This window comes from Arachis ipaensis, chromosome B10 (assembly GCF_059453495.1).
Source record: "Arachis ipaensis isolate K30076 ecotype BB chromosome B10, ASM5945349v1, whole genome shotgun sequence".
NCBI lineage: Eukaryota > Viridiplantae > Streptophyta > Magnoliopsida > Fabales > Fabaceae > Arachis > Arachis ipaensis.
Window position 1 is genome coordinate 144,547,806 of NC_142435.1, and position 144,179 is coordinate 144,691,984.

The window sequence follows — 144,179 nt, forward strand, 5'->3', positions numbered from 1 at the left end:
ATAAAAATTAACAGAAATTAGCAGAAATATTGTTGGGAACGTAACGAAATTATTTTTTTAATCACCTACGTTATTATTAGATGTAAACCTTTAATACTGAAAAAAATGCTTGTATCCATTCTGATGGAAGTGTGTAGTAGACATAATTTTTTAAATTTATTTAAAAAATTATAAAAAATTATTGTTTTTTTTATCAATTAATCATTAATATTTATAAATATAAATTAAAAGTATATTATTAAATTATTAAATTAATAATTAAAAATAAATTTGGATGGTAACGAGTATTACAGAATAATATTATGCAGCTTGTTGGAAGCTAAACTACTGTACTGTTGTCAGTATTTGGCAGTTGCAGATTCTCTGAGGCGATTTGCCTATTCAGCATCATTCATTACTATGTCCAATTAAAGAAACCATTTGGCCTTTGCACAAGACAACCAAGAAACCAAGTATATGCATGCATAACTTGATTCCTTTCTCTTATCCACTATACTAGCCGCTTCATTTAGCAATTATTGCCAAATAATTATAGGGGACAGTAACTGTTCACTGACTACTTGCCTGACAGAGACTTTTAGCCAATCATGATTCTTGAATCAGATGGAGGTGGAATCTGTAAATAACTTGTAACTCAAGTCAATCTAAATAGGAAAGGAAGATTATCAGGTGTATCAGAAATATCGGTGTTCTAATTGTTTTAACCGTTGATTTAAATTATAAAAAAATATATAATATATATTAATTAAAATTAACGGTTAAAACAACTGAAATATCGGTATATTTAGGTATATCTGATAACTTTCTAATAGAATATTTGAGACTCAATTGAATAACAAAAACCATTTTCCTTTCTTAATAGAGAAAGTTTATAGACCAATATTTTTATTAAAATTTAGTTAATATTTAACTAATAAAAAAATAAATAATTTTATATTTTTAGATATAATTTTATATTATTAAAAATATTAATAATGACTAATTGATAATTATAAATTATAAATTATTTAATTCTTTTGAATAGTGGGTATAAATTGATCTTAACCATTGTTCTGAAAACCGAACCGGACCGGCCGGTTCGACCGGATTAACCGAGAATCGGTCATTTGTCCGGTTCGATTGCTGTGAAGAACCGTTCTGTAAAAAACTGGCTTAAAAACTGGTCAAACCGGCAGTTAACCGGTGAACCGTCAGAACCGTTCGGTTTTTTCCGGTTCAATTATATATATATATGTTAAAAAAAAAAATTTCAAAGGTTCATAACCCTTACCCACCCCTGCCCCTTTCTCTCCTCTCTCTCTCTTTGGGCAAACCCAAACCCTAACGGCGGTAGGAACCCAGCCCCATCCCATTGCCGAGCTCTTCTCTTCCGATAGACGGTGTTGTCGCTGCTGACAGAGACAGACTTGGGTGCCGTCTTCGCTCGTGGAAGGTCTGCTCGCTTCTCGATCCTCTTCTCCTCGACGTCGAGTGCTTGCTCGGAACTGTTGGCGACGCCGCGGCGAAGGCTTCTCCATCATTGTCTCTGCTCGATTTGTTGGTGCTCATCTCTCTCTTCGAGTTCTCTCTCTCTATTCGAGGCTCCAAGCTCTCTCTGTCTCTCTCTTTCTCACTGCGACGTGTCTCTCTGCTCGGCTGTGGAGTATTCACCGCGCCGTCACCTTCTTTCCTCCCTCGCCGCCGGTAAGCACTACTGCCTCAATTTATTTTTGGTTATTTTGTTAATTTTTATTTATTCTGATTTTTGAGTTGTTGGTCGTTGATATTTTTGATTCTGCGTTGTTGATGAACATTGTTAATGCTAGAATTTTTTTCTGATTTGTTTATGTTAATTCTGAGTTGTTTATGCTGATTTTTCTGATTCTGAGTTAATTTTGGTTGCTGATTTTTGCTGAATCTAAATTGTTGATGGTGGTATGGTAAATTGTTTTTCATCATTTCACATCTTTCAGGAGCACAAATTACATTTCTTTCTTGGACATTTTTTGTTCAAATTTATACTCTTCTTTGAACTTTGAAGTATGCTGGAAAGAGTGTTTCAAATTGTTTTGCATTGAAAATTCCAAGCAAGTTCCTTTGTACTGGGTTTGTCAAAGTTTCTAGTTGTTTTGCATTGAAAATTCCAAGTAAGTTCCTTTGTACTGGGTTTGTCAAAGTTTCTAGTTTCAATGTTGGTGAAATTCTCAATGCAAGTGGATAATAATAATAACTCTTGCTTTATGATTATGAATATTTAGTTTATTTGTTGTTATTCTTTGTTTTTGTACTGATTTTTTCAATTGATGTGGTTTGAAAATTTGTAGGAGAATGAGAAGGAAAAATCACAAGCAATTGCATTCAACAAATCTGATATTGCTATTGTAGAACATTATAATTTTTATTGTTAATTTTTTTTGTTCTATTGATATTTTTTATTTTTATAATTTTTATGAAATTGGAATAATTGTTTGTGGTTGAACATTATTTCTTTGTCATTTAAGGGCATTTTGATTTTTATTAGCTATAAAGATTGATGTTTAATGTTATTTATGAACTTTTAATTATAAATTATGGATAATTTATTATGTAAAATTATAAAATTTTAAATTTAATTAGTTTAAAAATTACTAAATTTAAATATTTAAAATTATATATTAAATTTTTAATAATTTTATTTTATATTTAATTATACCGGTTGAACCCCGGTTGAACCTTTGAACCATTAAACCAGTCATTCGACCGGTTTAGTGACCGGTTCGGTTCTCGCAACCTTGATCTTAACTAGCATAGAAGAATTTATTCGTTGAATTATATTATGTGAAAAGTGAAAAGTGGAGTTTGTTGTTTAAGAAGTACGTTTAGTTAGTAGTTCCAAGAAGATGGTGTAGAAAGCAGGGACCTTTATTTTGAGTTCAAAAAACTATATCGCCTAAAAAGGTGTAGAGATCACCTTCAACTTGGGATCTGAATGTGAGTGCACAACCATCAACTTTTAATATGACCATTGGCTACTTAATTATATATTAATTAATTAGCCACTTGGCCCTATCACATGCAACATTCTTGGTTGACCCTCAAATATTCATACTCTACTCTCACATATTCATCATTCATGAATATGTACCCACATATACATGTGAAGACACATATACATGCAGCATTTCCGTTTGAACTAATTAATAGAGGTAAGATAGAATCTTCTATTGTCAATATTGTCTACCTGCCATGGAATAATATTTAAAAAATGAGAAACTACATTAGAACAATGCTTTTTTTTAAACAATGTAAATAATAAATAAAAAAAAGTTAATTTTAATTTTAAAATTCAAATTTTAAATTAATTTAGTTTAATCATAATTTTGAATTTTTTTATTTTTGTCACAACCGTTTTCTCGCAATCTTATGTCACTGTTGTTGTTGCTGTATCGCGACTTCGGTGCTTCCAGAGCTGCTGTCTCGTTACTTGTTTCTTATCAACTAAGTTAGATGTTCATTTTACTAGGTATCCGTATGATTATTTTCATTCTAAAGTAGTTGTTTATTTGGATATGTCATTGGTATTTTTCTTGATTTGCTTGAATCTACATGCATATGTTTCGCATGATGTTTATTTTACTATGTATGCTGATAGTTCTTTTCATTATTTGGGTCATACAATTTAGATGAATGAAGCAAAGTGGCACGCAATAGAAATGACAAAAACACGATGTAACGGCGTAGAAGTAAGGGTAGAGGTGTAGCGTTGGAGCAGCGACAGAACAAAGCCTCTTACTTGACGATAGTGCAACGTCACATAAAGGAGAAAAAGGCGTGCAGCGACAGCCTGCGAAACATGAGTGAGTATATACCGTATTTGGATAACTAGGAAGCGATTAAGAAGCTTCCTTCCACCGAAAAAGGAGAGAGCTTCCATGCTATTGCCCCACAAAAGGTTCGTCACTTGAATTTCTTGGTTCCTGCATCCAAAGGGTACCGTACCCCCAATTCCATAGGAAAAGAAGGTGCAACGATAATATGAAAGAAGAAAGTACAGCAAAAATGCAACACGATAGAAGAAAGAAGAATGAAACGGCTGACTATAGTAAAAAGAAAAAAAATTAAAAATAAAAAATTAAAATTATAGTAGATAAATAGAATAAAATAATTTTTAATTTAATAAACTTGAAATACAACTCATTATTTACGTCGTTTACCTAGCAAAATTCATTATTAAAAATTTTATTCATAAACAAAAGCTTAAACCAACACGCACCTTGTATGTTATAAACTTATAATAAATATTTGTTGGAAGACGGGAGCTATGTTAATAATTGGTGAAAGATGCCGAAATGAAGTGCAACTATTTGGGCCATTGATCGGAAATAATAAAGAAAAAATTTAGAGGACAACAATTTTATTAAATTCTGGCCAGCATGTAATCAGCAAAAAAAAAATTGAATCATTGAATAAAATCTTACACTAATCTCACACCATTAAAACCATCATTAATAATTATTTGATGGCTACAAATCACAAAAGTTACTGCCCCCTAACATTCTTCAATAATAAACTTATCTTATTGACAATAATTATTGGACTCTATATGTAATAATATGATGGCTTATAATAAAGAGTGAATAGCCAATTCTCTTATTCATCTTCATAAATGTTTCATATATACTAATCACCCACAATATTTTCTCTTATTTAGTATTCAATAATTTTAACAATAATTAATAAATATTAAATAAGATAAATTTTAATTATTTGAGCTATTTTTTATCTTCTAAATAAATATTATCATCATGATATGAATTTATAATTATTAGTAATACATATACGTGGACGTAGTTAACATCTTTATTCAAATCCAAAATATGTAATGGGGCAGATGGAGATTTGTGTTTTTGATGTTAAATTAGCATGATATATATATATATATAGTTAATTAATTAACTTAAATTTTAATGTTTCTTACACCAAACGGCATCTATCTTTCTTTCAGATTTGAGCTGCTAACGACTAATTATTCACTAGGTGAATGAAAGGGCACAAGCTAAGGGGCAAGTAACTAAAAGTGAGTCGGTCCAAAAAAAAATGATATAAAGTTGACTATCAAACAAAGGTTGTTTTCCAAAGGAGAAATAATATATATTTGGAAAGTTGTTGCTTCTCCATTAATCTAATGTTAAAAGGGAGAAAAGAACTCCACCGAGTAGGTGTGAGTTGTCAACTAATGCTGCTTACGTTAGTATTTTTGGGGATTTTTTATTTTAATAAATAAAATAAATATAATAATAACTGAATTAAATAATTTTATAATTAGATAAGCGTTCATATATTTTGTTTTTAAACGAGATATATACGTGTCACGTTTATGTATTTTATCTTATTTATATTATAAATGAGATACGTGTAAAATTATACCGTTCACAATATAAACGAGATAAGAAAAAATGACGAATTTCAGTAATAAATTGTAAAATTATTTAATTCAATAACTATTATATTTATTTTATTTATTAAAATTAAAAATCCGTATTTTTGGTCAATCTTGTAAATTGCATTTAATTATGTCAATTGGAGGTGAAAATTAATTAAAGAGTAGCTCAGTTTCAAATTAGCTAGTAATGAAAGCAGCCCAAGAAGCTGGCACCTAGTGTGTACCAGCATTAATGGGAATATATGTTTTTCTTTTTTTCTGTCTTCCTTTTAATGTTAATAAAATTACATATAAAAGCCCAATCATGCGTTAAAACATAAAAAAAAAAAAAGTCTCTCATATATATATATATATTTATGGGGCTATAATTGGTTGCTCTTTAGTAACTTCGAATTTTTAATTAAAATAATAAGTGCTGATACAACCTTTTCGAATGGGTCGCAAAATTTATTCTTATAAATAAAAGAAAATGTCATTGTTGGGACTTGGGAACTTTTATTTCTGTTCTGTTTGTCTCGTAGATGTGACTTTTTTTGCACATGAATAATAAGAAAATAATTTTGCAAAATAAAGTCACCCAATTTTTAAAAGATCATCGAATTTGTTTGTTTGTTGAGATACTCAGATAGAGAAAATTAAAATTTTATGTAAAATTAAAAAAGTAAATTAAGTATGTAAGATGTAAAATTTTAACAAGATTTAAATCGTAAAATTATTAGATTTAATAAAAATTTTATAAAATTGATTGACTCATTTAAAATCGTAATATTAAAAAATTTTAAGAGTTAAATTGAAATTTTAACTACTCTTATGATACAAATTTGTATAAATATAATGATATATAGATACTCACAAAAATATATATATTTACACTTTGTTTGAATGTAGACAAAAAAATAAGAGAAAAGAAAATAAAAAAAATAGAAAAAAAAGTAAAGTTATTTGTGTGTTATTTGGATGAATAAAAAATAAATAAAAAGAAAATAGAGAAAAAAAAATTTTATTTGGATGAAAAAAAAAGAACAGAAAAAAAATCATAATAATATAAAATTACATTAATACCCTTATCATAAAATAAAGTATAAATATTTTATTTATTCATGTTTTATTATGGTTTATAAATATTATAAAATATTATAATTTTATATACTTGATTTAAATGATTTATCTAATAGATATAATGTTTAAATATAAATCCCTATTATAATAATATATTAAAACTAAATTTATATTAATAGTTGTTAATAATAATATAAGTAAGGGTAGTATTAAAAATATAAAAAATAGGTTTAATTATTCTGTTGGTCCCTATAGTTTCACGAAATTTTCAATTAGGTCTCTATATTTTTTTTTTTAATTGGGTCCCTATAGTAAATTTTTTTTCTAAATTAGGTCCCTCTTGGTAGTAATTGGCTTAATTTTATAGGGACCTAACTAAAAAAAAAATTAGTATAGAGACCCAAATAAAAGAAAAAAAGTATAGGGACTCAATTAAAACAAAATTTTGGTGCAAGAACTCAATTAAAAAAAAGTATAGAAATCTAATTAAAAATTTTGTGAAACTACATAGACCCAACAAAATAATTAAACCTGAAAAATATAGTATTTTCTTTTTTATTTTCTTACTTGTGATGAAAAGAATATTTGTTTAGTGAGACTCACACAAAATTTTTCTTCCTTATTTTTTTTTATTTATTTTTTTTTCCATTCATTTTTTCTCCAACTAAACATAGTGTTAGTATTTCTTCTTAAAATTGAGACATAGAGATATAATATATAAGACACAAAATTTAACTTTTTCATTTCTAATTATTTTTAAAATTATCAAAATATAAAACACAATACATAAGACACAAATAAAATTAATATTTAATTTATATATATATATTTTATATATTATTATCAAATATACTATAAAATTTATATATTTTTATGTATTTGTGTATATGTCTGTGTCTCAAAGACAATAAATAACAAAACGAAATTAAAAGTGTCATTTCAAGAAAAAGAAAAAAAAAAGAAGGGGGAGAAGTTATTGTGGGAGCATGGATAAAAAAAGGAGGTCATTTTTTTTTTGGCATCGTCACCGGATACATATATTAATAGAATAGAATTGTCTTCAATAGAAATGGAAATTGATAATAAAAACGACTTTTTTTTTAATTGTGGTTAGTCTTCATTATTTGTTATTTACTTTTAAGTTTTAATCGCCAACCATTAAAAAAGAAACAGAAGGAATGGTCGGTGCAACTGGGCTGAAGCTAATTCATCAGTTAAGTGGGCCCTACATTGACCCCAAACGTTGAACGATGATCTTCCTTTTCTGATTAAGCCATCCAACGGTCACAAAGAAATACTTAACAAGCAATGAAATTTTCCTTAAATTATTATTTTTCTTTTTGGTAAATTGCTAAATTTGAAAAAAAAAAGGAGGGGAGGGGTTTCATACTTTCATCAGTTCTTGTATGTGGGTATCGCAATTCTTTTTCATTTTATTTGTCATTTTGTAAATTTAACGAAGAATTTTAATTTTAATTTAAATAAAAATAAGAACACGGTATCATAATGATCATATTTAATATACATGCAAGATTACGATTATTTGAAAACATGATAGTAAATTTACTGTGATTTAATAATTTCACCCTACCATCGGATTGATTCATTGTTTTTTAAGATAACTAATATTAACTAACTTTAGAATTTAAATTTAATATTTTATAATTTAGAATCTATATTTAAGATATAAATAAAAGAAATTTAATAAAATTCTTTAACATTGACTAAAAAAATTGATTGTCTAATTAACATTATTCTTTTAAAATATGAATAAAATTTATTTTAATAATATAACTTTTAAATGTTATAAAATTGTTTATCTTTCTTTTACTTAAGTAAAGTTTCTTTGTTCGATCTTACAAATGGTTAATGATACCTTTTGTTGACTTGGCAAGCACAAAGTATCCCACATAGCTTAATACAATCATACCAAATGTAAATTAAAATTAATTATCAAAATTAACTACTAATATAACATATATATTAAAAAAAATTAAATAATATATGTTTATATATAACTAATTTTAATAATTAATTTTAATATATAAATACTATTTTTGATCATAACTTGGTGGCTTAGTATATAAACTAGCTTTGATCAATAGTTAATATAGGAGGTTTCAACTGAGGATGTATAGTTGTAGTATTTAGTTGCTCGAGTAAAGAAATTATAATAACATATGATGCATTTTATTAAATGAATTAACTTAGAAATTAAATAAGGCAAAAGACGTGAAATAATAATTACGATGGTGGCACATGTGTGAAGTATTCATGATGTCACCTTTAAATTGGCTTAATAATTTGAGTGGAGAAAGTTTTCCTTATTTGTTAAACAAACTTATATAACTAGCATAAACAAGCTATATAATACTTCAGCTAAGTTGATAATTGAGAATCATTAGATGATTTGATGACTAATTTTTTATTTAATAATTTTTAACTATTAACTTCACATAAAATTGACTGCACCTGAATTTTCAGGTTTTAACGATAATAATCCTAAAAATACTCAATCTATGTTTATGTAAAATTTAAAACTTAAAATTATTAAATAATAATTTAATTAAATTTATTAAATTATTTAATAATTTTTAAATATCAAATTCCCGTAAAAATAAATACAAACAAACTATAGCGAGGTTCCGCCAAATAACTCCAATGATGAAGTATATATATTGTTGAGTACGTAACCTTGCACATTTTCCTCATCGATCACTTTCCCACAGCTCTGATCTGTTCTTGAAGCAAGCATGTCGGTGAAGGAGTGCGGGCACCACAAGAGCAAGAAGAAGAAGATCTTCAAGAGAATATTCTGGTGGACAGTCATCATCTGCTTCATCATCCTCGTAACAATCCTCATCATTTGGGCCATCCTCCAACCATCAAAACCCACCTTCATCCTCCAAGACGTAACCGTCTACGCCTTCAACGCCTCCGTCGCCAACTTCCTCACCTCCAACTTCCAGGTCACCCTCTCCTCCCGCAACCCCAACGACAAGATCGGAATCTACTACGACCGCCTCGACGCCTACATCTCCTACCGCAGCCAGCAGGTACCAACAGACACATGAATCAATATTTTTAATAGTGTGAAATTTCATTTAACGTGTGAGATTACTCATTTTTTTTTTTATTGGTTAGATGTTGACTAAAATTTAATAAAGTTATTAGTTGACTTTTTTTCATATTCTAATTAGTATTTATTTTTATTATTATATACAGATCACCCTCCGGACTTCCATTCCTCCGTCGTACCAAGGCCACAAGGAGGTTGACATCTGGTCCCCATTTGTCTCCGGCAACAATGTTCCGGTGGCTCCGTTTAACTTCCAAGGACTAAGCCAGGATCAGAACAACGGCAACGTTCTCGTCGTCGTTAAACTTGACGGCAAGGTCCGTTGGAAGGTCGGTGCCTTTGTCTCCGGCCATTACCACATCTATGTCCGTTGCCCTGCCTTCATCACTTTCGGACCCCGCAGTAACGGCATCGCCCTCGGAGATAGCGGCGCCGTTAAGTTTCAGCTTGTTCAGCGCTGCACAGTCGGTGTTTGACTCAACTCAACGCCGTTAGAAGAATGATCGTTGCTTGGTATATTACTATATTTAATGCTTTATAAATATAATTTTTTTTCTTTTTATACGTATTCTTGTACGTAGTTTTCCAAATATATCTTCCGTATTGGTACGGTGGATATACCTTTGCTATTGCGGTATTTGGAATTGTACATTTTGCTATAGAATAATATATTTGCACTTATTGGGACGAGATAGCAAAATTACAATTTGTAACAAAGGTAATTGAGCTAAACCATATAAAAACAGTAATAAATTTATTTTCATTTCGATAAAAGAATGCATCTATAGATAGTGGAGTGGTTAGCTTTAGCTTTAATCTTCTGATCTCAACAGTATACAAATGATGATTCGCGTTTATTTGGCTTATTGGACTTTGTTTTTTCTTTTTCTTTTATCATTTAGTTTCACTTTTAATTATTTTGTTAGTTAGTTGGTTTATGAATTGGAATATGTACGTGTATTCTTTTGTCTGTTTTCTCGGTGGCCTCTGTTTCATTATTTAATCAATAATAAAAGTATATACTTATTATTTATTTATAGTATGAAAATTGAAGGTCCAACTAACACTTATATAATATCATCTGGATTCTAGCGAATTCCAGCCAACTAGGGTGAAAGTATATACCATCAAAATCAAACATATTCCTTATTTCATATGTGCTTTGAAATTTTCTTTCTATTCGAATTGAGAGTTTTACTAACTACACTTAAAAAGGAAAAAATAGAAAAGGAACGGAACAAACAAGTGATTGGACAGAAAAAAATGTCTTTTTGTAGGATTGACTCTAATTTGTAGAAATTATCATGGTGAATTTTTTTTAAATAGTTCGAACATGTTAAGGTATAATTATGATTAATTAGTATTATTTAGTATATATTTAAATATTTATTATAAAATATTACGTTTTTATTATTTTAATTCTGTTTAATTCTCCATTTCTTGCGCATAAGGGCATGGTGGTGGTGGCGAATAGTAGTGCGTGGTCCTTATTGTAGTCACACTCAAATAACTTGCCTAATAATAATGCGGTGATAGGTAGAAACTAGAAAGAAGCTTTTCCTCACGTCATGCTTGCTTATATAAAAATGGATGCATGCCCCTCATGTTCATGTTCATGTATATGTGTATAATGTAAAAATGTTAATAATGTAATATTTATATAGTGTAGCGAAAGAAAAGTTTGGTGTGGACAACCCAACAGAACACATGCAAGCACCGTCATGGAGTTAGGCAGATTAAAGGAACCTTCTTTTATTGTCAACACTAGTCTGTAATAGGGCATGTGCAAGTGATGTGATAGGATAGAGCCATGTTATACTCACCTCATCAAGCAATCAATTATCTCAATTCAGCTCCCCAACCCGTATACATTAGGCCTTATTAATGTAATATTATATTCTCTCATTTTCTTTGCTTTTATCTGTCTAACAAGACGCAATAATCAATCACATGCATGCTCTCTGTGTTACCCTAGTAGAATTGACTAAACGTCTCATGTCTCATAGTCGTAGCAACTTCTTTCTTTGTTTTTCACGTGACCATATCTGATCTTACTCCGCTTTGGGAGGCTAAGATGAAGCCTATAATGAATGGGAATACGACATGTTATAAAATTGGTATCTAAATGACTTAGTTGGATTATGGTTTAATTTACTGCATTTTAATTGAGCTCATTCAGATCTTTAAAGTTACAAAAAGTTGCAATTTTTTTTTGTTCACCAGAAGATAGGAAAATTTTCATGTATTTTAATGGCTTTACTGATATATTGGTATGACAAGTACAGTTAGGTAATCAATTAAAAATTTATTGTTTAATATTGTGTAATGACAAAAAAAACTATAAAAGGATACTCAAAAGACGGCTAAAAGTAATTCTCAAATACAACTTATTTGGTGAGGTAGCTGAGTTAGTATAAACTTGGTAGCTTTTGACTAATGGGCTTTGTTTATATGGGCTTTTTTTTTGGAATAATTTTCTTCTTTTGATTAATGGTTGAGAATTTATAGTCCAAACTGTACGATGGGTTTGAAAAAAAAAATGAAATAAAAGAGTAATAACTAATCAGATTTGTACTGTATTGGGTATATGACATTGTCAATCGTTATGGAAGATTTGAAGGTTAAAAAAGTGTCTGAAGAGAAAGGTGTAATTTTGGTGTCCCCTGAGATGTTCCTCAAAGGAACGCAATGTTGAGAAGCGTAATTGCTATGCTGAGTTCTGGCATCTTCCCAAGAAAAAGAGCCGATTTGAAGATATTCTAGCAGCGGACTCATCTCCCCGGCGACCTTCTCTTCAGTGGCTGACTCCTTGCGTCGTCATCTCCCTCCGCTATTGAAGCAGCAAGGTTTGCATATGGTAGGACATTGGATTTAATCAAGGAGTGCCGTAAGATTATGTGCATCAGGATTGGAGAGGTAGGTTCCACTAGGAGGGAGTGTAGCTGCTGTAAGTGTTTTTTTTTTTTAAATCGTAGTTATTTTTTGGGTTTGTTTTCGGGTTTGGTCGGTCTTCGGTGACCCTACCCAATGCCTTAATAAAAAAAAATCGTGTTTTCTAAAGAATATGATTGTTGGAGCAATAGTAGACAAACTTACAAAGAGGGGGTGTTACCGACGTGGTGGCTTTTGGGGTCTTCTACTTCTGTGTTCATGTCGATTGAATGGGTTCATTGGGTCGATGTAGCTTGGTATTGAACGATTTTTGGCATAGCGAGTGCAGTGCTGGACAGACAAAGTTGGTGGGATAAATACTCAGTGCCACTAAGTGGGTCGCATTTGAAGCAATAGATGTTGTTAGGCTGGTGGAATGAGAAAAAACGTGTACGACACATTAAATATATCCAATTGTGCTAATTGTTGTAATGATTCTAATTTATTCAGAAAGGATGGGGTCCTGCAGCGGTGTTGTAGAGGGAACGTGCCAGTGAAATGTGAGGAGTAAGGATGATTGGGTTCAACGCAACGGTGTAGATTTGGATAAGCAGATACATTCGTATTAGTGTTTGAAATTATGCTTTAATCTCTAAATGTGACATAGTTGGTAATATATGCTGTGGTTTAAATATTTGATTTTGAAGGAAAAAATGGGTCAACTACTTTATAGTAAGAGTTATGAGAGTGTTTTTTGGAGAAGGAAAACATTAGTAAAAATATGCCTTTTAACATAATGTGTTGTTATAGTTGTCAATTTAGATGGTAATATTAGTTCCTAATGATGCAACAGATGTCTGAGATGTATTTATTGAAAATTTGATGTGTATAGTAAATCAGGATTGAGAGCAGTGTTGTTAATGAATCGAATCAGTTGTTATTGACGGGTTTAACATTAAATTTTAGCTTCAAGTGTTTGTAACATTTGGTGATGTGGTTAGTCTTTTCTGGTGTTGTGAACCATAGTAATGCAATGAATTTAATCTTTTGGTGATTTGCATTATTTTTTATTTGGCCTGAATAACGGGGTGTTGATGGTTCAGTTTTTTTTAAACTGAACTGAAACTGCACAAACCATGTTAAATGGTTTAAAAACTGAACTAAACTGCTTTTTTACATAGAAATTAGTTTTAAATAAGTTTATCATGTAATGTATCAGTTTAAACTAGTTCATAAAAATAAAACCTGTTTTAATTCACTAAAGTAGTCTAAACTGATTTATATGCTACAACTAGTTTTTAACATACCCAAAATTAATTTTAACCTTTCTCCCATTTTTTGTCCACCTCTCTATCATCCCCTTTTTCTCCATCCACCTCTCTCCTCCCTCTACCTCTCTGTTGACCCCTCTTCTTTGTCTTTTTATCATCATTTATTTTTTCTTTAATATAAGTTAAATAAGTTCTTTTAGTTTAATAATTCGATAATAGATTTTAACTCCACACTTTTAAATGTTGCTAGCTAACTAATAATAAAGAAATAATAAATTTTAGTTACCTACTAGTATGCTTCAATGTATATGAACTATTAAAAAGATAAAAAAAATTAAAAGCCAGTCTAAATTTTTATTCTTAAATCTTTTGATGAAGTATATTATATATAAATAGTCGTTATTTTAAAAAGATTTAATGAGTACTCATTAATTACAAAAGTTCAATGAGTACTCATTAATTAAATCTTTTAACTAATATTCGTTAATGAGTACTCATAGATTTATTGAAATTTTCTTTTATTCTTTAGTAGTTTACATATTCTGAGGAATAATAAAAGGTAAAGATAATTATTATTTTTTAATTTATTATTAATTAGCTAGCAATATTTAAACATGCAGACTTAAAATATATTATTAGATTATAAAAACAAAAGAATTTTTGTAATTTATATTTTTTAATCATTGTGAGTCCCATTCTATTGAACACCCAATATTCCAGGCCAAGTCAAATTAGATAAATTCGATTCATGAAATTGGCTAAACGTCATAGTAAATAGAATCAATTAGCAATAATCTATTTTGGCTGTAAATCGAAGTAGCTAGTTTCGAATTATATCACCGTACACTTTATTGGTAAATCAAAATAAATTACTTAGATTTATCACTGCACATCACAGAATGAGTGTAAATTAAATTTGTTTGCTTCGATTTACATAGTTATATACCAAAATGAGACATGCATATAAGCTTTTTAGATGTAAAACATTGATGTAATATTAGAAGCAATTTATGTTGTTCGTGTGAATTATCCTTAAATATATATCTACGACGAGGTTGGCAACATACAAGGGCACAAAGAAGAGCTAGAGTTACTCCTTGAAGTCCAAGAACAAGCCCAGATAAGGGAAGCAGTGTTGAAACAAAGGATGACAAATAGATATAATAAGAAAGTCATTCGAAGAAGCTTTGTCCTAGAAGACTTGGTCTTGATCAGAAACGACATTGGGGTCAACAAGTCGGGAGAAGGAAAGCTGGCTACCAATTGGAAAGGACCATACAAAATAAGTGAAGTCTTAGGAAAGGGATACTACAAGGTAACCGACTTGAGCGGTACCGAGCTACCTAGGTCGTGGCATACTTGTAACATGAAAAGGTATTATAGTTAAAAGCGAACTCCACTCCCTGGTGTACTCTTTTTCCCAACTTCATGGTTTTGTCCCAAAAAAGAATTTTCCTGAAGGGGGTTTTAACCAGGCATCAAGTGGAGACTAAGGGGTAATAACTTTAAAGCCCATAGCAGCAAAATGTACCTCCATCAATAAATAAAGATCTTTTTATAACATCTCATTGTAAATTCCATTAGTTATTATCATTATTTTATGAAACGCGCTAACTTAAGTTCAAAAAAACGAAAAAATTCCGTGAACGACCTACGCGGTCGGCAGAATAAAACGACGAGGTACAAGCCGGTGTAAAGAGGTTCCACGGACGATCATGATAACTCGGAATCCTAAGACCCTAGAACGACTACCTAGTCGGCGGATCCGAGCAAAAAGAAATGCATCGCAAGAATAACCTAAGTTACGAAACAAGTTCAATAAGCAAAAAATTGAACACAAAAGGAATACAAAAAGAGATAGAAAAATCCATCAAAAGTCAAAGGCAGGAGCTGTCTCAAGTCTTTGAAAATCAAGCAACTTAGACAAAGCAAAACCTGCCAAGATAAAAAGTTTTTTCCAGAACAAAAAGATCAAAGGGGTTTTTTTCTAAAAAACCTAACAAAAGAAAATCACAAAGAGCATGCACACACCAAATATATCTTAAGCCATTTTCCAAAAAAAGGGGCAAATTAAAATAATGCAAATTTTTTGTTAACGGCGAAAAGGCCAGAAGAGGCAACAACAAACCACAACAAAAAATAGATAAATTGTTCAAATAGGGGCCCACAAGCCAGGCCCCAAATAGCTGAAATCATCTAAGAGAAAGGATTAGAGTCACCAACTGGAAGGGAGTTCGGATCGGCAGCAGAAGAGGTCGGAGCAGCCTCGACAGCAACGGGAGTTGGAAGTTCTGAAGACGTCGGGAGAGTCCCCTCCTGTTGTTCCTCGCGAAGAGGAGACTCAACCAGCTTTTGTCCCCGAGTCTTCAGCTCGGAGTCCGTCTCAGGTCGGGGAGGAGAAACGATAGCTTCGTTTATAACAATCTTATTAGGATCCAAAGGAGAAAGGTCCAGGTCAGGAGCAATAACTCCAACCTGCTCCTTAAAAATCTCCCAGGCCTCCTCCGAGCTCTCAGCCACGGAGTCCTCCAAACCCTGATAGGCCTCCCGACCTTTTTCCAGCTCCCGTTGGAGATCAATATTTTTGGAGAAGACCCTGACGTAATTCTGCTCCGCCTTCTCCTTCAGGCCCTCTGCCATGACACACTGGGCCATCAACTTCTTCTCCCTCTCCTGAAGTCGGGACCTCTCCTCCTTCAACCAGGTAACTTCCCCCTCGAGCTTCTTCTCTTCCTCTTGATAGAGGCCAATCCTCCCCTCCAACTCCTCAACCTTTCAGGTAGAGGCCAAAGAGCTAATGGGTGTTTGGTCCAAGATATCAAGAAGTTTTGTACATACCCCAGCAGCCCGAACACTCCCCTGAACTAAAATTTGAAGATGGTTTCGAACGGAAGCATCATCCATACTAATGTGAGTATGGGGGAAGATATGATTCCGAACGAATTTGAGACCATTAAAATCAGCTTCCCCAGAAAGAGAAGAGCCAGACGCCGAAGTCTTACGCTTCTTTTTCTCGAGTTCGGGAGAAGGTCGGACTGGGGGGATGGGGGAAGGAAGAGAAGAAGCAGAGGCAGAAGTTACCATAATGGGATGAGAGGAGGTCCCCAGATCACGAGGAGGAGGAGGAGGAGGAGGAGGAGGAGGAGGAGGAAGAGGAGCGCCAGCGGCCCTCGCAGCGTCAGCTCGAGCCTGAGACCTTCTCTTGGCATCCTGAACTTTCTGGGTCTGCTCGAAATTTGGAGAGCCTAAGAGAAACTTTTTCGTATCCAAATTGGGGGCTCTCCCCCAAGCATCTCGGAAAAATTCCACGACAGCCTCTTCTATCTCATCCAAATCCTCCAGGCCATATTTCTCTACAGGAGAGGCCTCGAACCAATAGAGAGGAAATCGGGAGTTGGAGTCTTCATCAAGAAAAAAAGGATGGTGTCCCTCTACAACTTGGACTTTGAAAAAGAAACTTTTGAAATCGTAGAAAGAATCGTCAAATACAGAAAAAATTTTCCGACCTTGATTGGCTCGGAAAGAAATCAACTGTTACTTATTATTTTGCCCACTAAAGGGCTTGGTCATATAAAAAAGATAGAAAAAGATCTTCAAAGAGATCGGAAAATTCTCATAAAACCCCAAGAATTGGGGTGAAGTTGGGTGGGAGCAACTTGGCAGTGGTGCAACACACTTATCTCAAAATCTGAAAAAGGCAGAAGAACCCCCAGGCGGTTAAAAAAGCAGTCGTACATAAAGAAAAAATGGGGATCAGAACCAGAAATTATCCCAAAACAAACCCAGTCTTCAGGACCCGGGGTTATCGACTCATACTTGGGCTCGTCTTCATTAGAACCACAAATCCTGTGATGAGTGCGAAGGTCGGTGATGTAATCGGTATCCACTAAGGATTCCTCCCCAAGAACAGTATCATCTACCCACTCAGAAACGGAAGAAGACATCTTTTCCAATAAAAGGAAGTGGATGAAAAAGCGACAAAAACCTACAAAGAAAAAAATGGAAAGGATCAAACAACAGAGCCTCTAAAAGTCGAGACAACCTCTCTAAAAGAGCTAGAAAACAGAACTGCTAGACCAACGTATTCGCTAAGAAACCAAGAAACCACAAGAGGCAGGCAAACCTCCTCTAAACGCACAAAGCAAAATATCAACGTAAATGGTAGAAAAAGGAGGAGAAAAGGCTAACCTTTGTTGATAAAAGCAGAAGAAAGCAGAGGCAACAACAATGTAGAACTCCAAGAAGGAATGCAAAAAAGCTTTTTCCTTGAAAAAGTAAGGATTGCAGGTAAGAAATTTTCAGAAGACGAAAGGAAACAGAGAAAAGAGAGGAAAAAGTATTTATAAACATGTTAGGGGCATAAAGGTAAACTGATGCGATCATTAAAGAAACGCACCGTTACCAATGTAACTGCTCTCCACGTATAAATACGAAAACCCCCAACGGACGCGACGTTTGATTAGACGCGACGGTTGAGAAAATCGAAAATCATGTCGGTTTTAAAATCACGTCGGTTTCAAATTCACGTCGGCTACGCACCCGAATTCATATACTCGAATCCAACTCATAAACAAAAGAGATCAGACTCGAGTAGGGGCGCTGTTCATACCCTGCCCTAACACTATGGTTCAGGCCCAAACACACTAAAAGGTCCAATTCAAAGATTGGCTTTCGCTTCCCACCGACCTCCTCGAAAGAGGTCAGATCCAACACAGACTCCTTCCCTAAGAAGTCGGACTTGAAGGATAGCTGGCAAATAGCACTTATTCAAATAAGTAACTGCCTCTAAAATCTCTCAACCCACTTCCAAGAGCCATATCCCAACTACCCTAAGATAAAGAGACGGTTATCCACCTTAAAAGGTGGAACTACTCCAACGATGGTTATTGGTTCACCACTATAAATACACTAACACCCCTCAGGTATCTCTAAGTTCCAATACTCTCTAAACCTGCTTAAACCCCTTGCTGACTTAGGCATCGAAGTGTCTTTACAGGTACCACATCCCATTCTCTCACAAGCACTAGTCGGACGGCGGCTCTCAGACGTGAGGCAAGTCGAAGTCCACCTCCTTTTTGACGCTCGGGCCTATTCTCCAAGCCCAATCCACCAGTTTCAAGTTACCCACGTAACAGCATAATTGAAGTAATTTCAAATTTTTACCGAAACCCGCCTGTTAAAAAAATTACAATTTTTTATGTTTGGAATTTAAATTAAAAATTGGAACTATGAAAATAAGTGGATCATCAATTATTCCTTTTCAACCAATATTATGCACTCGAAATTTTAAAATTTTCACTTTAACACTTTTAAGCTTAATTTTGCATGTTCCTGGCAAATGAAAAATTATGATTCTTTTTTTTTTGTTTACCCAAACAGTATCCCCCAACCCGACATTTGCTTAAGCAGACGAGTGAGCTAACCACTCGACCAACCCAAGTTGGTTAAAAATTATTTGATTCTAAATAGTCTTGTTACCTCTCCCAAGGCCTAGCGACTCTTTTTTTTTTTTAAAGATCAATACCCAAACTTTTTAATTCTTTCGAAACAAATTTTTTCTTACACATTACGAAGCCCACAAAATCCAACAAAAATGCATAGCCCAATTTTTGTATTGGATACAATTGTCAGGTCCGCTTTAGCATTGGCTTACCAAAATGACAATATCCAATGCAAGGACACACAACATGTCATTAAATTGATCTGCCAAGCACGTCCAAAAAAAAAAAAATGATCTGCCAAGGTTATGGGTTCCACCGGTTAAAGGAGCACCCTGCACCATTTCTATTAGAGTTTACATCAACAACTTAACACAAAATCTACAACGTTTAAATTCTTTAATGTATATCTGAATAGCTTTGCACACTGATATAGCGCTATGCCAGTAAAGTGGCCTGTAATACGTGAAAACTTTCCCAGAAGATGTGTCATTTGAATCTATCTAAATTTGCGACTTGTTAATGAGAATTTATAATAGTACCATATTTATTAACCAAACTAATTAATAGTCTAAGGTTACCTAAACAATTGAGATACAATCTACCATCAGGAGGACACACTAAAGTACTAAACACATGAATTATTTAAAGTTATTTAAACAATTACTGAAATATTATTATGGAGGAACTTGAATTAAAAAAAAAAAAAACTTTATTTATCTGGTGCTCTAAAATCACATATTAAGTTTATAAATTAAAAAAGTTTTTATTGAAAATATAAAAAATTTAAATTTTTAATATATTTATTTTATATTTATTAAATAAAAATATTTAAAAATTTTTATTAATGATAAACTTATCATCTATCCTTAAAACACATATTAACTAATTTTTTTTAAAAAAAGGGCCAATTCTCTTGTGTCTTTTAAAATCATGTTGAAATTATGAAATCTGGCTTGTACAATGGTTAAATACGGGCCTGGCTAACACAGACTTTGAGCTTCAGTAGGCCCAAGTACTGAAATCAGTTTTGTCTGCAAGCCCAGAATACTGCAATTTCCCAATGCAAGGGGTAGCCACCAATGTTGAAAATAATTACTTGCCGCCTTCGTTGTTTGGGGCCGCAGAGAGAGAATGAAGTCACCACTCAAAGTCAATACAAACTCAAATCATCAATCTCTTCTTTAGTTAATTTTCTTTCACAACACAAAAAATCTAAACTTGAAGCTTCAAGATAAGCATGGCTGAAAATAAGCAACCAACAGACTTGAACGGAGCCTACTATGGCCCCGCCATCCCCCCGGCGGAACGAAGAAGAAGCAGCTGCTGCTGCCTCTTCAGCGTCATCTGGAAGCTTCTACTTGTGCTCATCATTCTCGCTGTGATCGCAGGCTTTGTATTCTGGGTGGTTGTTCAACCGCGCATATTCAAGTTTTACGTGAACGAGTCTCTGGAATTGAAGGCCTAATTATGCATTCAAGCTTCGATAATAATTAGGATCATATCGACCGCTAATCGCCTCTGTTTACTTTCTTCTTCGATTAGGCACCATGCCAACCTGTGTTAATTAAACTGCGAGCTGCACCAAAACAACAGTCCGAGTCTCCCATCCTCCTTAAAAAAGAAAAAAAAGTAGTATAATAAAGTGAATATTTTATAATTATTTTTGTGTAAAAATATTTTATTTTAATTATTAAATGATAAATTATAAAATTTAATTTTAATATATTATAAAAATATTATTTTTATTTTTAATATAACTAAATAAATAAGTTCCACTTTTAAATAAAAAATATTTATAAAAAGATGTTTTTAATATAACTCATTCAATTCATTCACCTGGCGTGAAATTTTCTTCTAGAGTTGGTTCGTGGCGATTTCGGGAGAGATAGAAGAAGATATTGAGAAAAGTCATTCAATTCAACGATGCTACATCGAAACATGCACCCAGTCAATTCAATCCACTCTTGATCCATTCCATTGATACACAACCGCGTTAATCCCTTCTACAATTCTACTATATATACTCATTATTATTCTCATCTATCTACCTCATCGTGCTTCTAACATTCATTCAATCACACTTGTTCATTTCTATTTAATTTCTATCTCTTAATTAATTAAGCATGGCTGATAATAAGCAACCAAACTTGAACGGAGCCTACTACGGACCAGCCATTCCACCGGCTGAGCCGCCTCGGCGCTACCGCCCTGACCGAAGCAGAAGAAGCTGCTTCTGCTGCCTATTCAGCGTCTTCTGGAAGATTCTTCTTGCGCTCATCGTGCTGGTCGTGATAGCAGGAGTCATATTCTACCTGGTGGTTCAGCCTCGCATATTCAAGTTCTACGTCAACGACGCAGAAATAACGCAATTCGATTACAACACCAACACCACCCAACTCCGCTACAACATGGTGCTCAACTTCACCGCCCACAACCCCAACAAGAAACTCGGCATCTACTACGATCAAGTGCTGGCCAAAGCCTTCTACGAGGACACCGACTTCGCCTCCGCCAACGTCATCACTTTCATGAACTCCTTCAGGCAAGACAAGAAGGGAACCAACCCTATGAGCGGTGTTTTCTCAGGTCAACAATTGATTTTCCTCGATTATAGCCAGTACACGCAGATCACTGATGATAAGAACCGTAGGAGTTTTGACATCTACGTCAAGCTCTACTTTCATATCAGGTTCAGGCTTGGGGATCTCATTTCTGGCACCTACAAGCCCAGAGTCAAGTGTGATCTCAAGGTTCCATTCATCAATGGCACCAATGCTTTCACCGTCTTTACGCCCACCAAGTGCGATATTGATTTCTGATTCTCACCTTCACAATTTCTTGTTATTTTATTCATTCTTTATTTGTTATTTCACTGTCTTTGTATAATAATGTGAATCTATATGCCTCATTCCATTTAATAAAGTATGTTTTCATGGTGCAAAACTGCAAATCGATCGCTTAAATCTCTGTCTTCTACTCTTCTTCATCTTTTATTCCTTTCTTTGTGGGTTTGAGGATTTATCTGTTAATTTAAATGAATATGAATTTTGTTGTATACTTATCAATTGCGGCTAAGAGTGGACTAGCCTATAAGAAGAGAATATGTGGTGATACAATGAGTTGAAGACATATTTAGAACATTCAAACTTTTGTCCAATTGGATACAAGAAAGGTAACCATACCACTATGCTAGAATGCTTTTTATTATTATAGAGATAAATTATAATATATATATATAATAATTCTTTTATTTTATTTATATTCAATTTATTTTAATTTTAAAGTCACTTATTTTAAAATTAATTATATTTTATTTAACTATAAATTTTATTAAATATATACAAATTAAAAAGATAAACAAAAAAATTATTAATCACAATTCATTTTTTTTATTATATGATATTTATTAATATTATTTTTTTAATAAATACTTGTAGTATATAATAATAGGTAAATGCTCACATGCAGTTGTCTTTATAAGAAGTTAATAGTTGAAAAATTTTAAATGATATTTAGTCAAACTTGTTAAATCATCTAACGATTCTTAAATATCAACTTCACATGAAAATAACTGTATGTGAGTTTTCACCTATAATAATATAATAATACAATAAATATAAACTAATTAATAAAGTATTAAAATTTAAAAATGATAATTATTTTTATAAAAACAAAATAAAAGTACTTATAATAAAAAAATAATTAAATTTTATATAATTATTTAATTATACCGAGTTAATCGGTTCGACCAGTAACTCACCAATTGAACCAATAACCGAGTGACCTAGTAGTCTTACACCGGTGCGGTTCTGACGTCCATTAGACTGGTGTGGAGCGCAATAATTTGCATGAGTTTAAATATCATCTAAAATTTTTCAACTATTAACTTCATATGAAGACAACTGTATGTGAGCCTTTATCTATTATTATATATTACAAGTATTCATTGAAAAAATAATATTAATAGATATCATATAATCATAAAAAAAATAAATTGTGATTAATAAATTTTTTTTGTTTATTTTTTTAATTTGTATATATTTAATAAAATTTATAGTTAAATAAAATATAATTAATTTTAAAATGAGTGACTTTAAAATTAAAATAAATTGAATATAAATAAAATAAAATATTGTTATATATATTATAATTTGTCTATATAATAATAAGAAGCATTCTAGTACAGTGATATGATCACTTTCCTTATATCCATGAGGGCAAGGGTTTGAATCTCTTCTAAAACATTTTAAAAAAATTTTCACATATCACAAGTTTGACATTTGGTAGTGCTAGAGCATATAGAGCACAGTAGACCTCCAGAGAGCTGGAGCATCCTAAATTCGTCATCAACTCATTAAATTACCACATGTCTTTTTTCTATAAGCTAGTCAACTCTTGGTCACTCTTAGTCACCACTTCCCATGCTACCATAGAATTTTCCTTATAATATTGGATGTACTAAGTGTATATTAGAATTAGCCACCAAAATTAGTCACTAATATAAAATATATATTAAAATATACATCTTGAAAATAAATTAAATCACATATGTATTTGTTACGGTGGGTAACCGGAGATTAATGGGTCGGATGGGGTTGGTTGGCCCAAACGTGTAAAAGAGGTGGCTGTCGAGTGGACCTGGTACTCGGTGTTCCTCCGTCCGACTTGTACGTGAGACAGAATGGGGGGTGGTACCTGCAAAGACACTCCAATGCCTAAGTTAGCAAGAGTGTGAGCAGGTTAGAGAGTATATTGGAACTTGCTGATACCTGAATGGTGTCAGTGTATTTATAGTGGTGAACCAATAACCACCGCTGAAGTAGTGCCACCTTTTTAGGTGTTTAACCGTTCCCATATCTTAGGGAGGTTAAGATATGACTCTATGAAGTGGTTAGAGAGTTTCTAGGGGCAGTTACTCACTCGAATGAGTGTTATCTGCCAGCTGACCCTCGTATCCGACTTCTTTGGAGCAGGTCGTGCTTAGTACCGACTTCTGGGGATGAAGGCTGGTACTGGGTGAGGGCCAACCCTTTGGGTTGGGCCTTTTTGCTTGGATCCTGGACCTTAATTCTTGGGCCAGGGTATGAACAGTGCCCCTACTCGAGCCCAATTTCCTTTTAGGATTTGGATTCGAGTATTCAATTCGAGGTCGTAGCCAATTTGCAAGAGAACCGACGTGATGGTTTAAGAACTGACGTGATCTTCCTTGACCTTTCGGTTCTGTCAGTTACGTCTAATCAAGCGTCGTGTCTGTTAGGGGTGTGCGTGGGGATTTTAATGGCCTTGGTAACGGTGCATCTTCATTAATGATAGCGCCAGTTTTACCATTATGCCCCTAACGTCTTTATAAATACTTTCCCTCTCTTTCGTTGTTTCGTTTCTGCAATCTTTCAAATTTCCCTTGCATTTGTTCGTGCTGCATTCTTGCATTTCGAAGGCTTTTACTTCTTGCAGTCTTGATTTCAGACTTAAAGGTTAGCTTTTTTTTCCCTTTCTGTAACATGCTTTCTATTTTCGTGCCTTTATTTTGTAGGTAGGCTGGTTTGTAGGCTTTAGTTCCGTACTCCCTCCCTTTAGAGACCGTGTGTTGATTTTCCTTTTCTTTTTGTAGGTTTCTTGTCACCCTTTTTAAGAAAAGAAAATGGCTTCCGTAGATGTTCTTTCTCAGTGGGTCGATGTCACGGTTCTAGGGGAGGAGCCTTCGGTCGATACCGAGTTTATCACCCACCTTCGTACTCATCATAGAATTTGTACGTCTGAAGAGGATGAGCCGAAGTACGAGTTGGTAGTCCCGGGTCCAGAAGACCGGGTTTGCTTCGGGAAGGCCGACGAGGCGGCCCCTCATTTCTTTTTTATGTATGAGAGTATGGTCACCCGTTTGGGCGTTTTTCTTCCATTTTCAGAGTTTGAAATGTCTGTGTTACGTCATTGCCGGGTTGCTCCCACCCAGCTTCACACCAACTCTTGGGGTTTTTTGAAAATTTACCAATTTATCAGCCAGGCTTTAGAGTTCCCGACTTCTCTGAGGATTTTCTTCTATCTCTTCCACATGACCAAGCCCTTCAGTGGGTTAAATAATAAGCAACAGTGGGTGTCCTTCCGGGCCATACAAGGTCGGAGGCTTTTTACCCTTTTTGACGAATCCTTTCACGATTTCAAAAACTATTTTTTCAAAGTTCAAGCAGTAGAGGGTCACCACCCCTTTTTCCTGGATGACAACTCTTCCCCCCGATTTCCTTTATACTGGGTGGAGGCCTCCCCTTGTGAAAAATATGGTCTTGATGACTTGGATGAGGTGGAGGCGGCCATTGTGGGGTTCCTCCGAGAAGTGTGGGGGAGGGCCCCATACTTGGATACTAAAAAATTTCTCCAGGGGTCGCCGGCCTTTGTCCAGTCACAACTAGGTAGCTTTTTTGCGTTTCTCACTTATTTCCGACTTGCAATTTCTTTTACCGACTTGTCTGACTTTTAGCGACCAATTTGTTTTTGCAGAGATGGCAAAGAAAAACGCTCAAGAGTCTTTCCAGAGGGTTCAGGAAGCCAAGGCAAAGTCTCGTGCCAGATCTGGTGGTGCTAGGGCGATTGTCTCTCCTTCTCCTCCTCCTCGGAACGTTGGGACTCCTTCCCAGCCTATTGTAATTTCTTCCTTTGCTTCCTCTCTGCCACCCCCTTCTGTCCGACCTATTCCTGAACCAGAGCCGAAGAAGCGTAAGACCATAGAGTCTGGCGCTTCTGGTGAGGTGGACGCTCTTGCGTTCGTCCGAAAGAACATCTATCCTCATGCTCGTATGAGTATGGATGATGTTTCTGTTCGGCACTACCTTACCACTGTGGTTGAGGAGAGTCTCAAGACGGCGGGGGTTTGTGGCAAACTCTTGGATATATTTGAGAAGACTCCTATCAGCTCTTTAGGGACGACCTCGAGGGTCGAGGAGCTGGAGGGCAGGCTTCGCATATATCAGGAGCATGAGAGGGAGTTGGAGGGGAAAGTCGCCAAGCTGAAGGAGGAGAGGGATAGCCTCCGGGAGAAGGAGCAGAAGTTGCAAGCCCAATGCAACATGGAGGTGGATTTGAGGAAAGCAGCGCAAGCCAGCTACAACAGTTTATTTGCTGATCTTGTGTCTGTAAAAAATGACTTGCTGAATGCTCGGAAGGCCTATACCGAGTTGGAGGACTCTATTGCGGATGGTGCTGATGAGGCTTGGAGGGTTTTCAAGGAGCAGGTCGGAGTCATTGCTCCTGACTTGGACCTTTCTCCTTTGGACCCTGATAAGGTCGTCATTGATGGTGCCATCGTGGATCCTCCTGTCCCCGTGGTGGAGTCCGAGTCTGATTTGAAGACTCGGGGGCAGAGGATCATAGAGTCCCCTCCTCGCTCTAAGGACGCTCCGAGTTCTTCTGCTGCTCCTCCGACTTTCTCTCCAACTCCTGGTCCTGGTGGTGGTGATCCTCCTACTCCTCTTGCAAAGAAGTGAATTGGCTATTGGGGGTCCGGCCTGTGGACCCCCCATTTTTAAACTCTTTATATTTATTTGTTGATGTTTGAACAATTTTTGGCCTTTTAAGGCCGTAAACAAAACAATTTATGATGCCCTTTTTAAATAAGGGTTTAATTTAGCGTTTTAAATAAATGCCCTTTTTGGATAAGGGTTTTGGGTTACCTTATGCGCGCATGCTTTTCTGTTCGTGGTTCTTTTGACTCTTTGATCTTTTCTGGAAAAAACCTTTTCTTTGGGGCTTGCCTGCTTTTCTGAATCTCTTTGATCCTTAAGGCAGCCTTACAACTTTTTCTTAGTTTTTTCCTATCTCTTTTTGTTATTCCTAGCACTCAATTTTGTTTTATTGAGTTTTTCGTGACTTAGGCTACTTTTGCGATTCATTTTAATTTTACTCGGTTTCGCATTCCGACTTACGAGTCGGACGGCTCCCGAGTTTATCATGATCGACTTTCATAGCCTCTTTACGCCGACTTGTACCTCGTCGTTTTATCCAGACGACCATCTAGGTCGGTTCATGGGATTTTCACGTTTTGTCGAGCTTAAATCGGCGCGTTTCGTAGAAGGGGAATAAAAAGGAAATTTAAAAGAGATATTTAAAATGAAAGGGATCTTTATTAATTGAGGAGGTACCTTATTGCTACTAAGGACTTTTGATTATTTATTTTCCCTTAGCCCCTACTATGATGCCTCGTTAAAAACCCTTTTCAGAAAAAACCCTTTGGTTTTGGGAAAAAATCATGAAATTGGGAAAAGAGTACATCAGGGAGTAGGGTTCGCTTTTAGCTGTAGTACCTTTTCATATTACAAGCATGCCATGATCTTGGTAACTCGTTGCCGTCGAAGTCGGTTACCTTATAATAGCCCTTTCCTAAGACCTCGTTGATCTTGTATGGTCCTTTCCAATTAGCAGCGAGCTTTCCTTCCCCCGATTTGTTGACTCCAATATCGTTTCTGATTAGGACCAAGTCATCTGGGGTGAAACTCCTTCGAATGACTTTTTTGTTGTATCTCGCGGTCATCCTTTGCTTCAACGCTGCTTCTCTTATCTGGGCTTCTTCTCGGATTTCGGGGAGCAAGTCGAGCTCCTCTTTGTGCCCCTGTATATTCCCGATCTCGTCGTGGAAAATCACTCTTGGGCTTTGCTCATTGACCTCTATTGGGATCATGGCTTCTACGCCATAAACTAGTCGGAAGGGTGTTTCTCCAGTGGCGGATTGGGGGGTTGTTCTGTAAGCCCATAGTACTTGTTGGAGCTCTTCAGCCGAAGCTCCTTTCGCATCTTGTAATCTTTTCTTCAGTCCTGCCAGTATGACTTTGTTGGCTGCTTCGGCTTGCCCATTGGCTTGTGGGTGTTCCACCGAGGTGAACTGGTGTTTGTCTGTTTGATGTTCATACTGGCTACTAGGCTTCTAAAGGTGGAGTCGGTGAACTGGGTTCCGTTATCTGTGGTAATGGAATAAGGTATCCCATACCTTGTGATTATATTTTTGTAGAGGAACCTCCGACTTCTTTGTGCAGTGATGGTGGCCAGTGGTTCTGATTCTATCCATTTTGTGAAATAATCTATTCCCACTATTAGGTATTTGACTTGTCCTGGCGCCTGGGGAAAAGGACCTAACAAATCCATTCCCCATTTTGCAAAGGGCCATGGGGAGGTGACACTGATGAACTCCTCTGGGGGGGCCACGTGGAAATTTGCATGCATTTGACACGGTTGGCATTTTTTCACAAAGTCTGTGGCATCTTTCTGCAAGGTTGGCCAGTAGAATCCAGCTCGGATCACCTTTCTGGCTAATGACCTCGCTCCGAGATGGTTCCCGCAGATTCCACTGTGTACCTCCTCTAATACCTCAGTGGCTCTTGAGGTCGGCACACACTTTAACAATGGTGTTGATATCCCCCTTCTATAGAGAATATTTTTCACCAAGGTATAGTGTTGCGCTTCCCTTCGGATTTTCTTGGCCTCCTTTTCCTCCTTGGGGAGGATGTCGAATTTCAGGTATTCGACCAAGGGGTTCATCCATCCGAGGTTTAATCCGACCACTTCAAAGACTTCTTGTTTGTCTTCCATTTTTACCACTGAAGGTTCCTGGAGAGTTTCTTGGATCAGGCTTCTATTATTTCCCCCTGGCTTGGTACTTGCTAACTTGGATAGGGCGTCTGCTCTGCTATTTAGGTCCCGAGTTATGTGCGTGACCTCGGTTTCTGCAAAACGCCCAAGGTGCTCCAGAGTTTTTCCAAGTATCTCTTCATATTTGGGTCTTTTGCCTGATATTCTCCACTTATTTGGGAGGTCACCACTTGAGAGTCACTGTATACCATTACCTTTGTGGCACCGACTTCTTCTGCCAGCTTCAATCCTGCAATCAAGGCTTCATATTCTGCCTGATTATTTGAAGCTGGGAACTCAAATTTGAGGGAGACCTCTATCTGGGTTCCCCTTTCATCTACCAATATTATGCCTGCGCCGCTTCCTGTTTTATTGGAGGATCCATCTACGTAGAGTTCCCATGTAGTTGGTTTATCCTCTTGATCCCCTGCATATTCTGCAATGAAGTCGGCGAGGCACTGAGCTTTAATCGCCGTCCGAGTTTCGTACTTCAAGTCGAACTCGGAGAGCTCTATTGCCCATTGAACCATTCTTCCTGCCACATCCGTCTTTTGGAGGATTTGCTTCATGGGTTGGTTCGTGCGGACTCTTATTGTGTGAGTTTGGAAGTAAGGCCGTAGCCTTCGAGAGGCTGTTACTAAGGAGTAGGCAAACTTTTCTAATTTGTGATACCTTAGCTCAGGGCCCTGTAGAACTTTACTGATGAAGTAGATTGGGTGTTGACCGTCCTTGTCTTCTCTTATCAAGGCTGCTGAGACAGTCTTGTCTGCCACGGATAGGTATAGGACGAGGTCCTTTCCGGCTACAGGTCGGGTCAAAATAGGAGGTTGGCTCAAAAACTTTTTGAACTCCTGGAATGCCTCCTTGCATTCGGGAGTCCATTCAAACTGGTGTCCCTTTCTCAACAGGGAGAACAGTGGAAGGGATCTTAGTGCTGATCCCGCCAAAAATCTGGAGAGAGCTGCTAGTCGGCCACTCAGCTGTTGGACCTCCCTCAAACAAGTCGGGCTTTTCATTTCTAAGATAGCTCTACACTTGTCGGGATTGGCTTCAATCCCTCTTTGTGTTAGCATGAATCCTAGAAATTTTCCTACCTCCACCGCGAAGGTGCACTTTGCAGGATTTAGTCTCATCCCGTGCAACCTTATGGTGTCAAAGACTTGTGAAAGGTCGGACAAGAGGTCGACTTCTTTCTTGGTCTTTACCAGCATATCGTCGACGTACAATTCCATTAAGCTCCCTAAGTGAGGGGCAAACACCTTATTCATCAGCCTTTGATATGTGGCCCCTGCATTTTTTAATCCAAATGGCATGACCACGTAGCAAAAGTTAGCTTTGGGCGTGATGAATGATGTTTTTTCCTGGTCTGGTTCATACATAGGGATTTGGTTATACCCTGAGTAGGCGTCCATGAACGACAAGTATTGATACCCCGAGCTAGAATCTACTAGGGCATCAATGCTTGGTAGTGGATAAGGGTCCTTGGGACATGCCTTATTTAAGTCGGTATAGTCGACGCACATTCTCCATTTACCATTTTGTTTTTTGACTAGCACTACATTGGCTAGCCATGTTGGATACTTGACTTCTCTGATGAAACCGGCTTCTAGGAGCGCTTGTACTTGCTCCTCTACTATTAGAGCTCGCTCTGGGCCGAACTTGCGTCTTCGTTGTTGTACAGGTCGAGATCCCGAGTAGACCGAAAGCTTGTGGGACATGAGCTCGGGATCTATCCCAGGCATGTCGGAGGCCTTCCAGGCGAAGAGATCGGAGTTATCCCTTAGGAGCTTAGTCAACCCTTGTCTTAGGGTTTCCCCTAGGTTGGCTCCTATGTGAGTGTTTTTTCCTTCCTCTTCGCCGACCTGAATCTCCTCGGTTTTTCCTCCGGGCTGGGGTCGCAGCTCTTCTTTAATCCTTGCTCCACCGAGCTCTATTGTGTGAGCTTCTTTGCCTTTTCCTCTCAGGTTTAGGCTTTCATTATAGCACTTCCTTGCCAGCTTCTAGTCTCCCCTCACCGTTGCTATCCCCGCTGAGGTCGGGAATTTCATGCAGAGGTGGGGCGTCGATACCACCGCTCCGAGTCGATTAAGGGTAGCTCTGCCGATTAAAGCATTATAGGCCGACCCCACGTCGATGACTATGAAGTCTATACTCAGAGTCTTTGATTTATCCTCCTTTCCAAAGGTGGTGTGGAGGGGCAAAAATCCTAGTGGCTTTATTGGCGTGTCGCCTAATCCGTACAAGGTGTCGGGGTAAGCTCTTAACTCTTTCTCCTCTAACCCTAGTTTGTCGAAAGCGGGCTTGAAGAGGATGTCCGCCGAGCTTCCTTGGTCTACTAGTGTTCTGTGTAGATGGGCGTTTGCCAGGATCATGGTGATTACCACTGGGTCGTCGTGCCCAGGGATTATTCCTCGCCCATCTTCCTTTGTGAATGAGATGGTTGGAAAGTCGGAGGACCCCTCTTCGATCTGGTAAACTCTTTTGAGATGTCTTTTACGAGAGGATTTTGTGAGTCCCCCTCCCGCAAATCCTCCTGAGATCATATGGGTATGTCTCTCCGGAGTTTGTGGTGGTGGGTCTCTTCTATCCATATCATCTCGCTTTCTTTTTCCATGATTGTCCGACCTTTCTAGGAGATATCTGTCAAGCCGACCTTCTCTGGCCAGTTTTTCTATCACATTTTTAAGGTCGTAACAGTCGTTTGTGGAGTGCCCATATATTTTATGGTACTCACAGTAATCACCGCGGCTCCCTCCTCTTTTATTTTTGATGGGCCTGGGGGGAGGCAGCCTTTCGGTATTGCAAATTTCTCTGTATACATCCACTACAGGAACTTTCAGTGGAGTATAAGTGATATTTTCTTGGCCTATCGAGGCCGAGCTCTTCCTTCTTTTTTGCTTCCCTCTCCCTCTCTTTCGTTGAGGGAGGGTGACCATGTTGCCAACTCGGGTCTCTTAGCCTAGCGTTTTCTTCTATATTGATGTACTTTTCAGCTCTTTCCTGTACATCACTTAAAGAGGCGGGGTGTCTTTTTGATATGGACTGTGAGAAGGGACCCTCTCTAAGACCGTTGACTAGCCCCATGATGACTACTTCGGTGGGCAGGTCTTGAATTTCCAAACATGCTTTGTTGAACCTTTCCATATAGGCCCGTAAGGACTCCCCGACCTCCTGTTTTATCCCCAGGAGACTTGGTGCATGTTTTACTTTGTCTTTCTGGATGGAGAACCTCATCAAGAACTTTCTTGAGAGGTCTTCAAAACTGGTAATTGACCTCGGAGGGAGGTTGTCGAACCACTTCATCGCTGCTTTTGACAAGGTTGTCGGAAAAGCTTTGCATCGCGTAGCGTCAGAAGCGTCAGCCAGATACATCCGACTTTTAAAGTTGCCCAGATGATGCTTTGGATCAGTGGTTCCGTCGTAGAGGTCCATGTCGGGGCTTCTAAAGTTTCTCGGAACTTTTGCCCTCATTATGTCCTCACTAAAAGGATCTTTCTCCCCTAAGGGCGAATCTTCTCTACCGTCATGGGAGTTCTGACCTTTGAGGGAGGATTCTAACTTTAAGAGTTTTCTTTCTAACTCTTTTCATCGCTCCATCTCCTCTTTTAGGTTCTTTTCGGTTTCCTTTTGTCGTTCCCGTTCCTGTTCTAGCTGCTCGAGGCGACTGTGGACTAGTCCCATGAGCTCAATTGCGTGGGATGGTCCTTCTTTTTCTGATTCACGCCCCTCCGAGGAATTTACCTTCGGGTTTTTGATTCCGGAGGTGCCTTCCCTGGGTTGATCATTGGCTTCCTGGTGAAGGGTCTGGTCTGCCTCATTGTTTCCAGTGTTCAGATTCTCTTGTTCAGAATCTGTCTCCACATGACCCTCTTCAAGGGATCTATCCGCCATCACTGGTTGATCTCTCGGGTCCCCGGCAACGGCGCCAATGTTACGGTGGGTAACCGGAGATTAATGGGCCGGATGGCGTTGGTTGGCCCAAATGTGTAAAGGAGGTGGCTGTCGAGTGGACCTGGTACTCGGTGTTCCTCCGTCCGACTTGTACGTGAGACAGAATGGGAGGTGGTACCTGCAAAGACACTCCAATGCCTAAGTTAGCAAGAGTGTGAGCAGGTTAGAGAGTATATTGGAACTTGCTGATACCTGAATGGTGTCAGTGTATTTATAGTGGTGAACCAATAACCACCGCTAAAGTAGTGCCACCTTTTTAGGTGTTTAACCGTTCCCATATCTTAGGGAGGTTAAGATATGGCTCTATGAAGTGGTTAGAGAGTTTCTAGGGGCAGTTACTCACTCGAATGAGTGTTATCTGCCAGCTGACCCTCGTATCCGACTTCTTTGGAGCAGGTCGTGCTTAGTACCGACTTCTGGGGATGAAGGCTGGTACTGGGTGAGGGCCAACCCTTTGGGTTGGGCCTTTTTGCTTGGATCCTGGACCTTAATTCTTGGGCCAGGGTATGAACAGTATTTATATACAAATATATTAGTAGTTAATTTTAATAACTGATTTTAGTGTACAAATAATATTTTTGTTATAATATACGTAATCATTTTAATATATTGGTCCCATTTGTTTTCCTAGTTATTGCATTGTAAATAGAATTTAATTTTCATGATGTTGAAAGTAAAAATGTTTTTTAAATTCAGTATTTTACTATTTCTACATTTACAGAATAATTTGTTCCGAGGATTATCTGAAACGATTATTTGAGTTTAAATGTGATGTCCAAATTTTGTAGGAGGTTGCGTCCAACTTATTCTGGTGCTGAGGTACTGCCGTCCGAATTCCTCGTGAGGAGGTGGGGGTGGTACCTGCAAGAGACTCCGATGCTTAAATTAGCAAGGGTTTTAGGCAGGTTTTTAGTAGATTAGAACGTGAATATACCTGAGTAATGTCAGTGTATTTATAGTAAAGTATAGTAGTTATACTTTTGTTGGTGGATAACTGTTCATTTTATCTTGGGAGTTTGTTAGAATTTAGCTTTTAGTAAAGATAGGGATAGTAGGAAAGATTCGAGAAGGCAGTTACTTATTTGGATAAGTAAAACTGGACCTCTTTTGTCGTGTCCAACCTCTTAAGAGGTCGGGTAAGTTAGGAGAGGCCATCTTTTTGGTTGGGCCTTTTATCATTATTGGGCCTAGCTTTATTTCTGGACCAAAATATGAACAGTGTCCCTATTTGAGTCTGAACTTTCATGAGGTCGGGCCCAAGCATTCGTGGCTTCAGTTTTCATCGTCGGGTACGCCGCTTTTAGGAGGTCGGATACTCGACATGTTTCAAAATTTTTAAACGTTGCTTCTTTAAAAGCCTCTTCTCTTATAAAAGCTTCTTCTCTTCATTATTCTCTCTTTTTCGTTTTTGAAACACTTTTCATTTCGTCTTTCCTTTCTTCAAAATACTCATTTGTTCTTTCTTTGTAACTGACTAACCGTTTCTTGGTTTTGAGATTTTTCCATCTTGATTTCTTTGAATTTTTTTTTGCGCTTTGAAGAGGAACGTTCGAATTTTTCTGCTGCTTGAAGAGCACTTTCCTTTTTGCATCTTCGTCAAGGCTGGTAATTTTATCTGCCTTTTTTGTTTTTCAATTACTTTGAGTACTTGTATTTGGTTGTTTTAGATGATACCTTGAGTTAGTGTTTTTGGAAAGTTTGGACAGAGACTTTTGCTTTTCTTTTAGCCATTACTACTCGTTTATTGCTAAAAATACTTTTGAAACTGTTTATTGTCTGGGATTATTGTTGTGGACTTTGGTTGTGTCTTGAAATTTCTTGAAAATTGTTGCTAGTTGTTGTTGTGGACTATTATCGTGTTGTCCCCAAATGGTGTTGCTGTTGCTAGTTCAGAAGTGACGCCATTTCTATTCCTTGACCTTATTTGAAAAACTATTTTTGAAATCGTGCTTTATGTTCTGTTTGTTGAAAACCCGACTACTTTTGCTTGGTGTTCGAGTTTTTTAGAGATGATTTCTTTGTTGTATTTGTAGATATAGTTTTATGTCTCGATCTGTTATTCTCAACATGTCAACAAAAGTCCCATCTTCTCTTTTATCTTGTGTAGATACTACTGTCCTTACTCCTGTACTTGTGATTGATAGAGAATATGCTGAGACTTTTGGTAGGCACCATAGGTTCTGTGAAAATCGAGAGGATGAGCGAAATTATGAGACAGTTATAGCTGATCCTGAGGAGAGGGTGTATTTTTTCCCCTTAGATAAGTCGGAATACCTCTTCTTTTACGCTTATGATTGTTTTTTCACTAAACTAGACGTTAGGCTTTCCTTTTCCGACTTTGAGAGTAATGCTCTTTGGACTTGCAATGTTGCTCCTTTCCAACTTCATCCTAATTCTTGGGCCTTTCTCAAAATATACCAACTTCTATGTCAGGAGCTTGATATCCGACCTTCAATCAATGTTTTCTTTTATCTTTTTGTTTTGATCAAGTCCTTTGGTTCAAAAAATATAGCTTAGCTTTTCTTTCGTGCCGTCCATGGTAGAAAGGTTTTCTCTATTTTTGACGAGTCCTTCCGTGATTTCAAAAATTATTTTTTCAAAATCCGAGTTATAGAGGAGGTCCGGCCTTTCTTCTTAGATGAGAATGATGAACCCTGTTTTTTCTTATATTGGAAAGAGGAACCCGTGATAGCCAAATATAATGTAGATGGCTTAGATGAGCTTGAAAAGGGTGTAATTGACTTATTCCAAGAGTGCTGGGGCTGGGCTTCTTACTTGGACACCAAAAAGTTCTTAGGGGATCCCAGTCAACTCCGATCCGAACTAAGTAGCTTTCTTACCTTTTGCTTATAAATTTTAGTTGCGAGTTTGTATTGACAAGTGATGTGCCTTTACTTGCTTTTACAGAAAAAATGGCTCCTAAGTCGGCTACCATGGCCGAGCCACCAGAGAGAATGTTGTGGCTCGTGGTATTCAACAAAAGAAAATCGGGGATACTTCTACCCGATCTACTCCCAAAAAATCAGATTCGGGTACATCAACTTCAAAGAAGATTATACCTATCCCAACAACTCGGCTAATTACTCTTGACTCTCTTTCAAAAAGTGTTAGGGCACGCCTTTTTACTTCTTCCTCTGAACCACCTCCGAAAAGACAAAAGATTGTCGAGGGAGTAGTATTTACAATAAGAGATTTGACGTGCTTGCTTGGAGTGAGAAAAACATTCTCCCTTATAGCCATATTAGCATGAACGATGTGGCTATCCAGAACCACCTTCAACTCCTAGCCCGAAGTGAAATTCGGGCGGCAGATGTGTGAGCTGCCTTGGCCAAGGAGTTAGAGAAAATTCCTATCAGCGCCATTCACAGCTCTCTGGTGGCTGCTTGAGTTGAAGTGGAGAGGCTGAAGGAGATCAACAAAGAATTGGAGGAGGAGAGGGATGGGCTGATGTCCGACTTGAATAAAGCTCAGGCCAAGGCGAAAAAGGCAGAGACGATCGTGGCCATGTCAAAAGGGTTGAAGAAGAAAGCAGAAGAGAGCTATACCCATATTATAAAATTCTTTATAATATTAGTGCATTAAAATTAAATTAAATTTTTAGTCAAATCAAATAAATACATATTTATGGCAATAATATAAAAGTATAATTTAATATTTTAGATTTGTAGTATTTTTATTAGAAAAATATAAGATTAATTTTTAATTTTTAGTTTGTAGAGAATTTAATTTTATAATTTATAATTTAAAATATAAAATTTAAAATACACAAAATAATTTTATAAAAATTAACTTAACTTCCTAGTTTTAATCTTTCTTTAATTAATAATACATATAAAAATGAATTTTTAAAATTTGTTTTGTCAATTATTGTTGTAAAATAAAATTTAATTTCTCACCATATATTTTTTAAATAAAATTAAAAATAAAATATAACAAAAAATTATACTTAATGAAATAACTAAAAAAATGGAGAAGAATTATTATTACAATTATTATGAGGTAGAAATTTAGGTGTAGTTGATTTCATGTAAAGTTGATATTTGAGAATTGTTAGATGAAAATTTAGTCAAATCAATCAAATCATCTAACGACTCTCAAATATTAACTTTACGTAAAGTTAACTGGAGCTGAATTTCCACCTTATTATGATAGTTTAACTAAAGATTTTATGTTGAGTTTTGAAAATAGAGAAAGAAAGAGAGGGAAAAAGTGGGACAGATGGGAGATGCATAGAGGAGTTAAGTGTAACGAGTCTCGTCCTCACAGCGTGACAATGGATAAGACATTGTTGACTACTTCCCTTTAGAGTTCCCTGCAACTCGCTATCTTTGAAATGGCGACCTCTCCATTCACTACCTCCTTACTCACACTCCGCGCTTCTTCTTCTTCTTCTTATTCTAAACTCTCCTTCATCAGAGCCTCATCAAGAAGAGATCTCTTCAAGGGCGTTGCATTGCAGGCTCTTCCACTGCTTCTTCTCAGACCCTCACTCGCCAGAGAGGTTGAAGTTGGCTCTTTCCTTCCTCCTTCCCCTTCCGACCCCTCTTTTGTTCTCTTCAAAGCTTCTCCCAAGGACACCCCTGCCCTTCGAGCAGGAAATGTGCAGCCATACCAATTCATCCTCCCACCCACTTGGAAACAGGCACGTGTGGCAAACATATTATCTGGAAATTACTGTCAGCCAAAATGCGCAGAGCCTTGGGTTGAGGTCAAATTTGAAGATGAAAAACAGGGTAAAGTGCAGGTAGTGGCGTCGCCGTTAATACGCCTAACCAACAAACCAAATGCGACAATTGAAGACATTGGAAGCCCTGAGAAAGTGATTGCTTCTCTTGGTCCATTTGTCACTGGAAACACGTATGATCCTGATGAGCTCCTAGAAACTGAGGTTGAAAAGCTTGGCGATCAAACGGTACATACATGAATCAACTTCTCTTTCTTCTCTTCTGCTGTGTGTTGTTGTTGCTAACATTGTGCCATCTGCAGTACTATAAATACTTGCTTGAAACTCCATATGCTCTAACGGGTACGCACAACCTCGCCAAAGCAACGGCCAAGGGAAACACTCTTGTTCTCTTTGTGGCTAGTGCCAATGACAAGCAGTGGCAAGCTTCTCAGAAGACTTTGAAGGCCATGCTTGATTCCTTCCTCCTCTAGTTTTTTTTCTGAGTAAGAGTTGTGTTGGCTACCATTTGGAATTTTCTTTTCCAAGGTTCAAATCTCTGTGTTCTGATAGTGTTAGTTTATGCTATTCTTGTAACTACAAACTCAATAAAAATATCCATAAAGTTGATATAATCATTATTATACAAGGCTTCCAAATCATACATCTTATCTTATAAAATACAATAAGAGAGACTAGGGTTCTTTGAACAGCAAGTGATGTGCTGAAAGGTGTAATACTTGATTAGATAATCCACTGCCATATCTCAGTCTTGGTACCTTGCGAGATTATTATTTCTTAGCTTAGGAGTAATGGAAGCGGTTGCTTGTTCTTAACCAAAACGGAAGTTATTAAATTTTTTTCCAACACCTAATCTAACGTCTAATCATTATAGATTATTTCTTCTTCCATTTTATAACAGGTAAGTTACAGGCTACATGAATAATTAACAGTGTGAAGGAAGTTGTGGAGATGGTTAGCATAATCAACGTTAGATCTTCTGTGCCAAAAGTCCAAGACTTTGAATTGGGCACTCAAAGTTATATCATTAAAAGTTTTCTCACTTAATTTCTTTCATGAATTCCTTTGAGAATGTTGTCATTTAATCCATGTCTCTGTCACATTAAGTTGGCATTTTAATTTTCACAATATGAATTATGCAATATGTAATTTTGTGCTGCTGGAACTTTTGGAAGCAGCCAAAGAAGCATAGGACTATAGGAGAAGAGAGATTGAGGAGTTGTTTTTGGTGTTCAATAATAAAACATTATAGACACTGAAAAACGAGATTCTTTTATAAATTTCAACAAATAAAATAATGAGGTACCTTCCATAATTATTTTAAGCATCCTTTCATGATAGGGTAGGGTTACCGAATCCTTAGCCAAGTTAGAAAATAAAACAACGCTCGAATATGATCTCAATAAATAAAGAACGACACAAAATCAACTATATTCGCATCATATTATAGAAGTTATAAAAATCTCAACTCAGTACAGTTTGTTAATCCCACTTAAGGCATTGCTAAATTAACTTGCGTTGGTTATGTACAAAACTGAAACTATAACTTGTATTAGATGGTAGGTTCTGTGCTGTCAAAACGTTTTCTCAAGCAGTCACTAGATGCGGAGACAAACGAGGAAGACCACACGAGTATGTGACATACTTGACACTGTCCATGAGCACAACCACAAATATCCGAGAGATCGATTTTGGAGTCATCACACCGTCGACATCACTATCTGCGGCCTCTTTGGGATCAACAAGCACTGAAACCACCATGGAAGATTTATTACCATGGAAGTGATCACTCTCTGAATTCCTTACATGGTCTTCAGTTAGGTTCAGACTGGTTCCATCAAGGTGACCTGGGAGCCCATGGAGGATTCTTCTGTTCCTGGTCTTGTTAAGTGCTGTAACATTCTGGCGGCTCTCCCGAGAAACATTGGCAACTGATGTTGCCGGAACTATAGCGCCAGGTTTTGGAGAGGCATCAAACTGGAAGACTTCTGTGCACATGCCTGAACTTAACATTGGTCCTGCATAAGGGAATCAGAACAGTCAGTATACATCAATGCTTCGCAGGCACCAAAATAGGCAACCAAGCACATAATAGATTAGACAGAAATTGCAACTTGCAAGGCAGCAAGAGACAACCAACAATATAGATGCGCTCAAGTAATTAAGTATGACCGAGTGGTAGGCAAAACGAAGACATTGATTCAGCTCTTATATTCAACAGGCATACCTTGAAGCCTCACATATGCAAAAAGAATTGAAAATGCAACAATTGGTGGATGCCATGACATTGTCAAATTAAGCAGTGTTAAAACCAAGCTATCAAACTATTTTGAGACTTCCCACTAACCAAACCCAATTACTGCATCTAACCAAGTTCTAAAGTCTTCTACAACAACCCATATTGGTAGCAGAAGACACAATCTTGTAATTACCAAACAGCATGATGATTTTTCATCCAGGACAACCAAGGAACAGACAAGACCAGTACAACAAGCTACTAAAATTTAGCTTAGTTAGAATCTCCAACACACGATCATAGACAAAATTGATGTTAGGTGGCAATCAATAAAATGTGATTCCAAATTCAGCCTTAAACAACAACCAACAAGACATATCACAAGTCAGCAGGAGACAATGTATCTTCATATTCAGCAATTTGAGAGTGAAAAGTAAAAACCAGTAACAGACACAAGTCAAACAGATGATCACCTGCAAGGCCTTCACGGAACCACTGTTGCATTTTACCATCACTTGCAGAGGATTTCATGTGGTCCTTTAAAGTTTTGGTTGAACCAGAACCAAGAGCCTTCCTCTGCTCAGGTGGAACAGTATACACATGAGGATGCTGACCTCTATTTCTTCCAACTTCAGGAATTGCCAAAGCAGAATCCCAATCCTTAGTAATGACCAAACCAGTTTCTTTATTCTCTTTCTTTGCCTCATGAGTCTGAGAAGCCATAGCTTTCTCACCAGCCAGTATAGAATGGATTATCAAGTTTCCATCAATCTTCACCAGCTTATCATTCCTAGGGACATACAGCGAAGCAAGGAGGGGCTCACTGGCATTGCCACGATGGCCGAATTCATCGCATCGTGGGTCTTGCCGTTCATGAGATTGCTCTCCTAGTTTCCGACCCCTCTCATAATCCCTGTGGTCGGAAATACTAAACCTCCCATTGGAATACCCTATATCCTCGTCTCTTTCAGATCCATTCCTAGGACCATTCACAGGCCACACCTTCCCTCCACCTTGATGATTATACAACCTATCAGTAACATAGCTAGACCTACCAGGAACATACCCCACTAAGCCACCAAACTTGACATCCACGATAGGAACAAGCCCACCAAAAAGCAGTATAAAGAAAAACAGACCCAACAAACTAATGCTAGCAACCTTCTTAGTTTTCACCTCACTTTTCTTACCCTCAGACTTCTTACTCTTTGATGAAGAAGCAGGTTGCTGAGGCTTCAACTTTGGAATGGGGACCAAGGGAACCTGAGATCCTTGAGGCTTAACAACATATGGAGCACATGGCATCCATGTATAAGGCATGTGGGCCATGGGAGGAGCATGAGGATACATCCCAGGAACAGGTGGGGGAGGAGGGCACATCCCACCAACACCCAATTGCTGCCTTAAAGTGGCGTTCTCAGCCATCACAAACGAAATCTTGCTACTCAAATCAGCAATTGTTGAATGCATTGACCGCACCTTCTCCTCAAGCTCTTCCACATAGTGCTTCTTCCTCTGCCTCGAAAGCTGTGCACTTTCCCTGTTTCTCATCAATCTGGCCTTCCTCTTCTCGTCGTCGTCATCAACCACCACATTCTGTTGGGTCTTGTTCTCCACAGGCGCTGATGATCTTCTGAATTTGGTTGTTCTAGTCTCAGCACTCCCTTCACTCTGATCTTGCTTTCTCTTCAGATCACAACCTTTTCCATTATCCTCCAATTTCACGTTCCGATCCAAAATTGTATGTGCGTGTGTCGATGAAATTTCCCTCTCGTAACGGCAACAATCAGGTGAGGGAGAGTTCATGGTTTCGTATACACCCGACCCGCTACCGTTCCCCGAACCCCGCGAAGAAATCGCACCATTCGACGACTCTTCCCTTTCGCCGCACGAATCAGAATCATGCGACGGAAAGCTCGAGTCTTTCACAACAGCAGAGTCACGAGGATTCGGTGAAAGCTCGCGCTTGAAGCTGCCTGACTCCGAGGAGGACTGAGAATTCAAAAACCTAGAAACACCGGAGCTCCGATCGCCATAAACAGCACAGGATCCTGATTCCGGCGAGTCTGAATTAGCGGCGTCGCAATCGGAATTCTTACCAGAACAATCGCCGAGATCATCGTTCGTCGGCAAAATCAGGTCGCCATTAGGGTTGCATGCGTCGGGGAGGAGAAAATCGTCGGCATCGGAGGGGATGTAAAGGTTATCGAGGTCGTCGAAGGTGATTTCATAGTCACCGCCGTCGCCAAAATCCATGGGAAATTCGAGATCGGAAGCGAAGGCGTGAGTATTCAGTGTGCCAACACCATTTTCGACGAAAAGCGCGTCCATGGAGGGGATGGGTAATCCGTCGAATTGGGAGGAGAAATCATCGAATGCGAGGTCAGACGGCGCCTCGGCCGCCTGCGGTGCGCACTCGGCGGCGATAATGCCGGGGCCGGGCATGGACGGAGGAAGGATTTGGGAGAATTGAGGAATTTTCAGTAATTCAGCAGAAAAGTGTGATGAACGACGACAAAGACTTGGGTTTTGGGAAGATGAGAGAATGAGGGTTTTTCTCGTTGTTTTGAAGTGTCCTGCGCGTGGGATCACGTGCCATAAAACCAGTTACAGGATCAGGATAATAACTGAGATCTCGTTTAGATACGCGCGCGTGGTTTCACCGCTTAACTGAATAGTGTAGATCCGGTTTTGAATTTTTTTTTTCTCTTTTAAAAAGATCACAAAAAAACTCGGCTAAAAAATTTAGATATGGAAATGAGATATGTGATATATTTTAATATTGTAATTTTGAGTATTTTTTAAAATTGTGGGATGTTTAAAAAATTTTAAAAATTTGGAGTACACAAATTGAACCATCCTGTTTAAAAAATTTAAAAAATAGACAAATCCGATTTGTGTATCCCAAATTTTTTTAATTTTTTAAATACAAATCATCGGGTCCGATTTGTGTACCAAAAGATTAGACAATCTGATTTCTATACCTCTTACAAATTGGACGGTTCGATCTTAATTTCTGACACCACAGCTGTATAAGCACCTATACACTCCATAACTACGTCCTACACCATTCTCTCTTCCATATCTAAATTAAAAAGTGAAAGAACTATATTTTAGGGAATTTTTTATTTAAATTAAAAAAATAATATTTACCAATTTAAATAAACGTATAAGTATTTACCAAATTACATTTAGAGTCATATCTCGGATACCGTGGGAAAACAAAAAAATGAACGTATCTCAGATGCGTTGATTTCGTTCTGTGATACAGAACGTGCTGGTCATATCCCAAATGTGCCCGAGATATGAACAAGAGAGCATCTCGAATACACTGCATCCGAGATATGCTCATATTCTGACATGTAGCAGTGCATCCGAGATACGTGCAAGGAAGCAAAACAGAGGCACTGCATTCGAAATATAGTCAAGATTATAATTAAGGTCTCAGCACCCAAGATATGTTGTACAATAAGTCTATTTATAGAGACCATCTCAATACCTCTCATCTCACAATTCACAAACCATTCATTTCTTTCTCTTCTTTTGATTTTGCTCTGATGGAGAACAATCAATACTTTTTTGTGGTGGTTTATCCGAATGGGATAGTCAGACACGGCGATGAATGAGTGATTTTTTTAGTCTGACAATACTGTGATCATGTGATGTTGTGCACTTACCGGGTTGATACCCTGGATGCGCTAAAGACGATCATGCTGAGCAATATGGGAGGAGTACGAACAAAGGAGGTAGGGAGGATTGCATATAGATTTCTGTATGCGCTTCCGAACGGGAGATTTACGAACTAGTTATTCTGGATAGATGGGAATCAGCATGTGAAGGTAATGTTCGACATACATGCACAACTGATGCCCCAACATGTGATGGAGTTGTATGCTATGGTATGTGATGTAATTGTTGGGGATGGGCTGTCTCCTCCGGGTCCTGAAGTCGTGCCGCTCGAGGTTACACCAATCCACTATGCCCAGCCTCATGATAGTGCCAACGATTCCGACAGTGAGGGCGATTCCATCTATGTTGCTGGGTCCGAGTCATAAAGTGATACAATGTCAGAGGATGAGTTTGTGCCGGAGACTCCCAGAGGCACTGTTGGTAGGTTTCTGCTACCTCCACCTTTAGCCATTCCTCGACTGTCAAATGTTCCTAGCCATTACCAGACGTTGAACTTGGATGCAATGCACTCGGATGATCTTTTGAATGCTGGGGACGGGGAGGATTACAACACGGATGGTGGGGTAGAATTCTAAAGTGGGCATAGGTTCAACAACCGAGAAGTAGTCCTACTGGTGGTGAAGAACTACAGTATTCGACGAAATGTGGAGTACAGAGTGCTAGAGTCAGATAGGCTAAAATATCACTGCCAATGCAAGCAATTCTCCAATGGTTGTCCGTGGAGTTTTCGTGTGGCATTACGACAGAACTTGAATTACTGGTATATTTTGCATTATATTGTGGATGCATTAGACTCTATCCATTTGTTTTTTGTTTAGCATGTTGTTGACATTGGATCAATATTCGTAGGAAGGTACGTCGGTTCGGTGGATCACATACCTGTCTGGCACCAACCATGTCTCAAGACCATGCGCAACTGGATACTGGGTTGATTTGCAAAGTTGTGTTACCTATGATAAAGACTGATCCTTCGATATCTATCCCGGTGTTGCAAAGTACTGTCCATCAAAATTATCATTTTAAGCCCTCATATCGGAAAGTGTGGATGGCAAAGCAAAAGGCAATTGCCAAAATCTATGGCGATTAGGAAGAGTCATACAATAGGATTATGGCACTCTTACAAGCCTTGCAGGAGTACCTCCTAGGTACGATCCACGAATGCAATGTTGTCCCTTATTACAACGAGGATATGGATGACGGAGAGTGGAGTCAGTTTGATAAAGTTTTTTGGGCATTTCCTCCATGTATTGAAGCGTTTAAGCATTACAAGCCGTTTGTATCGGTGTATGAAACACATATGTACGGCAAGTACGGGGGCGTGCTTTTGATTGCTGTGACTCAAGATGGTAACAACAATATTCTTCCTATAGCTTTCTGATTAGTGGAGTTTGAGACAACAGAGTCATGGTCATTTTTCTCTCAAATTTGAGACAACATGTTACTCCACAACCAGGAATCCTGATCATATCAGATAGATCATAGGCCATTCGCGCTGCTCTCAATGCACCTCACAGTAGATGGCATCTCCCGTCAGCATATCATGCTTACTGCATACGACACATGGCTTCAAACATCAATTCCAGGTTCAAGTCAATTGAGGGTAAGAGATACCTGATAAATGTGGCGTACAGTCTGAGTAAGAAAGGATGCGACTGGTATTTGGATGCTTTATGTACACTGTCCCGTGAGATGGTGGATTGGGCTCTTCGTTTCAAGAAGGAATTGTGGTTGCAACATTGCGACGAAGGTCGTCGGTATGGTCACATAACTACAAACCTATTAGAGTGTATAAATGTCGTGCTAAAGGGAACGAGGAATCTTCCGATGGTAGCGATTGTTCGGGCAACGTATGAGCGGTTGCAACAGTTGTTTGTGCGCAGAGGACGCGAATCACATGCTTAGTTATATGGTGGACAGATCCACTCGCAGCGGCTGTTGGCAGCTATAGATAAGAACGGAGAGAGCCTGCCGATGTTGCGAGTCACCCATTGTAATCGTAGGGCATCTGTTTTTAGCGTGGAAGAGGTGGAGCCAGTAGATGGTTGGTCACAGACTTCATATCGGGTTCGTCTGACCGAGCGTACATGCAATTGTGGCCTGTTCCAGTCATTACATTACCCATGTCGACACGCCCTGGCGGCATGTGCAGCTGCGAGTATTGAGTGGGGTCATTTTGTGGACCTCGTGTACACGATGGCCTCTGTATTCAAGGTATACGAGAAAGAGTTTCCACCGATACCAGACGAAAAGATGTGGTCTCCATGGTACGGTGCACGCCTGAAGCCCAACTAAGCCATGAACAGAAAGGCATCGGGTAGGCCGGTATCCACTCGGATCCGAAATGAGATGGATGCCATTGAGCGTGCGGAGAAGAGATGTGGGCTCTGCTGCGGAGAGGGCCACACCAGACGTGGGTGTCCCATTGCGCCCCACTCGGATCCATGACGACGCATGCAGTTTAGAGTTTAGGTCTTTTTGTTCCAATGTTGTCACTTTGATGTACTGATTGTTATTAAACGTGTTTAATGTGTAATGAAGCATAAGTTCTGCATAACTAATTATCTTCGATTGTTATGGGACCATTTTTCATCTACAACATTACAATATTTTCATAACATCGAATTTTGACTATATCTCGGATGCAGTGCCCTTGTTTTGCTTCCTTGTACATATCTCGGATGCACTGCTACATGTCAAAATATGATCATATCTCGGATGTAGTGTATCTGAGATGCTCTGTTGTTCATATCTCGGGTGCACCCAGGATATGACCAGCGCGTTCTGTATCACAGAACGGGATCAGTGCATCCGAAATACGTTTGTTTTTTGGTTTCTCCCACTGTATCCGAGATATGACTCTAAATGTAATTTGGTAAATCTATTACTTGTATAATGATCGTGGCTCCTGAAGCCACGCGTCATTCTCTCAATTAACCAGAATAAAAAATCCCTCCTATTATCTATCTATCTATCTTTCACTCCAATCCCTCTCTCTCGCTTTTGAAACTCTAAATCCCCCTTTCTGCTTCGTTCTCTCCTCCATAGCCCACAAACTCATTCTGGTCCATATAATCGCTGCCCATCCACGCTCTCTTTACGGCTTTCCCTGGTTCTCAAAACCTCATTTCAGTAAGCCATATATCTCTATTTGGAATGCCATCTTTTAAACACCATTTTTGTCAACCCCCATCTGGAAACCCTAACTCACCGAGCTGGACAGAATCTTCGTCTCAGATCATAATCACGGCGATGGTGCTGTTAGTTTCAGCTGGTGAAATGTCGGTGATGCTGAGCGACTAAGATATCTATTGCGTGGTTGATGCGCTCTCGAACGTTAACAGCCTTGGTGATACATGTTGGGTCGAGATCTGAACCAGCGGTCCCCCATGAAGGTATTCTCTCGATTTATTTCTTTGTCTGGGACTGGGTCTTTAATCTCTTTGATTTAGGATTTTCTGTCTGTTTTCGTTGTCTTTGATTTGAGGTTTGGTATGTTTTCTGTTTCTGGATGGCTTCAGATGTTCTGGAAGTTTAATTTTAGCAAGATTAAGAAGATTGGTTTCCGTATGTGCTGTCGCGGTAAAAAAAACCTCTTCATTTATGATCTTTGGAAGAAATCTGACTATTCTGGTAGTTGGTATAGGTGATTTGCGGCGTCGCCTCTTTGCTGATTATGCTATCATAATTTTTTTCTCAACTAATAATTAAAATTAAAATGTATTTTCTTTTTGCCCCCAAATTTTAAAAAGGGAGAGAAGAAGTATGATATAGAGGGGGTGAATTTGGGTGGCAAATATAAAGACTGTCAAAACAAATTGCATTTTGATTTAGTACATTCTTAGGTCGGTCTGTTGGGATAGTCTTCTTTGATATTTTTTCTTGCACTTTTTGCTTTGCCACTTTATCTTTGGTGAATTGTTTGAAAGTTTGTATATTTGAATGAGTTATGAGAGAAGCTAATATTTTTGTTTAATCCTATCATTTGTTTTGAAGGAAATGGATTTTGCTGCTGAGCAATCTACAAGGGTGACTGATGCATATTGTATGCTCAGCCAGCCTTTGTCAAGAGCAATTTACATGGTAAGCATAGTCGCCTGTGAAGATTCCAAAATTTCTTTATTTTTTGTGCATCTATCTTACTTGAGTTATGTGAAATTTAATATGTTTATCTTTATAATTAATTCACTTTATTTAAAGATTTATTGATCGTAGGAAAAATGTGTGCAGATTTGCAGAAATGTATATGACATAGTTTAAGTGATCAAAGTAGAAAATTCTTTCATATGTTTTTTTAATGTTTGTTGTTGGCTGCGAATGGTGAGGAGTGACCAATTTAAGATCGGGTAACATTGCAAGAACAATATCTGCATAGAAGGATTGTGAAGGAAGATCTCACAAAAATCTCCTTTGAGATGATTGAAAGGTGTTGACAATGCCACTCGCTAGGTGTTTAATAAAAATATTTCTTTTTTGTTTTCGGTGTGTTTGTATAGTCAAGTTTCTAATAGTGTAGGTGATTTTGTTGGTTGTTTTCAGTCATAGGATTCGGTGTGCCTTATTTGGTGAATATGTTGATGAACTTAATCGATTTCTGTCTTCTGAGTATGCTGAACAGCCAGTTGTAGTTTTACAACTTGCCAAAGTTAAGGTATTTAGAGGTTTGTATCATGTAAATTTCACTTCAGGTGTGTCGGTTATCCAAGTTCACTTGGTTTTACTACTATATTCCTGTAACCAATGTATCTATTTTTTATTTTCAGGTAGAGTTGGACTTCAAAATGTTATGTTTGCATCAAAGTTTGAATTTAATCTTGACATCCCAGAGGTGGTAGCTTTTCGGAAAAGGTATTTTTGTACGTGTAGTTTCTGCTGTGTTTTTTGTTGTTGTTGTTGTCATTGTTTACTTATTTAAGTTGGTACTGTATTTGTTAACAGTTCTATTCCACATGGAGTTAGTACATCCCAACCCATTGGCATTGTTAGATCTGAAAAAAATATCGGAATAGAAGAAGATTTTATGAAGCTCACACCTAAGTGTACTGTAAAGTCGCTTGATGATAACAACCAGGTTGGAACCAGTTTAATTTTTTTTTTTATCATGTTTACTCTTGATAATTTTTGTTAAATTTTCTTTTTCTATTCGTTAGTAAATACTGCTTTGTTTTGGAACGATATTAATGCTTTTGTCCTCCTTTGTACTTAAAAATACTATGCTGTTAGTATTTATTTTAGTTTTTCAATTTTAGTTTATATTACAACTATCTTTGGTTATAATGTCTTAATATTTATGAACATGGTCTTATATTTTTAGGCTGAAATTTTTGTTGTACTAGCGAAGATAGCTGAAATAGTTGAGGATGATCCTTGGTGGTACTCTGCTTGTGTGTGTGGCAAAGGTGTTCAGGCAGAATCTGGAATTTACTTTTGTCAATTTTGCAACATCCATATTACAAATGTGACTCCTAGGTATAAATATTATTTCTGCGTAATTGTTAACCTTAGGCCAGTATTTATGTGCATCTTAAAAAAATTCAGGTTGAGTGAAGGTGTTGGTTGAGGATTCCACTGGTGTTTCTATTTTTGTCCTCTTTGATCGTGAGGCAAGTTACCTACTGAATAAGACTTGTGCCCAGCTGTTTGAACAACATCTTAAGGATGTTGATGTAAGTCACTCGAATGCTATATTCTTTTTATGTGCTGATTTTATTGTTAAAGAGTTTTCTTATCCTTCGGTTTCTACCGATTCATTTTTTCTATTGTGTCTGTTTTATATTGTTCGTAGGTTGTGTTTGGCACACAGTCTCCTCCTATATTCCAAGAAATTGTTGGAAAAACTATGCTGTTCAAGGTTCTTAGTAGGCCTGTTGGGATGAAAAAATTCAAAGGGACTTATCCAGTGAGGCGTGTTTGTGATGATGCTGCAATAGTTGGAATGTTTGAGCTCTCTGGTTCAGATTTGAGTCCTAAAAAGGTAAAAAATGAAATTCACACCTATTGTTTCATTTTAATAAATTCTTTCTTAAATTTTTCAATTTTTGGTTGTTCCACCTTTATTCATGTCTTATATCGGATGTGCTTTGTATTATCCAAGGCTGGATTTTTACCAAAAAGAGAGGGATAATTTGGGAACCCTCTAAGATTACTAAATCATCGAATTTAGGATTGACTCCTTCCAGCTGCTCTGAGCTCTTTGCTGGTTCGCCTCAATGTACCCAAAAGGAATCAAGTGTTGTTGACTTGGGAGCTGATGAAGATGCTAAGGTTCCATGCTTCGAGTTCCTTCTATTAGTTTTTCTGTATTACTTTTCACCCTTTTTTGAGTTGTGTTTAAATTGAACCTAATATATTGTGTTATTTAATAGTGTCTTCTCCTCAAGAGAAAGTCTGCTGATGCCGTGGTGGATAAGTTAAATGAAGTGGATAGTTCTGAAAATTCATGTGATGAAGTTGATGAAAGTGAAGAGGTGAGTATTGTTGCCAATTTTTTTTGATAGGGCGCTTAATTTTATGATAAAGTTCGTTTGACTAGAACTCATTAATTATCCCTCTAATTAGGTTTATATTTTTATGCAATTGTTTACACTAGGAGTATGTGGTTGGCGTTAATCGAGTCTCTGTTGATGCTGAGAAAGATGTGAAGCCTTCGTTGAAGAGGTTGAGAAGATCCTTGAAGCTGCAATTTGATGAAGCTGATAAGTCTTGTGGCTCGGGGAATGACGGCTCTTCTGGACATGGGGTTAATTGAGGTGGCTGTCCATGGCAGTTAACTAGAGCTACTGATTAGGACTAATCTAGGGCATTAGGTATTTTGGTTGTGTCCATGTAATAGCATTTGATGCATTGGATTGTAGTAGATGAGAATATGTATGTGTTTTCATGTTTTCTATAAGTTGTTTGGGTTGTTTTTTGGGCATCTTTCTCATGTAATAGATTAAGTGCTAGGGTATGGACACAATATCATTAGCCACTAGGCAAATTAGCTATTTAGCCCTTTATGTTTGTAGCTCTTTTATGATATAAAAATCTCTCCTTCCACAATTTAGTTTATTTCTTAGCTTATGTGGTTTTGTTAAGTGAATGCTTTATGGTATTTAGATGACTGAATTTTCATGTGTTGTTGAATTAATTTGTACTTTCTTGATATATCTATATTGAACAGATTGGAAGTGATCTTTTGGCCATTTCTTTTGTTTTGATGGATTTCTTAGGTGCATTTTGTCTAAAATGGCTAATGTAGCTTAGGTATTAAAAAAGTTCGTTCTTTGTTAAAATGATGAGAAGGATATATGTACACTACAAAATCAGTCATGATTTTCTATCCGACTGATTTTTTTTTTATTAGATAAAGTAATTTCAAAAACATTTGGATCTTATTGGCTCCCTCTCATGTCAATTTGAGAGTCAAATATGCAATTCTTTTAATACACAATTTTGACATTAATGGCACAAAATTATAAAAAAAAATTAACAAAAAAAAATTCAGTCTCTTATGACTCAACTCGAATAGTTTACTTATGGTTAGTTGATTTATTGTAGAGTAAGTTTAACTATATATTTTATAATAATAATAACTCTATTTTCATTGTTATTGCTGAATCTATTTTTTGCATCATGTCATAATATAAAGAAGGAACATAAATTTTCAACCCGTGGATTGCACGAATCTTCTACTAATACTTATACATTTATTTAAATCGATAAATATTATTTTTTTAATTTAAATAAAAAAATCCCTACTTTAGGTGATAAGAGTCATTCACTGATGTAAATTTGTTTTCCGGCGCGTAATTATTATTATTATTTAGTGGTATTCATGATAGTTTTGAATGCTAGAGTGTTGAAATTCAATGTGGTCTAATTAAAATTCAGTCGTTCAAGTCAAACAGAAAATCATAGAATTTTAAATTTGATTTATTTTTTTCCTTATAACTCCAAATATATTTTTTAAATACATTTAAGCAAACTTGTAAAAAATGCGGGCGGCCGTGGCTGATTCGTGCGTTGTAAACAAAATGATGAGCGCGTGGAGTTTGTTCGAAGCAGGTGCGCTTGAGTCTTGACTCTTCTTGACACGCTTTCCTTGCGACTTGTGACTTAAGACAATGTATTTTTATTGGTTTATTTTTAAAAGTTTATTTATCTGTCAGAAATGTGTGTCTGGAAACTTCGTCGATAGGAATTACGAATAGGATTATGCGCACAATATACCGAGTCTGAAAGAGCAATAGTCTATTCCAAATTTCCAAATGCACGAGTTGCGTTTCCGCTACGTCCTGTTGTGTCACGTGATGTCTTGTTTTTCTTTTATTTATATTTTCGGTCTAATGAATATGAATGTACTTTTGGGATTTATTTTTTTGGTTTGTACAAAAACACACACACTTTTTTTATTTTTTGGTATTAAAAACACACACACACTAACCTACCCACCACAGCTAAGATTTGAGTCAAATACCTTTGCCACTAGCCAACTACATCGCATGCCTCGGCCACTACTTTTGGGTTTTGGTGTCCGCGTCATTTGGAAAGATTGGACTACGTAGAATGCCGAGCCCAATAATAATTGAACTTGATAAGCCCACAGACATTGTTGACTGGGCCAAACACACGGGTTCGCTGGTAGTTGAGTCCAAAATTAGTTGAACAACTCAACAACTTTGGATGTGGCAAATTCGAGTGACAAATTATATGCTTTTTAATAAAGCTTTTGATTTTTTGTGTGGGAGAGAGAAACGTGTATGACAATATGGTGTGAAGAGGGAGGTGTTTTATTTGGTTATGAGACGACACAAATTGGAGGCACCGATTTATTTGCATTGTTTTATTTTTTAAACAAACAATCACAAATCGGACGGTCCGATTTGTGATTTCGAAAATAAAAAAATTTTTAATGTTAAAATCGGACCATCCGATTTTTATTTTAACACATAAAAAAATAAAAAATACAAATCGAATCTTCCGATTTGGAGTTTAATTTTCTCTTCAAGCAAATCGGACCCTCCAGTTTGTAATTTATTTTTTCATCAAACAAATCGGACCGTCCGATTTGAATAAAACACCATATAAAAAAAACACCTAATTTTTCAATAACAATGTATTACACATATATTTAATTAATATAAAAAAAATTAGCCTTTTAATAAATACGCTTTCCTCCGGTGTACAATATATATATATATTTGATGAAAATCAAATAATGGATAAAAACTCTTAAGTGTTGGGTGTGGGAGTGTGTAATATGAGTAAGTTTATGATATAATGTCTATAATTAGAAGTTGTTTGATTAATTTTATAATTCCTTGTAGTGTATTTTTTTTAGTGTTTTGTTCCCTCGTCCAATTTTATAGGTGGTGTAGTTATAATTTATTTATGAACAGATATATCGAGAATAATATTTTATTCATTAAATATTTTTAAATTAGAGAAGGATTCAGATTATTTAAAAAAGAAAAAAAAATCTCAAAATATTGCAATATTTTTTTATGTAATTTTAGAAACAAACAAGAATTTATCTCCATTTTTATATGTTAATATTCTATAAATTGAATGTCCGGATTTAGTTCACCATACTGACCATAGAGAATATATGGAATTGATCTTATTCTTCAATTTATATTGTCAAGTGTAATTTTTTATTATTTTTTTAAGTAGGACAAAAAAATATACGAGACAAAATATTAACTGGTAAAATATTATATTTGACCAAATAATTAAAAAAATTTATGTTTGAAAATATATGATTGTCTATTTTAGACTTAAATTTAATGTCTTTTACTTATTTATATGATTATTTTATGAATAAAATGTTTGTTTTTATGTATAAAAAAATAATAATACTATACATACAAGTGTTTTTGTAATTCAATCTAACTAAGTTGGCACAAATCTAAAACACGTGTCATTATGTGTCTCTTTTTTATATTTTTTTTAGCATATAAATATTTGTTGAATAGCATAAAAATTTATTAATATAGCACATAAATATGTACATATAGTACATAAATTTTTGCACATAGTAAAATTTTATCGATATAGCATAGAAATTTTTACACATAGTACAAAAATTTTTACTACGAATATATTTTGTTAGTTGAGTGAATCAATTGTGATCTTTAAAAAATTTATATGTTGGCATAAAAATTTTTTTTGTTATATGCTATGTACCAAAATTTTTGTGTTGTATATATTTTGTTAGTTGGGTACCAATAATTTAAATGTGATCCTTTAAAAATTTGTATTGTATACTAAAATTTGTATGTTTACATCAAAATTTCAGTGTTCTAATTTTTTGAACTTCTATAAAAGAAAAAAACACGAAGATGTCAATGACGATGATGATAATAAAGGAGGATGAGAAGAAAAATAAAGAGAAAAAAAAAGAAAAAATCAAACAAGAGAAGAAAACAATGAAAAAGAAGAAGACTATAAGAATAACGATGACAAAAATATTGTTAAGAAAAAAATTAAGAAGATAACACCAACCATATTTCATTTAGAAAAGAAATGCAAGAATCTCATTTAGTTAGAACCTAGTTAATAAAATTATTTAGGCATGTAGCTTTATTGAAAAAAAAATTATAAATGAATTAGTTTATGAAACAAAGTTGAAATTCATTTGCTTATAAGAAACAAGAAATTAATTATTTATTTTTATTTTAGTGTTTGTTTGAGTGTCATTAAATTGATAAAAAAAATATTTTTTAATGAAAACAAATCTTTTTTTTTTATTTTTTAGTGTGTTTGATAAATTTCTAATAGTAAAAGTAAAAGTATTAGAAAAATTAAAAAACATCTTTTTTAAAAAGATATAATTTATATTTTTTTTAGAAGATATTTTTTTCTTAAAAAAAAGATGTTTTCACATAATAAATGAATAAAAAAATACTTTGATCTTATTTTATCTAAACATAATTAATAAATAAAAAAATATTTTTACATAAGATATCCAAACATAAAATCACTTTTACTTTTGTAAAAAATCTCTTCAAAAAGGCCCTTAACTTGGTTTTCTTTATATATTAAAATCAACAACTTTTTCATATATTTTCATAAATTTTATAAAATAACACAAATTGGCTTCCAATTGAAATAAGTTTTAAAATTTTCAACTATGGAAAAAAACTAAATTGTAAAATTACTTTTCTTTTAAAACTAAAAACAAATGCACCCTTAATAAACCCCGATAGTCCCGTTTTATAAACAATCTACTGGCTTACAATTTTAAGTTTTTAACCATGTAAAAGATAAAATAAAAGAAAGAATCATGTAGAATATTATTTATGAACCTACAATCCAATTGTATTTTACTCTTTTATGCACATGTCATTTAAATCTAAAATCCCACATCTAACTCCAATCTCATTCCTTGACTTACCTTGTTTGGTAAAACCAAATCCGAAAACCGTTTTTATTCTGTATACTATCCTACAATGGAAGTTGTAATTTGAAAATCCGGTCAAGAATAAAAAAATATAACGTTAAAATTTGGTTCTTAAAAGATAAATAAAAACAATATAATAACGAAAAGATTTTAAATTTTTAATATATTCAATGGATTCCTAAAATCTTAAAATGGATCCGTATTAACAAGACCATAAATAAAAGAAGAAAAAACTCGTGGTTTTGAATTATAGAAAGCGAACCACGAAGAGGAGAAATGGCTTGCTAACCCTTTTTTTTTTTTTTTTTTTTTTTGTCTCTTCATAGTATTTGTTTGGACGTTATTATTTTGATAAAAAAAGATATTTTTTTCAATAAAAAAAGATCTTTTTTTATTTTTTAGCGTATTTAACAAATTTCGAATAGTAAAAATAAAAGTACTAGAAAAATCAGAAAAATATCTAAAAGATATTTTTTCTTTAAGAAAAGATATTTTTATGTAATAAATAAACAAAAAAATATTTTTATATTGTTATATCCAAACATAATTGATAAATAAAAAAAAAATTTTGCATAAAATATCCAAATATAAAATTATTTTTATTTTTTCATAAAATCTTTTAAAAAAATAACTAAAAAAATATTTTCTTAAAAACTCACTCAAATAAGCCCATATTCCAGAAAATAAATAAATGCGTGAAAAGAAAAACAATTTGGGCCAACTCAATAATATAAAAGTAGGATTATAAAAAAGATAAAAATATCAATAATAATGATAAATTATAAATATATATGCTATCAAGGATAGAGAGAGAAAGATAAGAAGAGGGAGGCTGTCGGGTTTTTCTATCGTCGTTCTAATTTTTCTTTTTTTTCTTTTTTATTTTTTTTCTATGCTTAGAAGGCACAAATCCTTCTCCTCCTCTTCTTCATCTTCTTCTTCTTCCTCCTGACCCTTACCTTTGATTCTTTTCCCTCGTAGGGAGAAGGAGGAAAAACAAGAAGAAGAATCTTAACCCAATTTTTTTTAAATAATAAAGTTTCGAATTTTCCCCCTACATTAATTCTATAGATTTTTTCTCCTTTTCTGAATCGAACGAACCTATGGATTCATCGTCTATTTCCAGCAACGACGTCGTTTCGAAGGAGTCAATGGTTGACCCCTTCTTGGTGGAGGCTCTCCAGAACCCTCGCCACCGTCTCACCAGTTAATCTTCTTCTTAATCCCTAATCTCCCACTCCGATTCCTCATTATTATTGTTGTTATTAATTGAATGGCTTAGTTTTGCTTGAGCTGGATTTAGCTTTTGACCAGTTTCGTTTAATGATTTTGAGTACATCTTTTTTCCCCCTTTTTGTAGATTTTGCTGTTGGGTTTTAGAGGAGAATCCCAATTTTTCTTCTTGTTTTGTTTCTGTGTTATGTTTATGTTGGATTCTGTCAGATCTGGATTTGTTCTGGTAATTGCCTGTTGTATTGTGGTAATTTGCGGTTGATGTGATGGTATGAAATTTTTTGGGGTGTTGAGGTTCCAATTAAACCACAATTGTGTTTGTCATGGAATTTCTGTATGATCTTATTATCCTAAGTTTGTTGAAGATAAAATTATGGTTCAAGGGACTTGACTTAAGCCATGTGTTTCTCGTTTTTCAGTCTTTCAATTTTTTATTTTATTTTTATACAGACTTTCAAGTTATTGTTCTAATTTGAGGTAGGTGCTGAATTCTAAACCGCCAAATTCTTAAATAGGATTCTGATAGTTGGGAATAATTAATCATATAACAAGGTATCTTGGTTGATATATGTGGAGATCATATCCCTGATGATCTGTCAAAATAAATGGAACTTGATTTTGATTTGCTTTCTAGTGTGTGTATATATATGTGCAACAATGTTAACCGATTCTTTGTCTTCTGGCTAAGGTACATGGGGTACTTTTTGCTGTTACTGGTTTTCTTTGAATTTTAGATTGAGTAGCTGAAATGATGTTTTCTTGGATCAAAACTTTATCATCTTGTAAGCAGATGACTTAAAAGTAATAGGCGTTGAGTGGTTTGCTGCTGGATTTTGTGTTTTCTAGTAAATGAATGAGCTATTATTTGATGGATGTTTTTTGTGCCTGTAATTTTTCCACGCATCTTTTCCTGAGTTTTGATTTTTTCCCCCTTTTCAATTATACCCAAATGTTTTATAAATGACGATATTTATTTATCTTCGAACTTTTTACTATGTTTACATCTTCAGTCTTGCGAATGGAGCTGGATATCCAGAGGTTTCTAAACAATGCTGATCAGCAGCATTTTGAGTTCCCACATTTCCCTTCGTCCTATCTCAGATTGGCTGCACACAGAGTTGCTCAACACTATGGTATGCAGACAATGGTTCAGGACACTGGCTTAGATGGCCAGGGAAGTAAAATTCTGGTGAGAAAGTTAGCAGAAAGCAAGTATCCTGTGGTTCGCTTATCTGAAATACCTGCTAAGCAGTTGGAAAATGATAAATCGGAGCACAAAAAAATTGTCATTAGACCTAGGCCTTCTAAAACTAGTTTAAATGAAGCCAGTGAAGCTGGGACAAAAGGAAACACACTGAGAAGTGTGGAAGAGAGAAAGGAGGAATATGATCGGGCTCGAGCACGTATTTTCAGTAGCTCTAGAAGCTTCGACTCAGGGGATACATCATCACCAGTCCCCACAGATGTAAAAAATTCTCTCATCACTAAGGATGAGAATGAAGCTAGCAAGATCCCAATGGCTGATCCAGAAAGATGCAACAGTGTCAGGGACATTAGTTCTACCCGAGTTGCCATTTTGCGAGATAGGGAAAAGGATCGTAGTGATCCAGATTATGATCGTAGCTATGGAAGGTCAGTTCTATCACTTCTTTGGGAATTCAGTTGAGAGCTTTCCCAAAATTGAATGCAATAGCTGCAATTGCACATGCATGTTTGCTCAATTGCTCTTAATTAGAAACTACCTGCCCTTGATGGGTTGTATTTCTGTTATTTGGCTGGTTTATTTGATGGCACTCTTGATTCAAGAATTTAGATAGCTTGTATTGTGATGTTTACACTTTCTGTGCGGTGTCAACTTTGACTGTAATAGTTTGCCTTTTCTTTTGGTTATGTCATAATTTGCCTATTGTCGGATTGAAATGTGTTATTGATGCAGGTATGCCAGGAATATGCCGACATCTGCTGTTAACATGGTGGTGCCTTTCAATTTGCCAAAAGCTCAACCTTCATTTGCTCAATATGATGCTACTTTTAATCAGTTGGGCCAGATGCCACAAACTCAGGCTTCACTTGGCTACGGTCCTCCATCAAGCCCAATGATGAATCCTTTTGCTGCCAATGGATTAACTCAGACAGCTAGGGATGTTGCTTATGTACAATGGCCAAGTGCTGCAATGATGTATGCACATTCATATGACCAATTTAGGCATGCTGTTTTCCAGGTAAGCCACAGTTTAATTTACTCAATTCAATTACTTGGTTTACACACATGTTTCTGTACTAGCTTTAAAATACCGATACATGTTAGAAATAAATTGAATCTTCTTTAAAAAAGGAGGAAAAAAGTAAAGATCATAGGTTTAATTGGCTCTTGGTTGTTTAAATTAGCTTGTTGGATAGACTTGTTGGGTTTGCAATTTGCAATGTTCTCATGCATGGTATCCGGCTTTTGCAATTTGCAATTTTATGTATAACATACCACTCAAAGATTTGGACTTCAGGCCATTTTGATTATCCAACTTCTTGTGTCATTTATTCAAATTGTGTGGTGTATTGACATCTTTCCATCCCAAACAGTTGTGTTTATCTTCAAAATCTGTGGTTTTCATGATAATGCACTACTTCACTTTGATTGAATCCTGCTTCCCTGCCAAGTATTAAGGAATCTTGTTTTCTCTTTTTTATTTTCACAATATATACTTTTATTAATTTTGTATCATGATTCATCTCATAAGGATTTGTATCTGTATTGCAGGCTCCGTTTGGTCAACAGCCGTTGAGCTTTGACTATTCACAAAACTACTAGATGACATTTTAGGGGGGGAAGTTATTGGAATTGGATGCAGAAGTTGTTACCTTAGTATGTTTAGTTGTTTCATGTTAGGTTTGTTCTTGAGTATTCTATCATAGACATTTGTTGCTGTTGTAGTATGTCTTTAACTTTCAGTTTTGATGGGTTATACTAGCATATATGATATCATATCTGGTACTTCTAGTTTGACAGTCTATATAAAATAGTGGATTTATTTCTAGACTTTAAATTTGTGATAAGGTTTCGGTGCTGTTTTTAAATACCTTGTTAAAGTTGTGGAGGCTAATAGAATAAACTAAAATTTAGCTAAAACAAAATTTCATTATTTTATGCTTTTTATTCACAAAAATATTAGAGGGATGAGAATATTCAATTTAAATATTATAGTAATTTATCCCTTAAGGTTTAAACCTTTTCCCCGTTTCTTTTAGATTAATTTTTCTATATTAATTTTTCAATAATAGAAGAGCTTGGAAAAAGCTATTATATAAAAATTAAAAAACTTGCTAGTAAACGAAGTTAATGGAACATGACTCTATTCTATAACACTAGTATTTTTAGCAGTGTATCAATGCAACCTTGTTTTTGAAGCAGTTGTGCTGGAATCTTGGGTTGCAGATCATGATGTCAGAAAAATAGAAAGCCCAAGTCTAAGGCCTAGGCTTTGTAATAAATTTTTATTTCAATGACAAGTCAAAAGTGGCAATATTTGGTTGGTCCACCTCATGTGAACTGTTCCAAATATGTATTTGTATCCAGTTGAAGAAGCAACGTATATTTATCAGGATATCTGGTGGTCCTCTTCTAAATCTAAGAATAACGCTTGGTCCATTAACAATATATATATATTATTGTACTTCATGTTATATTGTCATTATCCATTTTATTTTTCATTTCAATTTTGGCCTAACCGTCCATTTCAATATTTATCTTCTTTTTTCTTTTAAACTATGTTAGGGTTCAATTAATGTTTATTTTAAATATTTAAATAATATCACTCGGTCGTATTGGTCAAATGTTCCGATGACTTTGTTTGTTGTGCAAGTGAGGTATTTATTTTTAGCTTCACCAAAAAAATATTTATTTAGATTAATAAAATTCATTGTTCCAAAAAAAGATTGATAAAAATAAATAATAGCATTCAAATCTCACTAATAAGTTTAACATTCAGTATTATCATTTTTTTTTAATTTACAGGTACTCATTTTATAAGAGTTTTACTGGCGCATGTTTGCATATTTTATAATTTAATTAGATTCACTAATATGATTTTTTACAGTAATATAAAATATCTATACTTACAATGAACTAAAATTAAAATTTCATTTTTGTTTTACTATATTTTAAATAACATGAATAAAAAAGAAGTAGAAAACAATAAAGTATAAGCTACATTAAAATGTTAAATTATACACTATTGACGTTGGTTGATTCCCTACTTTTCTTATGAGGTAGCATAATGGGATAGACCTATCTTTGCTTTTGAACTTGGTGTTCCTATATTCTATTAAGATCTTTTCCAAGATAAGGAACCAACACAATTAGTTGATTTATCATAGAAACATCTTTATTTATCTTTTTTTTTTAATTAAAAAAATGTATAAAATCTTTGGGTCTTGGCTCAGGATTAGCAATTTGATTGGTGATTAGTGTAGCATATAGATTCTTGATTATCCGCAAGTGGACAAATTCCAATCCGAATGGTCACCAACTGATATTATTAGGCTGTTTAGGTTTCTACCGAAAGCGACTTTACACTTTAACATGGGACTAAAATTAATATAAAATGTAATTCTGGGATAATTTACCTTCTAAACCCAATAATTATCAAGGAACAAGGGGACAAAAGCATATATTACTCGGTTAAGGTTACCATTCCAATTCTCATGGCATTTTTTATTCACTTCGGAGCAAAATTAAACTAGTAATTACTAAGCTGTTAATCTTGTATAAATCAGAAATGTTTGTTAATCTTGTATGAATGATTAGTAAAAGTATGGTCTATACAGAAGGACTTAAACTACAATGAAACATTATATTATCAAACTTTTGGAAGACCATTCAACCATAGAACTAATCTTTCAAGGATTAAACTGGTGAAAATAGAAATGGATTCATCATTGAAAGGGGATAATCTTAACATGATTGGGGAAAAAAAGTTTACTGCTCAATGAAAATACAATAATATATTGTTCATAAGTCTAAAGGTGAAGTTGAGGGTACTATGACTACACTACTTGAGTGGCAAAATCATTCTAACCCTGAAGGTTCAGCTTACCATTTCAATTCAAAAGTGAAACACCATGCGTAAGAACTAGTTCTAAGTTCATAGACATGAGTGAAAAGTTAATCTTATAGACCGGGCAAAATTCAAAGTGACAAGGTCTTAAACAGTAATAGTAATGCTAGTTGAAAGCTTAAACATTGCAGAGCAAAATGTATGGCAATCATCAAAATTCTATATAAACCCAAATTAATTATTTAGCTAAAGTGTAGGCTACTTATCAAAATTCTGTAGTAATGAACATGTATGCATATGTTGTCATTCAAAACTAGAAAAGAAGGCCAATGTATAGCTAAGATCATTATAGTGATCAAATAATAAGAGTTGGTAAAAGAAATACACAACTAAGTAAAAACATGAACTTATTGTTTTCATTTAAGCAGAGTAAACCTACAAACTCAAAGAAACTAGTTTTACTTGAGTTCATCTGGCATATAGAATTTAACGCCACAGAGTAAGATTAGAATTTTAAAAGATCGCCTTGCATCAGGCATTAAAGTCTTCTATATAGAATCAAACAATGTACAACTCACCTCTAAAGGACACATAACTTGACAAGCAAGAAGACAAGTCTTCCGCATTAGAGGCTCCCAGATTCAGTTGAAGAATTCACAACCAAATGCACCAATAGATACGCTTCCAACTCGCAAGTTTATTGCCAACTGCAGGCCATAAGTACTGAACTCGCCGCAATTCGCTCACTCCTGCCATGAATGCCAATAGAAAACTTCCCAAGAAGTAACAATGTGGTTTATACAGAGCTGCAGCCAATTCCCATAAAACTAATGATGGGATGAATCAACATAGAGGACTAAGTGATTCAAACACGGAGCTATATAGACATTGTCGCAGCCCCAAAAGTGACATCACCATGAACTTCAGTCACCAGGAGCCGACACAGAACATATGGAATGCTACCAACAAGCAAGGTACTAATTACAGAACTGTCACAGGAACAACACCATATTGGAACCCACAATCACTACTCATGCTTCTAGATCCGAAGAAAATGCCAATTAGTAACTCCAAGACACAAATTAACCCCACCTTAACACTAATTAACAACTAACACCTCCTTGCTTAACACCCCAAACATACCAAACGCGAAACTACACCACCAATAACTAAGTTGAGTACTATATATAATAATTATGTTATAGAGAGAACATAACAACCAAATTTCAAATGGTAAATTCAATCATCTCCAGTTGGAAAAAGAGTAAGAACCTTCCTTGCACCAGATGCATTAGCAGATTCCATATCCTCTGCATATCCAGCCACACCTCCACCCATTCTATTGAACTGCTGCTGCTGATTCTGCGGCGGCGGCTGCTGCCTTGACATGAAAGCATGCTCAAAGTGCCCGTTCGGCGGCGACCCAAAATGCCCGGATGCCTGCCTATGGAACTGCTGCTGCAGCTGGACGTGCTGCATCGCTGCAGCACCGGCAGCTGCGGCAGCCATCTGGTGGTGGTGTTGCTGGTGGTGCATTGCCGGTACCGACACGAACGGCAGGAAATGCTCTGAATTAGGCCTCCCGCCCGCGGCCGCGGCAGCCGGGTGGAGGAAATGCGCCGGCACAGGGGAGCTGGCGAAGAGGTGATCAGTGGCGGCATCGGATCCACCGCCACCCGCTCCGCCGCCGCCGGGTCCGGCGGCGGAGAGTCCCTGCATGCGCTTGAGGTAGAGGCGGTACTTCTGGAGGTGGCTGGCGACGTTCTCGCGGGTTAAGCCGTCAACGCTCATGAGCTGCATTATGGTCTTCGGAACCGCGTTCTTGATTCCGAGGTGTGCGACGGCGTCCACGAAGCGCTTGTGGAGCTGTGGGGTCCAAACGAGGCGGGGCCTCTTGAGGGTTCTGGCTGGCTCCTCACCGGCGGCGCCGGAGCCAAGATCGCCGGAGTCGGCAAAGTCGCCGCCGGAGGAGGGTTGTTGCTGATGCGAGGGGGAAGGGTTTGAAGGTGGTTGCGGTTGCTGTGGTTGTTGGTGGTGGTGGAGGTGGTGGTTCGGGGTGGTTGGGGTGGCCGTGGCGGCGGCGGTTGGGGTGTGAGGACTGGGGATGTCAAAGGCGATGGCAAGATCGGGTGTGATTAGGGTTTGCGATAAGGGCATGAGTTCCTCCGGCGGAGGTAGTTCGTCTTCCCATCTGGCAAACCAGTTTGAATCTTCTTCCCTCATTTTCTTTTTCTTGGTTTGGTTTTTGAGTGTGTTTCCGTTATGGGGTTCACTGATTTTGAGGAAAGGCGAGATTTTTGGATGCGGATTATGAGTTTAGCTAATGGGTCTTTGTTGTTTAAGATTAGATTAAGGGAATTAGAAAGAACAAAAAAAAATGGGAATTTTATTTTTGTTTTTGTGTAATGAAGAAGAAAAAGGGAGTTGTGGTGGTGGTGAAGGTGGATACAGGGATTTGATTCTTTTTCTCTCTCTACAATTTGACACAGAAAGAGAGAGAAAGAATGGGGGAGATGGGAGACAGAAGTGGAGGGAGGGTAGTGGTGGTGTGAGTGACGTTCTTGGAGAGAGAGAGACAGAGAGAGAGAGAGAGAGAGAGAGAGAGAGAGAGAGAGAGAGAGAGGTTTTCGAGGTGGATCTTGTTTTTTTTTTCACATTCTTTTTTATCAGCTTTTTATTGTGTTTTATAGGTACTGTTGTTGCTGTGATGCTTTTTTCTAAGAATGAATTTTATGATGGTAGTTTTTTAATTTTTCATTTTAATTTTTTGTTTCCGGGATTTGGGGGGTCTTCATCAACTTGAGAGTGAGTGTTGCGAGATCTTCTACTTTTTTTGTTTTTCAGCAAGTTGTGGTGGCGCGTTTATCATACGCTCCTCCGTGCACTGCCGTGAGGTGATCACATCGACTTTGACGTAGAATAGATTTTTTGTTGTATATTGCTTATTACAGATTCTCCATTGAATGTTTTAAGTGTGTAAAAGGTCAAGTAACCCATCTCAATCTTTAGAATGATTTATGGAGGAAATCTCATGCCTTAAATTCAGTGGTAAAAAGTTAATGAGATATCATTTATTATATCATTTAATTTTAAAAAGAAAATGTTGATTTTCTAAAATATTTAATATTTTACTGTAATAATAGTCTTAGACTAATGTTGAAAAAAAAATATTATATATATATAAATTAGTTACTAAATTAATTATTATATATTATTAATTTATTTTTAATATATATTTATATGAATAATTAATTTAATAGTTAATCTTTTGTATATACTTAGAACAATTGAAAAAAAAATTGATAATAAGATGTTCGAAGCTATTAATTAAACGAAACAAAATATATGATGCCTAATTTATATGTCATGGTCAACTTATATGCCAGTCTATGAAAAGAAATGTTATAAATGCTATATTAATTAAAAAAAAAATAAATGTAAAAATAGGACAAATTGTCAAACAAAGAAATTAAGGAAATGTAAAAAAAAAAAAGAAAGAGAAACTATTATATGTTTATTAGATGAGATATTTAAGTATTTGACTATTTAAATGTAATTTGATAATTTATCACCAAATTTTTTTAATGAAATCAGGAACTTATTTTAGTTATGCAAGATATTTTTGACCAATTATTTTAAATTAATTAAACAAGTTATAACAAATAGATTAGTCATTCATATTTCCCAATGTAAAAATTAATTTAATTTAGTTTTAAACATTTTTAATCATAAAGTTTCCAAATTACATTTTGTTATTCAATTTAACTTGTCAAAGATTGAATTGAACTATGAAATATAATCTTAAGAATTAAAGTAAGCATTTTGGAAAACTAAAAATTAAATGAAATCATATTCAAAGACAAAATTTAATATTTACTCGTTGTGTGAAGAAGAATTAATTATGCCAATGAGTTATAACTCAAATGACATAATCTCTCCATACTCAATTAAAAAATTACAGATTCGAATCTCCTGTCTTTGATAAAAAAAAATTAATTATTAATTATTTATTTAAAAGAAGAGGCATAATAAGGAAATGAGTGTGTGAGAGTGATTGGGCCGGCATGTACTGTAGCGCGTGAATTGCAAAGCCACATGAACGAGGTTGTGCAAAGTTTATTGTTTTGAGTACAATAAGGATGAAATTGTACGGGCCTGGGATAGAGTTGAGATCAGATCAGATCAGGAATGAATGAGGAGAGAGAGAGAGAGAGAGATGCAAAGATTCTTCACTTTGTGGGATTTCTTGTTTTGGTGTCTATATAGGGAATAATTTGAGCTGTTCATTGCCTCTGTTTGAGGTTGAGGATATCAACAGTTCCAAAGACAAATTTTGGATTTGACTCAATAATGTGAATTAGGTTATGTATAACATGTATGTTTCTAATTCTATGCACCAATAAACCTGATAATTAATTATTATTGTGATTATTATTATTAGTAGGATTAAGAATCACATGCAAGAGGGGGTCTAAGTTGAAAAAATTGCACAAGAAGGACCAATTGGCAATTAGTGTAACTAATAATTAATGACAAAAGTTTATTACCAAAGCAAAGAGGAAATAAATATTTTCTTCTTCTTTAGATTGATTATTATATATGATTGATTTAATTTGAATACAATAGCATTTATAAAATTTTTCGTTCTATTTATGTATTGTCACATCATAGATCTAATTTTTATTTGTTAGAATATATGCTAACTGTCTAATGACATTTAGATTATATTTATATATTTATATATAATATTCAGATACTTTGATTTAGTTCATGTTGATAATTGTGATAGGACAAAATATATTCATTTATGAACGTATTAAAAGAACTTATCAATGTAAAGTAAAAAAAAAAAAGTATTTATAAACTTTGATGTGACCTCTTGGCATATTAAATAAAAATATTAGTTTAAGTATGAGATATCAACATGTGCGGTAAGCATTAATTTTACATAATCTAAATAATTGAGGGAAGAATAATCAGGAAAAATTAATAAACAAAAGGATGGATGAGAAAATGTGATGGGAAGTAATAATATTATTTTGGAACTGGAACACAAAAGCAGGAAATGCCCAGAAAGGAACTGAACTGTTGAAAGTGGGATACCTGTTGGACGCAGATATCGATTTTGTACCCTCAATCACACACTGCACTAAACAACACTAGAGTTCCAAACACTATAAAAAAGTTGATGAATATTATTTCATTAATCATTAGGTGTGTTATCAAATATTACGTTAATTTAATCGGTTAGAATTAATATAAGCATGGCTTGTATTTCCAAATTCTAAAAGTAATATTTTAAATCGGTTTTCAAGATTTTTTAGTAAAACATTTTAATTTTCAATAAATCTTAATTATTAAACTAATTTTTAACTTTTTTTTATTAAATAAATCAATTCTTATGTCAAATTTCAACAAAGGTTAGACAGATTAATTTTTGTTGTTATTTAAAAAAATATAAGTCTATAAAAATATTTAGAGTAAAGTATTGTTTTTGTCTCCAACGTTTGGAATAAGTTCTATTTGTGTCCCTAACATTTAAATTGTTCTATTTGTATCCTTAACGTTTATAAAAGTGATTCAATGTTATCCTATTATCAATTATGCTAACAAATCAGATTATATTTTTCAATTATTCTCATTTGGATGTATTCATTCTCAATTAGGTCTCACTTGGATGTGTTCGATTTTAATATTATACCCACTATTTGTGTTTAGATTCAATTATATTCCTAGAAAAGTGAATTATGTAAATGTTGTAGAAATTAGTTTCAACATTTGATGAGCTATTTTTCGGAATAGATCATCGATTCTATCCTAGACATTTGTATTCTAACTTCAAGAAGAATTTTTTAAAACTCAAACTAAAGTGCTCATGATGTGTTGCAGGATAACATTGAATCACTTTTACAAACATTAGGATACAAATATGACGATTTAAACGTTAGAGATACAAATAGAATTTACTCCAAATGTTGGAGACAAAAACGATACTTTACTCAAATATTTAAAATTATTAAATTAATATTTTTATATAAACAAATAATATTATATAATAATCAAGATTTATTAAATATTGATTTAGGATATTATTTAAAATGTAACTTGAACTCTTATCTTAAATAAAGTTTTTATTACTAATTGTGAATATAATAGATAGAATAATGAATACTTAGAAAGACTTTAAGTAGAGGCAGAATTATTATCCCTAGAAAGGGCATGTTTCCTCGTGCAGCATTGGCAACAGTAGTGATGGACCAATTGAATCAAAGTAATATGATAAGAAGGGTATCCCCCCATGTGATACCCATGTTTGAACCCTTCAATATACCCAATATCATGACAGGTGTATCTCTTCTATTATTAATGTATTGTGCTTTTATGACATAAATACCCTTTGTCTAGTGCTAACTAAGTACTAGCCACTAGCCTTTTTCTCCTACCCTCCCCCCTTCTTTTCCCCTCACCATTCATGAAAAATCCCCTTTCATTTGGAATCAAAATATGTATAAACTCTAAAGTTAGACATTTATGGAGCACCCTGCCATCATGTTCATGTTGCCCTTTCCTCAATAGAAAAATTTGGACACTACAATGAATAATAGAAATGTGTTTTTAAGTACTCAAACATTGAGCCTAATTCTATTGGTGGAATTGTCACATTTGAGGCTTTGACTTTGAAGATCAAATCACGTCAAATAAATAAAAATATGGATATTTTCGCATGCACAGATCATTTATTTTTTAAAGAAGGAAATTTAGATCTATAAGATGGAAAATTCCATAGTATCCTTATAAAGGAAAAATATCAATACCCATTAGTAATTCATGATGCAAAATCATCATGTGAGGAAAACTAAAAAACTATGCCAATTGTCAATCAATAAGTAGTATTAGTAGTACTATTTAATAATAAAAAAACGTGGCTAAGATTATCTTTGATAAAGGTTCATGTGACTAGACTAGAGGGAGAGAAGGAGATAAGTGTATAGTGTATAGTTTATTAGTTTTAGTTAAGAACGTGGTCCGTCCATGTACTTTCAAGTTTTAACCACGATGCGACAAACAGTATCAACAAATAGTTACGAAACAAACACAACTGTCTATGGATAGGGAACGCTCGAGCTTTTCACTACTATTACTTTTATCGGAGTCCGGAATCTTTTTTTGTTTTTTCTAATTAAAAAATAAAAAAATTTGTTAAAAAATGTCTTCAAGATATTATAAATGAACTGAAATAAAAAGTTTTGATTCGAGTTAAATCCTAAAGTGGTTTCTAAGATTCACAAAATGTATCGATTTAGTCTCTGACTTTTCAATTGCACTAATTAAGTTCTCCAGATTGGAAAAAATGCATCAACGTGGTCTCCCTCATATTTTTCGGTCATATTCCTTGCCGGCAGTAATGACGTGGCGAATGAGTGCCACGCTGGAGGATGGGAAACATCGTCGTATTGGATTTTGGCGCTAAACCTATTAATAGACGACACCGTTTCAAGTAAGTATTTACAAAACGTTCAAACCCCCTCCCCCAATATTCAAAGATCACTTCGTCTTTTTCATCTTCTGCGAACTGAAAGCACCAAACCCTGGCATTCGAGAGCGCTGGCGTGGTTTTTCGGAGTGAAACAATTTGGAGTTCAGAGGAACCTGGTCATCGTTGGCTGAAGATCGGTGAAGGAAGGAGCAAAGATTCTGCGTGAAATCCCCTGTGACAGAGGTAGGCATGCAGTATATTAGATAGTGTTGTTCTGTTTTACATAGTGGTAAGGTATCCATCATTATGGATTTTACTTGAAAAATTGGTGTAAATTGATGGGAAACCATGGATGCTATGTTAGTAGCTAGGGTTTTTGCATTGGGTGGTGCGGGTAGGGATTATTGGAATGCTCCGTTTTCAAACAAAAAATATGGGCATTTCTATAATGGCATAGTGACTGAAGTAGTTGTTAGTTAATAATTTTGGAATATGATCTGTTGTTGTTTGCTGATTCCATATTTTAGTAAAAATGTATTTTTTTCCAATACAAATGGAGAAGTTGCTGGATATAATATTCCATCATGGTGGAACGTTTAAGAAGAATGTTGATGGAAAGTTGGTTTACTCACCTGACAATAGAGCTTGCTTAGGAGATTTAGATGAGGATACACTTGATGTCTTCTTCGTTAGGAACTATTTCAAGGAGTTGGGATATGACAAGGTAGTTGAGTGCTGGTCGCTGGTTCCGGAGAGGAGCTTGAAGGTTGGATTGAGAACTCTGACCACTGATGATGAATTAAGGAAGATGTGCTTCCATGCACAGAGGAATGATGGAGTAGTCGATGTTTATTTCGAACATGGAGTTTCGACACCTGAACTGATAGAGGGGAAAGAAGCTGTTCAGTGTCTGGATTATATTCCAGAAAAGGAGCTTGGTGGTGACTTAAACAAGAAGAACACCTTTGAGGATACCTTAAATGAAATGCCACATGACAAATGTGATCCTGACCCAGTTCCTCTTACTCCAATCTCCATTCTAAACAGTCCAACTGCAATCCCAGTTCCTGCTAACACCCCCACCACAAGACCTATCCATGATGACACCAAGTCCATGGCTGATCATGAGAATCCCAAACTCCATCATATACCCAACTCAAAATCCAATACAAAGTCCAATACAACCCCAACTGTCAAGCAGAATAAAAAATCCAAGCAGAACCAGAAGCTCAAGAAAACTCAACCAAAGCCCAAGCCCAAGTTTACTTCAAAAATCAAGCCCAAATTTAACCCGCCTAAAAGAATCACAAGATCTCAGGGAAGGGGACATTGGAGTGCTAACAAAGGGAAGCAAATTTTTCATGTGGATTTAACTGCAACCAGATCAAGCAGTGATGAAGGGAGTTCAGAGGATGACTCTTATGTCCCTGTGCAGGAGGCCAGCTCTAGTAGTGATGATGAGTTGGTTACATAACCAATTAGGAAAGAGGTCAAGAAGGTTCAGAAGGCCTCAGCCATGGCCAAAGAAAAGGAAAAGATATATAAAGACACTATTATACAAGATGATAATGCAATTGTGGCAGACTTATCTGATGTAGAGGTGGACCTTGGTTTTTTAGGAAGTCCAGGAGACGGATTGATGTATGATGCTCTTGACCCAGGTGCAGAATCTGATGGTGCCAACTCGTGGCACTCGGAGGATATGAAGACTCCTCCTAATTCTGAAGATGAATTGGAATCTGATGGAGAATCGGATGAATTTCCAATCTTCCAGGAGGGCCATAAATTTGGTGAGTTGCAACTGCAAGTGGGAATGAAGTTTAATACTAAACAAGACTTCAGGGATGCTGTGCGAGAGTTTACCATTCAGGAGGGTAGGAGGATTAAGTTTTGTAAAGAATGACAATGTGAGGTGTAGGGCAGTGTGCTAGGTGGAAGAGTGCTCATGGGTTGTTTACGCCTCAAGGGATCATGAGGACTCTTGCTGGCAAATCAAGATTTTTTATGACGATCATACATGTCCGAAAGAGAATTTTACTAGAGCTGCAAACAGAGCTTGGTTGGCAAGTAAGTTGGTCAAAAATGTTAGAAAGTACCCAAACTTCAAGCAATGTGAGGCTGCAACATACTTTAGGTCAAAGTGTGATCTCATATTGCATAGGAATTCATTAGCCCGAACCTTGGCTGATGCAAGAAGTGTTGTCTATGGGGATGAAAAGGCACAGTATGCCTTGTTAAGAGATTATGCTGAAACGCTGCTAAAGACCAATCCAGGATCCACTATAAAGATTGGGGTTACTCCACTACCTGACAGCCAAGTTATGTTTGATAAAATGTACATCTGCTTGAGTGGTTGCAAGAAAGCTGGGTGTCGACCTTTAATTGGCCTCGATGGTCAATTTTTAAAAACACAGATTGGTGGACATATATTATCATCTGTCGCACAAGATGCAAATCACCACATTTATGTGGTTGCTTGGGCTATAGTCAACATTGAAAACAAAGAGAATTGAAAATGGTTTTTGGAGTTACTCCACGATGATTTAGGAGACTATAAGGCTAACGGGTGGTGTTTCATTTCTGATATGCAAAAGGTTAGACAGTTTATATTGTAAGCAAAATGTATATCTGTTTATTGTATAAACTATTTGGTTCTATGTCTTATTTGGTATGGATAATTGCAACTTGCTGATTTCACTTGTTATGTACGTTATGTAGGTTGTTTGGTTATTTAGGTAGTCTGAATATTTAGGTACTTTGGTTATTTAAGTAGTTTGATTATTTAGGGTGATTGGTTATTATTATTTAGGATGATTGGTTATTGATATTTGGTTATTTTGGTTGTTTGGTGTCTACTATATCTTTCCATCAATTGCAAGGGTTGATTTTGGCTGTAGAGGAGGTCATTCCACAGGTCTACCATCGTTTCTGTGTATGGCACCTGTGGCGAAATTTCAACAAACAGTGGAAGGATCTTGAGCTGTGGAGACTCCTTTGGGATGCTGCAAGGTCAAACACCTTCCAAGATTTTATTGGCAACATGGACAAGATCAAAAGAGTCAGTGAGGAAGCATGGACATACCTTAACAAGTGGCCTAGGCATTCATGGACGAAGTCTCAATTTAGCCATAGGACAAAGCTGGATAATATATGCAACAACGCATGTGAGGTCTTCAACGCAAGGATCAAAGAGGCTATGAGCAAGCCAATCATCACACTGCTTGAAGAGGTAAGGATGTTCGTTATGAGGTCCATTGCAAAGAACAAGATAAAGTTGAACAACTACGTTGAAAAACTTCCTCTAGTTATTCAGAGCCGGTTAGAAAAGGTAAGGAAATAGTCAAAGAACTGGGTTCCTATATGAAATGGAGATGAAGCCTATGAAAAGTTTGAGGTCCATGGACAACCAACAAACATGGTGGTCGATCTAGGCAAAAGACTTTACACCTGCCAGTTCTGGATGTTAACAGGTAATTTTTGTTACATTTACATTATTATATTTTTTTCATTACATTATCATTATATTCATTTTAGGTTGTTTTTACTTGAATTATTAACTGCCATGGTCTGGACTTGAACTGCCTTTTGTTTGGTGTGCTGTAGGCATTCCCTGTGTTCATGCCTGTGCTGCTCTTGCACGGGTGAACAAGAGACTAGAAGATTTCTGTCACCCCTTGGTCACAATGGATTCATATAGGAAGACCTATGAACATTACATTAATCCTTTCCCAGGCCAATCCATGTGAGAAAAATCAGCATATAATAAGCCCCAGGCTCCAAACATCAAACGGAAACCAGGAAAACTCACAACCAAAAGAAGAAAGGACGCTGATGAGGGTACTAGTGTAAACAAGAAAGCTAAGCAGAATGTTACCCTAAAGGGACAACTCAAGCCATTCACATGCACATATTGTGGTGTAAAGGGCCACACCAATAGGGGATGCAAACAGAAGAGAGCTGATGAGCTTGCTGCTGCTCTTGCCGTTGCAGCAGCTACTGTGGCAGCTTCCAAGGCCAAAGTTACTCCTACTGGGAGTACACCTGCAGCTGAAGCAAGCAACACTGTCACTCTGGGACCACCAGCAGCTGACATTCCACCACCAGCCTCTGCACCGCAAGCTGAAGAAGTTGAATTATCCCAACCAAGCTATGGTGGAACACAAGATGAGGTATAAAATGTCCCAACACATTTGTTGTTTACTTCCTAGATTTAACTCTCCTTTTCACACTAACTCATACAAATTATCACACTTTACGCAGGCACCACCGCCAACAACAACAAGGCCACCTAAATTACCAACCAAACGGAAGACCTCACCACAACCAGTAACTATTTCTGTCGATCTCATGCAAGGAACAAGTTCAGCCACATCTTCAAGGATGGCAAGGTTCATGAAGTTTGTTCCAACACCACAGTTTAAGGCACCAAGGAAGAAAAACCCTTGATTTTGGATGTTCTAGCAGCCGATTTCAGAATATATATGGGATTTAGGCATTGGTTGATTTTTTTGGCTTTTTGTTATTTCTCAAAAGGAATGGCTCTTGACTAGACTGTATGGTTTATTTTGATTTTCTGGTAATAAATACTTTAGCAGAGTTTAAACTCAAAAGTAGCTGCTTCAGTTTGTTTATCCTTATGTGGTCAAATGATACTGTGTTACATTGACAATGTCTTGTTTATAATCTACAACTACTATTATCAATTTACCTCTTCTGTTCATTCAGTTTGGATTCTATTTTTGTAAAATCTATCTACAAATAACACACCAATAACACTACTCTGTGAACATCAAATTTAACAGTTACCATCAAAGTAGTCAACAACAAATCTTCAGGAAACACTCACGTTGTAATTCGGACATCCAAAGAAGGGTTTATTTGGGTGGGTTTCCGTTCCAGACCATCGGAGCACAGGACGTTTCCCACACCCACACCGGTTTGGTACTCGCGTGCCTCTGCTCTGACTTAGCCTCGCATAGAACTTCCCTCTCCTTCATCTGCACGTCCAACCATCATCCAACCAGCAAAGCAATGGGTACAAGAATGAGCAGGGAAGAAGAAGAAGAAGATGATGATAATGAAGACGAAGAAGTGCTGCGCTACTTCTGAGTTAGGGTTTAAAAAGGGATCAGGGACCAAATTTGGACATAAACTTTCATTGGCCACATCAACTAACCGTTAGACATTCCAGCGTGGCACTCATTCGCCACATCACTACCGCCGGCAAGGAATATGACCGGAAAATATGAGGGGGACCACGTTGATACATTTTTTCCAATCTGGAGGACTTAATTAATACAATTGGAAAGTTCAGAAACTAAATCGGTGCATTTTGTGAATCTCAGATACCACTTTGGATTCTTTGGGGTTTAACTCGTTTTGATTCTTTTAAAATATTATCAGTATGCTCAGAGTCTATTTAGATGGACATTTTTTAATTTTAAATATTATAATGAACTTCTGTTTCAGAATATTGTTTGTATAAATAATTATGTCAATTATATTTCTGAAGAAGGTGCTTTTGGGAATTAAAATTTATTATTTTTAATAATCAAACTTTCTCTTTGAAAATCATTGAATTTGCAATTTTTTCTAAATAAAACATCGTTTTGTCATTAAAAATTTTAAATTCTCTAAAAAAATATTCTCTCCTTTAATTGATCCAATCAAAACGCTCTCAATGTATTAAAAACTTAAAATTTTATATTTTCTATTAAACATTCCTTATTTATGGTAAGACACTAATTAACAAAATCATTTAATAATAATATTGAAACACTCAAACACGGTTATCCCAATGCTTAGTCTTTCCTCCCACTTATTAATGTCAAGGATAAAATTATCAAAGATAATAACAACAGAAGTTTAACTACTTTTCTGTACTGATAGTCTGATAAATAGGTATTCGAATTGTATATTGGACTATGGCGACCATTCAATTCTGGGTGAGAATGGTCAATATTCAACAACATTGACTAAACCCATTACCATATGAATAACAAAAAAAAAAAAAAAAAAAAAAATTCTACAATACACATGCGGATGATCCGATGCTATGTCATGTTGCCAACAATGTTTAGCATACAATAAACTTCAATGCATAAATTGTGAATCTTTAGCTAAAAGAATGATTGAACTAGAAAAATGTCATCATCACAGACCTTAAAATATAATTTTAACCAAAAAAAGAGAAAAAAATTGTCAAGTTTCATCTACATGATGTGACGATACCTGTAGCGGATACAAAATTCTCCAGCAAAGCGGCATTGAGACTGGATAGCCAAAAAGAGCAATATGTACAGTCATCTGTCAACTAAGTAGTTAGTTACAAACATTTAGGTGGCAATTTCCTCAGATAATAGCACCACCTCTCACATTTATAAAGTAACAAACATTGATGAAGCACAAATTCCAAATGAAACCATAATCAGTAATTATTCTCAAAATATTTTCATACTCATGCAGAAAGCCTGACCAATGATTCAGTCATGGGGTTTTGAGCACAAATGTATGACATCCCTATTCCTTTGACAAAAAGGGCAAAACTGGGACGCATTATATCAGGCATTGGAGTTGCTCTTATACTTGTCTTTCTTTTTTTTTTTTACAATACCTGAAGCCTTGGTGGTGCACATATGCCTCAACAAATGAACCCAGCAGCAGCCATATGAACACAGGCTTCATCTAGTCAGTTTGCAAAAGAGATTCCCATGATTAAGATTGCACTATGGTTAACCACTTCGGGCTGTCCACAAATAAAGAATGACTGCTGGAATAGGAAGGAGCAATGCGCAAGATTTTAAGACATTCCTGCTTATCAGAGTTTGTAGAGGGAGGGGAGGGGAAGAAGATAATTAGTCATGACATTCTTTTGGCCGAACACAGGCAAAACCCAAAAGAAACTAAGTATGATGATATAAACATTGTCAGAATAAGAGGTGGTTTACCGAACGTTGAACGAAGTATATCCACTTTTGTGCGGCATATGATCAAGTTCATTTGTATCACAGCTGCGAACAGCCCTTTGAAACTTTGCTGACAGCTTCTGGTAGGACTGTACTTCAGATGGCTGGACCTGATTGATTGCCTTCTTTAAATGCTTCATTGATATAACTGAAGCACCAAGGTTCTCCTGATAACATCACAGTAAATTTAACACATAAATAAGTTATAATGTTATATGAAGACAAATCCATCGGAAATCATGTGGAGTACAAACCTCAATCGCTGCAACGGCTGCCTCTCGACATATTAGTGATATGTCAGCCCCAGTACAACCATCTGTGAGGTGAGCAAGTTCTTTAATGCTTACATCAGAATCACATGGAATTTTACGCAAATGAATGCGAAATATATCTTCTCTGTCTGTCTCATTTGGAGGTCCAACATAAAGCAGGCGATCAAAGCGTCCTGAAAAATCTTCCTTCGGTTATTTGAACCTGACTAGAACCATTCAAGAAACTCACCCTCCTTCGTGGATGCTTGTGCACATATAAGATATAGAGTAAGAAAAGTAGTGCGTACCTGGTCTTAAAAGGGCAGGATCAATCTTATCTGGCCTATTTGTAGCAGCTATGACAGTGACATTAACTCTTTGATGCAGACCTGGCATAAATGATTGTCAAAACAAAACTATGAACCCCGCACAAAATCTAAAATATTCCTTAGAATGTCATTTCCTGCTATTTCAAAGGTTGAATATGAGCCAAAAAGTAATTTACTAGTTTATCCAGTGTTCAAGATTCATCACTAACCATCCAATTCAACAAGAAGTTGACTCATGACCCTATCTGACACTGAAACACCATCACTTTCCTTCCCACGGGTTACAGCAAGACTATCAATTTCATCAAAAAATACAATGGATGGGGCATTGGTCCTTGCTTTTGCAAACAATGATCTGACAGCCTTCTCTGATTCACCAACCCATTTGCTGAAGAGTTCAGGACCCTTGACAGCTAGGAAGTTCAGCCCAGCTTCAGATGCAACTGCTCGTGCCATGAGGGTTTTGCTACAACCTGGAGGCCCAAACATCAATACACCTGTAGGAGGGCGAGTCCCAATACGGTTGAACGCATCACGGTGCCTCTGGGGCCACTCTACAGCTTCCATTAACTGAGCTTTGACTTCATTTTGACCACCTACATCTTCCCAATTGACCTTTGGAACCTCAAGGATTACCTAAGCACAAAATTTGAAACCAATTTTATGCCTCACCTTACTTTTTTATAAATGATTTATTAGAAGGTGGGGATTGGTAATCCTACAATGTAGCAAATCGTGGTCTGTATCTATCCCAAGATGCGGTTAACCATCAATTATAAAGAATAAAATAAAGATCAATAGAATAAAATCCTGGTCTATTTTGAGGCAGAATGCATGGTAAATTTGTGATCAATGAAAAATATGAAGAGAATTCATTTTATTTTTGTCAAAATTTCAACATACAGGACCTATATAAATTATAAACTATTCCAGTGACACCCAATAAGAATTCATAGTCAAATGGATGCACTGATTAGAGATGACAAGCTGACAGCTCTTGTACACAGAAATTCAGAGGGGCAGAAAGTGCATTTCTCATTAGAGAGTAGACTTCAATGATCCAAATATTTACGTTTCTATGTTTGAAAACCCAAATTTTCATTATATATGAAAATTAAGGATTACATTTTAGCAAATAAAAAAGGATGATCAGGGATAACTACCAGAGATATATATTTTATTAGAAGCTGACTCCTGAAATACAAACCATGGCATTAAGTTATGAATCATACCTCTCGCATGGCACTGGGTCTTATTTTCATTCTAGCCTTCTGAAAATCTTCAAAACTGACTTTCAAATTGTGGTCTTTATCACTATCAGAAATTATTTCCATAGATTCCGAAGTTGTGTCCATCATGCAGAGCTGTAATACAGCATTGGAGGCCACTGATGTATCAGATTCTGAAACAGATGAAGTTGCAATACCTGATTGATTTCTGGAGTTTGTTTCGCCATTCATCAATGTGGGTTGCTCTGTTATATCATTGGAAGAATCACCACAACTCTTCTTTAAATTAGCATAGCGTCTTAGACAAATCAGCGCCGCCTCATTGCAAAGGGCGGCCAGATCAGCGCCCACAAAACCATGAGTGACAGTGGCAAGGTGTTCAACTTGTAAATCTGAGAGAGAATGATCCACTCCACAAAGAAGAGTGAACAAAATATCCAAGCGTTGTTTTGGGGACGGCACACCTGCATATAGATTTTTGCGGAGAAACTTGATAATGAATGAGTTCTTTAATGGATTCATTAAAGTAAATAAAAGGACCGATAGATTTCTATAGCATATGCTGCATTTATCACTTTTATCAAATATGAAGAGAACAATATACTATGCTGCAGCTTCATAATCAGTCACTACATACAAAATATCACAGCTACACAGTTGAAGGCAGATATTGCTTAACTTAGTACCTTTGGGGTAAAAAGATTCTCAGTATTCCGAGAAAGATAGTGATAATGTGTCCAACATTCCAAGTGAATAGTAGTTATATATCAGACTTGGATGTGGTTAAAAGTAGCGTTGTTCATTTAACACTGTGATTTTGAGAAGGCCCCAACCATGTTAAAGTTATGATAGTGGGAAAGAAAATTTGTGAGGAAGCACCAATTCAACAGTTAGGCTCCCATCAATGTTCATATATATATATATATATATATATATATATACACATAATGCAAGCTCTAATCTCAATAAACAGCTCATTGACATGTACCCAGTTACATTAAGGAGAAATTAGGCTCTGTATTTATTTTACGAAAGAAACACATTAGATGCTACTCGGAAACATTATCTTAATCTCTTACCAATTTCGATTTCTTTGTCAAATCTTCCAGGTCGTCGGAGAGCTGGCTCAATATGATCAGGCCTGTTGGTGGCAGCAATTACAAGCAACCCTTCGGTTCTACTAATTCCATCCATCAAATTCAATAATGTTGCAACCATTCTTTGAGATAGCTCTTCACCTCCATCTTTTCTTGCAGGGGCAATTGCATCTAATTCATCAATGAATACCTGTAACGTAGATCCCATTATTCTATTTATGAGAATCATGAACATAATGATATCAGGTGAAATAATCAAAGATATGAGTTTATAAAGATCAAAACCTTGAAAATAATCAACAGATAGTGGAGTTCTATCCATACATTGAACTACGCCATATTCATACATGCTAAGAATGGAAAGGGATCCTCCCTTTCAGCAATTTTCAGATTATTCCAAAATTGTCATTCGATAATTCAAACATGCTTAATCTCACCTCTCTTTTTTCTCTACTGAATTGTTCACAGCACAGAAAATCCTTATGGAACCGAAAGTTCCTACATGAATTCCTTACGACCACCAGCCAACAATTTAACAAGAACAACAGAGAGCCTCATCCCACTAAATGGGATCCATTACATAGATCAAATAACAACATTACATCTTATATGTACTTAGCACATTAACATAGTCCCGAAACTTAAGGGAAATTAGCGCTATAAGATTAATATTAAGACTTGAATGAATAACTTCAAAAACCATTTTTCATGTGATATGTAGCTCAAAGATATGTGAAGCTCAAAACAATATCTAAAATTATTTCATAAAACACATTCTCTGAAATTAAGAAACTCTTTATTTGGGCAAAAGAAATCTAACCACAGCAGGTGCAGCTTGAATTGCTGAATCAAAAACTTCATGCAATGCTTGCTCACTTTCCCCAAAATACTGGGTAACAATTTCAGGTCCATTTATTTGGAAAAAATTTACCCCAACATCATGAGCACATAATTGAGCAAGGGAAGTCTTCCCTGTACCAGGTGGACCATGTAGAAGAACTCCTCTTGTGATACGTAAACCAAAACTACATTTTCAAAAATGTGAAGAATAATAAGTTTGCTGAATTGCATTTACAAATGCATATAAGATATGAAGCACATAGCTAAGAGAATAGAGAAAAGTACTTTTAAGTTTGAACTTTAATAGAATCATTGACTTGAATACCAAAAATACAATTTTAGTAACTACCCATTCCTACCATTAGACAAGAAATTTACTAAATGATAGAAGGTTCAAAGGAAAAGATAAAAATTTTATGCTTAATGGAATTAAATAATAATAACATGCTAAAGGTGTGTAGACCAAATAAGGCAATCTTTGCTCCCATATGTCTCACGTGGGATGCAAGCTGGGCATCAGTCCACATATTTCCTTACATTGTTTTGCTACTATTGCTTATTTTCAGAGGCGAAAATGAATCATGGCAATTTGCTAAACATTTTTATCTGGTTAGCAATTTCCAAATATATCAAGCAATATGCTGCCGGAACCTTGTAAAAAGTCAACATAACTTGAATACATTGAATGACAAATGTGATGCACAGAACCATACAAAATGTAGTGCAAGGAGGGAGGGAGAAAAGAAGAAGAAGATTATCAATAATGCATTGTATACTCAACAATGAAAGAATGCACCATATAATACGTACCTTGATAAAGCATCCTTTACTGATGAAGAAATTATATCCTTTAAAACTGAATATTCTTTAGATAGACCACCCAGTTTAGAAATATTATCATATATGCTAGGATTAGCAACCTCTGCTTTACGTTTTTCACTGGGCAAATCCCTTTGAATTGACTCTTTAGATGCTGCATTTGATTGCAAAGATAAAAATACCTTTGTTTCACAATTGACAACGATTGCCTCATTCACATTTTCTGCTACATCAGAATCCTCAAGACACAAATTATTGATCCCATTTGATGAATAATTATCAGCTCTATCAACTGGTGCCTTTTTGGCTCCTATCACTTGGAAAATGCACACCTCTGAAAACATTGGTACAGAGACAAAATTACCTAGCAGTAAATAACGAGAATATAACCATGAAGTTGCACATGCCTGTAGTAATTTTTTCGAACTTTCATCTCCTAATGCATCCATAATATTGAATGAAGCCATAGATTGATTATTCTGAATGGGTATAGTTGATGCTGAATCTTCAAATCTTGGAGAAGACAACACACTAGCATTAGAAAACTTTGATCCATTAGAAGGTGTGCTAGGAGATGCAAAAATATCACTGTCTGACTGGACTTGGGATTTCGTCACAGAGGCTGAGTTATTAATGTCCAATTGAAATCCATCCTTATGAGGAGCAAGCTGTAGATACAATTCCTTGCAATTATATATCGAGAGACAATTACTTTCTGTATAATGCAGTTCATTGCTCCCATTTGCAAGACCAGATAAGTACTGTTTCTGTACTGGGTAAACAAACACTATTGTACCCAAAGGAGGACATCCCATTGTACAAGAAATATTTGAGGACAGACGTACTCCATTCTTCAAAACCTATGTAGAATTGTAAGGGTCACAAAGTAAATCATTTGGCAAAGATAGATATACTGTTTATACATTATATGAACCCTATCATTATGGTGAAGCCATTGTCTTTTCGCATATAAGCCACTATCTGTTTGCTCCTTTGAGTTATGGCATCCTATTTATGTTTAGCATATAAGCCATATACAAACAAATAAACCACATTAGGCAAATTACTAATTAATAATTTTAATAATTGTTTGATAGAGCATTCTGTGTTGTGGATATATGAAGTAATTTTCTTTTATGGTGTTCGCAATTCAGCAAGTTTATTCTACTATGGTTTTTCTAACTTCAGTCTCTTGATGAAATTGTAAAATCAGATATTTCTTAACCAAGTTGAGTACGTTGAGCATAATGTGTAGCTAAGAGAATTACTACAAAAAAAAATGTCAATTTTAGCTTCTTTATTGTATGTATTCCTTTGCATGAAACAAACTACAAATAAAATGGTTTCAATTAGATACTAGGAAGACAAACCTTCGTAGAAGGGAAAACAGTTGCAAGCACAAAGTAATTCCCTGTGACATCATCTTTCAACGTCTTCCCAGTTTCCAAGCCGTAGCATCTAACACATTCATCAACTAATGACTTGAGAGGATTCAATTGCACACTTCTGTTCATTGATGAAGCAATTGACACCTACGATAATCGTTGCATCATGTATGATAAAACTTTTCCCAAACCATAGCATAACAACAACAACACATGATCACAGAAGGAAGGAGAAGAAAGAAGAAGAGAAATGATTACCGAGACAAGAGTACCAGGGGCAAGAGAAGAGGAAACCATGGCAAGTTCGGAGAGCCAGATTCTGGAGTCCCTGGAATTAGGCGCATTATCAACGGCGGAGACTTGGCCGACATAGGCAGATGCTCCGATGAAGGAAGGGTACCTTCGAGAAGCTTCTGGAAGGCAGAGAGAAGCGGCGAGGTCGGCCTCGTCGTCGGGGCGTGACGTCGTTCGAGGAGGAGTAACCGGTGGTGCAGAAGAAGCAGCTTCGTGCTTTGACTTGGAGTGCTTCTTCTTATTCGAATTCGAAGAAGGCATTTTCTGTCTTGGAATTGAAGTCAGAGAAACAGCTTCCCTTAACCCTCTTTATTCTTTCAGGGTTTTAAGTTTTAAGTTTTAACACGTTTGCCTCTTTTTTTTCCCCTGTCTAGTCTTGTTTTATTCAAATTTATTTTAGTTTATTTATTATTTAATTAATACAATTTTTTTTTTGGTGAATTAATTAACATTAATAAAAACTAGAAATTACCTAGTAATTAGTAAACCAGTTATACTTTTTGGGAGTGGGTTGCTTTTTGCCTTGGGTTTGGGGCTTCGTTACTTTCCTTTTCTCATTTGGGCCTCGGCCCTCTTTCAGCCAAAACAAAAAAAGATGAGAGAGAACCGAGAAATGAAGGAAGGAGAGAATGAGAGAACTAGAGAAATTTGCAACTCAATTACTCATATACTAATCAACTATTGTTTTCTTGAATCCAAACTCATATGGCTTCTAAAACAAAATATTCAAAAAGAAGAAAAAAAAAAATATAACAGATGGTTATTGCCCAAGTAACAACAATAACAAATGGTTATTGCCAAATTCCCCCCTAACACATCAAAGAAACTCTACTACTCTTCTCTTCTTTTTCTACTGCTTCATTCAATATTTTGTTATGGTCAATGTGTAGAGCCAGAAGAGACAGAAGAAGCTTCCGGGAGAAGATATTTAGCTGGTGAAAGCACAGCTACAGCACCTTTCTGTGGATCTGAGTATTTTCTGTACAAAACCTTCAACTTCCCATTCCCAACATTCGAGTGAAAACTCACTAGTAGCTTAGCACAATCCCTGTGTAACAACAACAAACAACACACAGTTAATTAAAGTAACAACAATCATAAACTCCTAAAGACAAATAATATTTTATGTACTTACATAAGTTGTTCTTGTGTGTAACCGGTGTGTAGCTTAAGTGTGTCACTCCAAAGAGGTGTCTTGTTAAGTGTGCATCTAGCTGCAAAAACTGCTGAGGCTGCAACCATTGATGGACAGTACATTAAGGTTGCATAATGCATCATTCCCAACTCAGATAGAAAGTGTGACATGTTCTCTAGCTGTGGTAAATTTAAAAGAAGAATATTATTAGACATTATTATTATTACTATGAAAAAAAGAAGGAAAAAATGAATTAGGTGGAAGGCATATTGTTTCACACACACACACCTGTTCATCTGGAACTGAAGCCTTGATGAAACGAACAAGGAAAACAAATGGAGTAGGCACAGTCAAAGTCCATTCCAGCTTGTCCAATATGACTTTCTCCATGACAAGAATCTGTTCATTTGTGTAAGCTCTATCTGAGAGGCACACAAAGTCATTCACCTCCGGGGGCCAGATTTCTTCATACTTGGATGCCATGAGCATGGCACTGATCCCAACCAATTGGAGTTCCGTTCTTGGCACAGTCTTCACTGCTAAGAATCTATCAATGATGTTGATGGTCAGATAAAGTGTCTCAGGAGAGAGGTCAAACTTGGTGTGCACATCTGTGAGCCAATCAACCAATATGGCTCTCATCTTTTCATTGATCTCTGGCTGTGAGTCCATGTAATCATGTGGACGGCTCTCATTCTTCATTATTCATCATCAATCACCAAACATGCATTATTAAACAATATTAGAATCCTATAAATCCTACAATATAAAAATCAAGTAATCCAATCATGTTGGTACCTCAACTAGCTTATAGAACTTGTAGATGTCTTCAATGTATTCAACAGCAGCAAGCTCATCATTAACATCAGCTGCATCAATGTCAACAATCTGCTCCTTTGGTTTCTTAGTAAGATCACATGCTGCCTGTAATAATAATAAACAGAACTGTTAAATAAACAAAAACATGATTCAGAAATCCAGAATTCGTTTTGTTTTATTTCCCACAATATACCTTGCTTCTGGCTGTGAGGACTGAAGTGAGAGTGTGTGGTTTCTTCTTGGAGTTGACATCTGCTTCCTTTTTATTCTTGTTCACAGGCTTGTCCTTTGGTGTCTCCTTTTCAGAGCTTATATCAATGACTTCCACCACTGCAGGCTTTGGTTTTATAGTCACATTCTTGGTAGCAGCAGGCTTTGGTGCACCCCTCTTTGTAGCAACTGCAACTCCGTGAGGAGCAGGTCCACCCACATTAGCACATACCTGTTTCTGCATAACACAAAAAACATTAAATCAATCATTCTATCAACCATTGAAAACTAAACAACATTCAAGACATAGTGTGTAAAAGAGTGCTTTTACCTTGTTGTTTTCAGCAGCTGCTTCTTTTTGCGCATTGGCAAGAAGTTGTGCACAGAAACTCCTAAAAGAATCACAAAAAAAAAATCACAAATAAGCATAGAAAACAAAAAAAGATAATCATGCTTTATAATTAAGAGAACAAAAACAAGTCTCTTTTTTTTTTAAATTCTCTGTGCACCAACCTTGTAATGGGGCGATTGGGCTTGACCTCTACACCTTTAACAGTGACCAAATTTCCGATCTCTCCGAGGGCTTTACGGTTTCCGGCACCATTCTTCTTCTGCTCCTGTTGCTGCTTCCCTCCTCTTACGATTGCATCACCTACCAAATTGCAAAATCATCCACCTTATCAACCAAAGTTTCAATCTAACCAAAGGAGTAAAACGGAAAAAGAAAAAAAAAGGTCCTTTTATTTGTGCATCCTTTAAAAAATAAATAACATTTGCAGATCCCAAAAATTTCGGATTCAATCAAAGCAGAACAAGATTTGAAAAACCGAAGGAACTTAAAGAAAGAAACACGCGGAGGAACAATCGACGAATAGAATCTTCCACACATAACAGTGAAAGAAGAGAAGATCATAGATAAAAGGTACGTGATTATAAAGAAGGAATGAAAGATCACACAGATACGCATACCTCTTGCTTGTTGAGGAACGATGGGTCTTGAAGCCATTTGGTATACACTTCTCTTTTGTCTTGGAACTGAAAATGAATGTTTCTGAGAAGAATCAAAATCGAAGAAGAGAACGCATACACCGTTGTTCCTACTTTCTGTGTTTTGCTTAGAAAACCAGTGCGCTCTCTCTCTCTCTCTCTCTCTGAAAAATGGATGAGACGAGTAAGGCAGTGAAAAAAACCCTTCTCTTATGAAGCTGCACGAAGCGCCGATTCCCGCTACAACGGTCGATTTTTTTTCGTGGCTCTTTACCGTTGGATCTCTTAAGATTGATCGGACGGTAGGAGCGTTGCTTTGGAGAATTGTAGCCGTTGGGTTTTCAAAAACAAAGGCATGGATATACGCTAAAATAATACTAGTAGCAGTATTAGGGAAAAAAAGTATATACTTTTTCAATGAAAATTAAGAAGGATATACATAAATAATAAATCCATATTTTTTTATTTATCTTTAAAAAAAATACATGTGACTCCAAAAGGGGAAATGATTTTTGCACCGGTGTATCTCCTGAATTAAAGGTTTTATTAAAAAAATTAATTTTGATAACTATTTCTTTTGCTTGCCTTATTACACTGGAGTCTGGAGATACGCTGTCTCACTTGTGACTTGCCTAATATATATCAGAAGAAAATAATACACATACACATACACATAGAAAAAATAAAAAATAAAAAAAAACTATGTTTATATATATAAATCAGCCATCAAAATTAGTTACTAATATAAATTATATATTAAGATATAAAATATACAAAAAAATGAGTTAAATAATATATTTTTATAAACAAATACATAATGATATTTAATTTTAGTTACAAATAGTATTTTTGAATAAAAAATTATTATCCTTCTCTTCTTCTTTTGTTAATTACTTTTCTACCTATTTTCATTTTTTTATCCTCCTTCTTCCATCTAATATCACAACTTCACTCCTCTTTGTTGTTGCTGGTTTCCACCCTAAATTATAAATCTTAAATTCTAAATTTTTAGCCAATCAAAAGAATAAAGGTTAAAAAAGTAAATTCACAGTTAAAAAAATTATTTACTTAAGTTTTAAATGTTCTTGATATTTTTAGTTTCGAATGTTTCTATCTCACATTCATTTCTTTTCAATTTTTCACTAATTTTTAAATTATTTTGCTAAACTAATATTGATTCCTATAGTTTTTCTTTTTATTTAGACATTATAACGTGATTTAAATTCGTTATCATTTGGTCTCACAATTAGAGTATTTTTGGAAACCATAAAAAAATAAAATAAAAATGGCCTTTACCTAAAAAATATAATTAAAAAATTTGCTATGTCATTTCAATTGCTTAACTTAAATTATTGGTCATATTGGCTTGCAGAGGATCCCATGCTTTATTCTTCAAAGCTCTCATTTCGATAGGGTCAAAATGTAAACGATGCCAATGTGCTTTTGATTTCTGGTATTTTGTTCCACACAATGCTTGATGTGGTGTCTCATCACTCATGAAATTTTATATATCGATCTTTGGACAAGATTCGTTATAGTTATCAATCCCATATTCTGATAGTTTCAATTCCACGTCCATTATTTGAACAGGATTAAAAAAAATAATAATAATAATAATAATAAATGACCATTTGTATTCATGAAAGATACCAGCGTTGACAAATGTATTCATATAAGAATAAAACGACAATTGTATCCACAGAAGATAGCTTCCGTATGCTAAGAATACCCTAACAGATAAATTGTGTAACCAACATCTGGGTACTCTTGGCACACGAAAGCCATCTTCCGTGGTTATAATTAATAAAATTGTGAAAGAGTAGGAAAAGTAAAGAAAAGAACTTTTATTGATTGTTGATTGATTGAATTGTACTGAAGTGACTAAATATATATAGAGCATTGTCCTATAAAAGATAAAAGCAAATAAAGATAAGATAAGAAGATAAGAACAACTAAAGATAAGATAAAGATAATAAAGACTAAAATTATAATTAAATTTATGTATTCTGTTGGGCTGAATTTGTGGGCTGTGAGACTTCTTTGTTGTTGTCATGGGCTAAGGTAGAAGAATGGTTTAATATGCCCCTGCAAGCTGGAGGATGAAAGATATCGAGAACTCCAAGCTTATTGAGATTAAGATGGAAGGGTTGAGGAGACAAAGGCTTTGTGAAGATGTCAGCTAATTGCCCAGAAGAAGGAATGGGGAGAAGTTTCATCACTCCAGCTTGAGCTTTTTGTCGAACCAAGTGACAATCGACCTCTAAATGTTTGGTCCGTTCATGAAAAACTGGATTAGCAGCAATATGAAGAGCACTTTGATTATCACAATATAAAACTGGTGGGCGGATAGGAGAGATACGTAAAAATTGTAACAGATTTATTATCCATTGAAGTTCACAAGTTGTGTTGGCAAGTACACGATATTCTGCTTCAGTGGATGAGCGGGCAACGGTGGTTTGTTTCTTAGTCTTCCAAGAGACTAAAGAGTTGCCTAAGAAGAAACAATAGCCTGTTAAAGATCGCCGAGTGTCAGGACATCCGGCCCAATCAGAGTCACTGAAGCCGAGAAGCTGAATTTCTGATTCTCTTGAAAAAAAAATTCCTTTGCCGGGGCTAGTTTTTAGATATCGTAACACATGCTTGGCAGCTTGAAGATGAGATTCAGTAGGAGTTGCCATAAATTGACTTAATTGTTGAGTGGCATACATGATGTCTGGTCGAGTAGTGGTAAGGTAGATAAGACGCCCAACCAAACGGCGATACACAGAAGGGTCAGATAGCAAGGGACTTTTGTCTTGATATAATCTTGTGGAACTATCCATTGGAACAGAGGCAGGTTTAGCACCTAATAAACCAGAATCCTCCAAAAGATCAAGACAATATTTTCTCTGAGATAAGCAAATTCCCTTTGCTGATTGGGCTACTTCAATACCCAAAAAATATTTTAAAGGGCCCAAATCTTTAATTCGGAAGTGCTGGTGCAAAATAGACTTAATAGAAGCAAGTTCAGAAATAGAATCGCCAGTGAGAACGATGTCGTCAACATAGACTAGAAGTATACAAATTTGAGCACCAGTAAATTTAACAAATAGACTATAATCAGATAAAGTCTGCTGATATCCATGGGATAGCAAAAGATGAGAAAGTTTGTCATACCACATACGACTAGATTGTCGTAGACCATATAATGACTTTAGTAACTTGCAGCATTGATTTGGGCGAGGAGATGTGAACCCAGGTGGCAAAGTCATGTAAACATCTTCAGAAAGATCCCCATGTAAGAAAGCATTATTGACATCTAACTGATGTATGGGCCAATGCTTCATAGAGGCCAATGCCAAAACTAATCTAATGGTGGCAGGCTTGACAACAGGAGAGAAGGTTTCCAAGAAATCAACACCTTCAGTCTGGGTGAATCCTTTGGCCACAAGGCGAGCCTTATATCGATCAATTGAACCATCAGGCTTGCGTTTGATGCGATAGACCCATTTTCCAATAATTGTTGTTTTATTCTTATATGGGTACACGAAAGCCATTTTCCATGGTTATAATTGTCGTTTTATTCTTATATGAGTATATTTGTCAGTATCTGTATCTTTTATGGGTACAAATGGTAATTTATTCATAATAATAAAAAAATAAACTGGTAAAAACAAATTTATGAGCAAACTCATGAAGAAACGTTAGCACATACATGATTGAGGTGCGCTGAACATTACAACTGAACTAGAAGGAATAAGCAATTAGCCACAATGAACAAATGAACTAATAGAAAGAGTTGAGTTTGTTACAACATGATTAGGCAAACAAAAAAAACATGCCTAAAACAATGCAACCCCAATTAGTGGAAAAAGGAAAAAAGAAAACCCCATTACAAAGCTGAAATCATATCTTTCACCAACAAAACAAAGCACACATGTATACTCACACCAAGAATATGATAATACTCACTTTGCTGAAAACTCATCAAGTCAGTTAAATTTACTCCTACACTAGATCATCTGGACCAGCAAGCACAACCTGTTAAAAGAAATTTCATTCAATTTGTATGCAAGTCCACAAAAGATGACAATAATGCAAACATATGAATCAATAGATAACCAGTAAGAGAAAAGATGCATACATTGCAATCAAGAGCATGTTTCCTAGCAACCATAATGGCTGCATTTCTGTCTCTCTCCGACTCGAAGGTTAATACGAATGAGAGCCCCTTTCTCGCTTGCCAAAAAAGTGTCTTTGCTGCATTACTGGCATCACCTCTAACTCCACATAGCTTTAGGTAAATAATATGTTAGTTTAACATATAAACCACATGAGCTTAGAAGATGATGAATCTAAAACTATAGAGTAAAAAGATGGAACAATATGTGATACAAGAAAAATGGCCAATGCTAGAATAGTACCAGCATTGATGGAGAGTAAATCTCTCTAGCTTTTGTAATCCAACCTCTACATAGCTTTATCCGCATTCTCCCCACACCGAATGAATGAGTAGAATGTGATGAATGATCTTTTCCGTTCATCTGAGAAATAACTACCTGGATAATACAAAGAAAGATGTTATGTTGATAAAGACAAGTTTGAGCAGAAAACAGTTTACAGTTTATAGCTTTAGTAATCTTTTCTGCTAGGAAGAGTTAAAATTACTGAATGTGAAAAGAGCAAAGATAACATACATTAAAATCGATATTAGATTTTCGTAGAAGTGTATCCACATGGCTTCCAAGTCCTGAAACTGGTACATACAACATATGTCGATGTTACCCTTTCTTTTCCAGATTTAGATGTATCCTGAAACCAAGAACGAAAGATAAGGCAATAACAAACCAACCTGTTTGAATGGGATTAGTTGATAGTGTGAGTTTCTTGCCATTTGAGACAACATCAACTTGTAAGATTCTCCCAACATCAGAGGGGTCTGGAGCATATATTGATCTGTTTGCACCTGAAAATAAAGAGGAAGATACGAAATTCAAATAAGATAGATATACAATATTAAACATGAATGTTACAAATATAAATAGTAATTCACCACCATAATGGGAGTTTGGCACTACTTTCATGAAAGCATCATTGCATATTTTACTTCATCTGTACAAATATTACAACCTCTGAATCTTGAGACATGCTTGAAAATCAATTAAGGATGTGAGATACCTGAAATAACCTCCCTCCAGCTACCTTCGGATGACAAGCGATACCATTGAAATGAACATTTTGAAATTTGTGGTACTTCATCTGAGCAAGGCTGAACTCGCAAGTATGAGCCCAAAACTTCAGAACCACCTAACTTATATAACTGATATTTGTTCTCTTCACTCATCTTGGTCATTGTTAGCTGGAGTGGAAGAAATTAAGTTATTGCAAGAAAGGGAAGTGAGACTTAAGTTAATGGTTTGAAAGGGCTTAGGGAAACAGTTAATTAAGCAAGTAAAAAATATATATTTACGAACCTCCTTCTGAAGCTTAATTGAAAATATAGATTTTTCTCGAATTTGATCCCTTAGAGCACGGAGTTCATATTCCATGGCCATCACCTGAAATCATCACAAAGTTAGTGTAAAAAGTGAGTTTCATTCTCTCCACTTCAAACAATATTCAAATAGTGATACACTGTAGTTTATTGGAGTTTAAAACCATAGCATAAGATTGTAAGAAGATTCATAGCCTATTAGTCTTAAATTTGATGTCTGATACAATTAGTTGCACTGTATCCAAAATGACTTGTAGATTTGGAAATTATGATAGACATAAGATACACGTCTGACACCATAGTAATATATCACTACACACAAGATATGACTTTAAAATGTAATAAATAATCAGATATGTTTTAGTCTATTTTACACAAAGCAAACAAAACTTCAGCATTTAAAAACATTTCTATGCATTTCAAGACATGTTGGCAACTTTGCGTGATATCAAATGTTTCAAAAATCAATTATAAAATTTTCCATTGTGTACAGTTTGCAGCAAGAAAGGGGAAAAGGGGAGGGGAGGGGAGGGGAGGGGGGGGGGGAGAATAGGTGGTTGCCAAACAGGACATATGTATGCGAATTAATACCCAGGTCAATGATATAATGCAGAGAGAAAATTATTTGTCAAGATATATAATTAATTGTTATTGCCATAGAATGGAGTATAATGAAATTAAGCAAAATAAAATATATAATAAAAAACTATCCACCCAAGCAGTTGAGGAAGCAAAAGCAAATTAACCTTGAATGGCTGATGCAACAACTTGATTCTTCTAGCCTCTTGAACTTCTTCTACTAGTCCATCCACATCCTGGGAGTGAAGAAGAAAAGATAGTGTATATTTTCCATGCTCAAATATCAACGAGGAAACAATATTAACATGTATAATTGAATCTAAGATCTTCTAAGGATAATAATACTTAGGCAGAAGTGTCCATTACAAAGAATATTAACATGTATAATTAATAATTGTATGCTCAAATAGCATCTTTTTCTCTCCTAATGGGGGAAATAAAGAATGTCTAACCTTTGGTTTAGAAGCTTGGGAAACTTTTTCTTGTTCCTCAAGGGCCTCCCCAATTCTCAGTACCACTGCCCTAGCACTCTCAATTTCAGCGCAAGCAAAAGACTTCTCTTGATTAACCAACTTTTTAGCATCTTCAGAAGCCTGTAGAACAAAGATGGATTCAGATTTTGAAAAAGAGTCAACATATTTTAATGGAAGAACCAGAAAGTTTTCACTTTCAAAATCCTTCAGGAAGAAAGAGTTCCAGTAAATCATAACCATAAGCTTGAATGGAGATTCTATAGATCTATAACCGTATAAGAGAAGTGGTTAGATGCCAAAGCCAACCTGTTTGAGAAAGTTTGCAAGCTTCTTCACTTCAAACTTTTCTTGAATCAATTCTCCTTCATTTTGAGTTAATTTAACAGCCAAAGCTTCCACCTGTAGATTGTTAAGTAGGAGTACTAAGTATTAGTAGCATTCATTGATCAAGAAGAAATAAAGGGTTTTCTCATACACGCTGAAATAGTTCCAAAGAATATGTTACAAAAATGGGAGGGAAGAATGGAGGTATGGTCCACAATAATAACCCAAAAATTTTTAAGAATCTGGAAGGCTCAAGTTCATGGATCCATCAGCAGATGATGAAATGTCATGTCAATGTTTGAAGATTGCACACCTAAACCATAGAATAGTATGTTATAAAAAAACGAACCATTGCGATAGCTTTCTCCACATCCTCTTTATTTATTCCTGCAAAACAGCCTCTTAAAGATTCTAATGCATCTCTTAGCTTCTTCAAAAGAACATGTCCTTCCAGAGATGCCACCTCTCTTAGCTTTGCCTAAATTCCATGAAAAAGCCATGATCAAGTTGACAAAATATGGACAAAAGTGCATAAGATGAATGAACTATTCAAATTTGAATTGAAGTTGGTAGCTATGTTCATATCAACAAATGCAATCCTCAAGTCCTAAAACTGGTGCATTCCTTTTTTGTCTGGTTATCTGTATTTGATCAAATAGATGCATGTTGGGAATAAAAGTTTTTTTATATTAAGGAAAGTAAATGAGATATATAGTATAGGCCACAAGCAAGTGAAAAAGATGAACCTCATTAGACAACTTAGCAGCTGCAGCCAAGTTCTTGTCAAATTTACTCGCAAGGTCACGAACTGAGATGCGCTTGTGTTGGTCATACAAATTGGAAGCTTCTTCATCAATGACATCTTTCAAGGAAGGTCCCTGGTTACCCTGAACTGGTTCTTCCACAACTTGATTATCAGCTCCCAGTTTATACTTTGGAAAACCGTTAGAAATAAAGCTCACGTCTGCAGAAACCGGTGGTACTGCTTCCATTGGCATCTTGATTTCAACTTCAGGACTAATCTTGGTCATGGTGAAAATGCCTGATCTGGTAAGAGAATAGTTCTGAAATAGTATGAGAACTTCAGTTCAGAGTATCTCTGTAATTAGTCAAAAGCAAAACTAAGTTCAAGTAAGACTCCGTTTCTTCCTATGACCTTATGCATAGTTATTCAATTAAAGATGCATCAAACACATTCGACCTGGCGCCAAGTGTACTTAACAACAACTTGGAAAAACACTTCAAATTCACCTCCACGCAACTAGCTTCGATCGAACCACAATCAAAGCCTAAGCAACAGGAGTTCATCAACTTTTGTTGGCGATTCGGCCATCAAGTAGGATTACCATTGTAAATGCAACCATCCAAGATCTTTATATTATCAATCTTCAAGCAATAGCAGTAGCAGTAGCAGAAGGTGGATAATAAAATCTTGAAGTCTTTTTATCAACCAAAGATTAGAGTTGGAATCTTGTTAGAAGAAAATAATGTGATGGTGGGTAGGAGTAGTAGTAATATTGAAAAACACTCAAAGGGAAAGTTGGAACAACACAGACCAATTGCAATGTGGTTGATTTCTAAATTCATTTCTTTCCTACTTTTAGGGATCACAAGCTTAGTCACCATTTTCAACTAACATACACAGTACCAAACCACATTATCAAATCAATTGTGAAGTTAATTCAGCTATTTGCAATAAATGAAAAAAAAAATGTAAATCAGATGAAGTAACTGAGGGAATGGTTTCTCCTGCCAAACAAACACACAAACGAACTCATGAAACCACAAAGATCTACACACAAAAAGAGGAGAAAATATTTTGCAGACAACGACAGATGCTCACAGCTAATAGTATTAAATAAGTTCTTTTTTATAAAAAAAAATATTTATATATGAAAAGAAAAAGATAATTTGAGATCCAGCAAGAAGAGGATCATCTATTGACCATGGTACTGAAAATCATTAATTACCAACTTCAAAATTCAGAACCACATTCCTGAATATCATTATAGTAACCTACATTCCAAATTGTATCCCATGCCTAAAAGAAAAAATAAATTACTAATTCAAAGAAACCAAAAGAATTCTTACTTAGAAGCAGTTGTAGTAGTACTTCAGAGAGATAAAGCAGCTGCAAATTCCATTGCATGCAGCCAATGCAAATAAAAAGAAGAAAAAAAAAACCTCCAAGATGCAAAAGAATATGGTAATGAAAGTGAGAAAGTTGGAAAAAAGAAGTGAGAAGAGAACTCACATAAGAATCTAGGAGGCAGCAGCAAAGTCCAAAATGGATTAAGTTACAAAAACATAGAGTCAGAAATAGGTGAAGGAGCTGGCTCTGTGCAAAAAGAGAAAGACAGGATTGAAGAATGAGGATTGAAGAAGAAGAAGAAGAATCTAAAGGATGTGCATTGCGTTGCTTTTGGAAAAGGTGAAAAGAAGAAAAAAAAATGAAGAGAAGAGAAAAAGGAGAAAAGCTTGTGCTTGTGCTTGTGCTTATGCACCTGACTCATTTGTCTCCCCTCTCAACAACTTCAAAATCAATCTCTTTTTTTTTTTTTTCCATTCGCTCCATCATTCTTAACCTTTTACCTGTTACCGCCCTTTTTAGTGGGCGCTACCGTGAATTGCTCCCACGCGCCGTCCCCACCTCCTCCGCGAGTGGGAGGCACACTTGTCTAAGAAAGATTCTTATGCAATTTTAAGAACTTAAGGAGTATTTAATTTGATAACTAACCTTGTTTTGTTTTATGTATACATAATTAAATAATTACTAATAAAATTTAAATAGTAAGAGCAAACAGTAAAACAAACTAAATCGTTATATCAAAATCCAATAAAAAATAGTAGTGTGACAAAACATCTTGAAAATTAAAATAAAAACTAAAAGTGCTTATCAATAAGAACAAAAAAATCGTTTAAAATAAAATAATATATTAATTATGATTATTAAATTTATAATTTTTATTATACATAAATTTTGTTATGAAAAATTTAAATATTTATTTATTATATTTTACTATGTTTTTCACTTTTAGAAGAATTTAATCAAGTTTCTAATTGAGCGAAGGAGCGTGCACACGCGCGCGTGCGGGTAGGCAATCATCCCAGTTACCCAGCTGTTTTCTTTATTTATTTATTTATTTATTATTTATTTGGTTCATTTTACTGCAGAGACTGGTGTGTTTGGCGGGTTGTCGTTCTTTTGACTCTCGTTTTTCCCACCATACCCCAACGCTTTTCCAATATTTACCTAAATGCCACCAAATGGAACAGCATACATTGTTTAATGTTGATACTATACTCTAGTATTATACTACAAACAAATAATCTCGTATTTATATCATGCATGTCTATACGTATGTCCAATCAGTACAGTAGCTTGGATTTTAGGACAGAAACAATATGATAGGGACAGGGACAAAATGTTGGTTTTTCTAGTTAGGCCAAACATAATAATGGATGGGCACAAACAAAAATTATAATATAAAAACAAAAAAGGTTAGCTAAGCATAAAACTAATAAGGTAGATTAAGACTTTATCATCCTTATACAAATATTCTCTTTCGAGAATTCAATCAGAGATGGGAGAAAATAAAACTTTTCATGCATATATATGATTGTTATAATTGAAACTCGGATATGGTTTAATAAATAAATGTGAAAAAGGAGTTTTCATGTGCCTTTATGGTAATATTTAAGCCACTTCTATTATTTTCTAATTTAATAATTATCGTAAAAAAAATTAACAACTGTTTTTTTATTTAAAAAAAATAATTGAAAGTCCTGATTCATCTTTTTAATTATTCTTTTAACTTTTAAAGAAAGATGGTTTAAACTTTTTTATCTTTTTAATGTTTTCAAAAAATATTTTTATTGAATATTACAAATTTAAATATTAAAAGACAATTAGGAGAATGAATTAAAAAAATATATATTTCAATTTCTATATGACACAACTATGTTTGTAATGAATTTATTTTTTCCCAATTTTTTACATAACAATATTACTTGAAAAGGATGCACAATTTATTCTAAAAGAATAAAATATGATTAAATTTATCGTCATGTGTCATTGATTGTATCTCACATGGTATAAAAGACATTTTTTAATTTAGATATAGAGGAGAAAGTGGTGTAAGACGTAGTTATGAAGTGTATGGGTACTTTACGCAGTTGTGGTGTCAAGAGTAAATTGGACCCTCCGATTTGTGTTTAAAAAATTAAAAAAATTTGCAGTACACAAATCGGACCGTCCGATTTGTGTTTTAGACAATTAAAAAAAATAATATTAAAATCGGACCATCCGATTTTTCCTCCCACACAAATCGGACCATCCGATTTGTGTTCTTAATTTTTTTAATAAAGAAATCGGACAGTCTCTTTTCTTCACTTGATAGTTCAGAAAAAATTGTCCCTACATTCATGTCTAGCACCACCCACTTTCATAACCATGCACAACACACACAGAATTTATATATCCAAAAAATTGAGCCTATAAAAGAAGTATATATTTAATTCACTTTAAATAAAGGAAGAAGAAAATGGTAAAGGTCGGATTTAGTAAAAAATTTGAGAGATATTTTGGTAAATTTATGTGTTTGTATTTTTAATTTTGAAAAGTTAAGGATAGGGCTGGCAATGGGTAGGACCCTACCCTAATCTTATTCGTGGGTTAAAAATTTCATTAAAATTATACCTTATCCTATTCGCAAGTTGAGAATCTCTCAACTCTAATTCTACATTTATTCTAAAGTTCTAAACTCTATCCTATTTGCAGAAATATCAATTTTTTTCAAAACAAATATAAAATTTAATCATTCTAAAATTCATAAATATCAATAAAATAAAAAAATAAAAAATTAAATTAAAATTAAAAACAATAAAATCTTAAAGTTCATACAAGAGAGACTCCGTAGGCGGATGAAGAGCCAGGAGCGGGAGCCCCAACTAGAATAGGTGAATTATTAACCAACTATTCCACCTCCAAGGATGGAACGATTCGTCTTTGAGCATCGCTGGCAATAAACCTCGTTGAGAGAGCAGCACGAACCTAGGTTGATTATACAGGAAGAAAGGGAAGATCTTGGTTCTGGAAGAAGCGGGTTCCGGCCCCCGCCGCCATATGAGTCGGAGACTATTATAGTTTGACTCTTGTGGGAAATTCTAGCGCATTAAGCTCAGGAATACGTTTATTTGCTAATATGATGGCCGGTCATAGTTCAGTAAAGATTTTAAGTGGGTCCGCTTGGACTATGCTATGTATGAATGATCATCGCCTTTCTTCAAAGTCCATTCTTTGTACTATAGGAGAAAGATGGCTTCTTTCTCGCGTCTATTTTCGAAATAAGTGAGTTGCTATGAAGTGTCAGGAACGAAATCCAATTGCCCCTTTTCCGATTAGAAGGCTATAGGCCAAGGGGAAGGTCCCTAGACATGAAAGCCCCACTTGGAGACTTGCATTCGCTGCTGACTGATAATGCCCGCTTTACAAACGGAACACAGTGAGTTTTGCCGCGGGTCAACCCAACCCCTAGGCTATTACGGGCTATAAATCCATGTGTTTGCTCACTTATTGAAAATCATTATATGAGAAAGGTCGTGAGAATGGATCCTTTCAATTGTTATAAAAAAAAAATTGAGGGAGTAAAGTCTGATTTCTAACATTTTATTACTCTCTTTCTCTCTCATATTTTTTCTTGGTCCCACTTATAAAATTAATGGTGAGAGATTACACTTTACTCTCTCAATTGTTAAAAAAACTTGAGAGAATCAAAGTTGTGGGTTCAACTTTCACCTCATTCACTATATACCTAATTTTTATAAAATATGTATGATATATGGGGTGCGAGTAGGATAAAGTAGGGTACACCTTAAACCCATACCCTACCCTACCCGCAGGCATACTCAAATCGATCTCTACTCTACCCGCAGCGAATCGGGTAGCCTACTCTATCTAAATGGATTGGGTCGGGTTAAATACCCGCGGATAAAGTATATATTATCAGCCTTAGTTAAGAATGTTTTGAAAATATATATGAAGTGTTTTTTTTTTTTTAAAGCCATTTCATATTTTAAATTTAAAAAGACTAATACAATATTATATATTCTTACTATTTATTATACGTACATCTATTAAAATTATTTTAAATGTTAAAAATAATTATTTTAAAATCACTTTTAATTTTATTTACTGCTATAATTTTTGAAAACTCATCTTTGAAAAACTAATTTTAATAAATTACTTTTAAAAAAAAAAAAGTTTTACGAGATGAAATAGAGATGGATTACATAATATGCTAGTGTGGGGTGAAACTCTACTATTGGCATTCATATTCATAGAAATAAATCAAATAATTAAAAGAATCCATGTGACATGAATGAACTAGCTGTTTTATTGGTAAGATCCGATCACTATCAAGTTTGGGCCTATAACACTTTTAGTTGATCAGTCAATTCTTCACTATATTCCCTTAAATTTTGGGATTAGAAGTTAGAATCGCTTCTTTAAATATATAATATATGATATGATATCATAAGTGGAAAGTTTCCTTTATCTGTGACTAATTTTGATAGTGAAAGAGCACCAACTGTAGTTGTAGGCATGGATGTAAAGATAAATGCAATAACGTAACTAATTATACCAGGGATCATGCGTATTATTAATAATATAATTATCCCAGAATAAATTGACCTATATATATATAGCATAACAAGGTCCGTTGCCGAATTAGAGTATTATATGATTTAGAAATTTAATTTGTAGTGAAGTGGACGTAATCATTTATATACTAAACATAATTTATCAATAAGAAGACACAAAAATGTAGTAATAAACACGTATATTTTATAAAAATCCAAAACAATAAATATGAATATAAATTAACTTCTGCATATATTATCAGATCAACAAAAAAACTAACTTATATACCAAATAAAATAAATAAATTTTTTACTATCAAACTATATATCCTAACCTAATTATTACTATAAAAAATAAATTTGTCTCTTTTTATGTAAATTATTATACATAAGGTACATGATTTTACAATTTAGACATAATTTAGTAGACATTTATGTAATAAATCATTATCTTCTATCACAATTTAGTAGAATTTTTGGACACTATTAAGTCGATACACTTTATCACAATTTATAAAAGAAAATAATACTTATTAAATTGTGGTAGAGAGTATTAATTTACGTTCAAATCGAAAAATACCTGCAATAATTAATTTGCCTACAAAATAAAAAAAATGGTTTAGGACAATCTAATAATAAAAAATCAATTACATTTATAAAATCAATATATTTGGACACAATTTGTAGTCGCACATAAATTATTTTATAAATTTATTAAAAGATTGAAAACGTCTATAGATAAGAATTAATAAGAAACAAAATAAATTGTTACTTAAAAAAATCTTAATTAAGATCAATATTTAATTAATAATAGTAATAATAATTAAATTCACATATCTAATCATAATCAAGTAAAAGTTATCCTAAAGATTATGAAACTTGTTAGAAACAAGAGGGTTATTTAAAAAATGTATTATTTCAATCCGTGAAAAGGTATAATACATAAGAGTATATATAGGTGTTAAAAAAATCAAAATAATAAAAATATATAATTTTATAATTAATATACAAATATTCTATATAAATATAAATGATACTAATTAATCTAAATTGATTTTAATTATTCTCTAACATCTCCCCTCAAATTCAATGGGAGCTAAAGATACCATTTTGAGTTTGAATACTAGAGTCCAAAAACGAGTAAGATGATGAGCTTTCGTGAAGATATCAGCGGTCTGATCCAGAATCTCAACAACGACGAGGTGAACAGCATCAATAAGGAGACGTTCGTTGCCGGACAAAGTGACAATCAATCTCAATGTGTTTGGCATGTTCATGAAACACATCATTATGCGCAATCTGAATAGCACTGCGATTGTCACAAAAAACATCGGTTGGGGATGACTGAGGAGCACCCAAATCTACAAGAAGCCAACGAATCGAGAAAATCTCAGCAGTGGTGTCAGCGAGAGCACGGTATTCAACTTTTGTGCTTAATCGAGTAATGAACGTTTGCTTCTTAGCTCGCTAAGAAATGAGAGCGTCGCAAAGAAACAAACAATAACCAGTAGTAGAACGATGATCAGTGGGATCACCATCCCACTCAGCATCTAAGTACGCCTGAAGGGATAAAGATGAATGGGCAGAAAAATAAAGGCCATGAAATAGGGTGCCTTTGATGTAGCGAAGAATGCGAAGAACTGCCGCATAGTGAGTAGTACAAGGAGCTGACAAGAACTGGCTAAGAACATGAACTGGATAGGCGATGTCTGGTCGGGTGACAGTCAAGTAGACGAGACCTCCAACTAACTGTCGATAAAGAGTAGGATTATCCAAAACAGTGCCATCCATAGGGGTAAATCGAACATTAGGCTCAATGAGAGTAGACTCAGTGTGACTATCTGTAATCCCAGCACGAGCAAGAAGATTTGAAGTATACTTAGTTTGAGAGAGATAGATACCATCATCTGTGGATATGACCTCGAGACCAAGAAAATAACTGAGAGAACCAAGATCTTTCATCTCAAAAGTATGGTGAAGGGAGGCTTTGAGATCAGAAATACCATCAACATCATCTCCAGTAATGATCATGTCATCAATATACAAAAGTAGAAGAACAACTCCACATTCAATTTTGCGAATAAAGAGAGCATTCTCATGAGGGCTGCAAGTGAAATCGAAATTGCACATAGTAGTGTTGAACTTGTCAAACCATTCACGAGTAGCTTGCTTAAGACCATAAAGTGTCTTGCGAAGGAGACAGACTTTGCTAGAAGAACAAGGACAACCCGGAAGTGGTTTCTTATAGACATTCTTTTTCAAATCCCCATTAAGAAATGCATTCTTCACGTCGATCTGACTGAGAGACCATTTTTTTACCGCAACAATGGCAAGAGGAGCTCAAACAGATGTGAGACGAGCAACAGGAGCAAAAGTCTCTTCATAGTTAATACCATACTCTTGCATACAACCTTGAGCAACCAATCGTGGCTTACAACAGTCAATAGAACCATCAAAGCGAGTCTTGATCTTGTATACCCATCTACTATCCACAACTTCCTGATCAGAAGGAGGATCAACTAAATCCCAAGTGTGTGCTTTTTTAAGTGCTGGGTTTCTTCCTGCATTGCTTGCTGCTAATTTGGATTTGTGGAGGCTTCTTTGAATGACTTAGTTTCATGTTGATGAAGAATAGTAGAAAAACAATGATAATCAAGAAGATGAGGAGGTGGATTTCTTTTCCTAGAATAACGAGTGGAAGGAGGAGGCATGACGGCAGGAGCAGGATTATCGTCTGGTCTGGAATCATCGGGAGATGGAGAAGGCAAAAGAGTAGGAGGCTGTAGAGGTTGACTCGAGATAAAATTTGTAGAATCATCACTAGGAAAAAGATTAACATTGGGGTTAGTGAAAAAGGATGACTAAATAGGAGGAATGGACTCAAATAAGGAGAACTGAGAAAATATGTGATGCTCCCAGAAGACAACATGACGAGATATACGAATTCGTGTAGAGAGAGGATCCCAACAACGATAACCCTAGTGTTCAGTGCCATAACCAAGGAAACAACACATGCGAACCCGAGGTTCAAGTTTACTATGTTCATGAGGCTGAAGAAAAACAAAACAGACACAACCAAAAACTTGAAGAGAACTGTAATCTGGAGCGGTATGATAAAGACGCTCAAAGGGAGTAACGTAACCAAGGACAGAAGAAGGAAGTCTATTGATAACATGAATAGCAGTAAGAACAGCTTCACCCCAAGTACGCTCAGGACACGAAGAAGAAAGAAGCATCGCACGAACAGAGTCAAGAATGTGACAGTATTTGCGTTCAACTCGTCCATTTTGTTGAGACGTACCAGGACAAGAAAACTCAAACAAAATATCATGTTCTGCAAGAAAGATTAAAAATTTAAAATCACGGTATTCCATAGTATTATCACGTCGAAAAACCTTAATGATCTTGGAAAATTGAGTTCTAATCATAGTGGCAAAGTTAATATAAATATGAGGTAGCTCATGGCGATTAGTCATAAAATAAACCCAAGTAAAGCGTGAATAATCATCAATGAAAACGACAAAGTATCGAGCTCCTCCCATAGAAGCAGTAGGAGCAGGACCCCAAACATCAGAGTAGATAAGATCAAAAGGAGAGCAAGCAAAGGATGAATTATTGTGAAAAGATAAAGCAGATTGTTTGGCAGTTTGACAAGAAATGTAATCAAAAGACTAATTATTAACCTGACCCAAAATACCTTGAGACACAAGAGGATGCAATTTTTCTAAGGAGCTGTGGGCAACACGATGATGTCACAAGTGAAGGGTAGATGGAGAAGAAGTAGCACAGAGATTTAGTACAGGAGGAATATGAAGATTCTCGAATTCAAACAACCTTCCGACTTTACGTCAAGTCCTGATTGTCTCATCCGATGATCCTGTACACAACAACCAAAAATGAAAAAATTGACATCAAAACCGAGATCAACAAGTTGACTAACAAAAATAAGATTAAAGTTCAAATTGGAAATATAATAAGTATCAAAGAGATTAAGAGTTGGCTGGGAAATAGAACCCTTGTGTGTCGCGTGCAAGAGGGAACCATTAGCAGTATTGACAGAAGATGCATTTGTAGTAGTAGACATAGACGAGAAAAAATGATGCAAAAGAGACATGTGATTAAAGCAACCGGAATCAAAATACCATTTAGAATTACCTGGAGGAGTCGAAAAAGCAGCAGGAGCATTACCAGAGAGGGAGAGAAGATGCTTAAGAAGAGACGAAATATCAGATAGAGAGACAGAGACAGAAGACGGGTTGAGAGGAGTAAAGGTGGTAGATTCAATAGTAGTAGCAACAACAGAAGTAGACACATTCTTGAAAAAGTTGGGATGAGAATGATATTTAATGTGATCAGAACGTGGTGGACGAGTAGGACATGCAGTAATAAAATGTTCCGAGAGCTTGCAGTAATGGCAGAACAATTGTGGACAATTGTAGTTAATGTGACATTTCTGTTGGCATTTACGACATTCAATAGGAGGACAGTCTGAGAAGAGGTGCCCAGAACGGTTACAACTTCGACAGAATTTACCATTTCTATCTATGGCAGTAAAAACATCTGATTTTTCCATAAGTAGATATATAGATCAAAGAGAGGAGAGAAAACTACAAATTCGGGGCTGAAGACGAGAAAATAAACGGCAGAATAAAAAAGAGCTCACCAAAAAAATCTTAGGGAGGGTCCCACTGTCTGCCACGTCAGACCGGTAGGCCACGTGGTAACGCGTGATATGCGAAGGAAGACGCGTCAGCGCTGACGGGAAGAGGGAGGTGGCACATGGGTCGGTGAGCGCGGGCCGGGTCGAGCTGGCGGGGGCTGAATCGGATCCGCGTGCGCGTTGGCATTAACACGTGGCTCTCTTGGTTCCGTTGATCCTGGGCGTGGATACAACGGTGCTGGAGGCATCTGGAGAGAGGAGAACCTGAAGTGGACACCGGTTTTCAGGCAGCGCGTGAGGGCGCATCCGAAGGGGGTTGGCGGCGAATTTGGAGGCGTCGAAACCCTGACGACGAGACAAACACACTGGTACCGACGGTGACGAATCAAAGCGTTAGAAAATGATCGAAAACTGGAGGCAAAAAACACTATCAGAAGAGAAAAACAAAGAGGCTATGAACGAATTTTCATGAAAAAAGAAAAGAACCTATGTTCTTGATACCATATTAAGTGGTTGTTTGGGCGTCATTATTTTGATAGAAAAAGATTTTTTACGATGAAAAAAGATCTTTTTTTATCTTTTAGCATGTTTGGCAAATTTCTAGTAGTAAAAGTAAAAGCACTAGAAAAATAAAATTAAAAAAACATCTTTTTTTTGAGAAGCTGTAATTTACATCTTTTTTTAAAAGATCTTTTTCTCTTTAAAAAAAAGATGTTTTTCATGTAATAAATAAACAAAAAAAAAAGTACTTTTATATTGTTATACCCAAACATAATTGATAGATAAAAAGATCTTTTTGCATGAGATACCCAAACATAAAATTACTTTTACTTTTCCATAAAATCTTTTAAAAAAAGATAACTCGAAAAAAGATATTTTTTTTAGAAGTTCACCCAAACAAGCTCTAAAAACAAAAGAGTTATCTGAAGAATGTATTATTCAATTTATAAAAAAATACAATACATAAGGATATATATAGATATTAAAAAAATCAAAATAATAAAACATACAATTTTATAATTAATATATAAATATTATATATAAATATAAATGATACTAATCCATCTAAATTCATCCTAATATTTTCTAACAAAACTAAATTACTATGAAATGGATTGGAAGTTTCTTAACTAATTAAAAAGCTCTAATTAGATGCGCAAGAAGCTAAGGAGGAAAAATAATTTTCGGCAGCAATCCCATTGGCAGACAAAACTACTACTGATATAATTAATGATGATACGTAGTTTTTTTCTTTTTTATTAATAAATGTATTTAGTGCACTGGTCAAGCTTATCACAAGTAGAATTATTTTTTTAGTTTTTTTTCTCTTAATAGTATAAGTATATATAAAATTTCAGTTAACTAATTTTAAAAACAGATAAAAAGTGTGGAATACTTATTAACATAATAATACAATAAATTTGTATTGAAAATTAAATATTAAGAATTTTCAATGTATCTATTGTATATTTAATAAAAAATAAAAAATATTTTTAACAAATATTATTAGCAATTTTTTTTATTTTTTGATATATTTTTTCTATTTAATACCTTTAGCATCCTAAGTAAAATCTTAATAATAATAATAATAATAATAATAATAATAATAATAATAATAATAATAATAATAATAATAATAGCTTAGGATCCAATACTCTCATCTCTGAATACATGTCACACATACCCCACATGCCGTTTTGGCGTCAAAATCTCACACAACATCAAAAGTGATGATGATTGGTATAATATCGTTCCATCAATGTCTCAATACGTGCCTCCAAGTGTTGCCAATTTATGTACACATTTTCACTTCAACCTCTAACTATATCCATCACTATATAAGCATATTTTATATAGCCAAAGGAATCATTGAAATGATGGCAGTCATATAATATAATTCACATGCTATTATAACAGCCATTTTGGACTTATTATGCTTTTACCAAAATTAAAAAAAGGAACCTTCTTAATATATTACCTTTTTTATTTAATTATTTTATTAGTTTTTATAATTTTATCAAAATTTTAATCAAATTTTTATGATTTAAAAATTATGATACTAGATAAAAAATTGTAATTAAATTCTTACTAATTATTATTTTTCAGAAGAAAATATAATAATTTAAAAATATTTATTTTAGAATATTTTAAAAAATTGTATTGTTTAAAAAAATAATTAAAAATGTTTGTCTAATGCAAAAACCCAATTATAAATTTTTAAATTATAAAAACCTTATTAAAAGTTTGATAAAATTAAAAAAACCTATAGAATAATTAAAACTTAATTTTAAAACTCACCCTCTTTCAACTTCTATTAGTTGTGGTGGGGGAGGATTAGGTAAAGATACAATCAATTTACTTACTGGCACTAATGATTATTAGAGCCTTTTGCAACCCGCAACAAATGGCACTAATAACACATTAACCATATACTTTATTTCTTATTAGCCTTCTAGAGATACCGGCCACATACCACACACTACTCTATTACATGGTTTTTTTGTTTGATAAATAATTTAAATTAAAAATATGAGAATAATAATTTTTTATTTATATATTAATTAGGTGTTTTAATTCATATGTACTCAATCTATAATGATTAATTTAATTGTAGATGTTGCATATTTTTACCTTTTTTATCCTCACCATACTTAAATTTTGATAAATATAAAAATTAAATACCAAAATTTCTAGATGTGTTATTTTCTTAAAAATGAGTAAGATATTTAATATTATTTAATATAGCCATATGTAATATCCTCATAGTTGACATGACACTTCTTTTATTTTATTTTAGTTTGTATTAATAATATATATTATACAAACAATTGTATGAATTGTGTTTATTATTTTATGTGTCTACTTGTGGAGCATTACTATGAATTTTATACCAAAAGCACTTTAAACAGGACGTGGACCTTAAATTTTAATGTTGACTTTAAGTTATGTGATGATAAAAGTCATAAAACAATCTGTGAACAATTTAATGAGCTAAGCACTTTCATCACTTCTATGATTGAGCAATATAATTTTCCTCTTAAATATGCGGCTTAGTTAATTTTGTCCTTTACAAATAATCATCCATTTAGTAAATTAATGTAGCATTAAAACCATATTCTCTTATAAATCGAAAGCGATTGGGTTTGATTTACCACGGATTCAATTTTGCCATGGTTTTTCTTTAGTAAATTAAATTACTCTATTTTGATTTATTAAGTTTCATGCTAAATCAAATTAGTGTAATTCGATTTACGTAAAAAAAAATAAATTAAGTTACACTAATTTAATTTATATAATATAAATCAATTTAATTTTAACATATTATTAGTGTAAAATTGTTTTACATGTTTATCTTAACATTACATTACAAAAATAATTATATTTTATTTTGATTATATGAATAATTATCTAAAAAAATAATTATAATTATACAATTGTATAAAATATTTTTTACTGTCAATATATAAAAATTAAACTATATATAAATATATTTACGATGAACATATAACTAATTTTTATTTAAAATATCTGTATAAATTTAAATTCTATTATTTTATTAAGATAAATTATCCTAACAATAATGTGAATATATAAGATTCTAACTTCATGTTAACTTGCGCCGAATTGTGTTTATATCATAACATTACGTGCGTTAATTATAAAAGAACCTAACAATAAAATAATAGGCATATATACGGAGTATCATGAATTTATAAAAAATACCCAAAAACTAGCAGGCAAATATATAAAATTCCTTAATCTGATCTTGTTTCTTTCCCTTTTTTTTTTCCCTGCTTTTGAGTTGTAGGACTATATTATTAAATGCATGCGATAATGACATAGGTGTCTTTAATATTGTGGGAAAGCTACAGATATGCATGGAGGGAACCCTCCCTCGGGTCATAGTCTCATAGCATTCTTCATGACAAGCACATGGTAGGGTCCAATAATCATCATCACATCACGATAATAATAATAGATACTACATAGATTTATAAAATTTTGAATAAGATATTTTTGTTTTTCGTTAAACTTTTATTAATTTTTTTAAATAAAATTAGTTATCTTATAATAAGTTTTAATTCATTAAAGAATTATTTTTTAAAATAATAAAATGAATAATTAATTTATAAGAATAATTTTCAATTTTTTGTTAATATTTCCTACCAAATTTCGACTTTAGATATAGACATATAGTGAGGTAAAAGAAGTTAATTTTGTACATTTATATATTGGCCATGCACATACATCTTTAAGAATGTCAACTAAACAAATTATTTTCTTTTTCTCAAAAAGAAAAATAAACATATAATAAGATGATAGTTGTAAATAAAGTGTAATTTAAATCATCTGAAAAAGAAATAGAGATAACGATAACGTAGATCATGTCTTGTTAACAACTCGATCTGTTCTAGTTTCCTATTTGATTTTCTTATATCTATTATAATTTTCGTGATATTTACAAGTAGGCTATTTTTTATTATTATAGAAGTAAAAGTAGTGATATATCTTAATATTATAATTTTTTTGTGTTTTTTAAAATTGTGAAAAGTACACAAATAAGAGGGTCTGATTTCTGTACTTCAATTTTTTTATTTTTTTTAACACAAATCGGACGGTCCGATTTGTGTACCTCTAAAAATCAGACGGTCCAATTTCTGTACCTCTAATAAATCAGACAATCCAATTTCTACTTCTCTAATTAATCCATATTTAAGAATAACACCCTAATAATCCACATTTTAAAAAAACACCATTACTACTTCCATATTAAAAATAAAAAGTTGATTTACAATACATTCACTAATTAAATATCGGCAAGTTTATAATAAGGAAAATCTTATATGATATCCGGTGATAAAATATTAGAAAAAGACTCGTTTAAGTTTTTTTTCTTTCTTTATAAAAGCACAAATATAACAAGTCTAAATAAAACAGACAAAAAACTATCTGAGCTGCTAACAGTTTTATATTTATTATATTAACAAGCTAATAAGCTTCATTCTCTCATATGTTCTAGAACTAGTATTAGTAACTACTAGTAGTAATCTATCCATATAAAATAGGATAAAATATTATTTTAAGATTTTTTTATTTAAATAAAAAAATTTAAATTATAAATTTTTTTTAAAAAAATCTTAAAACATGAATCTTTTAAACTTTATAATATATAAATTGTCTGAGAGTGATGTATGTTAAATAATATATTAAACACCATATTTTAGAACGATTTATGCATAGAACTCCTTTAAAAAATACATATAAATCGTTTTAAGATAATGTGTTTTTAAAGTTATATATAATTCGTCTTAAGATAGCATGAGTTATGTGATTTTGACCTAAAGCACTAGGAGTAGCACAATTTATGTGCAAATACATAAAACATATAATCCTAACGTAATTTACGTACAAATATCTTAATCTCCAACACTCTAGTACAATTTACATGCAAAAATCTACCCTCAACACCCTAGCACGATTCACGTGTATAAAACTAAGGTACAATAGTCTAGCACGAATTATGTATAGAGTGATACCCTCAATAACTTTCCACAAGTAATGTTCACAAAGAGAGTCCCTATTAACGGCGAGAAAACTCTTGGAGAATAGGAGAGTTAGGGAAAAAAAAAGTCAACAGCGAGTGAAAAAGAAAATTCATTTTAGTCAACGGCAGAGCCACGGCCAAGTGGAGATTGTGCACGGCACAAAGGGCTGTGGAGGGCGGCGACAGCAGCTATTAATAGTGGTAGTTGAAGCTTCAGTGGGCGGCAGAAGGGGTAGTGCGCGGTGGGGCCAAGCAATTTTAGTGAAAGATTGTGAATAACGAATGAAACATGTACCAATTGAACGGTATTGCGCACGTTGCGAGATTTATCGACAAAGAAGTCAATTGTCAAATTGGTGGCAAGACATGTGTGCGCCTGTTGTACTTTTGGACTTTCCAGTAGCCTTTTCTCTGCTGCACAGTCACACGTATCAGTCAATTATAGTCATTCTCAAACTGCACACAATTTCTGTGATACTTCAATTGATCGGATTCAAACACTTTATACTCAACACCTCGACTAATATTATAACTCTTCATTGTCAATACAACTTCCTCCTTACTTTGGAGCCACTAGCCGATTTGAAACTCCTCCATGCCAAGCATATTAGGCTCGTCTCCGTAAATACCAGGCAGATGTTGATTTGAAAATGTCGGTTGATTCATCATCTCAATATCCAAATTAGAGAAGTGTGAAGAGTATTGTTATGTCTGAGAGCTTGGCTGTCCTTGCGATCTCCCAACTCGTGTTGTGTCGTCTTCGCCATCGGTATCATCGCCAATAATGGGTGGTTCCGAATCTGACCCATCATCGCCTATAGCCTCAACAAGTGGATCCCTATCTCTGACCTCCATGAATGTCGGTGCACTATCCAATACAGGTGTTGCTCTCATTGCAGCTGCAAGCTCCCCGAAGGTACACACATCACCCAAATCATCTGTATTATCGGCCTGAAAAAGCAGATCTGCTGCAGATGATGGAGACGAAACATGGGCAGTAACATCGTGACCGATTGGAATGGCGCTAGAACCCCTTTTTAGCATGCCGGTCGACGGATTCCGAGCAGATCCACTTGAGCTACTCTCCACATCAACCATTCTCGCAAACAACTCCATAGCCCCCAAATCTAAAAATCTAGATTGACTGTGAAATATAACATGCATGTCGTCATCACCTAACATCTCATACTTTTCAAACTTAACATAACCTTGCTTAAGTGAGATAGGAATCTAAAAAAATAATTGCTTCACATGTTTTTCACCGCACTTTTCTAACTTCTATAATATACTATTTTTTAAATCCAATAAACTCGTTGAAGAATTTACAACACTTCAACCTGCTTTTAACTAGTAAATGTTACACCCTTACTTGTATTTTCATCAATTTTTTCTCAGTGATGAACTAACAAAAACACACTCTCGACCATCTTCCAAATCTCTCAATTCATCTATGACTCGTTATACATCATACTCATTTATTTATAGCCTCTTTAAGCACATAAATCGTTCCATGGTCTTGAGCTTTATATTTCTCAACGTAAATCGTCACAGCCTAATGTGTCTTAAGGTATTTGCACATAAATCGTGTTAAGGTTATGTGTTTTATGCATTTGCACGTAATGATATAAATCATGCTACCCCAAGTGCTTTAAGTCAAAAACACGTAACTCATACTACCTTAGGACGAATTATATACAACTTCAAAAGCACATTGTTCTAGGACGATTTATGTATATTTATTGAAGGAGTTCCATGCATAAATTGTCATAGAGTGTGGTGTTTAATGTATCTAACACTTATCACCCTGTGGCGATTTATATATTATAAGGTTTAGGAGATTCACGTTTTAAAATTTTATTTAAAAAAATCTGGTAAATTTGATCTATTTTTATTTTATTTAAATAAAAAAATCTTATTTTGATTCTCAATATTTGAGTCAAATATTAATTCGGTCTATAATATTTTAAATATTTTATTTTAATATTAAAAAATTTTTAATATTTTTTTATTTTAAATAAATTTAATAATATTTTAATATTAAATTTGACACTAATAATTAATATATTTAAGAGTCAATAATATTTGATTTTAATATCTAAATAAAATTAACATATTAATAATTACTAACTTAAAAGTTCTTTTTGAATTTAAAAAATTGATGATTAATGGATAAGATTTAAAAAAATTTTACAAAAAGAAATTGAAAAAAAAAGTATTTTAAAAAGTTTTTATTATATTTTTTTAATAGATTTAATAATAATATTATTAATGTCTGCGTTATTTATTCTGTTAACTATTTGTACAAATTTAATGATAAAATAATATTAAATTCATTTAAAAAATTTTGAGAAAAAATAAAATATTTGAAAATTAAAATTAAATTAAATACTAAAAACTAAAATAATATTCTATAAAATAAATTCTTAATAATTAGGATGTCGCATATGGTTAGACATAAGGACAGACAGCCTATAATTACTACGAATACTTCTTTCTTCCTTTATTTCTTTTGGTCTGAAGACAATTTTATTCATTCATATATATATTTGACAACATTGCTTATTTGCTTTCATATTGCGTCTTCAGGAAACAATTTACATCACTTTTTTTCACTTTTCTTTTTTAGTTTATTTTAGTACATTATGTTTTCACTCTTTTTATTGTGGTTGATATATTTAATTAAAGAAAGTACATGATATAATAAAAATATAAAATATAGTACAATATTTGCGTTGATCAAATTAAATATTTAACCAAATAAATTGTAGGATGTATGCATTTTTTTTATTTTCTTGAACTAGTTTGTTTCGGGTATGGAGAGTTATCGTTGATAGTGGTTTTGGGTCACAACCCAAAAAACAATAACATAAAAAATGTTGTGTACCTTATAGTTTGGATCTCAAACCACTTCATACTCATATCTGATGGAAAGAAAACAGAAGACAAATCTGGCCCATGTAGCCCAACAATGTTTTGTTTGATCCGCTCCTTGCAATTTGAATACAAAAAAGAAATTGACAAAAAGCGTGAACGACTGAGAGGAGATGAACAAAGGAGCCAGGAAGAAAAAGAAACAAAAAAGGTAAGTAGCATTGGGTTCTGAACAAAAAGTGTTGGAATTGTTTTTCCCTGTTTAGTTTTCCTTATGTTACAAAGAAAGTGTAGATTCTGTCAAAAAAAAAAAAAAAAACAAAACAAAAACAGGCAGAAAAAGAGGATGATGAAGAAAATATAGACGGATTGATAGAAAGACAGCAAAAAATCTAATTAAGTAGATACAGTTTAAACCCTAAAGTGGTATGCCAATGAACCTTGGTTCTAATGGCATTTTTCTCTCCTCTCCACTTCAAGGTCTAGGGTTCAAATCCTAGAGAATGCAATTGAGGGAAAACATGATAAAATATGTGAGGAGTGTGTGGGTGTGTTGTGTACCTAGGATTGGGGGTTGTCCAATCCATTTGGGTACCTAGAATTTAATTAGTTGTTTGTATCGAGAAGATTTCTAAGATTTTAATTACATATTATATTATAATGGTCTTTGAGATTAAAAAAAATTAGGCCATGTTAGTTTTCACTCTTTTTTTTTTTGTTGAATTAGTTATCAAGTCGTGAGAAATTTGGTACATACTCTTTTTTGTTGGACTAGATAGCATGACATTCTTTTAGTTTTGATGCTAAATACTTGATAAAATGACATTATTTAACCTTAATGAATCATAAAATGTCTTATACCCCACAAAAAAATGCATTACCATTAATGTCGATTCATCAAGTATTTAGCATCAAAACTAAAGCAACGTCATTTCATCTAGTCCAATATGAAAATGTTGAGTTTAGAAAACTGAAATGATGATCAAACATTATTAAAACATAAATTAGGAAATTATCAAAATATTATTAAGTGTTCAAATTGCTTTCAATAGTTTGTTTGATGTTTTTATTAGTGTGCAGGAAAAAAAAATTGTTTCTTGACCCAAGTGATGAAAGTCCAGTTTAGTTACTAAACAAGTTTAGCCCAATAATAATTATTCACTTTAAGTGGCTAAACAATTAAAAGGCAAAGAAACTCAAAGTGACCCAAAGCCTTCATAAACCATTCGGTGATCACAACGAAGTTTTCTCAAGTAACCAAAAGTCTAACACTGTGACTTTATGTCTTGGTAACGGAAAGATAAAATTCAATTTAATTTAATTACATTGAAAGCTTCACACGTTACTACAAATTTACATTGAAAGTTTCCACCAAAAGTTTCTCTCTTCTCTCTCCTCTCTCATTCAGTCACATCTATCACTCAAGAAGAAGATAGAAGAAAAATGAAGTCTTAAAAGAAAAGCCTATAAAGAAAGGCTAAGAAAGATCTTTACCACAGAAGGAAAGATTTGAAGAAAGGCTCGAAGATTTGTTGCCAAGAAAGGAAAAGATCGGCCTCAGTCAGGAAGCAAATCTATCCTGGTAAAAAAATTTATTTCCGTTTTCGTTTCACCAAGAAGAAGATAGCCTCTGAGACTCAAGAAGGAAGAAGCAAAAACAAAAATCATGAAACTGTCCTAGGTCAGATGTTCATCAACGCTCAGAATCAATTATTGGGGCCAAAGTCAAGATCAATAGCCAAGATTGAAGAAGATGCATGAAAAAGGATGAGAGGGGTACATGCAAGCAGGTTCGGGTTCCCTCTCTGTTCGAACCGCTACTGCTCTAAAGTTGGAGAAGAAGTTGCTGGGTTGGTTGAACCGGTTTCAACCTTGGAAGCTTCCCCTGCTATATTAAGGGTGAAGGCCAAGGGTTGAGATCAAGGAGAGAAAGTGAAAAAGCACATAGTTCTCACAGCTACCCTAAAGCTCTTTGAGTTCTTCTCCTTCAATGGTGTTCATTTTGTTTTCTTTTTCTTAGTTTTGTCTGTCTGAGTCTCATGGTGAAAAAGGCAAACATGGTAAGGTTTGTAAGAAAAAGCCAGTGAGAGAAAAAAGACGGTGATCAAAATTAGAGAAAAAGCCATATATGTCTCAGAGTTTCTTTGTACATCTTTCTATTGTGTGTCATGATCATGTGGAGATTCCCTTACAAATTGGGTTAGCACTTTGCTGTTGAAAGTTTGGTATGAGTCTAAGTCAAATTCAGATTGGGGTTAGAATTTGGATTTGTCCTAGACATATTGGATAGATCCTAGGGAAGAATTGGTGTTTATAATTTTGAAAAAGATAGTGAAATTCCATCATTGTTGTGATGGAGACCGAATGTAGGCTACATTGCACCTAGTAGCTAAACCAGGATATATCTGGTGTCATATCTTCTTCTTTGCTTCTTTTCTGTTTCTGGTACTTAGGATACAAAATGAAAAATGTCTCTCAACTTGTTACGAGACAAAATAAAAATGTCTCGCAACTTGCTACGAGATAAAATTAAAAATATCTCCTGAAGTCAGTTGAAAAAGTAAAAATAATATTTTGCGAAAAGGAAGCTAAGATTCAACCCCCAATTCTCTTAACCACTTATTACCATCAAAAAATTTTGTTAGGTCATGCATGGTGTGAAGAGTAACTCAATCGAAAGGAAGTGAGAGAACTATGATGTAATTTTTTAATCTTAAAAACGTTTATGGTGTAATTGAAATCTCGAAAACTTTTTCAGAGCAAGTGGCCAATTTCAAAACCCACTCTAACTAGTTATGTTACTATAAAATCATGGAAAGGTATCATAATATTATAGAGTAAATAACCATTTTTGATCATGAAACATCTAGACGCTGACAAAACTGATCGTCAAAAATTTAAACTAACTTAGTAACCAATCAAAGTTTAGTTTCGTTTGACAATTCTAACCAAACGTTAATTTTGAATTAATGCCGTTAGTTAAGTATCATATATTCCAATACGAAAATAATTCATTTAATTAAAAAAAATTGTGAAATAAAATAAATAACTCCTCCCCATTCTCACCCAGTCACCCTCCACCACCACATAATTCCCTCCTTCCTTTGCCCCTCCCTCCGCTTCTGTCGCGGCCGGCAACCCTCCTCATGCCGCATGCTAAGCCTCCCATGGCCGACAAGTTCAATAAGCAAAAGTGGGTCTACGAGGGCCTCATCACTGAGTTCCTCCCCAGCAGCATGTTCTGCGTTTGTCTCGATAACCAGAACCTCATTTTTGGATATATTTTTGGAAAAATCCGAAAGAATTTCTTCAGAATATTATCCGAAAATCATGTCAAAATTGAGATCAGTCGCTGTGATTCTTCCAAGGGACATATTATTTATAGGTTTAATAATAGTAGTTTGTGTTAATATTAACATGCACATCAATTGTTTGTGAAAATGTCTCAATGCAACTCAAAGAATTTGGACCCTCTAAATTTTGAATTTCACTTTAGAGGGTAAATTATGATCTCTCACCATTTATTTTATAGGTGTGACCAAGAGAAAATATGAGAGAGAAACCATTCAAGATTAAAAGATCACACTTTACCCTCTAACGTGAAAATTCAAAATTTAGAGGATTCAAATTCCACTTGAAATTAGGTTCTTAGTTTTTTGTGTGATTTGGTAAGATAATGATGAATTTGTTAAACTAATACTTATTTCATTTCACAACATTTTGTTAATTAAATAAATTATTTTCATATTGGAATATAATTAACAGTGTTATTCCAAAGTTAACTGTTGGTTAGAATTATCAAACCACGATAAATTTTAATGAGTATAAAATTAGTTTAAATATTGGGTGGTTTGTTTTGTTTAGGGGTGTGCATGAGAACCGGGTGAAACTGAGTTTGATGTGACCCAGATCCAACTCGAAATATATACTGTTAGACCCGAATCTGACCCTAAATCCGATGAAATCTATACACTTTTGGGCCACGATTATACCGGGTGAAAATCGAGCCGTTAACATTACATTACCTTCATACCTTCTTATAAGCTAGCATGTGAAAATATCCAAATTTTCAAAACTCCAACCATTATTTGACATGGTAAAATTTACTTAGAAAAATATAACAATAACCAACTCTTCTCTAAAATTAAAGCATAACCATAATCAATACTAATATTATCTAATAACACCAAATATTTAAATCAATATAAATAACACAATATTATGCATTAGTCTAAAATCTTATGCATTTTAAACATAAAACATTAACCTATAGCCTTATAATAACTAATAACACAAAATATTAAAGTTTACGATACTTAAATTCGACATAAGAATAGCCATCATCCATCACTAATAACACAAAATATTAATTGTGTATGATGACCGAGCCGACTTCGGGTGGCCCGAGCCATGGCCCGGACCCGACCCGAAATAATGACCAGGTCTATTTTTGAGACACTTACCCGACCTTAGACCCGATGAAATCACACAAAAATAGCCTTTAAAGTGTTCAGGATCGGGCTGGATCTTCGGGTCGGGCCGGACCATGCACACCCCTAGTTTCGTTAGTATTCAGATTTTTCATGATGAGAGATAATTATTTACTTTAATATTATATATTATTCTTTTTGGTTGCCCATTTAAGGGTCTGCCACTGGCCAATGGGTTGCTGCATGCACAAGGCGGAATTCGAACCCCCGACACTTATTTAAGTAGACTAGTGAGCTGATCACTCGACCAACCCAAATTGATTAATATTATATATTATTATGTGATACATTTTTAATACTTTGTCTCAAACTTCCTGAAGAACTCCATTATATGAACCCTTGTTGTTTCGGAACTTCGTTCGCAAAGGAACCGGACGTTTGACAGGCCAGCCCATTTTTATGGGCCGCATTATCCTGAAAGGAAATTGAGCTTTGCTCTTCTAGGTGCTATAAAGAGACAACTTGCCGAAGAGCCTTGACTCAGTGGCATTTCACCCCCTCCCCATTACTAAAGGTCTAGAGTTCAAACTCTAGAGGATGCATTTGTGGAAAAATATGATAAATATGTGAGGAGTGTGTGGGTGTGTTGTGTACCTAGGATTGGGGGTTGTCCAATCCATTGGGGTACCTAGGATTGGGGGTTGTCCAATCCACTGACCAAAAAAAAAAAAAAAAAAAAAAAAAAAAAGAGACAACTTTGTTTTTCTCTACAAGCATGAACATTAAAATAATGGCTAATTGATCAAAGTCATTGTTTCTTTTAATTATTATTAAAATATTTTCGTTTTTAAACTATTCATTTATGTATTATCTTTTTAAATATGTTATTTGTTTTATAAATGGTTATACTATTCTATATTTTTTACAATTAACAATTAAAAAGTACATTTTAACAATTAATTTGAAAAATAATTGTATATTGGTAAATTACCCTTAAAATCATTTATAAGAATTAGCCTTACTCTAGTATAAATAGGTGAAATAAGAGCTTTAGATCTTGAAACAAGTTCACAAATCTTAATTTTGATAAACACACATCTTATGATCTTATCTACCAATTGCCCCAAATGCATGTGTGTTGCACCAAAAATGGACAAAAGATAAAGACACGTCAGTGTAACAATTGGGGTTATATACCCTTTAAACTAAGCTACTAATAATGTATTGCCTGGTGTCCTACCACAGTATCATAGTTTTGATGAATGATATGATAAGTGGTTGAGACTTGGACACACTTTGGTGCTTAAACCCCAACCCAAGCAACCATCCCAGCATAAGGGACATGCTAGCTGCTAAAAAGCCTGGAATAACTATTAACCATAATCCACATGCTGTGCTCTGTGCTCATCAAATCTTAACCATGGTTAATTATTAACACACATCAGTCATCAAAGAGAGTTTATTTTTTAATTTGTTGGTAAATTTAGAAATATCTATCTGCTGGGTATGGCTGGCAGGGTGGCAGGTTCAGTGAGGTCACATGTTATCTCATGTGCCTTGCTTCTGTTTCTTCCTCCATTTTTGTCCCCTTCCCCTTCCCCTCCAAAACACGAACCCCCACGCGCCTTTACGCTTCACTCCCTCTTTACACACTACATTTCCTGAAGACTGTGTGTATCACGCGCAACTGGATCGAATGGTTGTTTCAGGTTCATCTATATATAAATCTGGAAAATATTAATCTCTTGTGAAATGGCGATATCGTCCGCCCGCTTTATTTCCCGTTTTACCCCCATGCATGTCCGTAAAATATTGGAGCCAATGAAAATATAAAATAATGTATTTTCGTCCGGCTGCTTTATTTCCCGTTTTGCCCTCGTGCATGTCCGTTGCTTGATGAGTGTATTCTTGACGAAATGACATTTCTAGCCCTTAGCATTACTTTGTGGCATCCTTCAAACGCTAAGCAATTGATATGGTCTTTATTTTATAAGAAAGATTAATTATAATCATTTGTTATTTGCCGGCATAGACATGAAGAGCAGTGGCGGAGCTTGAACAAAATTATTTTTTGTTACTAATATCACAAGAAATAAAAAAAAATTATAATTATAAAAAATTAAAATATTATAAGCCGTGAAATATATAAAAAAAATTATAGTTAGAACTTAGAACAATAAATATTAAAAATTATAATATTTATTAAATATTTGAATACATTTTTGTAGAGAAAATTCAATTAAAAATTTAATAAAATATAAAATAAATATTAAATTCAATATATAAAAGATTATCCAATTTATTAAAGACTTGCAAATTCTCCATTAATTTATACAAATACAATTAAACTAATATTTATTTAATTTTTTTATATTTTGTGTAATATGAAAAAATTTTAAAAACTAATAAAATCTAAAATAGCACTAACTTACATAAAAAAAACTAAATATATAAGTTTATAGTTGTACAAAAATAGTGAGTAATAATGAGATTGTGTTAGTATCAAATATGAGTTTGTTAAGTTATCAAGCCCATTCTAACAATTGTCCATGATTAGTCCAACATGCATGTTAAGTTTAAAATAAAAATATGTTGAATGAATGGTAAATATGACAGTTAAACATAGGTCATTGTGGTTAAAAGAATATAATGCTAACTAATTGAGGTCATGGTCCCCATTGTTCTAAAGAAGTTCTACCACTAATAAAGGGTGTTCATAGATCAGATTGCTTGAATTTAGAATAAAATAAGAATTGAATTAATTAAATTGTAATTGGTTTAGATTAGTTTGGTTTAATATTTTTTTGTGTACGTATTTGAACCGAATTAAACTAAATCGATTCAGAACGAATTGGTTTGATTTGAATAAATTAGGTACCCGATGAATTAAAAAATAAAAAATGAGAATTCTTCTAACAAAATAATGTAAATATAGTAAACATGTAATATCAACTAATACTAATATTTTAACAATAAAAAAAATCCATAAATTCATAATTATAATAGAATTAGGTTAATTAGTGTAAAATTATATATATATATTATTAGAATTTATATTTTTTTTAATAAAAGGATAATCGAATTTGTAGGTTGGTTTAGATTTCGCTTTTTCAAAATCAATATCTGAATCAATCATGATCGAATATCATCAAGTCATATTTAATTATACCCAATTATTCATTGGTTCCGAACCAATTTAATCGATTTAGTTCGAATTCAAACGGATAGTCAGATTATCTAAATCGGCGTAACTCAAATACGATAAACATTTATCGGTTAAATTTATGGTTTACTTTTTGCTTAAAGAAGATCCACCCTTATGCAATTCCATTTCCACGTAAATAGTGTGAATGGATCGGATGGTATTTGTGTGGTTCATTTAACATGATCAATAAACTCTACTAAAAAAATTAGAGTAAGACATTTAGTAGTGTTTTCTGAATTAAAAAGGAACAATTAGTTTAAGTTCATCTTAAATACTATTTAGTATTTATACTAAATCATTATAGGAATCTCCATATGATATGATGAGTCTGGTGATTGTCTTTTCATGTAACTTGTTAGAAACAAGAGACTGAAAGAGTAATTTGAAAAGTGTATTATTGAGTATGATGAAAGGTACAATATACAAGAGGTATTTATAGGTGTTAAATGAATTAAAGTAATAAAGACATAAAATCCTACAATTAATGTACAGATCTATTATATATCTCTAATTTTAAGGTCAAAATATGCCACATGTCATTCTCTCATTACAATTGAAATCAAATATTTCCCTCCAAAATTAAAGAATTCTCCTCTCTTCTCTCTTCCTTTCTCTATCTCTTTTATTTTTTCATTTACTCTATCTCTCTTATATATCATTATCAATGACTAATTACGAATTTGACAATCAAAATATACAACATAACATTCTCTAATTATATTTAAATTAAATTAAAATTAAAATTAAAATATAGCTATGTTATATATTAAATTTATATATTACTAACTAATTTAATAACTAAAATGTGTCACATGACACTCTCTTATTAAAATTTAGATAAAATATTTTCCTCTTAAATTAGTGAATATTCTTCTTATATTTTCTTATCTACCTCTCTCTTTTTTTCTATTTCTCTTTATCCTTCCCACACTATATATAATTTATAATTCATATTTTATATTAGTAATTTGACAAATCAAAATGTATCACCAGATATTTTTATTATAATTAAAATAAAAAAAATTTCTTAGCTTCCAAAATTAACAAACTCCCTCTCTCATTCTTCTTCTTTATCTTTCTCTCTCCTTTCTCTCATTCTTTATTTTTTTTCTACCTTTAAGTTCTACAAAAAATAGAATTAACAACATAATATAATTTAAATTAAAAATATTATTATATACATATTTTTTTATTTAATTTTAAATTTTTACTGCTTATCTTTTTAATATATATTTTCACTTTTTTTTAATATTTATTACATATAATTTTAAAAAAATACTAATATTGTGATTAAAAGTTAAAATTAAGATTAAATTATTTTTAAAAAAAATAAGTTAATTGTATAACTATCAATATAAATTTTTTTTATGTTAATATCTAATTATATTTTTATATATATAGAAAAAAATATTATTTTTAAATAGCAAATATAAAAATTAATTATTTCTATTTGTACAACAAACTTAATATCTAATCAAATATAAAAATATACACGTTAAATTCTTTCAAATTTTAGATAACGAATGTTAAAATTAAGTAAAAAATTAAATTCTTTCATTTGAAAATAATAACTAAAAAACTTATTATTTAATTTTGTTTAAGACGCTGGTCTTCTTAGTCGACGGGAACTTTTGTCCCTTACGACCATTTTATAAAAGTAGTTTAATGTTATAAATTTTTTGTGTCATAATCTATAATACTAGGATCGACGTAATTTTAAAAAATTTATATTCCCGTAATAGTATTACAGGTAAAAATACTAGTATACTATAAATATAGACGATACTAATTGATCTAAATTGATTCTAATGATTTTCTAACATCCCCCCTCAAACTCAAGTGGGAGCTAAGGAGACCAATTTGAGTTTGGATAACAAAGTCCGGAAACGAGTCGGGTGATGAGCTTTTGTGAAGATATCAGCAGTCTGATCCAGTGTTTCAACAGCAATGAGACGAACAGCATCAATAAGAATACGTTGCCGAACAAAATGACAATCAATCTCAATGTGTTTGGTGCGTTCATGAAACACATCATTATGGACAATTTGAATAGCACTGCGGTTATCACAAAAAACATCAGTAGGGGACGACTGAGGAGCACCCAGATCTTCGAGAAGCCAACGAACCGAGATAACCTCAGCAGTGGTGTCAGCGAGGGTACGGTATTCAGCTTCTGTGCTTGAGCGAGCAGTAAACGTTTGCTTCTTAGCACGCCAAGAAATGAGAGCGTCGCCAAGAAACAAACAGTAACCAGTAGTAGAACGACGATCAGTGGGATCACCGACCCAATCAGCATCGGAGTATGCCTGAAGGGTCAAAGAGGAATGGGAGAAAAATAAAGGCCATGAAATAGAGTGCCTTTGACGTAGCGAAGAATGCGAAGAACTTCTGCATAGTGAGTAGTACGAGGAGCGGACAAGAACTGGCTGAGGACATGAACTGGATAGGCAATGTCTGGTCGGGTGACAGTCAAGTAGATGAGACCGCCAACTAACTGTCGATAGAGGGTCGGATTATCCAAAACAGTGCCATCCATAGGGGTAAATCGAACATTAGGCTCAATCGGAGTAGACTCAGTGCGACTATCTGTAATCCCAGCGCGAGCAAGAAGATCTGAAGCATACTTAGCCTGAGAGAGATAAATGCCATCATCTATGGAGATGACCTCGAGACCAAGAAAATAGCTGAGAGAACCAAGATCTTTCATCTCAAAGGTACGGTGAAGTGAGGCCTTGAGATCAGAGATACCATCAACATCATCTCCAGTAATGATCATGTCATCAACATACAAAAGTAGAAGGACAACTCCACGTTCGCTTTTACGAATGAAGAGGGAATTCTCATGAGGACTAGAAGTAAAACTAAGACTGCATATGGTAGTGCTGAACTTGTCAAACCATTCACGAGGAGCTTGCTTAAGTCCATAAAGTGCCTTGCGAAGGAGACAAACCTTACGAGAAGGACAAGGATATCCCGGAGGTGGTTTCATATAGACTTTCTTTTTCAAGTCCCCATTAAGAAATGCATTCTTCACATCCATCTGACTGAGAGACCATTTTTTAACCACAGCAATGGCAAGGAGAGCTCTAACAGATGTAAGGCGAGCGACAGGAGCAAAAGTCTCTTCATAATCAATACCATACTCTTGCGTGCAACCTTGAGCAACCAAGCGTGCCTTATAACGGTCAATAGAGCCATCAGAGCGAGTCTTGATTTTGTATACCCATCTATTGCCCACAACTTCCTGATTAGAAGGAGGATCAACTAAATCCCAAGTATGTACTTTTTCAAGTGCCTGTATTTCTTCCTGCATTGCTTTTTGCCAATTTGAATTTGTAGAGGCTTCTCTGAATGACTTTGGTTCATGTTGATGAAGAATAGTAGAAAAGCAATGATAATCAAGAAGATGAGGAGATGGATTCCTTACCCGAGAAGAACGAGTGGGAGGAGGAGGCATGACGGTAGGAGCGGGATCGCCATCCGGACTGGAATCATCGGGAGATGGAGAAGGCGGAGGGGCAGGAGCCTCAAGGGGTGGACTTGGGGTAGACCCTGTAGTATCATCACTAGGAAAGAGATCAACATTTGGGTTAGTAAAAAACGGTGATGGAGTAGAAGGAATGGACTCAAAAGAGGAAAAACTAGAGAACATGTGATGCTCCCAGAAGACATGACGAGATATATGAATACGGCGAGAGATAGGATCCCAACAACGATAACCCTTATGTTCAGAAGCATAACCAAGAAAACAACACATGCGAGCCCGATGTTCAAGCTTATTGTGTTCATGAGGCTGAAGAAGGACAAAGCAGACGCAACCAAAAACACAGAGGGAACTGTAATCGGGAGAAGTACGATAAAGACGCTTAAAGGGAGTAGTGTTACCAAGAACAGAAGAAGAGAGTCTATTGATAGCATGAACAGCAGTGAGAACAGCTTCACCCCAAGCACGCTCAGGACAGGAAGAGGAAATAAGCATCGCATGGACAGAGTCAAGAATATGACGGTGTTTACGCTCAGCTCTGCCATTTTGTTGAGAGGTACCAGGACAAGAAAACTCGGACAAAGTACCCTGTTCAGCGAGAAAATTTAAAAGTTTGGAGTCACGATATTCCATAGCATTATCACGTCTGAAAATTTTAATGACCTTTGAAAACTGAGTTCAAACCATAGTGGCAAAGTTAATGTAAATCTGAGGCAACTCACAACGATTAGCCATCAAATAAACCCAAGTAAAATGTGAATAATCATCAATAAATACGACAAAATATCGAGCCCCTCCTATAGAAGCGATGGGAGCGGGGCCCCAAACATCAGAATGAATAAGATCAAAAGGAGAGCATGCAATAGAGGAATTATTATTAAAGGATAAGGCAGGTTGTTTTGCAGTGCGACAATAAATCCAATCTAAAGACTCATTTTGAACTTGACCTAAAACACCCGTAGATATAAGAGGACGCAATTTTCCTAAGGAGCTATGGGCAAGACGACGGTGCCACAAGTGAATAGTAGATGGAGAGGAAGCAGCACAGAGATTTGTAGAGGAAACATGAAGGTTCTCGAGCTCAAATAAGCGTCCAACCTTACAGCCAGTCCCGATGATCTTTCCCGTCCGACGATCCTACACACGGCAACCAGAAATAGAAAAAATGACATCAAAACCGAGTTCAACAAGCTGACCGACAGAGATAAGATTAAAATTCAATTTTGGAATAAAATAAGCATCAGAAAGATGAATATTGGACTGTGAAATAATCCCGTGATGTGTTGCATGCAAGAGGGAACCATTAGCAGTATTGACAGAAGGTGCATTTGTAGTGGGAGACAACGACGAAAAAAGATGATGCAGAGGAGACATATGATTGAAACAACCAGAGTCAAAATACCATTTAGAATTACCTGGAGGGGTGGAAAGAGTAGCGGGGTATTACCAGAAAAAAAGAGAAGTTGCTTAAGAAGGGTTTCAATATCTGATGGAGAGACAGAAGGTGTGTTGAGAGATGTGGAAGAGGTGGACTTAGTAGCAGCAGCAGCAGTAGAGGCAGGTACATGTGGAGAGTTGTTGGGACGAGGTTGATACTTGTTCTAATCTGAACATGGTGGTTGAGTAGGACAGGTAGCAATCAAGTGACCCGAGAGCTTACAATAATGGCAGAACAGTTTCGGGCAGTTGGAGCCAATGTGGCCTTTTTGTTTGCACTTACGACATTCAATAGAAGGACAGTCAGAGAAGGAATGCCCAGGCCGGTTACAGTTGTGACAGATTTTGGCCTTTCTGTCGGTGGCAGCAAAGACAGTTTCACTTTTAGAACGAAGCAATCCCAAGCGCGTTTCTTCAGACTTGAGACAAGGAAGAGCATCTTCAAGACTATGTAAGGGATTCTGATGAAGAAGAGAAGCCCTGACCAGCTCATAGTCATCAGTAAGTGCTATCGGAAATTGGATGAGACGTGTCCGGTTCCGATAATCTTCATATGCCTTGGCATCAGTGGAATCTTTAAGAACTGGCTCACAAGAGGTCAACTGATCCCAAATAATCTCCATCTGAGCAAGAAAATCAAAAACTGCTTGGCCACGTTCTTGCTTAAGGCTATGAAGTTCCTTAAGCAGTTGGTACTGATGAGAGAGATCAGAAATAGTGTAACATTTTGCCAAATGATCCCATACCTTTTTAGCAGTTTCAAAACACCCAAACTGTAAATGAATGCCAGGAGTAGAAGTGTTGCGGAACCAAGTGATAATCTGATGATTTTTACTATCCCAATCTTCCAATTTCTCTGCATAGTCCTTCTCCTTCTCAGCATCCTCCTTGGATTTGTAGGCACCATCTTTGGATTTGTCAGTCACAGTTGGCTTAATAGGACAGGCAATATCACCAGTCATATACGCCATAATTTTCTCCCTTTAAGAAATCCTCGCATAGCTTCAACCCAATGCGCATAGTTGGAGCCATTAAGGATAACAGGGATAGGCTGAAAGACATTTGATTTTTCCATAGTAATAGAAGAAATAGCAAAAGGGAAGAAGAAAACTGCAAATTCGGGGCAGAAAACGAGAAAATGGAGCGCAGAATCGGAAAGAGCTCACAAAAAACTTTAGGGAGGGTCTCACTTGTCCGCCACATCAGCGCCACGTCAGCGAGACAATGACATATGGCGGCACCTGAGAGGAGGGAGAGAGACATGCTGGTAGCGAGGTGGAAGCACGGGTCAAACGCGGGTCGGGTTGGGCGTGCGCGGGTCGGTCAAGGATAGCTTCGTTGCGACGCGTGGCAGCACCAGGAGCGTTGGATATGCACCGAGATCAACGGCTGCTGAAAGGCTAGAGGGCGAGGAGGGCTCGCTTCGCGACACGTGGGAGCGCGAGGATCGTCCGATTGGAGCCGAGATCCAACGGCTGCTGAACCTTCAGAAGGAAAAAGAATGGAGGCGGGCAGCAAGATTCCGGCGGCGCATGACGGCGCGTCCGGTGGCTGCTGGCGGCGATCTCAGCGGCGTTGGAAAGCTGACGAAGAGAAGAACACGATGATGCCGGAGGTGACGAACCAAAGCGTTGAAAACAGATCAAAAAACGAGAGAAAAGAGGCACGGTCGGATGAGAAAAAGCTATGAACAAAAATCATTGAAAAAAAAAAACCTTAGGCTCTTGATACCATGTTAGAAACAAGAGACTGAGAGAGTGATCTGAAAAGTGTATTATTGAGTGTGATGAAAGGTACAATATACAAGGAGTATTTATAGGTGCTAAATGAATCAAAGTAATAAAGACATAGAATTCTATAATTAATGTACAAATATACTATAAATATAGACGATACTAATTGATCTAAATTGATTCTAACGATTCTCTAACACAACTGTTGCAAGCAGCAAACTAACAAGTTTTGGTACAATTATTAGAGATAGAATATCAATTATTCCACATACACAACAATACTCAATAATTATTATTGTTTCTACGTAAATCACCAGTTAAAAAGAAAGAAGGATATTCACATGTACATGTTATTAAAACCAAGCCAGTTGGCTTCGGTTCTACCCGCACCTTCGTTCTAACATACAATTAAACCATATAACTGCCATAAATTAATCACGAATAACATTTTAACACAACTGATACAAACAACAAACTAACAAGTTTTGGTACAATTATTAGAGATAGAATATCAATTATTCCACATACACAACAATACTCAATAATATTATTGTTTCTACGTATATCACCAATCAAAAAGAAAGAAGGATATTCACATGTACATATTATTAAAACCAAGCCCCTGCACCTTCGTTTCAACATACAATTAAACCATATAATTACCATAAATTAATCACGAATAACATTTTAACTTAATTATTTGACATGATTCATGTGTTAATGTCAAATCCGCATCTATATATATAGTAATCATTGTTGTTCTCAAATCCCGACAGAGACTTCATTTGAGCTATATAGTTATAGTTACATATCATCTTATCAAAGTTTGCCCTCCATAATATGATTGCACATGAGACCTAATAATTATAGAAAAAAGGTTTTACAATAACAATGGAAATTAAGATGCTTGCTTCACCCCCTTGTAATCCATAATGAACTTGATTAGAAGCACTGAATTTGAATTGCTGGCTAACCTTCGTTAGGTACGTACCACACCTGAAAAGAAAATTTGAGGGATACATCACACTGTTTTCTAAAAGCTACGCTTCAACTGTCACCATATGTATATAATAACTGATGGTGATGGTTTGTTCAATTCCAATATTATTTCTACTTTTTAGAGGAAAAAAGGCCTGATACTTTACATGTATCTAGTAATGTTTTTCCACATATAATTTTCTAGTATTATATTTTTAATCATTATCCCAATCGAAAATTAAGCAAACATGATCAAATACACTGTAAATGTTTCCTTATGTGTTGCTTCACAATTACGATACCAAAAAGATAGGTTGCAAACTACTCTCTAAAGACTCTATGTGTCTATTTATTTAATAATGTTATCTCAGACACATACACTACTGTTTAAACTTCAAACTTAATGGGAAGTTCTAAATCTCTAATTGTACCAACTATGAAGGTCACATTAAATAAATAAATTTAAAGTAAAACTAAGTACATTATTTCAGGCTAAAGGCCATTGACCACTAGATTATTGATCGTATTTTTTTAATGAATTTTATCTCGTTGTTGATATATATTTTTCAAAAGGAAAAAGGGGGCAGTAACTCCACAAAGAGTGGCAGAATTTGAAACAAAATTTTGGGATCACATTTAACATAAAAATTTAATAATAATATTTATATCAAAATAAAATTTATAAATATAATTATTTTTTTAATTTGTTACTAATAAAATAATAAATAAATAATTATACAAATAAAAAATATAAAATAATTTATAATAGTATTTTTTAAAAATAATTTATAATAATATTTTTCGAGTTTTTAGTGATTTGAATAGAGGGTGTTGCTTGTTGAATAAAGAGCTGCGAAAAAAGAAGTAAAACAACGTATTTTTTTTTGAAAAATGTACTTTAAATTATAGTAAAATATTTGAGTCAACTGAACTATTTTTTATTTTTTAAAAAATTACTACTAATTTTTTTTATAAAAAATTTAGGACTCCATTGTCTGAATTAAGTTCTGTCATCACTGTTAAAAAGTAACATTTGAACTATCAAATAAAAATATCCAAAATAAAAAAACATATTATTATTATTATTATTATTATTATTATTATTATTATTATTATTATTATTTGAATTGATCCCAGCAACTTCAAGAAAGCAGGTGCAACATAATAATATTATAACCATAATTATTAAACTTCGCCTGCCAATCAACTCAACTAGGATACTGGATTACTAATTCGACGTATAGGTATTTAGTAGAATTCTATGATTCAGTTATAATTAATTAAATATGTATTATTTTTCATAAAAAAATTAAACACTGATAATGTAATAATAAAAGATATAAATTAATTTAATAATATAAAAATTGAATTTATTTGAAAAAATTAATGTGTATAATAAAATAATTCCTGCTAAAATGAGTAATTAACATATAAAATAAAATATTTTTTTTTTATAAAAGATGTTATAGTTTAGCGAATAAGAATTATTATTTTGATTCTAAATTTATTCAATTAAAAAATAATACTCCACAGTTCACTCTTTCATTAATTTATTACTATATTTCATCATAAATTATGAAAAAAAATTAATATATGTCTTAAAATATATATTAAGATTATTAATTTTTTTACAAAAATTATATAATTTAAAATTTTACGATATTTATTAAAATAAAAATTAAAATTTTGATTAATAATAATCTTAACATACCTCAACAATATATTATCTAGATCTCGCTAAAAATGCTATTTTATGAAAAAAAATTGGGTGGACACTAAATTTTAGTATTTTAATTATTATTTAATTAATATAAATATTAAATTATTTTTAATAAATAAATTTAAATATTATATAAATATAAATTATATATTTTTATATAAATAATTTTTATAAATACAAATATGAATTATTATTAATCAAATACTAATAAAAAATAATAATATAATAAAAATATTATGATACCATCTACCAATTTTTAGTACTTTCTACTTTCTATCTGTCAAGTTATGTCAGTGATTTGCTGACGTTGCACACAAAACTTCAAACATTCTTTTTTCTCCCCTGCAGTTTCAAAATAGTAGAAAGGACCAATCCGTCATTCAACGCAAAGGGCATTTCTGTCAGAAAAACGACAGAGCGAAAAAGAATTCAAATAGAAAATTTAAATTACAAAGATCTCCGATCTCCATCGTTGAAAGCCTTCATCGAACGGCTCACGCCGCTTCTCAGCACAAAGCGAGGGAACACACCATCATCATCATCGTCATCGTCATTCCCTCTCTCCTTCACACACTCAGCAAATATATAAACACCGATAGGTCACTCCTTCGTTCGAACCATCTCACTCCTTATAAACCTCGGAAGCGCTTCTCTCTCGTCACTTTCTCTCTACTCCGTCTCGGTTACAGGTATCACAATTTCATTTTGCTGAGTAAATGAAATTTACTACTCCGTGTTGTGAAATTCTTCTGTATATAACATCTGATTAGTAACATTTGTTGTAGATTCACTTCAATTTGATGCAGTTCCATTTTCATGTTTTCTAATTCAGTTCTTTGTCGAGAAAATGAAGAAAATATATTCTCAATTTTGTGAGATTATTCTTTGTTTGCTCAATTTGATTTAGTTCAACAGTTTCCCGCGTGCTTATTTTATATCGTTATTATAGATTATAGATTAACCGTAATTGCGTTTGGAGTAGTCGATTGTTGACTGTTTTGAACTGAAAACAAGTTGATTCAATTTCAAAAGCAGATCGTTGTTGGTGAAGTTGAATTCCGTGGTTTCTGATCTTTGCAGGGAAGAAGAAGAATGAGAGAGATCCTTCACGTTCAAGGAGGGCAATGCGGGAACCAGATCGGTTCCAAGTTCTGGGAGGTCGTGTGCGAGGAGCACGGCATAGATCCAACTGGTAGGTACGTTGGAAACACCGATCTGCAGCTGGAGCGTGTCAATGTGTACTACAACGAGGCCTCTTGTGGAAGGTTCGTTCCACGCGCCGTCCTCATGGACCTTGAGCCCGGCACCATGGACAGTGTCCGGACCGGTCCTTATGGTCAGATTTTTCGCCCTGATAACTTTGTTTTCGGACAGTCTGGCGCCGGAAACAACTGGGCGAAGGGACACTACACTGAGGGCGCTGAGCTCATTGACTCTGTTCTTGATGTTGTTAGGAAGGAGGCTGAGAATTGTGATTGCCTTCAAGGTAAAGGCAATGTTGAGTCGGATCTTTAGTTTTTTGTTGGATTGTGTAGATTGTTTTAGGGTTGACGTGTGGTATCGTTCCTTGTTTTTGCAGGGTTTCAGGTGTGCCACTCGCTCGGTGGTGGAACAGGGTCTGGTATGGGAACCCTGTTGATCTCTAAGATCAGGGAGGAGTACCCTGATAGGATGATGTTGACCTTCTCGGTATTCCCTTCGCCCAAAGTGTCAGATACTGTGGTGGAGCCTTACAACGCCACTCTCTCTGTTCATCAGTTGGTTGAGAACGCTGATGAATGTATGGTTCTGGATAATGAAGCCCTCTATGATATCTGCTTCAGGACCCTTAAGTTGACCACTCCTAGTTGTAAGTACCGAGTGCTAAGCTTTTCATAAGTGGTAATTTGTTTAGTATATTTTGTGTGTGTGTCAGTTTTTAGATGAATAATATATGTTGTTGCATGAATAATGAGAATTATCACGTTGGTTTTAATCCAGTACCCCTTGATGGTTTATTTTATGATTGATCTAACTAAGGTAGTTGAGTTGTAAATATTTGATGGGATGGTGGAATTTTAATGTGTTGCTACATAATTAATGAATTTGATTTATTGACTTTGTCCTTTTGTCAGCATTGGTACTTGGTGGTGATTACTAAAAATGTATAATTGTTTGTTGCAGTTGGTGACTTGAACCACCTGATCTCAGCAACCATGAGTGGAGTCACTTGCTGCCTTCGATTCCCTGGTCAACTCAACTCTGACCTCCGAAAATTGGCTGTAAATCTCATTCCATTCCCCCGACTGCACTTCTTCATGGTTGGCTTTGCACCCCTCACCTCCCGTGGCTCCCAGCAGTACCGTGCATTGACAGTCCCAGAACTCACTCAGCAAATGTGGGATGCCAAAAACATGATGTGTGCCGCTGATCCAAGGCATGGTCGTTACCTGACTGCTTCTGCAATGTTCAGGGGTAAGATGAGCACCAAAGAAGTGGACGAACAAATGATTAATGTTCAGAACAAGAATTCTTCCTACTTTGTTGAATGGATCCCGAACAATGTGAAGTCAAGTGTCTGTGACATTGCACCGAGGGGACTTTCCATGGCTTCGACTTTCATTGGTAACTCAACCTCCATTCAGGAGATGTTCAGGAGGGTGAGTGAACAATTCACTGCCATGTTTAGGAGGAAGGCTTTCTTGCACTGGTACACTGGTGAAGGCATGGATGAAATGGAATTCACAGAAGCAGAGAGCAACATGAATGATCTTGTCTCTGAATACCAGCAGTATCAGGATGCCACTGCCGATGAGGAAGGGGAGTATGAAGATGAGGAAGAGGATCTTGATAATCAGATGTGAAGGGTTTATATGAAGTACTAAGCTGATATCTCCCTACTTATTGCATTATGCTATATGGTGCATAAGTGTGTTCTCCTACATTAAAGATTGTAATTAGTAGTATCTTTTGAGGGAAGCTGGTGATGAAAAGACTTATTTTCTTGCTCTGGTCTTGGGATATAGAGGTTAAGTGGTAGTGGGAGTTTGGGTACATGTTTTGTAGTAGTGATGCGGCACTTATCTGTTTGTTCTATATTTGAGTTTGTTTCTTCCTTATATCTGGCACATTGAATTATGTTTCTGTAATATTTTGCTATTCATATGCATGACCTTTTCTCTGAATTGGATTCTTGAAATGTGCTTCATTATTGGGTAAAGCCTTTGTCTGTTGGTAGCGTTTTAGCACATTCCTATCTTGTTGTAGAGTTCAGAGGAGACAATTGATCGAATCCCAACGGTATAATGTAAATGATTCTCGTAGTTTAGGTAATAATTAATGTGAAAATAACTAGTGCGTAACGTTGGAATAGCATTTTGGTAATTGTCTTTGCTTTTTACGTTCATTCATCTCCCATAACATTGGATTTCCAAGTCATGGTTAATTTTTTTTTTTGTGACTCAAATAAATTAAACAAAGAAAAACAAAACAAATAAAATAAGGAATTGCCTAAATAGAAGGACAGTCCCGTTCAAGACTACTCTTAAACTCCTCCCAAGGTGAAAGAAGCTCCACATGCGAAAGTTGTAACTTCATCGCCATCTTTGCCATAGTATCTGCCACCGTGTTTGCATCTCTCATAATCAAACGAAAGTCAACCCGCCAATTCCAATGCATGATATCTCTTATTTTGAGCACCAGTGGATCAATAAACCTAAAACCATCTTGAGTAACAAGATTAAATGCTTCCACACAATCTGTCTCACAAACAACATCTCGTTGACCCACATCCCAAGCTAAGAGATATCCTCTCCAAATAGCAAATAATTCTCCTTGAAAAATATTATTACTCTCAATCATTCCCAAACACCTCCTTTGCCAGCTCCCATTACAATCTCTAATAACACAAGCAAAACCAACACTATCACCCGAACCAAAATAACTAGCATCACAATTAATCTTAAAAGTACCAATAGATGGGGGATTCCAAAAACTATTTAGAGTAGAGGGAAGGGACATACGTTGTAATTCAAAAATATTCCTAAGCTCCTTTTCTGAAGTTAATGCCAGACAAATCACTTTTTCCGGAGGCTAAGTTTCATGGGGATTAAAGATGTCATTATTCCTTACTCGCCATATCCACCAAATTCCCGAAAAGAACTTGAACGGATGCTCTCTGCTATGATACAAGAACCAGTTCTTCAAATCCAAAGGATGACAAGAAATATCCAACCTATGCCAGACAAGCTGAGCTTTTGGACAATCCCGAATACAATGTAAAACTGATTCCTGGCTAGAAAGACATCTTGGACACCTATCCGATGACGACATCCCTCTTCTAAAGCGAAAACTTGCAGTAGGAAGAGCCTCCTTAAGACACAACCAAGCCAAAAACTTATGCTTTTCCGGAACAAGCTGACGCCAAAGCCAAAGCCAATTCTCCCTCTCCTCCCAACCAAACAGCTGCTTACACAACCACAAGTAACCATTACGTGAGTCATAGACTTTGGCAGCAGACCCACTCCAATACCAACCCACTTCCGGACCTGCTTGTTCATCTGGATTGTAAGAGAGAATATTATCTTTCAGATTTTGAGATAAAAGAGAATAAAGAGTATCCAAATGCCACCTACCAAACGACCAAATATCCTGTATCCGGAGATTCGAATCAGAAATGTGAACATAATCCATCTCATTAGATAACCGTCCTTCTCTCCTCCAGCTAGAAAACCAAAAATTCTGGTTCAAATCTCCAATACACCAAGCAAACCCATCCTTCAACACTTCCCAAGCCTTGCAAAGACACCTCCAAATGGGAGAGTCCTTGTTCTTAGGATAACTAAAACAGTCATATAGAGATGATCGGTATTTGGCATCCAACAATTGGACCCATAGCTTGTTTGGCTGCTGGAAAAAAAGTCCAAATTAGCTTCCCAAGAAGAGCAATATTTACACAATAAGGATCTCTAATCCCCAAACCTCCATATTTTTTTGGAGTAACCAGTACCTTCCAACTAACAAGATTCAATCCTCTTCCATCAACTTGTCCTTTCCAAAGAAAATTCTTCATCATAGACTCCAATTTACTAATGATTCCTTTGGAAAAAATAGAGACCTGCATCTGGTACGTGGGAATAGCAGCGGCAACAGAATTAACCAAGCAGAGCCTACCAGCCCGATTGAGTAAACTTCCTTTCCAGCTTGCTAGCCTACTCCGAATCTTATCCAGGACACCATTAAAAGCTGAACGAGTCACCCTAGAATGGCTAAGGGTAACTCCAAGATACTTGCTCAAGTCCTGGACAAATCTTTTCTCTAAATTGGATTCTTGAAATGTGCTTCATTATTGGGTAAAGCCTTTGTCTGTTGGTAGCGTTTTAGCACATTCCTATCTTGTTGTAGAGTTCAGAGGAGACAATTGATCGAATCCCAACGGTATAATGTAAATGATTCTCGTAGTTTAGGTAATAATTAATGTGAAAAAAACTTTAGTGCATAACGTTGGAATAGCATTTTGGTAATTGTCTTTGCTTTTTACGTTCATTCATCTCCCATAACATTGGATTTCCAAGTCATGGTTAATTTGTTAGCGCCCTGAGGCTTGCTCTGTAGTCGGTTCCATTGAATGTTCAATAAATATATTTTGCATGTAGTATTGCCTCCAAAATTATACTTTTAGAAATTTAATTTCTATGTTCACAATGTATTTTTTTTTTCTGGTAATGCTAATTTGACTACCTCAACATCTCCAAACTGATCTTTTAGATACGGTTCTTGTATTTGTATTAACAATATGTGTATTTGCACAATTGCTAAAAAATATAGGTTTAATTACTCCGTTGGTCTCTATAGTTTCGTGAAATTTTTAATTAGGTCCCTATACTTTTTTTTTTAATTGGTCCCTGCACTGAATTTTTTTTAATTAAGTCCCTCTTAATAGTAATTGACTTAATTTTATAAGGACCCAACTAAAAAAAAGAATTAGTACATGGACCTAAATAAAAGAAAAAAAAAGTGTAGGGACCCAATTAAAAGAAAATTTTGGTACAAGGACTCAATTAAAAGAAAAAAAAAAGTATAAGGACCTAATTGAAAATTTTGCGAAACTATAGAGACTAACAGATTAATTAAACCAAAAATATACATAGTTGTTGGTTATTGGAAATTTTGTGGTTATCAAATTAGTATCATTTCCCTTATATGATAACATAAATTGCACAAAAGTTGAATTCCTTTTGTAATACAATTATTTATTGTTGGTCATTCAAGTGTTAAATGGTTTAAGAGTAAAAATATATGACTTGAATTTAATCTTGTGTTTAGCAGAGTTTTTTTTTTTTTTTTTTTTCTGACATGGTGGTAGCAGGTTCAAGCCACCTTTGAAGTAGAACACCAGGAATTGCGTTAGGCTTAGCCTCGAACTATTTGTTTTTTCTTTTGGGTTAAGACTTGGGGGGAGGGGGTTTTCATAGTATGTGGATCATGTCATCAATTTTTGTTTAATGATAGTTCCTTATCTATGGCCCAACATTTGGACAAGGAGCTTGGAAGACAGCAGGTCCAAACAAACGGATAGCTATATGTCTTACATTGTAAAACAGCAGACCCAAGAAAAAAAAAATAATACATGTTGCTCTCTTTCGGATTATCCATGTTGAGATTTCATAATTCTTGGCACCACTAAGTGCAAGTGGATTGGTATTTGGTAGTCAATAATACTCAATAGTCAATAGTGATGAGCGACTAGTTGACGACCCAAATAGGAGAATAGGGGTTTGATAATGTATAAAAGTCAAATTTTTAACTCTTCTTTCTATTACTTATTAAGGCACAATTTTATTTTATTTGTTCATTATTCAATCTCATACGTCACCACGATTAATCGTAGCCCTGTTTTTCTCTTTTCAAAGTCATTTTATCAAGCTATCATCTCTTCATTCTTATGCTTTTTCCGATAAATATGTAAATCTACCTCTTTTGATTGTTATTTTTTGTTAGAATTTTTTACTTTTATTTATATAAAGTTAAAAAAATAGATAATGAGTAATTAAAAGTTTGAATTTTTACTTTTTTAAAAAAAAAATTGGTGACATTGACAAAAATGGATGATTGACATTTTTAATATTTTCTCCAACGAGACAAATATACCCGTTTGTAATTACTGATTAATGGTAATAAAAACATAATTATTAAGCATTATGTTATGAGAATTTCTTTTAATATAGAATAACACTAAGTAAAAAGTGGATGTTGTAATTAAATTTATAAAAGAATACGATTTTATATGGTATTTTAACTTCTTAAAATATTTTTTCTATTATAAAATACAATCTACACTACTTGTTAAAAAGTATCCTGCATGACCCTTGTACTATTCCCATTGATAAACTTGATCCAACAACACTACCTATAGTGTTTTGTCAAAAGGGTTAGGGTACAAGTCATTAAGTCAATATGATTCTAAAAAGCGAATTATATTTCTTTTTGATGAGAGAGCTTCATCGGCGTGTAGCTACTTACCTAGTCACTCAAAATCCTCTTTTACCTACATTGTCCCATCATGTCCCGGAAAAAAGGGAGTGAATTCTCTCGGGTGACAAAAAAAATTAGATGGTATTTAATATTTAATCTAATTATTTATTATTTTTTTTAATTTATTTTTGGTCCTACTTATAGAATCAAATGTGAGAGATCACACTGAATTCTGTCAAGTGTTAAAAAAATTAGAGAGGATTTATTTCCAGAAAAAAGTATACACACGGTAAAGGAATGTAAAACTCTTTAGGGTGTGTGTAGTTTAAGCTACGAAGCACGGATACTTCTATGAGTTATCATGTTCGCGTGTCGGATACATTTTGGACACGACGTTCACCGACACTCGTCCGACACGCGTGTCTGCTGTGTCCAACCGTGTCTTCATAAAAAAATAAAAAATTCTTCTCTGGACACATCTAAATACCATCACGTGTCCGCGTGTCCAGTCTTATTCTTAACATATATTCATAAAATAAATTTAGATATAGTATATATTATTATTTATTAAAATAAAAAATATTTTAAATATTTGATATAATTAAAATAAGACATTAAAAATAATTAAAAATTTTAATTTATATTTTAATATCAATAAAATATCAAAATATCATTACAATTTATCTAAAAGATATTTTATATTTTATATATATGCGTGTCCTTGTAAGATTTTAAAATTCGCGTGTCGGTGTGTCCCGTGTCCGTGTCAGTATCCGTGCATCATAGAGTTTAAGTATTACTTTGTTACTCAGATTTCATTTCTATGGGAATCAAATATATCCAAGAGAAAAATGAAAATTGAAATGATAATATTTTGATTCCCTGGATTCAAACTTGCTTGAGAATAATTTTTCAAACTTTAAACCAAACATAAAAATATGATATTTCCATCTTAAAATTTCAAAAAATTATTTATAATTCTCTTAACCACATACCCTTAGTCTTTTCTATATGGCATGTCACATGTGATTGTTCTTTCATGACCAAAGTTTTTGAGACATACATGTACCTGATCAAATACCTTTATGTTTTTAGTTATGTGGAATCTAAATCAGTGAGTGACCATCTTAATTGTTTTATTTGTATCCCTAGTTGCTTAACATAACAGAAATTTCAAGTTATCATATTGATTGTGCATGTGAATCTCTTACAAATTTTCATTTGCAAAGTTAATATGAAATGATAGAGACATATGCTAAAAAGAAATTATACTTTAACACTCAAGTTTTTGTATTTCATACTGATACCCATTTTATTATTTTTAAATTTTATTACTATCTCATTCTAAATATGAAATTTGATATATATTTTTTTGGATTTGAATTCTCTAAATTTTGAATTTTATTTTAGAAAGTAAAGTATGATCTATCATCATTTATTTTATAGGTGAGACCAAGAAAAAATATGAAAAAAAAACATTCAATGGTGAGAGATCTTACTTTATCCTCTAAATTAAAAATCTAAAATTTAGAAACCTAAATTCTATTTTTTTGAAACACACTTTAAATAATAAATATCGAGCAGCAAATCTAAAAGGGCTTGCCATACACGACAAAGCAATCACTGAATGATGGGCCTGGCCCATTATGGGCCCACCTAAGTGAGTCTCTTTACTAAATTTTGTCTTGTCGGCACACTTGGTGGAGAGTAGGTGCTGAGGCCCACAATACTTTTCACAAGTCAATATTATTGGATTTGATTGTCTAACAATTAATATTTGTTTTAGTTTGGTTTATTTGATATCCGTCACTATTTTATTTTTCTAATTAAGTTTCCCTTCCATTAGCTAAAAAGTTTGGATAAGAATTGAGATAAACATTAAGTGTATACGTGGCTAATGGAGTGCACATGTTTTTTTTTTTTAAATAATGATCGAGGAGAGGTGCTTGAGAGACACTTATTGCTTCTTTAGAGTAATCAAGAAAGTGATGGAAATTCATATTTGATTCCCTGAGGAATAAGAAGAGCGAGTTTTATGAACTTTTTAGGTGCTTTTAAGACAGAGATTGTAAGGGGAAGATTTTTCCTTTGTTGATGGGTAAAGACTAAAGATATACGAAGATATTTTGCTTTTTGATCTTCTTCAACTTTCATTTATAATATATATATATATATATATATTATGGAAGAGTGTCTTTTATATTTTTAAAGTATTATTAACCTCAAATATTTAGATACCATCCTATTGAAAAACATATAGCATAGCTTTTAATAATGGCAACAAATAAAACAGTTATATTGTAAATAAAATTTCAAGATTAAATAATAAATAGGTAATTAATTTGTGACGATCTCACAAAAATTTAGAATACAGTTTTTGTAACACACGAATTGTGATTTAATTGGTTGAGGCAATTAATTTTGGACCTCAAAAACGCCTTTTAAAAAAAAAAAAATACACACACAAAAAATTTGTATTCCACTTCTAAACTTTGAACTCTGGTGTAATTTTATGAGAGGCCATAAATTTTTCAACTGTCGCCTCAGCTAGGAAATGCTATTGGTCACTTAATTTAATTGTATTAACTATTTATCTTTGCATTATTGAACACATCAATGATATAAGTATATTTTACATTTTCTACTCATTACTTTTCTATCTTTCAATTGCATGCATTCCAACTTTTATTTGCCTTTCTTTACATTTTAATTAATTTTCATCCTTCACATACATTTCTTGCAAAGCATGTTAATTATTCTTTTATTAGCTAACTAGATATTTCAGTTAATTTAATAATCACCTAACTAAATTGCAGCCAAAAACAGTAAAATGTGTGATTCAAACACATTGAATTGAAGTAAAAAAAGACATGGAAATCTCTCAAGCATTCTATGGATCTTTTTTTTTTTTCAGTATTCAGAGACAAAAGTAACAATGTCACTTTACATATTTATCTTGTTCTAAATTTTTATAACACTTCCCATTTTCGTAGCAATGAAGTTTTCTTTCCGTACGTTAGGATAAAGAATTAAATTAGTCTCCTACGTTTGGGTCTAATCCTGTTTTGGTTCTTTAGGTTTAAAGTATCCTATTTAAATCCAAAAAAGTTTCATTTAGCTTCAATTTAGTCCCACCGTGAGGTCAAAGATAAGTAATTAACAAAATATCCTACATGACAGTAGTATAAGAACAAAGTCGATAATTTAGAGAATAAGTACAAGCTCCAGAGGCACAAAATCAACCGTAGATGCATCAATACATGTATTTAACATTTTTTTTAGTTTTATAGAAAATATTTCATTTTAATTATAAGAAAAATGATAAATAAATGTATTGATGCATCCACGTTGATTTTGTCTTTGAAATTTGTACTTATTCTCTAGATTATCGACATTGTTCTTATACTGCTGTCATATAGAAAATTTCGCTAATTATTTATCTTTGACTTTCGGTGGGACTAAATTGAAGCTAAATGAAACTTTTTTGGATTCAAATAGGACACTTTAAACCTTAAGGACAAAAAAAAAAAAAATACGCCCAAATATAAGAAACCAATTTAGTATTTTATCCCCCTACCTTATTAGCTTTCTAGTTGCAGGTGTCAAAAAATAACAACATACATATTTTAATGAAGATATAGCTAATTTAATTATATAGAAATTGATTTTCTCTTCTTTTTTTTTTGGATATGTTAAGTGTAACCTTTTTTTAGCTTTTAGTTGTGTATTTTATTAATAATAATAAAATTTCAAACTCTTTTACCTAAATAAGAACAACATAAAATTATTTACTGCACTACTAAATCCTAAAATTTAACCAAATATAGAAATCTTTACAATTTAATAAAACATTCATCTCTATTTAATTTTAATTTGTACAAAGATTCATGTGGCTATATATGCAAGTGTTATTGATGATATAACTGAATTCTACTAAACTCTTACTTAACAACCAACTACTAATATTTGACGTGTGGTAAAAGCATTAGTTATAGGTATTGAATTAAACTAAACATGTGGCAGCAGATAAATCCATTATCCATGCCCCTTAACAAACTAAGTAGGTTAGTAATTTAATTACGTACGTACATTATAAATTTATAACAATACCAACTTTCTCGATCTTTATTGAAAATTAATCACTTCAATTCCTCTCATCATTGAACACGTATATTGGTTACACACAACTGTATTCCTTTTTTATGACCAAAAGTTTGGTATTGAATATGGCCAATATATCTACTTACAATTTTATGAATTTAGTGATCATAAATCTACAAAACTATATATAGAAAGTAACTTATAATAATATACTTTTTCTTCTTTGCCTTTTCTTTTATGCATATATCTTTGCAAGCACACGTAGTAGTACTATTCATCAAATGTTCTAATTTTTGCATTGTCCCACCAATAAAATATTGAATCATGGTTTATCTGGCAAGCATACAAGGTAAACAGCTCATAAGTCACAGGAATATGATTTGGTTTAGTAAAATTTTTTGGACGGAAATTTGTACTTTTTAAAAGTATAAATATTTTATTTTGTGTTTGATAAATTAAAAATTCATGTATTTATATTTATAATTTTTGAAAGTTATAGATACTTTTAAAAATATTTAATAAGAAAGAATTTTTTAAATTAATTTGTGTTATCAAAATTAATAAATCTAATATAATTCTACATAATAATAAATATCTAAAATTATTCTTACTAATTACTAACACCAAAAGAATAATTATTCTTTATTATATATATGTTTATTATGATCTTTTTTATTTTTAAAAGCTATTTTATCAAATATAATTATGATGTTTATGCTTATCAAAAATTATTTTTTATTTGATTTTATTAAATGTAGGTATTTTAGCTTTTGAAAAGCTAATTTTTAAAAAATAAAATTTATAAATTACTTTTAAAAAGTAAAAATTTTACTAAACCAAAACTAACACTGCAAAACCAAAATGAGAAGGCCCTATATTATGAATCTCTCAAGTGCTCAATAAATTCCCAATTAATTAGATGGGATGATCATATTAGCATTACATTGTGTTTTCTTTCTAACAATGTCAACTTCACCTTTATTACTTGAATGAAGTTCTTTGTCCATATCATATTAAAAGGAAAATTTAAGTTTTGATTGATTTATATTTTTATTTATATTTTTTTTAAAATATTTTTGTGTTTAAGATTTTATGAAAAAAATAAAAAATAATGTTACTAAAAATAAAAATAGAAAAAAAAGAGGCCCTTAATTTTTGATATATCACATGAATGAGTTAATACATGCGTAAGGACTACTGTTGAAGATTTTTTTTTTTTATAATTTAATGAGAATGATATAAACTTTTAAGTTTTAATGCTCTCATTTTCTTTTTCACTTTGATGTTTTCATTTTTCAAAATTTAACAATTGACTTCAGAGAAACCTTTTAAATGTATACATGCTATTAAACTTTCTTACATTAATCTATTTCCACTAACTTTATTCAAGGTTTAATTATTCTGTTGGTTTTTATAGTTTCATAAAATTTTCAATTAGGTCTTTATATTTTTTTTCTTTTTAATTAGGTCTTTGCACTAATTTTTTTTTCAATTAAATCTCTCTTAATAGTAATTGGCTTAATTTTATAAGGACACAACTAAAAAAAAATTGGTATAAGGACCTAAATAAAAGGAAAAAAAATATAGGGACCCAATTAAAAAAAATTGGTGCAAGGACTCAACTAAAAAAAAATATAGAGACTGAATTAAAAATTTTGCAAAACTATAGGAACCAATAGAATAATTAAACCTTTATTCAATTAATATTTTATAATTGTTGTGCTTAATTACTAGTTTTTCTATTTGATTTTGGAATTTGTCAGTGGAGGTAATTGGAAACCTTATCCGAATGCAATGTGCTGTGATCTTCATCCTCCTTCACTTGGCTGCCAAGTGTATGATTTGGAATACAAAGTGGCTTTATATTTGTCCTTTTCATTCAAAGAACAGAGCTACACACAAGATAAATGAGAAATGATTTATTCCTCTCAATTTATAGGATAATTTACACAATTCAAAATTTAATATTACACAAATTCAACAAATAAAAAATAGTTAAATTTGAGTCTTTTTTTTTAATCTATAAAAGGTAAAAACCGCTATAATTTTTAGAGTTTTCAAAACTTGTATGTAAAGATTGTATAAATTTAAAATAGGATCCGAAAACTCTAAATATTACCTACAATTTTTGAAAAAAAAAATATAGGTAGACAATGAGAATACTAAATAATATAAATAATAGATATATCAGATGTTCGATTTAATAGGATTGTAGATGATTATGTTTATTATTTTTAATTAGATAGTTATTTCTTTTGATTCAATTTATTCATACACATTAACAATGGTTGGATGTTTAATTCATTAAATATGAAGATAATTATTCTAATATTAAAGTTTATAAAATAATTTAAAAATAGAGTATTTTTTTATTTTATTGGATCAATTTTATAACTCATTATTCACATTATTTATAAAAGTTATTATCCTAGTAAAACCCTTTTTGAAAACTCTAAAGGTCGCAGTGGTTTCTATAAATTTAAAAGAGGATTCGAATGTAACCATTTTTCATTTGTGTATTTATGTAATATTAAATTTTAAATTATTTAGTTATGAAAATTATCATAATTTATATTAGTCTCTATAAAAAATAAAAAAATATTGTAAGTATTTCAAATTAATTTACAAAATAAAATCTTTGTACTACTATTTTTAAGTGACCAATAATATGATAGAGGCAATATATTCTTAATATTTAATATTTCTTCTAAATATTAATCAAGTAAAAAAGGATTATTTAGTATTTTTTTTAAATATTGCATGAAAAACATTTGTAAATTTAAGTGGGACTGTGAAGTGAGACAAGAGTCTGCGTTTTTTTTTTTTTAAATCTGTTGGGTCATTCCTACTTTTAAGAGAATAGACTTTGTAATGAGTCTTCGCTTCTTCCTTTCTGACATGTGGGCTATAAAACAATAATATATATATATATATAAATAATTAATTTAGTAGTTATTAACTTTTTTTTTTACGCGTATCTAATATAGTTGTATAAATATGATATCTAATTAAGTGATTACAAAATTAAGATTTAGTTTCGCAAAGTTTTTATTTTTTAAAAATAATTTATAAAAGTTAATTTTTAAAAGATAATTTTTTAAAAAATGTAGTATTTATATTTGGTAAATAAAATTAATAATAATTTTTAATAAGTACAAATAACAATAATTACGTTTGGTAAAATATATTTTAAAATTTAAAAATATTATAAAAAATATAAATTTAAACATTAAATTTAAAATTTAGTTAATATATGAAATTATATTAGACTTTTAAATTTTAAAAAATACAATCTAACATTAAAAATTTTTATCTTAGTTATTTTTAAAAATATTTTAATCTTTTAAAAATTATCAGCATAAACACATAATTTTTTTAAGTTATCAAACACAAAATAAAAAATTTAAATATTTATTCAAAAAACTTTACCAAATTAAGTCTGTAACATTTAATACTCTCACTTTCATCTCCTAGGCATTATAGAAGAGCTCTTTTGGCCTGGGTATAAAAATCATAACTATTTATATTTAAATTAAATTAGTTTCATAAGCAACTTTAACTATTGGATTTTCGTATAGAAATTAAATGTCATTCTTGTATACATAAAATGTTTGAATATTAATAAGCACGTGTCACATAAACATATTTATTACTTGTTTCACAAGAATATTTATTACTTGTTTCACAAGAACTGTGTACCAACCAATAAACACATATTACTTTAACTCCTTTTTTGAGAGACTCAGTACTTCGGTACTTCCATTGGGTTGTTGACCTTTTAACTTACTTTAGATTTAGATCTACAGTTCAAATTAGATTATTTTGACTTTGTATTTTTTAAATAAAGTAGTATTTTAATTTTTAGATTTTTTTGTCGTTGAAATACCCTAATAAATCTATTATCCAAGATGTTATTGACTTATTGTAATTTCTTGTTAATTTTGGATATTTGATAGTGAGATAAAAGATTATAGATGGTGATGGTGGTGTTGAATTGAAGGAAAGTGTAGGGTTCGAGTTAAAATTGAGAGGCTCATCAAAATAAAATTTTTTGAAAAAATTTTAGAAAATTATCACTTTCAAAATTCATTACAAGTGTATATTTGTATTACTTATAAGATCTAGTATACTTTTCAAATAATCTCATTCATGAAAATGTTTTAACTTTTATAATTATAATCAAAATATTTTATATAAAATTATTACATTAATGGTTATATATCTTTCGGTGGATAGTATAATTATTATGTCAAGATTATAACAATATTACAATAATGTC

At 34.3% G+C, this 144,179-nt stretch overlaps 11 protein-coding genes and 1 pseudogene across 23 annotated transcripts; 7 read left to right on the forward strand and 5 right to left on the reverse strand.

The window, feature by feature from the left end:
* The first annotated feature begins 9,144 nt into the window (after nt 1-9,144).
* LOC107624155 (NDR1/HIN1-like protein 1) lies at nt 9,145-11,444 on the forward strand. Of its 3 annotated transcripts, none has more exons than XM_088485024.1 (3): nt 9,145-9,516; nt 9,686-10,052; nt 11,204-11,444. In XM_088485024.1, the coding sequence occupies exons 1-2, from the start codon at nt 9,214-9,216 to the stop codon at nt 10,013-10,015; spliced, it is 633 nt and encodes a 210-aa protein (XP_088341150.1). In that variant the 5' UTR covers nt 9,145-9,213; the 3' UTR covers nt 10,016-10,052; nt 11,204-11,444. The 3 variants fall into 3 exon arrangements, with proteins under 3 accessions (XP_088341150.1, XP_088341155.1, XP_016182108.1); XM_088485029.1 differs by having other exon boundaries at nt 11,209-11,444; XM_016326622.3 differs by lacking the exon at nt 11,204-11,444 and having other exon boundaries at nt 9,686-10,316.
* Nucleotides 11,445-20,251: 8,807 nt separating this feature from the next.
* On the forward strand, nt 20,252-22,072 carry LOC107621749 (NDR1/HIN1-like protein 10). 2 transcript variants are annotated; one of them, XM_088485104.1, is made up of 2 exons: nt 20,252-20,557; nt 21,462-22,072. In XM_088485104.1, the coding sequence occupies exons 1-2, from the start codon at nt 20,360-20,362 to the stop codon at nt 21,939-21,941; spliced, it is 678 nt and encodes a 225-aa protein (XP_088341230.1). In that variant the 5' UTR covers nt 20,252-20,359; the 3' UTR covers nt 21,942-22,072. The 2 variants fall into 2 exon arrangements, with proteins under 2 accessions (XP_088341230.1, XP_016179240.1); XM_016323754.3 differs by lacking the exon at nt 20,252-20,557 and having other exon boundaries at nt 21,156-22,072.
* A 14,815-nt stretch (nt 22,073-36,887) lies between these two features.
* On the forward strand, nt 36,888-42,133 carry PPD6 (thylakoid lumenal protein (Mog1/PsbP/DUF1795-like photosystem II reaction center PsbP family protein)). Its single transcript, XM_088485036.1, has 3 exons — nt 36,888-37,594; nt 37,669-37,851; nt 38,268-42,133. Exons 1-2 carry the CDS (start codon nt 37,016-37,018, stop codon nt 37,837-37,839), a joined length of 750 nt encoding a protein of 249 aa, XP_088341162.1. The 5' UTR covers nt 36,888-37,015; the 3' UTR covers nt 37,840-37,851; nt 38,268-42,133.
* BZIP49 (basic region/leucine zipper motif protein 49) lies at nt 38,788-42,135 on the reverse strand. The gene is made up of 2 exons (XM_016324471.3): nt 40,076-42,135; nt 38,788-39,384 (listed from the first exon to the last, which is right to left on the reverse strand). The coding sequence occupies exons 1-2, from the start codon at nt 42,045-42,047 to the stop codon at nt 38,954-38,956; spliced, it is 2,403 nt and encodes an 800-aa protein (XP_016179957.1). The 5' UTR covers nt 42,048-42,135; the 3' UTR covers nt 38,788-38,953.
* A 1,309-nt stretch (nt 42,136-43,444) lies between these two features.
* On the forward strand, nt 43,445-44,379 carry LOC148582006 (uncharacterized; annotated as a pseudogene).
* An 11,054-nt stretch (nt 44,380-55,433) lies between these two features.
* LOC107622993 (Single-stranded nucleic acid binding R3H protein) lies at nt 55,434-58,946 on the forward strand. The gene is made up of 4 exons (XM_016325086.3): nt 55,434-55,878; nt 56,916-57,537; nt 57,842-58,127; nt 58,661-58,946. Exons 1-4 carry the CDS (start codon nt 55,776-55,778, stop codon nt 58,709-58,711), a joined length of 1,062 nt encoding a protein of 353 aa, XP_016180572.1. The 5' UTR covers nt 55,434-55,775; the 3' UTR covers nt 58,712-58,946.
* A 2,400-nt stretch (nt 58,947-61,346) lies between these two features.
* LOC107623693 (Homeodomain-like superfamily protein) lies at nt 61,347-63,638 on the reverse strand. Its single transcript, XM_016326040.3, has one exon. It carries the CDS (start codon nt 63,177-63,179, stop codon nt 62,196-62,198), a length of 984 nt encoding a protein of 327 aa, XP_016181526.1. The 5' UTR covers nt 63,180-63,638; the 3' UTR covers nt 61,347-62,195.
* Nucleotides 63,639-68,986: 5,348 nt separating this feature from the next.
* On the forward strand, nt 68,987-72,763 carry LOC148582007 (uncharacterized). The gene is made up of 3 exons (XM_088501404.1): nt 68,987-69,224; nt 72,464-72,602; nt 72,694-72,763. Exons 1-3 carry the CDS (start codon nt 68,987-68,989, stop codon nt 72,761-72,763), a joined length of 447 nt encoding a protein of 148 aa, XP_088357530.1.
* A 1,784-nt stretch (nt 72,764-74,547) lies between these two features.
* CIP111 (Cam interacting protein 111) lies at nt 74,548-81,992 on the reverse strand. Of its 6 annotated transcripts, none has more exons than XM_088485048.1 (12): nt 81,749-81,972; nt 81,607-81,667; nt 81,334-81,495; nt 79,955-80,823; nt 79,125-79,329; nt 78,287-78,494; nt 77,211-77,671; nt 76,188-76,614; nt 75,958-76,038; nt 75,653-75,843; nt 75,381-75,565; nt 74,548-75,243 (listed from the first exon to the last, which is right to left on the reverse strand). In XM_088485048.1, exons 1-12 carry the CDS (start codon nt 81,901-81,903, stop codon nt 75,165-75,167), a joined length of 3,084 nt encoding a protein of 1,027 aa, XP_088341174.1. In that variant the 5' UTR covers nt 81,904-81,972; the 3' UTR covers nt 74,548-75,164. The 6 variants fall into 6 exon arrangements, 4 of the variants coding, with proteins under 4 accessions (XP_088341174.1, XP_088341171.1, XP_088341166.1 ...); XM_088485046.1 differs by having other exon boundaries at nt 74,684-75,246; XR_015881037.1 differs by having other exon boundaries at nt 75,653-75,876; nt 81,607-81,992.
* Nucleotides 81,993-82,282: 290 nt separating this feature from the next.
* On the reverse strand, nt 82,283-84,973 carry LOC107623747 (G2/mitotic-specific cyclin S13-7). Its single transcript, XM_016326107.3, has 8 exons — nt 84,776-84,973; nt 84,320-84,458; nt 84,138-84,198; nt 83,790-84,044; nt 83,576-83,701; nt 83,066-83,473; nt 82,778-82,956; nt 82,283-82,690 (listed from the first exon to the last, which is right to left on the reverse strand). Exons 1-8 carry the CDS (start codon nt 84,810-84,812, stop codon nt 82,522-82,524), a joined length of 1,374 nt encoding a protein of 457 aa, XP_016181593.1. The 5' UTR covers nt 84,813-84,973; the 3' UTR covers nt 82,283-82,521.
* Nucleotides 84,974-88,536: 3,563 nt separating this feature from the next.
* On the reverse strand, nt 88,537-94,224 carry LOC107623329 (stomatal closure-related actin-binding protein 2). Of its 5 annotated transcripts, none has more exons than XM_016325540.3 (13): nt 93,897-94,224; nt 92,389-92,689; nt 91,992-92,120; nt 91,625-91,717; nt 91,298-91,438; nt 91,013-91,081; nt 90,247-90,330; nt 89,951-90,131; nt 89,625-89,738; nt 89,470-89,528; nt 89,197-89,331; nt 88,917-89,066; nt 88,537-88,813 (listed from the first exon to the last, which is right to left on the reverse strand). In XM_016325540.3, the coding sequence occupies exons 2-13, from the start codon at nt 92,671-92,673 to the stop codon at nt 88,781-88,783; spliced, it is 1,473 nt and encodes a 490-aa protein (XP_016181026.1). In that variant the 5' UTR covers nt 92,674-92,689; nt 93,897-94,224; the 3' UTR covers nt 88,537-88,780. The 5 variants fall into 5 exon arrangements, with proteins under 5 accessions (XP_016181026.1, XP_016181028.1, XP_016181027.1 ...); XM_016325542.3 differs by having other exon boundaries at nt 92,389-92,706; nt 93,734-94,153; XM_016325541.3 differs by having other exon boundaries at nt 92,389-92,706; nt 93,897-94,151.
* Nucleotides 94,225-128,808: 34,584 nt separating this feature from the next.
* On the forward strand, nt 128,809-131,546 carry LOC107622738 (tubulin beta-5 chain). The gene is made up of 4 exons (XM_016324749.3): nt 128,809-129,036; nt 129,428-129,833; nt 129,927-130,196; nt 130,511-131,546. Exons 2-4 carry the CDS (start codon nt 129,440-129,442, stop codon nt 131,188-131,190), a joined length of 1,344 nt encoding a protein of 447 aa, XP_016180235.1. The 5' UTR covers nt 128,809-129,036; nt 129,428-129,439; the 3' UTR covers nt 131,191-131,546.
* The last annotated feature ends 12,633 nt before the right edge of the window (nt 131,547-144,179 follow it).

What these genes read in the sequence shown, in the direction of transcription:
- LOC107624155 (XM_088485024.1), top strand. Translation starts at nt 9,214, where the DNA reads ATGTCGGTGAAGGAGTGCGGGCACCACAAGAGCAAGAAGAAGAAGATC. An exon ending in TCTCCTACCGCAGCCAGCAG is followed by an intron (nt 9,517 to 9,685) that starts GTACCAACAGAC and finishes TATTATATACAG; the next exon opens with ATCACCCTCCGGACTTCCAT.
- LOC107621749 (XM_016323754.3), top strand. Translation starts at nt 21,246, where the DNA reads ATGGCTGATAATAAGCAACCAAACTTGAACGGAGCCTACTACGGACCA.
- PPD6 (XM_088485036.1), top strand. Translation starts at nt 37,016, where the DNA reads ATGGCGACCTCTCCATTCACTACCTCCTTACTCACACTCCGCGCTTCT. An exon ending in AAAAGCTTGGCGATCAAACG is followed by an intron (nt 37,595 to 37,668) that starts GTACATACATGA and finishes TGCCATCTGCAG; the next exon opens with TACTATAAATACTTGCTTGA.
- BZIP49 (XM_016324471.3), bottom strand. Translation starts at nt 42,047, where the DNA reads ATGCCCGGCCCCGGCATTATCGCCGCCGAGTGCGCACCGCAGGCGGCC. An exon ending in GTTCCGTGAAGGCCTTGCAG is followed by an intron (nt 39,385 to 40,075) that starts GTGATCATCTGT and finishes TCCCTTATGCAG; the next exon opens with GACCAATGTTAAGTTCAGGC.
- LOC107622993 (XM_016325086.3), top strand. Translation starts at nt 55,776, where the DNA reads ATGGATTCATCGTCTATTTCCAGCAACGACGTCGTTTCGAAGGAGTCA. An exon ending in CCCTCGCCACCGTCTCACCA is followed by an intron (nt 55,879 to 56,915) that starts GTTAATCTTCTT and finishes TTACATCTTCAG; the next exon opens with TCTTGCGAATGGAGCTGGAT. An exon ending in TATGATCGTAGCTATGGAAG is followed by an intron (nt 57,538 to 57,841) that starts GTCAGTTCTATC and finishes TTATTGATGCAG; the next exon opens with GTATGCCAGGAATATGCCGA.
- LOC107623693 (XM_016326040.3), bottom strand. Translation starts at nt 63,179, where the DNA reads ATGAGGGAAGAAGATTCAAACTGGTTTGCCAGATGGGAAGACGAACTA.
- LOC148582007 (XM_088501404.1), top strand. Translation starts at nt 68,987, where the DNA reads ATGGAGAAGTTGCTGGATATAATATTCCATCATGGTGGAACGTTTAAG. An exon ending in ATTGAGAACTCTGACCACTG is followed by an intron (nt 69,225 to 72,463) that starts ATGATGAATTAA and finishes AGTTACTCCTAC; the next exon opens with TGGGAGTACACCTGCAGCTG. An exon ending in ATGGTGGAACACAAGATGAG is followed by an intron (nt 72,603 to 72,693) that starts GTATAAAATGTC and finishes CACTTTACGCAG; the next exon opens with GCACCACCGCCAACAACAAC.
- CIP111 (XM_088485040.1), bottom strand. Translation starts at nt 81,903, where the DNA reads ATGCCTTCTTCGAATTCGAATAAGAAGAAGCACTCCAAGTCAAAGCAC. An exon ending in CTGTTTTCCCTTCTACGAAG is followed by an intron (nt 80,824 to 81,333) that starts GTTTGTCTTCCT and finishes AATTCTACATAG; the next exon opens with GTTTTGAAGAATGGAGTACG. An exon ending in TGACAAAGAAATCGAAATTG is followed by an intron (nt 77,672 to 78,286) that starts GTAAGAGATTAA and finishes ATCTATATGCAG; the next exon opens with GTGTGCCGTCCCCAAAACAA.
- LOC107623747 (XM_016326107.3), bottom strand. Translation starts at nt 84,812, where the DNA reads ATGGCTTCAAGACCCATCGTTCCTCAACAAGCAAGAG. An exon ending in CCCAATCGCCCCATTACAAG is followed by an intron (nt 84,199 to 84,319) that starts GTTGGTGCACAG and finishes TGATTCTTTTAG; the next exon opens with GAGTTTCTGTGCACAACTTC. An exon ending in CTTCAGTTCCAGATGAACAG is followed by an intron (nt 82,957 to 83,065) that starts GTGTGTGTGTGT and finishes AATTTACCACAG; the next exon opens with CTAGAGAACATGTCACACTT.
- LOC107623329 (XM_016325540.3), bottom strand. Translation starts at nt 92,673, where the DNA reads ATGACCAAGATTAGTCCTGAAGTTGAAATCAAGATGCCAATGGAAGCA. An exon ending in CTGCTAAGTTGTCTAATGAG is followed by an intron (nt 92,121 to 92,388) that starts GTTCATCTTTTT and finishes CATGGAATTTAG; the next exon opens with GCAAAGCTAAGAGAGGTGGC. An exon ending in CAATTAAGCTTCAGAAGGAG is followed by an intron (nt 90,132 to 90,246) that starts GTTCGTAAATAT and finishes CTTCCACTCCAG; the next exon opens with CTAACAATGACCAAGATGAG.
- LOC107622738 (XM_016324749.3), top strand. Translation starts at nt 129,440, where the DNA reads ATGAGAGAGATCCTTCACGTTCAAGGAGGGCAATGCGGGAACCAGATC. An exon ending in GAATTGTGATTGCCTTCAAG is followed by an intron (nt 129,834 to 129,926) that starts GTAAAGGCAATG and finishes TTGTTTTTGCAG; the next exon opens with GGTTTCAGGTGTGCCACTCG. An exon ending in TAAGTTGACCACTCCTAGTT is followed by an intron (nt 130,197 to 130,510) that starts GTAAGTACCGAG and finishes TGTTTGTTGCAG; the next exon opens with TTGGTGACTTGAACCACCTG.